Raw genomic sequence first — 137,068 nt, 5'->3', positions numbered from 1 at the left:
AAATTTCTTTTTTGAATAAGACTTTTTCTATGAAATCTACAACGTTATGGTGTAATTTAGTAATCGATGTTGGTCTAACGACCCTTAGTAAGATTTTAAATGTTAACTAAGATTAGCCAAACTCATTTTTGGGTTCACTATTTGAAAGTGGAATGTTGTCCCTTTAATTAACAAAGGGTATCTCAAATACCAATTTAAACCTAGTGATAAAATCACAGATTATTATTATTTATTTATTTAAAATAATTCAGTGCACACATGGGTCTACCCTGCCAAGATGCATGTCAATGAGTTTGAAAAACACGGGCTATCTTTAATATTGAGCAATACAACGGGGGCTAAAACACAAGTTTTTTTAGTAAAAGGTACGATTTAGAAAGTATTTTACAAGGAACCAAATTAAGCCTTAAGACCAATAATACAAGGACAAGGCATTGATTAGGCTAAGTGATAGTAGGACAACTGCTATTTTTAACAATTGATGAAAAGATTCCAAGAAAAATTGTGTTAGGATTAATGGGGAGTCGACTTGAATGGTGCGAGAATTAAATGCGCTATCTTGGCACCGATGGAATCATTAAAAATGTTGCCCAAAGCCATCGAAATCCATGGAAACATGAAATGTAGTTGGTGATATTCAGAAATGGCACCAAGTTTGTAGTGCATCCAAACAGCCTCGAAGCCAGCTAGGTGACTATGGTAGAAGTGCATCCCAATAACCTCTAAGCCAGTTAGGTAACTAGGGTAGAATAACTATCTCACCCCCGGAAAAGGTACCTATTTTCTGTTCATACATTCCAAGAAACAAAACTATTGATACATTTTTTGCAAGAATAGGTCCACTTTCATCCTATTAATTTCACCATTGGGGTATGCCTGGTTAAAAAAAATAAAAACTTTTGATGAGATTTATATCCTCTAACAATAAATAAACAAATAGATTCCTCTTAGGGTATGTTTGATTGCACATGGAAAATAGGGTGAAAAATCAATTTCCATGGAAAATGACATTTTTCAAGTGTTTGATTGTCCATGGAAATAGAAATTCATTTTTCACCCCATTCAAAAAGTCCACTAAATCATGAATTTCACTTTCCCACTCATATGGGTGGGAAAATGAAATCCACCCATATTTTCCATTCTCAATTCTTCCCTACTACCACCACCACCATTACACTAATCTCGCCGTCGTCATCATCATCGTCGTCACCGTCTCCGACCACCTTCTCTCTCTCTCTTCTTATTTTTCTTCTTCTCCTTCTTCTCCATCCCTCACCTCCTCCGCCACCACCACCACCATGTTCTCCCCCCATCTTCCTCACTTACCTTCGTCGCCGTCGTCGCCACCATCGCCTCGCCGCCGTCACCATCGCCGTCGCCACCACCATCTTCGTTGCCACCGTCACCACGGCCACCGCCACCACCTTCATTGCCACCTTCGTCACATCCTCCCCCCTCCCTCTTCCTCGTCATCTTCTTCTTCCTCTCCCCCTCCTCTCATCTTCTTCCTCCTTCTCCTCTTCTTCTTTTTTCTCATATTTTTTCCATGATTTTATCCAAGTGAAATCAAACAATCGAATTTGAGTTTCCAACCCTATCTATTTTCCACAACTAATTTTCCATGGATTTCAAATTCCATGGAAAGTGACTTTCCACCTTAGTAAATTGCCCAACTGTTTGAAATATGGAAATACACTTCAATTTTAATACACAAACAAAAAATCACACAAAAACACAGGCAGCTTGAAAACAAGTTCAATAGAAAATCTGAGAGTGAAGAGTACTTTATGATTAAAACATTCCTCATTGAATTACAACTAACCAAACCAATGCAGAAAAATGAGGATAAACAATAAAAGATGGAGATGCAAAATTACAAGAACTTGAAATAAAAACAAAAATGAGGCCACATTCATGAGCGGTGATAGAGAGCTTGCACTAAATACCATTGGAAATGAGCCAGAGTAAGCCTATCCATAGAGGAGATGGCAAATCCGTGATGTCTTCCATGAACAAGACCATCCCCGAATTCCTAAAGGACGACATCTTACTTTTTATCGCTTATTAGGATTTCGAAAACACAAGGAATGATCCTATACTCGCTGGAGATGAATTACAATTCAATTTTCACAACGTGTTATCTTTAATTACATTAATATTAATATTTGGGCTATTTAGATATAGATCTCCATCTATTTTTCTCAAGAGTCATGATAATCTGACTATCCCATGTGGCAAACTCAATCAACTACCTGACCTGACAAATTTGGAAATCGGAGATCTGCGCTCCTTGGGATACACGGTTCCCCCGATATACACTTTTTAATGGGGAAGTGCAGTCGTGTATAGATCTACAGTTCCTTTGTCACGTCAAAGGGGTCGATTGAATTTGCCACGTGGGATAGTCAGATTATCACGATTCATTTTTCAAAGAGTCACACTAAACTCACGTTGTTGACTAACGCAATTGATGTGGCAGTTCATACTCAATCGAATTCTTAACGTGGACAAGTTCAGGAATCCCAGTTTTTGTATGCCTCGGGATACACAACTCCCTCGTGATACACTTTTTATGGGGAAGTACAATCATGAATCCCGAGGCATACAAATTTACGATTCTTGAACTTGTCACGTCAAGGGGTCGATTGAGTATGCCACCTGGTGAGTCATATTATAATGACTCATAGCTGAATTTGACAAATTTACGATTCCTTCTCACAGTTCATTTTAATCACCAAAACATGAACGACAACGAATTCAGAGGTTTGAAAGTGACCTATGATTATTTCACAGGTTTAACATAACTATTATGTAGGTTTAAAGCGAAAGATGTGGGATAGTCACTTTAAAACCTCTAAATTCGTTACCGTTCACATTTTGGTAATTAAAATGAACAATGAGCACGAATCGTAAATTCATTAAAAGTTGATCAATTCTTATAACAAAAAGTCAAAAACTCCCTTGAAGTTTTAACAATTCCAAGGGAACTCTTCTTTATAAATTTTGTTACTTACCAAACCTTACTTTCTCAAGTTTGTTACCCACAAACCTTGGAGTGGGGATTCCACATCATAAGATTCAAATTTATGTTGTTAGTTTGTTACTTAACATATCTTAGAGTGGATTCTAACCGCATCAATTTGTAGCATGCAAAAACATGATTTAAAGTCAGAAGGTTGTGAAGGACAAAATTCTAAGAACTTAAAACCAAAAAAAAAAAAAGAAGTTAATTGTCACCGTTGAATTTTAATTTTAAAATTAGGAGTTCAGTAATCATCCATCTTTAACACTTACTATCCAGCTCAAAAAAGCCTTTTTTTAATTCTTATTTTTTATTTTATTATGAATCTTGAGCTTTTCAATGAAATAACAAAAAAAAACTATGTTGTTAAGACTGCTAATTTGATAAGTCATGTGAGCCCAATGAAAATCTTACTAAGTTAGTCATGGTAGCATGATTCATAAAGTAAGGTTTGTTTTAGTAATAAAATCGAGGTCTGCTGGGTAAATCTCTCAACTTTTTCTCTTCGAGGTTTGGAAAACGCTAAGTGAACCTGTATTCACGAGAGCTGAAGTAAGACTAGATTATCACCGCGTGGTATCTTCAATTACATTAATATTTGGGTGATTTACACATTGAGCCCCACATGTTGTTAATATTCGCTATTTTTCCGAACCGGTCATGAGTTCCCCTTGACCTTGATCTTCTAATAGCAAAGGACATAAATGCCCTCATCTTCCACCTTTAGTCCCAAATAACCTTGATTAATTTTTCTTCTCTAAACCAGACCAATCATCTTTAACCTCCTCGACAAATTATTTTTGTCTATTCAGTCTCGTCTTTCAATTCATCGTTTTAAATCTAACCTTAAATATCTCTTCCAAAAATGCCCACATCTTCAACTTTTGCCTATAAATCTATTAATTTCTCTTTTCTAGAGTCAGTCATCTTCAAGCTCTACAAAGTCTGTGATAAATTATTTTAAATCTATTCAATCTCATATCTGATCCGTAATTTTCAACTTTATCTATTTTGATGGGTAAGCTAGACTTGAACCCATGACCTTAAAGTGGCATTTTAGTGTGTTAAATCGATTGAACTACGGGTCAAAGCCTACTTTCCAACATACTTACATGAGCTTTAAGTGTATGTCCTTCAGATTTTCAAATTAAGTGATTGGTATTATGGGGATTTGACACAAAATGCTTTTGATGGTTGACCCACCACGGATTTTAGAAGATAATCTACCAATGTAAGGTTCCTTTTAAGGTTCAAACTTATGAAAACTTGCTATGTGATATAGCCATGGTTTTAAAACTCATCCGAGACGGAGACATATCGCCCAAGTTAACTCGGTATCGGAGCTGAATGAGACCAACTCAAAAAGTCACTTTTTTTACTGAGATTTAGGACTCACGTTTAATTTTTTGATTTTTTGAACGAAACACGTCAAATGAATAAGAAAACTCATCTGAGACGACACGATATCGGGCCTAGATTAGCCAAGATGTGAAACCGAATTTTAAAACCATGGATATAGCTTTTGTGATGATGAAGGAGACAATGTCATGTGTCCTTGGTCCTTTAGACCTTTTTTGAAAAAATAAGAATGGCACATGAGTTAAGTTGATTTGATTTGGGCTTGTGGGCTTTGAATTAAATTTAAAACCTGGAGGTTCTTTGGATCTTGCACTTTATTAATGGGCCGTATCCAAGTTCCCTAAAGTTTTTTCTTGTTTAGGCTCGACCTTATCCTTCAACTTCATTCTCATCAACATGTTCAAAACCAGCCGTTTCGGGACCCCTATTCACTGTTGATTTTCTAAATCTGAATCCCATTTGCCAACTTGTCAGCCATTTTGGCTTTAATCATAAGCGTCAGTTTTGTATGTATGTGTGAGCATCTAAAATGACTTTCTATTACATGTCATTGCTTTTCTTATCTCCAAATATATTTTTTGACATTTTCATAAACATTAACTTCTCTTTAATGCAAACTTCACCATCGTTGAGAGTCTGTTTGAATATCTTCGACATCTCATTAGCCACCACAAAATGAATATGTTTTTTTGAACTTTTTTTTTTTGCTAAACAAGAAAATGGACTAATAAGAATCAATAATACATGATTGAAGGGGGCATTCCCCCCCAAGTTACACGTATCAAACAATTAGAAGGGGTTCAAGATCACCCACAAACGCCTTTCTTCGTTTTTTGGAGTACTCCCGGAAAAAAAATGTGAAGTTGGATTAAGGGGGCTTGAAGCTATGATGTAGGAATAACACGCCACATGTCTTACAAACTTAACTAAGTTTACCCTTCACTTTTTTCTTTTTTTTTACTTCTAATGGTGAAATTGTCAAAAACTCTAAGCAAAGGATTTATAAGACATGAGAGTTCATTAAAACTTGATAGGGTATCATCAACCATATGGACGCATGCGCTATCAAAGACTACCTAGCTCTTGCATTGTAAAACTGCCCGTCAGATTTGGTCCCATTTTTTCTCCCTTCTCTCTTGATTTGGTTGCTTTCTTAGCTCCTTAGACATTTTGTTTGTCATGGATGGCATCGTCGTGGATTATCATTTCTAGCATAAAAAATGATCTATTCGAGTCTTACACCCTTCGTAGTATGCTGGGGCATTTGGAAGGACAGGAACTCTCGAATTTTCAAGGAACAAAAGCACTCTTTTGAGGAAGTTATCTCTGACTATCTTGGGTTTTATTTTCTATGGCTGTAAGATTTTTAAAGAATATAAAGGATTAATATATTTGGAAGATATCTTCTATTGGTGTTTGTTCAATTTTCAGGTCTGCTGGGGATGCCCATTTTCTGTCCTTACATATTTGGAGGAGTTCTTTTTTTAAAACCGAGTTTCATAGAAATTTACTGTATAGAAAGGAAAAAAAAAAAGCTGTTATAAAATTACTTCGTACGACACCGCATACATCTCAAGGAAAAAAAATCTATGGTTATGACAGTGCAGTGTTGAGCGCAGCGTCTTAGGAAGTAACTTTAGGATTTTTCAAAAAACAAAAATCAATTAAAAGCTATATATCCATGGACTTCTATTCGTGCTGGATTATTTTTGTGCTTAACACAGGATGCTTACCAGATTGCCATCTCTGCACATATATAAGTTTCCTCACCATAAATGTCCTATTAAACGTCCCGCAAAAATTAAAGATCAACAATTGCGAAGATTAACTATAAATTACTAAAAACATAATATTTTATATATCAAAATTCTGCACTTTTACTAGTGGGAGATTGGAGGGTGAAGAATCCAATCCAATGATAGAGTTCAAATTGGTTAATAATCACATTACAAGAATAACTAAACAATATTAGGTCCAAATTCAGATCAAAAAAATTAAAAAGAACATAAATATGATGAGTTAGAGCATAAAGAGTAAATTAAATCCCATTGAACAGAAAGCACTTATGGTCGTGCTCGTTGATAAATAAAAATGAGTTAATCAGCTCAACCCAATCGAATGGCAGCATGGTGATTGGGGACTCCACTGGGTAATGTGGTTCAAAACTCCTGTCTTCTAAGTTGAATACTCCCAAGTCATGAGGCCCATAAGGTGGACAAAAGAAATATGAATCTCTCTCGTCATCTGTGAAGTAGAAGCCATTCGTAATTAAGGCCTTATCTCATTACCTCTCATTTTTTTCCCTTTCCTTGGATAATAATCACGCCTCAATTTCTTTAGTTGAAGGAAAATAAAGATATCAGAAATGGATTTCCAATGTAAAACACATCTCTATGTGCACTAATACCACCCCAACACACCAGCTAATTTGCTACTACTTCTAAGTTCATCAAGAAAGGCTTATAATAGTTAAATGTCCGATTAGTTGCTACTCACCTTTTCTATATTTTCCTCATTTAGCTCAAGGCCTGATTCCCCATCGGCAATTGCTTCAACTGCAACTACTTCTGGAATTATTTCCATTAAACAATGCCCATCTTCATTGTCGTGACCCACATGTGCCTTGTAGCTTCACTCGAACGACATTGCCATCAATCTCATGTAATGTCAGGTTACCTCCATCAGCCATTAGACATGGAGACACTTCATCTAATATGATCTCAACATTTTCTACAGTGGGGAAATTCCACTGCTGAATCTTGCGTGGCCACAGCCTCGACAACTGCAAAAGAGCAGAAAGTGTTGAACTTAATTGAAGAACAACTGCAGAAATCCAAAAGAAATTCCTTCCATTACAAAACAAAAAAAAAAATCGAACAAATGAAACTCAAAATTACAGAATAACAAGAAGAAACCAAAAAATAATCAACACCGCCCCCTTTATCAATAAAGCTAAACTGCTATGATCCAGATATAAGGAACATTCTAAATCAATTTAAAATGGGAAATTTCTGCAGTATCACTCTATAGCTCTTATTGGGAACCATTATGAATTAAATTTTAAAAAAATTCTTACGTGGAAAGAAAACAAAGCAAAAGGACCTTTTTTTCCATGCAGTGGAGTGAAATTGGGTTGAAACTCCCCACATAGGGAGATTGTTAGGTGATGACACATGCAACCCTTCAAGTAGGCGCCACCACCTGTAAAAGAATATGTTGTTACATGCCAAAAAAACTGTCCCCATTCCAAAAAGAAATAGAAAAATGAATGAAGATAATTCAAAGGACCTGTGTCTATAATTTGATATTAGTAATTAAGTATAGTGATCGTGATACAGAAAAATCAAGCTAGCTCCAAAGGCAGGATCACAATGGGAGATGAAATTTTAAAATAAGTATTGTTGTCATCAGCTTGATCATACTCGAGATTCACAACACACAAGTCCTGAAGACCATCCAGTGCTCTGGAATAGGGACAGTAGTCAGCTGAGGCCAATCATATAGTTTTGTTGCTGGATTTAGCTGTGGAGATAAAAAGGTTTAGTGCCAGTTCTAAATGTCTTCAAAGTTGAGGTCAGATCCAAGAACTAAGATTGGGCTTTTAAATTAATTTCAGATTAAGCTGTTAAATGATCAGACCTACAAACTTCAAATATATTTTTAAATAAAATGTAAAATGTATGGGTTGTGTTTTTGCAGCAGGAGAGGAATAATGAAATGGTTGAAGCATGATATTTTTGTTTTTTTAAGTGGGAACCGGGGAGGGGGGGGGGGGGGGGGGTGATAAAGATGTGCCACAAAACAAGAAACTCAATAAAGGTCTATAGCCCAATAGCCAAGTAAAGGTGCCAGACATGATTTAGATAATCACGTTCGCTAATAGAGGGCCATTTTACAGGAGATAAAGGTGAGAATTTAAGATTTAGAAGTTAATATGGAATAACAGTGTAAGTACAACAAATTAGATCTACTATGATCTTTAATTTAATTTAATATTGCTGGTTACCTCCAATTGGATGAGCTAACTTGTTGCGCCCGAATCGTATCCAAAATGTAAGTGATAACTAAGTAGTGTTCCATCTAAACAGACTGCATTTCAGAAGATACAACTGGTTCTTAAGGCCACTGTTATCAAAATTTTAAACTAGCTTTCGTAAAAAAAAACCTCAATCTCAAAGATTCGAGAAAAAATAAAGGATCCATGCAAGTAAATGAGATCAATCTGAACTAACCATGTAACAACAATGAAAACTAAGACACCTTACCCCAATACAAATCAGAAAGGCAATGAAGTTAATACCTTCATAGGTGAATGTTTTCATCATCTGGGCATCAACCCCAGATTGCAGGTATATACATGAAACCATATGAGATAACGGTTTGATAACCTATCAATGCCCATGGTAATCTATGACTGGGTTGGTGTTTATGGGTTGAAAACTATTTCTGCAATGTAGCTTAAGCTTTCTCTCATTGCAACTTTATATGGGTTGCCATATAGGGCCAACCACATATAAATTGCAGGTTTATACTTGAATAGAACCACATATGAGATAACAGTTTTGCAAAAGAACTTCGACATTTGTAGATCCCAAATCTGTAAAAGAACCTCTATAAACATAGGTCTAGTATTTCTTTGGTCTAAAATGTTTAATGAGTTCAAAATTCAAATGGAATTTTTTGAGGATTTTGTTTTCAGACAGACCCTTATGTGTTTTGGGTCTGAATAATCTTGTAATCTCGTTCTCCCTATGTAACTCAATCCCCAAAGCTTTACTCAGTTCAAAGAATCTAAATCATCTAACTTTAAATACTAAGGATCCAAACATATGATATATAACTCAGAGAACTAAGAACAAACAGACGCAAGCAAATTCAAACCTTGAGGCCATTCAGTAGCTAGCCTTTCCTTGAGTGTTGCAACAGTAGTTGATGAAGCATAGCTATCAAGACTGATATATGTACCACCATAGATATATTAGGTGCAAAGTTATTAATCAAACCACGTGTTTTTCTTCCATTTGACATATCAGATATGGGATCCAAAAATATTAAAACATTAGTTGAATGTTACACATCTCCATACTGTCACTAATTGATCCAAATCTAAGATCTTCAAGATATGTAATGAGATATCCCACAACATTGATATAGTGCATCTCATTCACATTATTATAAAGCATACACCTTATCTCTATCAACACACAACACACACACTTTCATAAATGCAAGTCTAACCTCCACAAGCCAATCAACCAGAATCCCCTTCATGCTTTGAGTGATATCTCGCTATAGTGTTTCCATAAAATAAGAATAAGGTCTCCATATGAGCTGGAGAAAGAAAGGATATTATCAAAAGTGAATACCAAGTGCTAAAAAGAACAGAAACATCAAAATATACCCCTATTTTCTGAACCAAAATATTTTGACCTCGATAACTTCAACTGGGTAACAAATTCATTCAATAATGCTTATTTATTTGAATTGAAAAAGTGTTCAAGAATATCACTAGGAAAGCATTCTCAATGTTCATTTTGAGATCAACCATAACTCGAACATAAATGCTGAAAAAAGAAGAATTACAAAATCACATTCAACTGGTGAAGAAACGATCTCCCCGCCCCTCTTACAATTCCCCTTAAAGGATCCCACTTGTCTAAAAAAGTTAGTACTCAAAAGTCACACACTAAGCACAATTCCCCTTAAAGGATCCCACTTGTCTAAAAAATTTAGTACTCAAAAGTCACACACTAAGCACTGTTTCATTGAAACTCCAAAGTCAATTTCTTTGATGTTTTCGAAACGGTGCTCCTTCAGCCCAGCTCTAGTTATGTAAAGCCAACCCGCATACGGTGCATATAAATCCCCGCTCTCTATGTCTGCCAGCGACATGCTGGTTAAGCTCAGACAACTTCTTGTAACGTTTGCCGCACCTATTACATGGGAAAGGCCTCCCTGCAATTAGAAACACATTTAATGGTGTTAAAAACTTGGCGCGATTATAGATTAATTAACTACAATAGATTGATTGTAAACTGATGAAACAGAGAAAAAGATCATACAAGAAAACATCAATCCGTGTTTGAATCCAAAGATTCTTCAATAAAGAACAAATCAACCAATATTTGAGTTCAAAATAGAATCTACCATTCTTGTTTTCCAAATGAAACCATCAGATTCTACAATGTAATTAGAATTCATAGTTTAATAACAAATAACTCCAGTAGTCTCGGGCATTGGGAGAAAAGTAATCTTATTTTCCGACTGACAACAAATTGTTCACAGATTCACTGTCAAATGTGATGCCCTCTAACAAAGAAATTCAAGATAATTTTTTTGTTTTGGCATTACTGTTTTAATTTGGTTGCAGTTTTTTGAGATGCCGAGGCATGACGCAGTCAAAACCCTTGAAATCTATAAAATGGGTAAAATTATATATTTTCATTTCGGTTCCAGCTTGCTGAGTTGGTAAAGTTTATGAACAATTGGTACAATTGTTGACAAACAAAACTTTATAAAAGATTAAACTAAAAGATTTCTCTTGATTATGTCTATAAGCCTTATTTACAGCTGTAAGGAGATACATACTACATGCAAGGAACATGGTGGATAAAAAAAAATTACAAAAAATTTGAAAAAAGAACAGAAAAGAGAGAGAAATTCTCGTGAAAGAAAACGAACTAGTTAGTGTCCAAGGTCTATCTTACTAGGTCCAGAAGTCAGATTAGATGACAAACTCTTTCGAGATTCAACTTGTTTGAAAAAGCAGATAACGAAATGCTTCTGAGAGAATTGACGCAATTATCGACTTGTTTACAATGGATGATCTCCTTATTTTCTATAGTTGAAGGGCTCTACAATGCACAAGACTAGGCTGTGTCGACATCAATAGAATCAGAACCACTAAAATGAAGAAGCAGAAGGGTTTCATTGAAGCTGCAGGGGTCCTATTCCTCAATACCATTCTCTAAGTTCCTTTAAAATACTTGTAGGATTGCTGGTGAGGACGGTGATTATAGGCATAATCAATTGACAACTGGGTTTTCATGTCCTATTTTGCTAAAAGTGGTTAATTTTTTTTTTAATTGTAGGCTGATAACCTCTCCAATTTATATGAACTTTGCAGAGGATTGGAACTAGTTAATTTGAAATTGATATTAGACTGGAAATCAAGTTGATGTTATCTATTTTTCTTAACTAGGAAAGATTAACCAAGAAAAACAACAAAAAATACCAAAAAAGAACTCAAAGACAGGATGTATGTTCTTACTTCTTAGCTAGCAAAGAATATTTAAGAGACAACATCAATTACAAAACAAAAAATAAATAAATAAATAACACACACACAAATATAGGTAATCTGTTCTTATCTTGGAAAAACTAATCAAGAAAATTACCAAAAAAAAAACACAATTTCTAATTCGAGGTGAAAAAGAAACCCTAAATTATAATTATTTGCTCTTATCTAGCAAAGTTATTAAAAAAAAAAAAAAAACATCAATTTCACATTAGAGGTGAAAAAGAAATCTTAAATTAACAAATCTAAATAGCAAGAACATTAAAAAAATCAGCACAAAACAATATTATTGAAATAAAACATACCAGGTGTAAACATGAGATGTTTATCATATAAACCTCAATACTTCATAATTTGGAGTCGCCACCATTCATTTTTAGAAATGGTAATTTGGAGTCGTCACCATTCTTTTTTAGAAATGGGTGTGAATGAGTATATAATCTCTTAAAAAAATTAATTTTTTGCATTTGTAATGACTCTCAGTGATAGAAAATGTATGGTCTATTTAAGATTTAGGTAAAGAGGTTCGATTAGATAATAAGAAAGGTGTTAGGCATCCTATTATTTTCACCCAAAGGTGGTTACCTTGTGTTTTGTTATTATTTTATTCTTACATCTTTAATGGAGGTTCTTAGAAGAGGAGAAAGATTTAAAGTTTCTTGAAAGGTGAAAGGATAGAGAATGGTATAGAAATTCTTGGGAGGGCTTGAGGAGAGAAGGAGGTTGAGAGTTATGAGTAGAGAATTGGGAGGATGGGAGATTGAGAGTATAGCTTTCTTGTGGAAAATAGATCTATTTATAAAGTTTCTTGGGAACTTTTGGGGGTAGACTGGTCCAACTTAAAAAATTGACATGAGAAAAGTGTAAGAAATCATTTTGATTTTCAACTTTTTTGAGGGAAAAAAGTGGAATTGGACAACCTTTAGAATCAAGCGATTTGGTTAAGTCATTGGGGTATAGATCATGTGGCTCAAATTTGATGGCTAAGAAAAATTAGGTTTGAGAAAACACACAAGAGAAAGACATGTGGAAAGGTAGTAGGTTAGGTATTATGTAAATATCTCATAAAGTTAGGTTAGGTGGTAGGATGCAAAAGTGATTTTATGAGGATAAATAAGAGAAAGCCATGTGTAAATGAGAGCTTAGGGTCTTTTGTGAATATCTTACAAAGTAAGGGTAGGGATATATTTTTGAAATATGCAAATGAAAAAATTCCATGCATGTACTTAAAATTTTCTACTTTTTGAAAGTAGAATTGGGTGTTCTTACAATTTTAGAAGCATGGATCCAAAGACCTAAATACTTTTTGAGTAGTCATTCTTGATATTTCTCTAAAGTATTGACCATCCAATGGGCCTTGAGGATTTGCCTACCAAATGAGAAGCCTTCTCAGGAGTTGTTGGAGTTTATGATTGACTTATCCTCTTATTGGGTGGGGGGTAAGACCATGGACCTTTAGGGTTAGAATGGGCTTACAATAGGATTTAGAATATGAACATAAGTCATGATTTTTGGAATATAGACTTGGGTTGTGGGTTTAGACTTAAGGCTTGGAATAGACTGTGGGTTAAGTTTTAGAATTGAATTTAGGTTAGATATATGGGTAATGGATTTAGATTGATTTATATAAAATGAGTTTAAGCTAAGGAAATGGATTTAGATTAGGTTTGGGTAAAATTTAGTTTAGGGAAGTAGATTTAGGTCTAGCATATTTGAACAAATGAGCCAATGATGATGGACCATGAGCCCATTTAAAGCCTTTATTAGAAATTAGACTTAAGATTCTTGAAAGGAACATGCTGGAATGACATAGGGTATTTACTGCGATTCTCACAAGTCTGATGTGGGATGTGCACATAACCATAGATGTGTTTCCTCGTGATATGAGTAAAAACCATCTACGATTATGTATCCATCTCCACGTCAGAATTGTGAGAATTACAGTAAATCATGTGTCACCCCAGCACGACTCTTATTGAAAATTTGAACTTTTTTGAGTGGAGAGTCGTGCAAATTGGGGTGTCTACACTAAGAGGAGGATAAACCTCTAGTTCAATCTCCAAATCAAGCTCTTGACCTTTCATGATTTCTTCCTTCTTCAAATCGCAGGTTTGAAATGACAGACTTCAGTTACAAACACAGAAGGTTAGAGCCTTTTAAAGTGAAATCAGGTAAGAGAATTCGTTAATAAAATCGAACATCTTGTACTCGTATCCTATTACCTACACCATATCTGAATCGTTTTGCTTTTAGATCTGAATCCAATCCGACTGAAAGGTCTCATATATGGATCCTATTACTTACACCATATCTAAACTCAGTCGAAATGAGGTTAAGCAAGTGAGTTAAATCTGCCCATCCATCCATTCATAACAATTTATCTATTTTAATTTGTTCATTCATCTATTTGATTTCTTATGAACCTTGATCGGGTGTTGATGTAATTTGTAACGTAAATTGATATGTTTAGGTCATTTGTCTAGTTTGCGACTCCGAGCAACATATTCTTATTGATGGATTTGGATGGACATCTGTTTTGTTCTGTTTCTCTTTGATGTCATGAGTTCGTTTGTTGTAAATGTTTAATTTTTTTAGGTTGCTCACATCTGTTCAAACTGCGATATTAATATGGGAGATATTTCTTTGAAGTGTGCAAATTCTACGACGATGATGTAATTTTACCAGTAATGTTTCCATTTTTTTCTTTTTTTTTTTAATTTTTACATCCATTTTGTTTGGACGTAGTTATCTTATTTTTCTCTTTTTCTATTGTAATAGTCTTTTGATATATATTTTTTTTATATATTTTACATATCCTGAGCCCAACGTATCTCTAAACAAAATACAAAAGGCAGGTCAGTTATGTTTTGTTTTGCCCGCAACTGAGATGCATGGTGCTTAATTTTGAGTGTTAAGATCATCATATCATATCTAGGAGTTGATGGAAATTCTCTCTTCAAAAAATTATATTGTATTTGATGCATTTTTACGTTTTAATTAAATTTTAATGTTTGATATTAAATAAAACATAATTAAAAATATGATTTTTGTTTTAGATTTTCACATGTTGCTGAGCTTTGAACTTGAATTTTTATAGTTATTAGTAAAATTCTGCAATGTTCTTATTACTCTAATTTGTTTATTTTCTTGGCTTCTATTTTCTTATCTATGTTTTTGCATACATTGGATGAATTTATATCTGACATATGTTTTACCCTATCCCTACTATAAATATACTAATTAATATGATGAGAAATATTGTATGAGAATTCATTCTGAATGCATGATTAACCATGGAATCCTGATTTTTTAACGCCTCTCTGACACATGCCCCCATGCCCCATAACCTCTTGATGTGGCATGGGCTAGAATCATGGATTTTCCCCCTTGGGATACTCAATTAAACATTTTCATAAATATGCGAAGTTGTGTATCCTGAGAAAAAGAATTTTTGCCTCTAACATATGCCAGTTCAGGGGTGTGTGTTAATTTTATCATTATTCTTAACCACGTAAATGTTAGATTTCACATTAGAGTGCTGATTTTCTAATTAAAAAGTCTTCACTCAATCAATACCTAGCTAACGTGGCATGGACACGGAATCATAGATCTCTTTTCTTGGGATACACAACTTCACATCTTTATAAGATATTCAAGTTAGAAAATCATTATTCTTCATATTATGAATATGCATTATCATTACTTATGCTCATGCACTTTTTACATAAATTAGTAACTTTAAAGAACTGCTAGAATAATAATAAGAGTCGTGATAATATGACTCGTCCAATGACATACACAATCGACTCCCTAACATAGACAATTTTGGAAATTGTAAATCTATACACCTTGGGATACATGATTGCACTTCCTCATAAAAAGTGTACCCCAAGGGAACTGTGTATCCTGAGGCGTATAGATCTACGATTCCCAAACTTGTCCATATCAAGGAGTCGATTGAGTATGCCACTTGATAAGTCATATTAGCAGGACCCTAATAATAAATGTTGCCACGCGTTAATCGATTTTGTTTCAGTCTGAACTTTGAAGTTTGAGCCTATGAATAATGAGAACTGCTATTCGCACCACAATTTTTACTTATTACACCCCAATTTCTTAAATTATTTATCACATCCTAATTAAATATTAAAATACACTGTTTCAAAGGTTTGGATAATTTTTTTTTTTTTTAGTCTTGATAATATGATGCCCTGCTATGACCTACACCCCCACCACAGAATCGTAGATCATTTTGCCTCAAGATACATAAGAAAAGGATTTATGATTATGTGTATCTCGAGGCAAATGATCTATGATTTTGTGATGGAGGTGTGGGGAGGGGGGTTCAAAAAATCATTTGCCTTTTTTTCCTAAGCAAATGGGGTACGTAGACACCCCAATTTGAACGGGCCCAACCAAAAAAGACAGGTTTGTCAAAAAATCTTATTCAAAGCATGATATAAAAAAATAAGACCATCATCCTCCAACCATTTTTCTCTTTATGTTTGAAAGATGAAAACTCCCTAGGTCTTTTCTTCCCTAATCTCCTCATCTTCAACTCCCAAAACCTTAAATTTTTTTCTACAACACCCGTAGACACCCCAATTTGAACTGGCCTCCCACTCGAAAAGACCCAAAAAATCGACTTTTCTAATAAAATAAAATATGCCAACGGGCCTAAAAAGCCCAAATCATCAAAACTTGGCATTTTAAATTTATCGAAATTTCCTAAAAGACTCATGGACCCACAATGAGGTTTTGCATGTTCCCCACCTTCTCCATCTCTTACTGCTCCATTTCTTAAATTCATAATCACCCTAAACCCGCTCAAGGTCCACCAACCCTCAATTCCCTAAAAACTGTTGTCCACCTCACCCTAAAATGAACTCAACCCTAGCCAAAGCTCAAATCAAACCTAATCCTAATCCTATGCAACCCAAATCCTAAACCCAAAGACAATCTTAAAACCTAAACCCCCATCAATACAAAAACCCAACACCCTCAGGCCCCAAAACCAAAATTCATACTCATACCCCTAATTACAATCAATCAAGGTCCATGCCAACCTTGATCATCAAGGGGGACACTTGTCATCACCACCACTCACCTCCAACATTTTTTTAATCAACCCCATGATCATCCTAAAAAAGTAAAACAACCCACACCTCAACCCATACATCCACCCATATCCCATGTCATAACCTAACCCATTGTTCCCTCAACCCACACCTTTTCTTTTTAATCAATTCACCTAACCCACACATCTACACCCTTAGCCTTAGGACACTTGTTACCATTTCATTCACGCTCCCAAAACCTAACCACCTAATTCCTTACACAATTTATTCTTTTAACCAAACACCACACCCTTTCACCACCTACCACTCAACCTAAATTGTTTAAAAGATCCAACCTATTTGGATTAAAAGTTATCCACTTACCTCCCCTTCCACAAATACCCTCCTCTTAACCCTAAATTTCACACCCCTCACCCTCAAATCTCATGTCATTTCCCATATTTCTATCTTTTCAACCCCCCCCCCATCCTACCCTTAAAAGTAACCCTCAACACCTATAAATACCCTCCTCATCTTTCAAAATAAGGGCATACTATCAAGCATAAAAAAAATTAAAAAATTTCCTCAACTCTTTCTCCTTCTTATTATTTCATCTATTCCAAAGTATCTATTCTTATAATTCTACTAAGGATCTAAGAAAAAGAATAAGAAAAAGAGGAAGAAATGGAAAGCCCAACCATCAAAGTAGGGTTTCTTTTTATTTTAATCTCTTTTTGTGGTGACCTTTAAATTTCTCCACGTTTAGAAGAATTTACAATCGTATAAGACTATGTTTGGTATCCCTTTTAAAGACTGAGGGCTAGAGTCTAGAAACATCTGAAATCTGAAACTAGAAATCAAACTTTAGAAGTTTCATTCAGCATCCTTCCATTGCTAGTTCAAAACTTCTGAATTTTAATTCTGAGGTCTGGAATCTGAACCAAAACAAATGGAAATAAAGCTTCTAAAGTCTGAATTTTAGAAGTGGACCACCTCTATTCAGACTTCTGAAGTGTTATCAAGCATACACTAACTCTAATTTTCTAGTTTTTTAATACCAGTTTCTCTATTACTATTTTTCGAATCAAACTATATGTCGAATTCTAAATTCTAGGATTTCTTTTGATTCTCGTGTCTTTTTGTGACAATCTTTGAATTTCTCCATGTTTAAAAGAATTTACGATTGTATAACTCTAATTTGATGCTCTAATTTTTTAATGTCAGTTTCTCTATTACTATTTTTTGAATCAAACTATATGTTGAATTCTAGATTCTAGGATTTCTTTTGATTCTAGTCTCTTCTTATGGCAATCTTTGAATTTCTCCATGTTTAAAAGAATTTAACAATTGTATAACTCTAATTTGATGCTCTAGTTCTTCAATGTAGTTTCTCTATTACTGTTTTTTATCAAACTATATGTCTAATTCTAGATTCTAGGATTTCTTTTCATTCTAGTTTTTTTTTTTTTTTTTGTGACGATCTTTGAATTTCTCTATGTTTAGAAGAATTTACGATTGTATAACTCTTATTTGATGATCTATAGTCTATATCTTTGTTTCTGCAGTAGATAAGAAATATCGACATGAAAATCATTGTCTGTCATCGATTTTAATGTTGTAACAACGCTTAACTGCATTTTATTAATTATAGTGTTTTGCAAGATGAGATTAATCCAACATGAACATGAGTTTGTAATTAGGGTTTAATATTTATCAAACAAACCTAGATTTCGCGTTTGATTTGATATGTAGGTTTTTCAGTTTCATAATTAACTAAAATTATATTAGTATGTCAGTTTGTTTAGCAAATATTTTATAGGTTTTAGATTTCTCTTGATTTTATACTTGTTTTTTATTTGTCTTTAGTTTAATTATGTGATTTTGGAAACCTCAGAATTAGTAAACTGTATATTTTGGAGGATTGGTGGGTTTAAAATTGTTTTACTTTGGGATTAAATTAATTGCTTCTCTCGTTGGAATTGCTGACTTCTAGTGTAATTTGATATTATTGATGATGCTCTGATATTTTTTATGTTGCAAAGTTTTAGTGATATCAGAGTTACGTGTCGGAAACTCTTGTATGTTTAGTAATAGATACAAATTCATTTTTTGCAACTAGTTCAAATAAGATTAGATGTTTTGTCGTGTTCGTGGTAAAGTCTTAGTTTTTTATTTAATTTTAATTTTAATTTTTTTTAACTGAACACATTTTGTAGATGGACGACAATGGAAATCAAGATGCCCCGATACAAAATGCTCCCCTGATACAAGTTGCCCCTGGTAGAAAATGATACTCCAGTACAAGGTGGTGAAGAATACTCTAACTATAAATAATTTTTTATCTTTTAAAACGATGTTTTATTTTTTTGAATAATGTTTGTTTTTGCTTGTGATGTAGGTCACCATTGCAGTGATGGCTCGAAATTGTTTACTAGCATGTTACTTCTGAATAATCACCGTCGTGCAAGGCATATACATCTTGAGATCTGTAACATATGTGACCATAGCTTCTGAACATGGATGATATTCACAATCATATTTTGGAGAATCACGGAATCCCAATCTAATTATATTTTGCAGTTGCATAATAGAGGTGAATGTTTCTATTGACATCCTTTCTTTATTCTCTATTTTGCAAGTTGCCCCCACATCGCCTTCTTGCAAACTTTTGTGATAAAAAACTCTATTATTTATTTGTTACTTTCTCATACACTTGGATTGGCCACGTGGATAGTGCCATCGTCCATGCCATGTCTATACCTATAATTTATTTGTTACTTACCCATACACATTAGAATCATTGACTAATTTCTTCGAATTAACTTTGTTGGATTAGAAATTTTAATTGCTGTTGGATTAGAAATTTTAATTGCACTCTCTGACTTAGTCAACTTAGATTCCAAAAGTCAAAAGAACACAACAGCACCTTGAGAGGTTTTTATCAAGGCATAAAAATACCATAAGATAAGATCCCCCATGATAAAAAACCCCTCAAGTTGCTGTTATGTTCTTTTGTATTTTGGAATCTAAGTTGACTAAGTAGAGAGTGCTGTTAAAATTTCTAATCAAACAAAGTTAGTTCGAAGAAATTAATCAATGATTCTAATGCATATCGGAAAGTGTACCAAATAAAGTATAGGTATAAACATGGCATGTACGACTGCACTATCCATGTAGCCAATCCAAATGCACGAGAAACTAACAAATAAATAATAGAGTTTTTTATCACAAAGGTTTGCAAGAAGGTGATGTGGGGACAACTTGCAAAACAAAGAATAAAGAAAGGATATCAACAGAAACTCTCACCTCTATTAAACAATTGCAAAATATTACCAGATTGGGATTCCATGGTCCTCCAAATTATGATTGTGAATATCATCTCATTTTCGGAAGCCATGTGTCACAGATCTCAAGATATCTATGCCTTGCACGACAGTTATTATTCAAAAGTAACATGCTAGTAAACGATTTCGAGCAATCATTGCAATAGTAAGCTGCATCACAAGCAAATACAAACATTATTCAGAAAAATAGAACATTGTTTTAAAAGATAAAAAATTATTTATAATCAGAGTGTTCTTCACCACCTTGTACTGGGGGAGCATTTTCTACCAGGGGCATCTTGTATTGGGGGAGGATCTTGTATTGGGGGCATGTTGATTTCCATGGCCGTCCATCTACAAAATGTGTTCAGTTAAAAAACACGCCACATGGCTTGAAGCTCCGATGTAGGAATAACACGCCACATGTCTTACAAACTTAACTAAGTTTACCCTTCACTTTTTTTTTAACTTCTAATGGTGAAATTGACAAAAACTCTAGAGCAAAGGATTTATAAGACATGAGAGTTCATTAAAAATTGGTAGAGTATCAGCAACTATGTGGACACATGCTCTCGAAGACTACCTAGTTCTTGCATTGTAAAACTGCCCGTGAGATTTGGTCCCATTTTTTCTCCCTTCTCTCTAGATTGGATTGCTTTCTTAGGTCCTTAGACATTTTGTTTGTCATGGATGGCATCGTCGTGGATTATCATTTCTAGCATAAAAAACGATCTATTAGAGTCTTTCACCCTTTGTAGTATGCTGGGGCATTTGGAAGGACAGGAACTCTCGAATTCTCATGGAACAAAAGCACTCTTTTGAGGAAGCTATCTCTAACTATCTTGGGTTATATTTTCTTGGTGTAAGATTTTTAAAGAATAATAAAGGGTTAATATATTTGGAGGATTTCTTCTATTGGTGTTCATTCAATTTTCGGGTCTGCTGGGGATACCCATTTTCTGTCCTGTATGGGATTGGTCTCCTCAACACCCCTTTTTATACTTTTCAAAGAAATTTACTAGATAGAAAAAAAAAACCCGTTATAAAATTACTTCGTACGACACCGCATACATCTCAAGGAAAAAAATCTATGGTTATGTTATGTGCACACTGTCACGTCAGTGCAGTGTCGTAGGAAGTCAGTTTAGGATTTTTCAAAAAACAAAAATCAATTAAAAGCTATCCATGGACTTCTATTCGTGCTGGATTATTTTTGTGCTTAACACAGGATGCTTACCAGATTGCCATCTCTGCCTATATATATAAGTTTCCTCACCATAAATGTCCTATTAAACATCCCGCAAAAACTAAAGATCCACAATTGCGAAGGTTAACTATAAATTACTAAAAACATAATCTTTTATATGTCAAAATTCTGCACACTTTTACTAATGAGAGATTGGGGGGTGAAGAATCCAATCCAATGACAGAGTTCAAATTGGTTAATAACCACATTACAAGAATAACAAAACAACATTAGGTCCAAATTCAGATTAAATTTTTTTAAAAAGAACATAAATATGATGAGCAAGTAATTGGCCTTTGAAATATATAACATCTTCAAGCCCATACCATTCTCCTTTTATAGAAGTCCTAAGTTTTGTTACCGGACTTGTAAAAGCCTAATATTGTACATCCACCATAGATCACTATAACTACATAGTCAGAGGTTGATGATGGGTTGGCAGATATAGAAGCCTTAGATAGGAGCCAATGAGCAACGACTACATCAGCATATCCCATTATCTCAACATCATCCGCTGTGATTTCTAAAGTTGTAAGCGGAGGGAGTTGGATCTTATTATTATTATTAATTGACGATGAAAAGGGATTTAATAGATGAACTTTCAAACTCTCTTCCACCATTACCAACCATCCATAGCCCCCGAACCTTTGCAATATATGTTGTTGGGCATCGATAATTGAAAGTTGTAAAGTCTTTTTTCAGAGAGACCATAGAAATTAACTTATTTGTTTTCTTCTTTAGTAGTACTCATGAGTACAGGAGGTTGACGGGGTAAACTATTACCATTTTTGTTACAAATAGAATGCCATGTAACACAAACTGCTCCAAATTGTACGAAATCTTTGATTAGGATTAACTTGTCCCCAATCAGAATTAGAATATCGTTTAGTAGGTAACACCAATTGAGCGCCTTATCTCTCTCTTGATCTGTGAATCAGGAACATAAAATAATAAAAATATAAGTATATATAGAGAGATGATTGAACGTCCCGTGAAGTCTTTTTGTAATTTAAAATACTAGTTAAAAGTGAGATTGATTGTCGTTTTATTTCCAGTGATGTTGTATCTATCATGTCTTAGGATAAAAGTGGTAAGCTCTTGCCGAGGTTTGTAGTTGGTTTGGTTCTATCTTAATCCTGATGACTTTTTAAAGAAAAAAATAATAATAATAATAAAATGATTTTTTGAATAATGTAATAAAAATGATAGTTTTGTAATTTAAAAATAAATAAATAAGATGGTTTTAGGGGATTGTAGGAATGGAATTGTAATTTTACTTGTTTTGATCAAAATGACCTTGATAATAATAAAATTAAATATAAAAAAGAGGGCAGTTTTGGTCTTCTAAATTTTGGTGTAAACAAACATCTATCATGCCTTCTCTTAATATAATTGTAAATATATTAGCATGTGAATGCCAATTTTTTTTTTTTTTATGATGGGAGTAATCGAACTTATGTCTGACTAGTGGGACCAGAAGAGCAAGAGGCTCAGCCAAGGCGTGTGGGTCCCTTCCCTCAGGCACGTGCAACGCCTGCACATCACCCGCACCGAGTAAATGAGGGTGCACCCTCATGGGTGGCCCTGAGGAATTATTGCCCACAGACCAAGTAAGTGAATGCTAGACTTTTAGACCCTCACTATGCTTATTGACAGCCATGGATTCATGCAACCCAACATTTATAGGAACACGCCTTCCTTACTATTCCTGATGGCACCATCTTTGTGACATCCAAAAATATGATCCAATGCCACATGGTTGTAGAAAAATGTTTTTAAGAATTTAAAAAAAAAAAATTAAAATGTTATTTTCATTTTTGAATTTTAATTTTAAAACTGACCTGTGATGTTAGATTGCCAATGCTGTAATCGATGTGGACCCAGAAACACTTAGTCAGGTTTGAAATCTTATTAAGTTAGTCAGATTAGCCGGATTCATATTTATAGCTGTGTAGGTTGATAACTGAAGAGAGAGAGAGAGAGCCACTTTCCTTACAGTAAGTAAAGTTTTTAACAGCATCACGTTGTGATATCCCAAAAACATGATTTGATGTGACGGTAGTGTAGATGACGAAATTCTAAGAGCTTCGGAAAAAATATATTTTTGATTATTTTTATTTTTAAATTTTGGACTTCTGTAGTCGTTTATTTTTTCTTTTTCTTTTTTATTTATTTAAAACTTTTTTTTGAATTTTAATTTTTTCATGAAATATAGAGGACTAAGGTGTTGGAATGTCAATGTGAGTTCAACAACACTTAGTAAGATTTCAAATCTTGCTAAGTTATTAAGGCTAGCTTGACTCAAAGAAAAACACTTTCCTTAAAAAAGTTTCCTCATCGCATCACCTTGTGGCATTCAAAAACATGATCCAATACCACAAGGTGGATTATAAAAGAAAAAAAATCTAAGAACTTGAAAAATGGATATTTTTTTAAGTTTTTTTTCACCGTTGAATAGGATTCGGTAGTCATCCATTTTCAACACTTCGGCTCAAGCCTTAAAAAACATTTATTTTGAATATTTTTTTGGCCCAATGACCCTTGATTAAGATTTAAAATCTTATTAAGTTAGTCAAGTTAGGTGAACCCTTAAGGAGGGAAAGGGGGAGGAGAGGTGGCTTTTTTGTGTTAAAGGTTTTTCTTAAATTTTAAATTTGGGAATTGAGTGGTCGTCCATTAATTCTCAACACCTTGGATAACGCCCAAATTTTTATTTATTTATTTATTTTAGGGAATCTAAGTTTTATAGGGTTGTGGTGTCAGATTGCCAATTTGATGATCCATACGGGCATGACGATCTTTTGTAAGGTTTGAAATCCAACTAAGTTAGTTAGGTCAATTATAAGGTTGAAATCTTAACTGGAGCTCAACTCAATTGATGGGAGAGTTTGGACCGAGTTCTATAAAAGATGAGTTAAGCCTAGGATAATGCATCTCAACTTGACCTTAATTTGAGTTAAGGTTGAGGATTTGGATACCAAACTCTACCCAAACATGATGTTATATACTAGTATACAAATATTTTTATATTAGTTATATAGTAGTGCTTGTTTGTGCCTATTGCCTACGGTACGGGCATCTTCTTTAGGGGTTAAGGGGCAAAAAGCGAAAGAAAAAAAAAAGTTGGAGAGATATTATAAAATAATAATAATAAAATAAAATTAATAAATAAAAAAATAATAAAGTGGGTTAAAGATAAGAGATGATAAAGTTAGAGAAAGTGAAAATAAATGACAAAAAAGTGTGGTATAAGTGGATAGTATATTTTTCCAACCACAAAACGATAGCTAAAGGGATATTTATCTCTACCTCAAAAAATACAAAACTATATCAACTTAGTCTTATTTTATTATATATAAATATATATATTTTTCTATTTGAATCTATTGCTATATACGCTCAAATATAATATGTATAGATTTCTTTAAGATGAAATCATTTCATTAATGGAGTCAAGGGAAGCATATAGATATAATAATAAAAAAAATCAATTTAATTATTTGATTTTATCTTATTGTCATGGATTGTGGACAATTAGATATTATTAATGTGGACCATGGTTTACCAGATAACTGCATATCATGCTAGGATCCAATTGAGTTACAATAGATATGTATCGGGTCGGATATTGGATATTTCATGCTCCGCTTCGTTTCGATGTGATAGGAAATCAATTCTGGTTTTGCTTTACGACGGTCTAATAATGCATGTCCCAACGACCCAGTGACAAAATTTCCTTGTACAGACAAAATTGACTGCTTTTATATTAACCATCTACAGCTCTGACTGACACGATCACGAGAAATACCGACCAATCAGAGGGCCCACTCTAAACCGTTAAAGTCCACTCACTTATTAAAGCTTAACATCACAGTATTTCAGAAACACCTTATAGTGATGGACAAATATCTTGATAATGACATCTCAGATCGCCACGTAGCACAACTTTCTTTGGGCCCACGCCATTGAAATCACACAATTGTGAGGATTAGGGAGGATAAAGAGGCGTAAAGGTCAAATGGGACAATTGCATTGGGAAAGGAGAAATACCTTATCATAATAGTAACCTTATATATGAAACTATTTTTGGCTCACTAATTTGATCTTTTCTCATGATTGGTCCCTAGTCAATAATTTGATCATTTTTTTTTACTCAAATTTAACATCCATGCATGACTAGTCTTTTAATTTTAAGTGATCCAAGAGGTAAGTTGTGTAATTGTTGTGGAGATGGTGTATCTAAAACAATGCCATAGGACATGTTCCAGACGAACAATTGGTGTTACGGGTTACTGTATTTAGAAATGTACATTCACGTGATCGTGATGAGAGAGTTTGAGAATTTTAAGGTTGGGCAAAATTTTGAAGAAACCCTTCTCGTTTCAAGACATATGGTATTTTTAATTTATTTTACACCCTTCCCTTTTTGTCAAAGTTTCGAATACCTCCTTGCAAATGCCACATGTGATTCGATGGAGAAGGTTCCCTCAACATTTTGCAGCGGCTTGCCCGCTTATAAGTTTTTTCCTACTTTTTTTTTTTTAAATGTATTGCAACATCTTGGAGACAAGTGAAGAAACACATAGAAAAAAAAATCTATCTTAAAAATAAATATAGTTGAAAAGAAAATCAATTCCCTGAATCAAAGGAAAGTTATTAATTTAGGTGCATGTACCATGTTCATTCCTAAAAATAAATATTTGGATATGAGTATTGTGAGAGATTTATTTGTTCTTCCAACACTAAGGATGCATAACAATGCCAAACTCTATTAAATTTCTTGTACTAAAGATATACATTGATTTAATATCTGCCAAAGAGACTCCGATGTTTGAGTCATATTTATTACAATTTTGTAATTGAAATCACATAAAAAATCAAAGAAAAAGACATGCAAACACAAGCATACATGAAAGAAAAATCCTAAATGCATGAATTTGTTGTAGTGTGTACGCACAAAGTTTGAGATGGACTCATGTAAAGTAATAATGAAAAAAAGATTTTGACGCACTATTATAAGTGGATAACTTGATTGATTTGTTTATTAACATTAAACTTAAATCATGACTTATTATTAGATTTTATAATTTTTCATGATTGGTTTTTTTGACTGTACTATATAAATATGAAATTTATATAATAAAGCACAATGATTATCTTTCCCCAATGTTATCAATTTTTCACACATCTTGAGTAGTTATTTAAATTTTATTCTCTTTTCTTTCATCGTTTTTTCAATGATACTATTCAACTTTATTGCTTTTACTATTAGGGTATGTTTGATTGCATATGGAAAATAGGGTGGAAAATCAATTTCCATGAAAAATGACATTTTTCAAGTGTTTGATTGCACATGGAAATGGAAATTCATTTTCCACCCCATTCAAAAAGTCCACTAAATCATGGGTTTCACTTTCCCACCCATATGGGTGGGAAAATGAAATCCACCAATATTTTCCATCATCAATTCTTCTCTACCACCACCACCATTACACTAATCTCGCCGTCATCACTATCGCCATCGCCGGCGCTGTCGGTTCCGTCTCCGACCACCTTCTCTCTCTCTCTTCTTCTCCATCCCTCACCTCCTCCGCCACCACTACCACTACGTTCTCCCCCCATCTTCCTCACTTACCTCCTTCGTCGCCATCGTCGTCGCCGTCGCCTCATCCTCCCCCCTCCCTCTTCCTCGTCATCTTCTTCTTCCTCTCCCTCTCCTCTCATCTTCTTCCTCTTTCTCCTCTTCTTTTTTTTTCTCATATTTTTTCCATGATTTTATCCAAGTGAAATCAAACAATGGAATTTAATTTTCCAACCCTACCTATTTTTCACAACTAATTTTCCATGGATTTCAAATTCCATGGAAAGTCACTTTCCATGCAATCAAACATACCCTTAGAGTTGTGGTTTTCCAACTCCTCCCTTTGACATACTCTCCTGACATGGCATGTGTTAGAACCATAGATTTTTTTTTTTCATAGCATATACAAGTGCATATCCCCATAAATATGTGTAGTTGTGTATCCTGAGGAAAAAATCTATGATTTTAGCACATGCCACGTCAGGAGAGTATGTCAGAGAGGGGGAGTTGGAAAATCATTATTTTTGCTCTTACATCCCTTTTCAATAATACCCTTTAATTTTAGTTTCTTTCATCTTTTCTCATTTCCAATCAATTCCCCTATAATTTTATTGTCTTTAATCTTATACTTCTTTTCTAATAGGGTAGGGATTCAGTCGGATATCCTGTTCGTAGCCAAGGTCTGGTGGCACTCCATTTTATGCCATGTGACATTTTTGGGATCCACTGACCGTAAAGATATGTGGTATGTCCCTTGTTGAATCTACATACTGAAAATCACAGTGTTTGATAATTTGTATCCATTAGATCTATTCTCTTGAAAAAAAAATTAAATCCAACGATTAGAAATCATTCTTAATATAATGCTATAATCAACGGATACACATCACCAATCAAACTGATCTTTTTTGTGTAGATTCATGAAGAGATGGACCACATGTCCATATGGTCAGTAATTCACAAAAATGACACGTGACATAAGATGGGGGTGTCACCTAACCTTGGTTAGGAATGGGACATGGATGATTGATCCCGACTCTTTCTAATAGGACCCGTGCATCACAGCATTACTGTTTTTCCTCTTTTAACCCCTTAATCAGTTAACCCCCAGAGAGTTTGTCGGTGTGAACATCAGGTAATTTAAGTTTATAACACAGTGAATTTATGCCTCCTCTAATAACTTGTCAAGGACGGTCAAGTCACTAAATAAGAAAATAGATAATATACATCGCAGTTATAAGGTAAAAAAGTCAACATTTTACTCGTGCCCATGTACATAATAACATGTGTCACATTCCATCCTTTTTAACCAAATTCGAACCTCAAACTGTCATAATTCCATCTGAGCCCTTAATCTTTGTTCAAAATTCGAACATTTTCTCTCTAACCCACCCCCATCACCTCTATCTACGTACACGTATGTTTTTTATTACAAACAGAGTAACAAAACCCACCTCGCATCACTGATCCAATGCATTGGGGCCAGTACAATAACTTACCACAGGATTCCAAACCCATTGAACCAAGAATCTCCTTCTGATCCCATTCATATTATACGTGGCACCATTAGAGTCTTCCATCAGCTGACCCATGTAGGACCCACCACCTCCAGTTCCATAGATCCCCTCACAAAGATCAGCTATTTCAACTGGGTCAGTAGGATCCGGCCCAGCATACCACCCATTAATCAATGGATTTGTTGCCAGTTCAGCAATCTCGTGTGCTATAACGCTTATCATACCGTCCACCCCTACGTCACCATTGGGTGACTTAACAGGTTTCAATCCTGGTATATAAACAGGTACAGCAAACGGATAGGCGCACATACCGGGGCACATTTTAGCAGAGTTACCCGCCCAGGCGTACGGTAGCGTGTACCCCAATATAGATGGAAATGTGAAGTAGTGAAACCCACACGCGTGAACACAGAAATCCTCCACGTGTACGTTGTCTGATGTGAGGAGAAGGTAGAGTCCACTCTTTGGGTTGATGGGAAGAGGGCGTGTAGTGGCCGTCACGGCGCTTTTTATCACAGATTGGATGGATAGTCGAGTGAGTGACTTGCCATGTGAGTAGAACCGGTCGTTCTTCTCTTCACCGAGTCGAACGATTCGGGTAATGTTCGACCCGGTTTGGTCCGTATAGAGGCGTACGGTCCTCCACCATTTCGAGACAGAAGGTGGTTTTATATCAACGGCTGAGATTGAGTTTATGAAGTCTCGGATGATTCGTTTCTGTGATCTCTGCCACGTGCCATACCAGATTGGGTGGATGGTGATGGTAGTGGTTAGGACTGGACCCATGTGGTATCTGAGGTGTACGAACTCGGATGAGCCCTCGTACTTCTTTGAGTTTCCGAAGTTTTGATTGGTGCTGATGGTGTGGTTGATTTGGGTTTGAGGCCATATGCTTGATCCGATAACTGGTGCTATAAACAACACGAGGCAGGAAATGGTAAGACCGAGCAGCACCGTAACCGGTGGCGCCGGATACTGACCCACACTACCCTGGCGCATGTTAGAGATTTGGGGGAGTAAGTGAGTGGAAATGTAGTAGTGGTGCGTGGTTTATATACAAAAGGAAAGAGAGTGTGGACACGTTTCAGTGCTTTGTGATTTATTATGATATCTTGCGGAAGAAGCGCGCCGTGCCATAAATTGTGAAGATTATTTGTCAGGTGGGCCCAGCGGTCTTTAATATTGTAGTAGATGGTCAGTCTCCTGTTTCTCTAAAGCGGGTAAGGGGCGGATGGGCATTTTGGGACTATTTTATGGTTTTTAAATTATCAAGTTAAGCTTTATTGATTTTCGTAACCAGTCGAGATATGTGCTTTATATTGTCTTTAGCCTTTCTCTCTCTCTCTCTCTCTATCTCCCCGATATTCTGCTTTTTCATTTTTCTTTGGAAAGATTCTACTGGCGCACCAACTTTACTTATAACACATCAATTAAATATGTAGATAATTCCTTAATTTCAAAAGGATGGATATGTTAATCAAATGAGTCCTGTTTGAGTGACCTCAAACTGTAATCGCACATGGCACTTCTTGATGCTTTTTATCAAGATTTTCACTCGTGTATATCTCGATGAAAAGCATCTAACTTGAGGTCACTCTAACACGACTCCTCCTTTCATTATCAAGACATACTTTTTCTTATTTTTTATATAAAATAAATTACTCTATCCCAAATCCCAATGTTGGATGGTGATAGGATTTGAATTTAGATCTTTGGTGTCATCATGTAAAGATTTTACTAATTAAGTTAATTGGCATCTACTAATTTTTTTATAATTGATAAGTTGGACTTGAATGGAAGATTTCAAAATTACTTTGCAATGTGTCAAACCAATTGAGTTACGAGTCTAAATCCGTTCTTTCTTAATATCGTTTGTTTCAACTAAAAATCCTCAAATGTGGTGGTCCCCAAATAAATTCTTTCTCAAATGTGAATGAAAGCAACAAATCAGTTGCCACAAAATTGAAATACAAAAAGGTGATTAAAAAACCTGCAATCAATCTGATTGTAGGGCTTCAATTCAGATCGAATTGATATTCTGGTTGACTTGGTTTTATATCTAGGTTCACGAGAAGATATGAGTCATCACCTAATTCTATAATCAAAAAAATAAAGTTGACTCTCAATTTTGAGTATAAATTCATTTAAACTTCCAAGTATATGTTACCCAAATTAAATTATGGGATCCAAAAGCTATTAAGTGTTGTTCCATCCACCTAAAGTCGATCTCCACTAAGATACATTAATCAGATTTTAGCTCAATTTAGTAGATTAAAATTATACCGTGCATCTATTTAGCATAATAGAAAAATCTATACACTGAAATAATAACATGGACCGCATTCTTTTGTCTAAAGATTTATACCCAATAAACAACATATTTCGAGGACAAATTTTATTGTTGAATAATGATTTTCCGACCCACCCCCTCTAACCTTCGCCCCCATCATAGATTTGTAGATCATTTCCTTGGGATATGTAGAATCATACATCTTTTTCTTTTGTATCCCAAGACAAATGATCTATGATTTTGTGATGGGAGCGTATGTTAGAGGGAGGTGTCAAATTATCACAATTCTTTAATTTTTTACCTTTTCTCTTCTTCCTTTTTTAAAAAATAACTCTTACTTTATTCTTTTTCTTCTTATATCCTTTTGTAGTATTATCCCTTCAACTTTATTGTCTTTCTTCTTGTTTTCCCTTTTTCAATGATACTTTTACAATTTTATTATTTTTTCTCTTTAACCTCAAAGATTTTTCAATAATACCCATCCAACTTTATTATTTTTCTTCTTTTTTCCCCTTTTTCAATAATACCTCTATAACTTTATAAAAAAAATTTCTTTTACTCATTTAACCTCAAATTTTTTTTAATAATATCCTTCGAATTTTTTTTATTATTATCTTTTACTCCCCTTAACCTCAAAGAGGATGCCTATATGAGCAAACTCTAGTTGTATTATAAAATACATCAAATTACAGCAATAATACTTTGAAGAGGTAATTTTTCAAATGCATAACTTGAATTGCAACTTATTAGAGCCTTATTGTCTAAGGGCTCAAATCAAATGGCCTGGTTGAGTGGGCATGAAACTCGAATTACAGGCATCCTACCATGAACAAGAAGAAGTTCTATTTTCAATTTTGTCCAATCATGCTTGTCCAATAACCAACAACAAAACCTTTCATATTCGATCTATCAGGTTTGTGTTTTGTAGGACCACACTGCACACAATGTTTGGGTTCGAAATGGTCCTAGTAGATAGGTTGTGCTTTATAGGTTTCCAAATGTCATATCTTAGATTTTTCTCTAAGTTGGTGGTCCTCACGATATGTAAAAATAATTTTAGATTTGAGTGTGTTATATCTTATCATTTGCATTTGGACTTAATCTAGGGATACTTTGAAAATGGTGATTGATATTTTCCTGATTGAATTTTTTTTTATTTTTTTTATTTTTCTAATTGAAAAATAATCTTGAATGCTTGAGATTAGCTGAGACATTATTAACAATCTGTAAAGCATTGCTCGTTACTAGAAACAAATTGCAATGACGAAAATGGTAAGAGTAGTCAAGTAAGTGCAAAATAGGACGTATCCATCAATGCAAAAATAATGAGAGAGATGGCTAAGTAGAAGTGGTTCGACACCAAAATTTGGAATCTTAGAAGTGCCCCCACATTTACATTCAAACTTAAGTCTTAATATAATCTAGGTCATTTTAGTCGAGAAAATGAAAATTACCACCAAGATCTTATAATCATGTTATTTATTTATCAAAATTATAAAATACCTATTTTTTACTCTTCAAAAAACTTTTAATCAACATTTTAAATTACAAATAAGCTCTTTTGATATGTATGCGCTTGCTCATACCACCTTTAGTACGTATCTTTACTATTATATTGAGAGAAGGGTTTGATACCAAAATTTAGACTTCAGAAATATCCTCATTTAAACAATTAAACTTAATATAATCAAGGGGTAATTCGGTCAAACCTAAAAAATTGCAATCACGTCTAATTTCAAATTTATAAAAATATCCGTATAATCTTCAAAACCATCATTTAATTAATTTTTAACTTATAAGTAAGCCCTTCAGATAAATATGCATTTGCACATGCCACCGTCTAGTCTTTATAATGAAATAGGGTGCAACATAAATTATGAAAGTCTGAGATGAGAGAAAATGAAATTAGAGAAAATTATAAATAAAAAGCATTAATTTACGAGCCCTGCTGAAATGAAATGTCTTTCACAAAAGGTTATCCTTTTGTTCGATTTTCATTTTTTAATTAAAAAGATGAATCGCTCTAATTGAATAGGACCCACAACTATGACCTTTTGTAAGGTAAAAGTAGGACTTTTCTGCACTGTTGACCGGAATGAAAAATCAAGTTGAGTAGTGATCAAAGACCCTAGTTCATTAAGACCATGTGCCACGTGTCGATAGTATTATAAGTATGATAAAATGGGCCCACTACATACATTATTTGAAACACTATAGACAAAAGCAAGTGAGAGAGGACCAGATTGAAGGGTACGGGGGCGGTGACCGTAATCACCCCATGAAAGATGGTGGTGGTTTAGTACAGAACAGCTGCAATACTGAGCGACTCCGGGCCCACGTGATTGGGACATCTAGTGGACGACACAATTTAGTTGAAGTGTCCGGCTACCCTTACTAAGTAAGGATTTCACCCTAATTAAGGTTTCTTAGACTCATCTTTTGACATAAAAAAACATGATCCGATACTTTAAGGTTGTAATAAAAAAAAAATATTCTATCAATTTTAAAATAAAGAATTTTCTGAAAAACTTATTTATCACTATTGAATTACAATTTTAAATATGAAAATTCTGTGGAAGTTCGATAGCCATCATTTTCAAAATCTTGAATCAAACTCGAAAGAAATTAGTTTTTTTATATTATTTTTATATGTGGTGTTGGATTGTTGATGTGGTAGTCCATTTGAGCAAAATAAACCTTAGTAAGACTCAAGATCTAGTTAAATTCAAAAAAGTTGGACTTATAACTATGCATTATAGAAAATTTTATTCGCAACTCCAGACCTAAATAATCTTAGTAAGATCATCATTTTTATGTGTAAGTTTTCAAGAGTTAAACATGAAAAATGTCAACTTGCTAAGTTGGTTAAAACTTGAGTATTAATATCACGACCTAGTTAGGTTCAAAACTCATCTTCACTAACCAATTAGTTATCAAGGATTAATCTTATTTGTCCAGCATAATAAATAAATAAAAATGTGAATGCCTTTCAAGTCGAAAAATCCTAGGACACAAATAAGATTAGCTTAATTTATGTATTTGTACTTCTAATTTATGAAAGCAAATTTAATATAAATGGTAGAAAGTTAAATTACTTCTATGGGATACAAAATTGTGACCCTACTTAGCACTCTACAGATCATTTGTACTGCAAATGTTTTGCGATGAATGATTTACCATTGAAAAATCTCTTGCGAATCTTTTTTCATGATTTGTTGATCTTTGTGGGGGAAAAAAATCATTATGATTTTACAAATGATTTACAATTCTTTTTATGCCACAAATCATTTGCATTATGTAACCAAGCACCGAGAAAAAATGATTTCAATAAATTATTTGTAATTGCAAATGATTTGTATGGGAAGCTGAGACTAGGTGTCATTTGATTCTTCGACATATTTCCCATCAAACAATTATATTGGTCAGAAGCAATCCACTTTAAGTATATTAATCACATTCACATAAAGAAGAGTGGATAACAAGAGGGATGGAGAGACAAAAAGATTATTTGTTAAAATCCGGCAATTGCATCTTTGGACTCGAGAAAGTCATTCTACTAGATTTAAAAAATTACAAATCTATAGCTCTTAGAACTTTTGTGCTTTATTCCCGTGGGAGAATGTCTCTTAAATAGAAAAATAATTCCCTTTTTACTTAAGAAACTGTCTTCACTAATTAAATAATATCAAAGTTATTCCATCAATTAAGGTATTAAAAAGACCAATTTCTTTATTAGATGACTTCATATATATAATCTTCACCAATCATTCGAGTCTCGTGTCAGAGTTAGATTGAGTACAAAGCTGTGCCCACAGAGTTCCCTCACTCTAAGCATTTTTTTAGATTTGTCTGGTCCTTTTTCGAAGGCCGCATTGAATGGTTTTTTTTATTAAGATACCATTCGCTTTGGGCCAAGCTTCGGGCTTCCGGTTGGGCCTACTATGGACTTTTTTTTTTTAAAGAGTCGAGATAAACATACTAAAAAAAGACACTCACATTCTCTCAACTGACTTGGCATGTGCACATAATCATAGATTTTTCCTAGAGATACACAAGGAAAATATTGATGGTTTTGAATGTCTTTTTTTAAGTCAATTTATCATTATTTTTTGTGCAGTCCTTCCACAGAATCATACAAAACCATTAAAATCGGTCCTTATGCATCCCGAAGCAAAGGATCTACGATTCTGTAAAGGGATTATACAGAAAAGAGAGTCAGATTATTACAACTCTTTTTTAAATGGTCATTTTTGTCTCAACTAATGATAAATTGACTCGAAAAAAAGTCATTCCTAACTCACTTGCTGATGTAGATATGTGTACGGAACTATATATCTTTTTCTCTGTGATTCCCAAAGAAAAAGATCTATGGCTCTGTGCACATATCATGTTAGTAAGTGAATTTCGAGTGACTATTTTTTTGACTTAGTTTATCATCATGAATCCTTTCATCTCATATATGAAAGTAAAACTAAGCATCAAATCAGATTCAAGACTGATCTGATAAGTTTTTGATCATGTGTTTTTTTTTTTTCGAAACTCAATATTAAGATCTAGATCTTTGGAAACCTGATTTTATATACAAAATCTCAAGAAGCTTCATACATCTCAACAAATATATATATATATATATATATATATATATATGGGTAGCGTTATTTGGCCAACAGTTTGGCAAACATTTTAGCAAACACATTTTACAAAACATGGGTTAGAGGTCTTGGAATGGGCTGATTTTTGGTGAGGATGATCTCTACAGTGAGGAGATCATCATCATCAAAAATCAGCCCATTCCAAAACTTCTAACCCTGTCAAAAATGATTTACAAAAAATGGACGGTTCACGATTTTTCAACTTGTAAACTGGGCTAGAAGTTTTGGAATGAGCTGATTTTTGGTGAGGATGATCTCCTCACCGTAGAGATCATCCTCACAAAAAATCAGCCCATTCCAAGACCTCTAACCCATGTTTTGAAAAAGTGTTTGCCAAAATGTTTGCCAAACCGTTAGCCAAATAACGGGACCCTATATATATATAATTTATATACTTTCTAACATAATATCGGGTCAGGACATGATTGATCCATATCCGATCCAATAGGATATCAGATCAGATCCTTACTAGAATAAAAAACACCAAATCCAAACCTAAAGTTATCGAATCAAAATAGCTCGAATTTCGAGTCTGATCCGATCCATTGACAGCCCTTGAGGGTAGGGGTGCAACTTAATTCGATTCAAACCGAGAACTGAACCAATCCGTGAGTTTTGGGTTGGTTCGGTTTTAATTAAATACAGTTCAGTTAAAAAAAATAAAAATCGATGGATTCGATTTTCGGTTCAGAATTTATAAATAACCGAACCGAATCGAAAACCGAACCAAGATTTTTTATTTTAAAATAAAATGTATTTTATTTTTCAAAACCTCCTTCACTCTCTCTCTCTCTCTCTCTCTCATCTCTTCCGTTGAGCTGCGGCTGCGACTGCAACCTGCAGTCTCTCTCTCTCTCTCTTTCTGCAGCTGACCTCTGACTGCGCCTGCGACCTCCAACCTCCAACTGTGACTGAGCCTGGAACCTCCGGGCCTTTGACTGCTCCTACGACTTCCGACTGCCCCTGTAGCGTTCGATTGCGACTGCTATTGCGCCTGAGCCTGCAACCTCCGACTGCGCCTGCACCTGCAACCTCCGACTGCGCCTGTAACCTGCGACCGGTTCGTTCATCTCCCTCTCTCTTTCTCTCTCACTCTCTCTCTCTCTCTCTACCTATGTTATGTGCCCCTCAAATGGTTAATCCATAAATTGGACAATTGGATTTCGATTGAAATGGGGAAAATTTTGCTCTTCGATCAGAAATGAGAAAATCTCTCAGCAACCCATGAAACCTAACTGAACCGAATTAAGGTCGGTTTGGTTCTAAACTAATTCAGTTCGATTTTGATTTCAATATAATAGAACCGATCTTGATCAGTTCGGTTCTAATTTTACTCTAAACCGAACCAACCCGAACCGAGTTGCACCCCTACTTGAGGGTATGTTGTGGACCGGACCAGGTTGGGAAAACAAAGCAAAGCCGCCCATGCCTCAAATTTGTACCCCTACCTACAAGGCTACAAATCATAAGCATAAGTTGACTCGTTAGAGTCATCTCGGTATCGGACGAGTTTTTAACAATTAACCAAGGCCACAACTCGAGTTCCTTCTTGACTGCTTTAAGGCGCGAAACTAGAATCCCTAATGAAAGGAGAGAGAGAGAGTGAGAGATGGAAGTATGCGGGCTCCCTCTATCACCAACGCAGAGGGGAAAGCTGGTATCAGCTGGCTACGCTACTATCTCATCTCTCTCTTCCGTCTCTCCTCTTGATCTGGCACGAGGTACACTCTTAGTCCTACATCTCTCTTCCATCTATTTTAGCTCTCTTTCTATTAAATTATTTCATCATCACTATTCACAGATTTAAACGTTTCCCATCACGAAGCGCTTCAGATTATCAAGGTTGCATTACAGAGTAGTAGATTCGACAGATTAGATCAAACCAACGTCATTATTGCTGGTATTCCTCTCTCTCCCTATTATCTCCTTTTATTATAATTTTTAATTTTTATTTTATTTTATGATAATGTCTAATTTAAAAATGTCTTTTATACAACCAATTAATGTTTTTTTTTTATTTATCAGAAAATATCCTCCGAAATCTTGTATTATTATATCTAAAATTTGGTTATTTCAATTGGAATTCATTGTTTACCAAAATATTTCGTGGAACGAATAGTGATTTCCACCAAAATGTGAAATGAATCACTTGTTTTGGAACAATCAAGAAATAGTTGAAAGAAAAAGAACATTGTGTTGGATTGTTGGATGCAATCCAACATTATTGTGGTATTGTTACCACCCCAAGTGGTGGAGCAGTGGTTCAGCGACCTGGGCATGCATCTTAGGGTCGTGAGATCGAGTCTCCCCACCCGCAATTTTAGCCAATACGCGTGATTGTGGTGACAGGTTGTATCCTCATGGATGTAGTCTTGCTTCCAAAGTGGGTGGGGACACGTTGTGACACAAAAAAAAAAAGGGTAGTTAGACACTCTAGCGAGGGAAAAGCCTCTTGTACCACATTAGGAAAAAAAGCCTCCTGACTATGAGAGTTGCAAATATCTTAATATGTCTTGATCGTTTGATGATTAGTGAATAGATAGAGCCCATGCAATGTAGAGCTATAACTACTGCTACCGTGGAATCCCCAATCACGCATGAGTACCTCACCTTCCAAAAAAGCGGTTGCTAATTTCATTGGCGCTAATGCTAATGGCAATCATAGATCAAGAAATTACAAGGGTTAATCCCGTAATACAAAATATGAGTCCGCTTTCAATCTTCGCCCCAATTTTAGAGTCAGATGTCATCATCGGTCAAGTCAAGCTGAAAATCTCTGCTTTTTCGTGAAAGAGTAGTCAAATCGATCGATCAATCAATTGCCGAAGGAAAGTACAATGGTCCTTGCCGCTTACGCCTATCGTTTCCAAGACCTTAATTGATAAAGCTGACAATTTCCTAAAATGGGCATAAACCACTTGCCTAATGTAAGAGCTATGCCAAAGTCAAACTCATCTGGGTCGGGGTTTACGTACTGTTTAATTGTATAAACGCATCTTCTTGAAAAGGAGTGGAGCTGGAAGTCTATGAATCACTTCTCCAGTGCAAGTGATTACTAGACATCTTTAACATAGATAAAGGATCCTTGTTTTAGGAATGATTTTTAATTTCTTCTCTCTTGCAGGTGCACAATCTGCTTGGGACATGCTATGTGAGGAGGAGTTCATTACACGCATTTCAACCTCTTGTGGCAATCTCGACAACATTTTGGGTGGAGGAATAAATTGCAAGGAAGTTACTGAAATTGGTTAGTTGTTGGCTTGTTTCTTGGTATTCGATGTGATGCCCTTTTGTGGACATTTTGGTTGGTTCATTCTCTACCTCGTTATTTGTTGGAATAAAATCCCAGGCATATTTTTTGTAGCAAACAAAGAATCTTTATCGACTAGTCTAGTGGACTTAACATGTAATTTTTCAGGTGGAGTACCAGGCATTGGTAAAACACAACTGGGGTATGGGTTGCTTGTTATATTTAGTTAAGTCCATAAGTTAAATTGGGGTTTTCTATTAGCGTGTTAAATAATACTACAATGTACAGGATTCAACTTGCTGTTAATGTTCAAATTCCAGTTGATTATGGTGGTCTAGGAGGGAAGGCGATTTATATAGGTAAGTGTCTGAACTTCTTTAGACACCTTGTAGAGCTTAAAATGGGTAGGATTCGGCTTGGATTTGAGTAAAGCCATATTTAGATCCGAACTTATTTATCTGGATGGTGGACCCGATTCCAACTCGGATCCTACTAGATAAACCATGTCCGTATCATTTTGATTTCACTTAATCTAGATCCTGATCTAACCCAACCGAATTGCTTGGTTCGGGTCGGATAATCCGGATAGTTCAACAATTTTTCTTCTATGCTTGGTTTTTAATTGCTACACTATTCTACTTTACTATTATAATCATTTTATTTATAAGAATTTATGTTATATTAAAGTAGCAGAAAAGGATAGTTTGAAAAACCTAAAAAATATAATTTTCAAAGCAATATATGATTCGAATCTAGGTGGATATATAGATGAGTTGTACTGGGGTGACACAAATGAAGACACAAAGGTAACAAAATGATGTGGTGTCGCGCACATTATCGTAGATGATTTTCCACGAGATATGAGTAAAAAGCATCTACGGTTATGTATGCGCCACCACATCATTTTTGTCACCTTTGTGTCTCCATTTGTGTCATTCCAGCATTTTTCTATATAGATAGATCCGGATCTGACTCGCATCATGGTACGTCACATTTTTTTTTATTCTGATCTACTCCAAGGACCCAAAACCGCTAAATTCAGATTTTGGATAAAATCTGACCCATTTTATGCCCTACACGTTATGCACACTGCACGTTTTGGCACTGTTCTTTCATCAAGCTTAAACATTATACCTACATGATGTACACAGATACGGAGGGCAGTTTTATGGTTGAGCGTGTGTTTCAAATCGCTGAAGCATGCATTGAGGACATAGTGGAAAATTATGACTTTCAGAAAAAGGGTTTTCAAGCTTGCAAAGAGAAACTGCAGCCTAACACTTTCCTGACAAACATATTTTATTTCCGTATATGCAGTTACACAGAGCAAATTGCAGTGATAAACAACTTAGAAAAGTTCATTACGGAGCATAAAGATGTAGGTAAAGCACATTGATAATATTTCATGCTTGTTTGAATTTTAAGCAAACAGGCATCTACCGGCTTTGCCAATGATTTTATTTTCTGCTGCTTTGGATTCTAAGTTTTTTTCCCCTGTTACAAGTAATATTTTTGAAACAGTATTTTTGGTCAAAATTAACTAGCATATGAAAGGAATGATTGAGAATGCATTGCTGACTTTTCCAGCATAATTTAAATTCTAATTCGTGTGCTTAAATCCCGATGAAATCCTTTCACTTATTTTATTGTGTTCTGAATTGATGGTTGTGTTAATGCTTCTACCTGCTGTCAAATATTTTGTGGCCCTTAGAGTGAATATTCAAGAGGTTTTTGTTCAGTATAAATTTGTTTACTATTTGATTATCTATATTCATTAAATGCTTATATGGATTAAATATTTTACTTTTAGGGCCATTTTGGATTAGCACATGATTTGATAAGAAAAAGGAGAGGACCGAAAAACAAAATTAAGACAATCTCCGTTTGCAATTTGGTGCTTGCACATTTTTTGAAGTTCTATTGAGGGGATGATGGAGAGTACCTGGCACATAGATACTCAAAGCACAATTGAGAAGATTAAAAGAGCACCACCAACTGCTATTTGTCATAGATTGAAACACCGCCTTATCTTATATTAACATAAATTTATGTATGCATACAGATACATTAAGATTTTCTTTCCTAAATTAAAACCAAACAAAAGATCCATATACTCATTTATTATTGCAGTTATTCTTTTTTGTATGCCAATTTATTTTTTCACAGGTATTACTGACTATGATTGGTGATATTATTTTGCAGGTTAGAATTGTTATTATTGATAGTGTCACTTTTCACTTCCGCCAAGATTTTGATGATTTGGCCCTCAGGACTCGAGTACTTAGCGGAATGGCTTTAAAGTTGATGAAACTAGCCAAAAGCTTTAGCTTGGCGGTAACTATCAACGTTTTATCTTTGTGGAACTGTAACCCTTGTGAAACGATGACAACCTTACTTCAAGCACGTCCACTTTGAAGATCTAGTAGTCCTTTTTTTGCCATTTTCTTAAGTCTTCTTATTCTGACATAATCTTTGTAATGTTCATCCGTGCATGTGGTGGTACAAAAAAAATAAATGTTCTACATAAACCAGTAATTTCGTATATAACATACTCTTTTGCAGAACACATTCTTTACTCCACTAAATGCATACCTTATGTAGGTCGACTTTGCTTTTAGGAAGAAAAAAACATCATTTAATCTATTTGATCTGTTCCTTTTCTTATACTGTTAATGTTTTTCAAGATCTAGACATGCATTCTGATAAACTCTTGATCTTTCATGAAACATATCTTCCACTATAATCTCACTGTGGTGCTAAAATGTTGACATGTGCTTTCTCTTGCTTCTATGTCTATACCTATCTATCCATGAATGGTTTTCCACATGTCTGTCTCTATAGATCGGTAGGAACCTCAGAAAAGTATAGCAGACAACCGATGTAAAATATTATAATACATTTAACATAGATCCAAACTTTTTTTCCGCTCAAGATAGGGCTAAATGGGAAAAGTGGTTTCATATTGCTGACCCTGACATTTGGGGTAAGGCGTAGATGGTAATGATTATTTATCAGTGGCTGGCGTTACATTAAGCATGAACTCTTTTCTGCCAATATTTTTTCCTCGCTTCTGTGCCTTTTACTGGTTCCTGCATAGCTGGTAAGTCATCAGTATTTTCTGTATGAATAATGTACATAAATTCAACTTGACACACAAGATTACCATCATTTATTGTAAGAACTATTGTTGTTGGGAATTTTTTAGTTCCTTTCGGAATAATGGAGTTATGCTGGTCCCAATAGTGTTTTGTTTTACATTGATTGCCCCCATCCTTGTACTTTTATTAATGGTTTCTTCGACTCAACTATGAGCTATCTATTGAGAAGTTGATAATTTCTCGACTAAATTGTTTGATCTGGTATCTCTCTCCTTTTTGCAGGTTGTACTATTGAACCAGGTGACTACTAAGTTCACAGAAGGTTCATTCCAATTAACTCTTGCTCTAGGTAACTTTCCATCTCATCTTTTTTTCCATTTTCACATTTGCATTTGCTGAACCTCTAGTTTGCATTTTCTTTTCCTCAGCACCACATCATGACAATGGTCTTGACAAAAACAAAGTGCAAGTTTTTAGTTATTTTTTTGTTTTTGTGCGTTTATTCTATTAGTGATCCATACAATCATGAGATATGTAGTGTTACAGTGCTTCATGCTCAAATTTTCATGGTTTGTTTGGTTTTCAGGGTATGCGGTAGGTTTCCAAATCTTTGGTTAGGAATTTTATAGGTCTTTGATTAGAAGTTTCAAAAGCTTTCATGCAGTGATTTGAATTTCATCAATTCCATTGCCTTGATAGAAAAAAAAAATCTCTAGATAGTAGTAAAACCTTAATGCCTTCATTTCCATGTAGAAAAAAGTTGGTGATATTTATTTATACACTCCATATGATTGTTTGTTATATTTTAATGACTTGTGATGTGTTTTAATATTTGTTTTTTTGTTTATATTTCCTAAAATTTCAATAAAAATTCCCTATATATTTCCATCATTTTGATGAAAATTATATGAATTTCCACAGTAATAGAAAATTTCCACTTTAGGCTTAACCGAAATAGACACAAACCAAACTTGATTTAAACATTAACTTCATTTTTATATTCCCATTTTGGTCTCGAAATGGACAACAAAATCAAAATTTAATACCTTAAATGTAATCACGTAAGCTGCATTCATGTTAGAATCTTTTGCTTTTCATTTGTGCATAGCAGTAAGATTTGGTGGTGGCAATCAACCTCAAGTCCTTAAAACTTCTTGACCATTGGATTCCCATTGAGCTTTGTTCCTCCATTCTTCTTTGTTATTAGATGGGTTGTCCTTAAATTTGTTCTTTTTCAGTATATTATGTTATAAATGGTAGATAGTTTTTTCTTTTAATTGTGTGTTGCAGGCGATAGTTGGTCACATGCATGCACAAACCGGGTTATTTTGTACTGGAATGGCAATGAACGATGTGCGTACATTGACAAGTCACCCTCTCTGCAGTCAGCTTCAGCGCCATATTCCGTGACAATTAAAGGGATACGAGATGCTGCTTCAAACTGCAAAAGAATCAGAATGATGTAAGTATACTGTAGGGGGAACTAAAATGATGAGGATTTCGTTGGAACTTTGTTCCTGGATAAGAGCAAATGTTCCACTTGCATTGTGTAAACTGCTACTAATGGCATCATGTTTTGGAAATGTACAAACTTACCTCAAATTTTGTCCAAATCTCAGTTCTTTTTTTTCTTAGAAATAAAATTACCCAAATCTGGATCACGTTTTTTGTTTTTAATCTAGATCGTTGCCCTTTTAAAATTAAACACTCTCTTTCATAATTTGCTGGGGGATGTGGAAAGAAAAGGACCAGTGCATTTTTTTATTTTTATTTTATAGCAAGGAGCAATGTGTTTCAAGATATCATAATTTTTAGGGAAAATTATGCAAAGGACCCTGGCGGAGGGTTTTATTTCTAAATAGTCCCTAAGTTTTGGGCGGTAGCTTGACAAGACAGTTAGTAAACTTTTTATTTCTTAATAGTCCCTCATTATTTATTATTTATTATCGAGTTCACCACTTTTTATTTAAAAGACAGTTAGTAAACTTTTTATTTCTTAATGGTCCCTCATTATTTATTATCGAGTTCACCACTTTTTATTTATTGACGAATTCAACACTTTTTTATTTATTGTGAACTCACCACTATTTATTATCGAACTTGACGTTTTTTTGTTTGTCGTTGAGTTCACAACTTTTATTGTTGAACTCACCATTATTTATTGTCGAGTTCACCGCTTTTTATTTATTGTCGAACTCGACACTGGTAAAATCCACCCATTTTTTATTTTCAAATTTTTTTCGACTAAAATACATGGAAAGATCAACTAAAAATTTTAGATAATGACTTGTTTAGATGATTTCAACCCAAAAGAATCATTTTTGACTGATTTTCATCTACAAACTAAGATTAAAGGTAGAGCAAACCCTTGAAATTGATTTCTTCTTTCTTCTCAAATCCTTTCTATTGGAATGGAGTCTTTGAAACTCAATTGAGAAGTCAAAAATCTAATTTTTTTTTTATGAAAACGATGATTTTGAACAGTTAAGATATTCAATCAAAAAAATGTGGGAGATGAGGTCCAGAGGCCGTTAAGAAAAGAAAAGTTTAATAAATGGACCAAGAGATTGCCACTAGAGTCCTTTATTAACAAAAAAGTCCCTCCACTAGGATCCTTTAAGTATATGGATTATTAAAAGATCGCCACTAGGGATTATTTAGAAAAAAAATCCCTTGAGGAAGGTTTTTTAAGTAATTTTTCTTAATTTCTATTTAGGACCTTTGTTTGTCTGTTTATTTATTTATTTTTTAATTTTGAAGGGGTTTAAGTGAGTGGATGGGAATGGATTTGTAGAATTTCTAAGTCGTGTTAAGATCTTGTAGGCTTTAACTTATTTCAAGTTAATTTTGATGGGATGGATTTTGATAAATTGAGAAGCTAAATAATGAAATATTGTTTCATCATCAACATTTCATTATCCCAAGGCAAGATTCTTGTCATCAAGCCAGTTCTCTTCCAGCATCTGACTTGGCATCTTTTAAGAATATTTCTTTTCTTGAGATTTTTAAATGTTCCGGGCTTTCTGTCCACATGTATCTTAGCACAAAGCAATATGATGTATTGGAGAACTCCTCCTGATTATAAAATGAATGTTTTGTTTTTATAATTTAAAATTTTTATTTTACAAAAAAAATAAATTTTCATCATCTAAGTAAATTCTAATATCTGAAATATGTTTTATTGCTGAATATCACATGCTTCTAAATTAAGTGCTTTTTAAAATATTAGTAAACCTCATTTCAAATAATTAAAGTTATTAAAATAAAAATAATTATTAACTTTGTAATTAGATAAAATAATTAATAATAGATAATCTTTTAAGATCCTTCTAATGAACCCATTTTTAATGATGCCATTGCCTGGGAAAATATTGAAGTTGTTCAATTATTAATTTTATAATAATGATTTTTTGACCTCTGACGTAGCTTCTATCACAGAACCATATATATTTTGTCTTAGGATACACATAATCATAAATCTTTTCTTATGTATCCCGAGGCAAATGATCTACAATTATGTGATGGAGGCGTATGTTAAAGGGGGTGTCAGATTATCACGACTCTTTGCTTTAATAGGAACAGGTAATACCTTTACTCAAACCATCAAGTATCACATGATAGATTTTTTTGCTTAGAATTTCATCTACTCATGACCTTCTCTTCTCACAAATTACTATTTAATAGATATGGACTCATTTGGAAAGCTTTTGAAAGAATAAAAGTTAGGTGGTTGGTTGTGTCACTTCTCGATCTAGATAGTTCAATGAAGTGAATCTATTTAGGAGACGTCATCGATACTTTGCATTGATTAGAATACCATCATTATCACTATTTATTGAAAAAATTTGAAAAAATTAATTAAATTTTCATTTAAATTTTATTTAAAAGGGTGATTATGTCATACTCACTGTCTCAATCAAAGGTTATTTAGATCTTACATTTATTATCAATAAGATTGGATCATAGGTATCTCAAAAACTTGGAAATCTTGTTTCATATTATATAATATGTTTGTTTCTTATGTTATTACATTTAGCAAAAATAAATAAATAAAATTCTATGGAAGTACATGTAATTTATTATTTTAGAGAAGTAACCCTAATAATTTAAGATGGTCACTGTAAAGAACTATTTTTTTATTGAAAGATAAAATATGATCAATTAGACTTATGGGGGTGGTGGTAGTTAGATCTTTGAAACCCTGATATGCCCCTTAGACTCTCTCACCCACCATTTGCCCTTTTAGCTACTTTTGAGCCTAACAAAGGTACAATAAATAATTTAATATCATGACCACGCAACTCACCAATCCATATCCTTGACTCCTTGTTCTAATTGAATCCAGCCCCTGAGAGTAAGCAGGTCATTTTACTTTTGGCTCGGCTCGGCTCAGTTTGATTCAATTGTCACTTATGACTTGCAGCAACTCCAACGGAATCGGGTTCTTGTGCTCTATTTTCTCCCAACCGTCGTTATAAAGAAATAGGGTCTTCTAAAAGAGTTCAAATGCACTTAGATCCTAATTCTCTACTTTCAATTTTTTTGAGAAAAGAAATGTAGAGTAAAAAAAAAGAGAGTAAATTCTCTCTTTACTTATTGAAGAAAAAAATGATGGCAATTATGATATGTCATATTATAATTGAATTTTAAAAAGTGAATTTTTGTTAGTACAGTTGGAGTAAAGAATTTTTTATTTTTTATTTACTAATCGAGTGTTCGGGCCAACTTACACGCATAACGATTAATTTCAGAGAGGACTACCACAACAACCCATCACCATGGTCCCCCAATTAAATCATGAGAAAATCCAAGAGAGGAATCGAACCCGTGATGTGCGTCTAACCCACACTTTGTTGGAATATTTCTGATCTTGATTTGTTGAAACAATGAATTATAAGCAATAATATAATGTAAATAATTTGAAAAATTGGAAGAATTTATCGATGACTGAAGCACGGAGAAGTCACTGTCCTTAAAACCAATTTCGTCCCCTTAAGATTGAATCCTTAATGTAGTTGATTTCAGATGTTTAGTTTTCAAGATTCAACAGTCACTGTCTGCTAACTATACACTCGAAAATAGTAGATTTACAACGAACTCGATTAGATCGAACTTTTCACAAGTAGTAAGATTTTGTATTAGAGAGAACAGAAAATTTGTATCGGAGAAGAAGAGAGATCAGAAAACATTCGATTTCTGTATTTGAATAAAATAAAACAGGTCGTTTGGGCCTTGAGAAGTCCAAATGATAAAAAATAGATTAACGGTTGAGATAAAAACATAACAAAAATGGACCTATCACGCGAGCATCGTATGCGCACACGTGCACTAAGGTTTTTAGACGAGTTGACTCCAAATTCAATGGGTTGTAATCTCACAATGCCTTGGGCCCCCCTTGTGCGCGTGAGGCCCAATCTTTATCTCTCTCACACTCAAGCATAAAAGGGAGAGGGATCATAATTAAGTTGAGAAATTTCCTTGTATTTACTCGGTGTGGAACCAAAGAAATAAGAGATATCTTTACAATTTTTTAAATCAATAAAGTAAAGTAAAACAAAAAAGAAAAATGAAAGAAATTCTTTTATGCTTCATCAAAAAGAGAAAATACTACTTTTTACAAGAAAACACTCGAGAAATCTTGAGTTCAAAACTTATCCTCAACAAAAAATAAAATATTATATTAAATTATGAATTTTACAAAACACTTCATATGCTCGCCCTTACCACTTAGACAACCCATGGGTGGGTGAGTGAAGATCTTTTTGAATAAGCAAAAGATCTCTCCACAATAAAATGCCTCACGTATATGATGCCTAATTCGTGTTAGAGTTGTCTTACCATTTTACCCTCTCTACAACGCTTGTTTGGGTATGGATGTAAGTCCATTCTAAAATAAGACTGGTTGAGTCGAGCCGGTCTCAGACAAGTCGAGCCGATGTTTTTTATCTGACAGTTTATAAAGATTAAAAAAACATGGCGGAGAGAACATAGAGAAAATAAAATTTTATATTTTAATGAAAATACGTGGCATGTATTGACTTATGGGAGGAGTGTTTCAATCCTCCACATTAGGTGTATACGATCTAGACTCTCAAAAGAAAATTGGAAGGTGAGCATTTCCTACCCACACCCAACGGTTCGGATCTCACTAATAAGATCTAACGGTCAAACCACTATTCCTCCTCGTTCAATCCGGAAAATATTTGTTTGTTACTTCTGCTTCACTCTCTGCTTCTCTTAAACAAAATCAAAACGAAGCAGAGAGAGAAGAAAGTCTCCTCTCTCCTCTCTCTCCTCTCTCTCCTCAAACCTCACCAAAACCAGAAGAAGCGTAGCTTCTTAACCTTCGCATCCAACCATGTCTACTTCATCATCTCTCACAGTCTCTCAAGCTCTCGTGGGTCGAACCATTGCCCACCATGGCTCGACCACCCACTCAGAACGTCTCGCACTCCCTGGCTTTAGCCTCAGCACCCTCTCTGGTCGAACCCTCAAATCCTTTTCTACCCATACTTCTCGTGTTTCACGCAAGAGAGTGATCTCTAGATCTTCAGTCCGCGCTGCTGCTGTGGAGATTCTAGAGAAGACTGAGACGGCTTTGGTTGAGAAATCGATCAACACGATTCGATTTCTCTCCATTGATGCAGTCGAGAAAGCTAATTCTGGGCATCCTGGATTGCCAATGGGGTGTGCTCCAATGGGTCATATCTTGTATGATGAGGTCATGAGGTATAACCCCAAGAATCCTTACTGGTTTAATCGTGATCGTTTTGTACTCTCTGCTGGACATGGATGTATGCTACAATACGCCTTGCTCCACCTTGCTGGATACGACAGTGTGAAGGTGCGTAGGTTTATTTTCCTTAATTGATTAACAAGGGGTCGATTCTGTTATTTGGGATTTTTTTTTCCGGAAATGTTGGTGTTTTGTTGGATTTGCTTTAGTAATTTTGTTGAAATGTTTGGGAAAAAAAAATGAATTTTGGGATGACCAAGATCAAGATAATACTTTTGATTATTTTGATGAATTCTGATTCCTGGGTGGTTTTTGTTATCAGAAATATAAGAAGTTCAAATGGAGTAGATTTAGGGATACCCATATGTTTGTTTGCTCTGAATTTGGATCCTTGTTCATAAATTTTCACGCTTTGAGTTATTTGCATTTACTGTGGCTTATTTGTGATTTTATTTTTTTTTATTTTTGGTGTTGTATTGGATTTTCTTTTAGTAATTTTGTCAAAAATGGAGGTATGGCTTTGTGAAAAAATTGAATTTTGGGATGACCCAGATCAAGAGAGTACTTTTGATTATTTTGATGAATCCTGATTCTTGTGTGGTTTTTGTTCCTGTCTGGAAACCATAAAGAGAAAAAGTTTAAATGAAGTAGATTTAAGGATGCCAATATGTTTGTTTGCTCTGAATTTTGTTCTTGTTTGTAAATTTTTATGCTTTGAGTTATTTATATTCACCGTGGTTGAAACCTTTCTTCTAGGAAGAAGACTTGAAATCTTTCCGTCAGTGGGGAAGCAGAAGTCCTGGTCATCCTGAAAACTTTGAGACACCCGGAATCGAAGTCACTACTGGTTTGCTTCTATTGCTTCAACATCTTTCTCTATTACATGGAAAAATAGTATACTGATTTTATCGATTTTTTTTAAAGGTCCTCTTGGTCAAGGTATTGCAAATGCCGTTGGATTGGCCCTTGCGGAAAAGCACTTGGCTGCCCGTTATAACAAACCCGACAGTGAGATTGTCGACCACTACACGTACAATCTCCTCCAACTAATTACTTGTTGCTTTTATACTCTACTATATTCTTTGATATACAGATTTGGAAGCTTATTTGATAATTTTCTTATTGGGATCTCGTTAGATATTGTATACTTGGAGATGGTTGTCAAATGGAGGGGATTTCAAATGAAGCTTGTTCCCTTGCTGGGCATTGGGGGCTTGGTAAGCTGATTGCTTTCTATGATGACAACCACATCTCCATCGACGGTGACACAGAAATTGCATTCACTGAGAATGTTGACACCCGTTTTGAGGGTCTAGGATGGCATATTATCTGGGTGAAGAATGGCAACACTGGCTATGATGAGATTCGTGCTGCCATCAAGGAAGCAAAGTCTGTCAAAGACAAACCCACTTTGATCAAGGTTAAATTATTTCACGTAGTCTTAGAGATCTAATATATTTGAGTTCTGTTTACTTCAGACTTGGACTAGAGTTTTATTGAAGTTTGTTGTCTTTACAGGTAACTACCACCATTGGTTTTGGATCCCCAAACAAGGCAAACTCATATAGTGTACACGGGAGTGCATTGGGTGCCAAGGAAGTGGAAGCCACTAGGAAGAACCTTGGTTGGCCATATGAGCCTTTCCATGTGCCCGAGGATGTTAAGACGTAAGGAAACTTGAAAGGGCTTCTCTCTCATTCATGCCTTCGAATCAAGTTGAAATGTTTGTGGTTATTGATTGAGTTTGGTTTGCTCGTGTTTTACAGCCATTGGAGCCGCCATGTTCCTGAAGGCGCTTCTCTTGAAGCTGAATGGAATGCCAAGTTCGCTGAGTATGAGAAGAAGTACAAGGAAGAAGCCGCTGAGTTGAAATCCATCATTACCGGTATATTCCCTGCTGGTTGGGAAAAAGCTCTCCCGGTGAGTGGTGCTTTGATCAGTTTGATAGTCAGATTTGTGTTATAGAATGTTTTCATGATCATTTTCGTGCTTTTCCCCAGACTTACACGCCAGAGAGCCCCGCCGATGCCACAAGAAACCTTTCTCAACAGTGCCTTAATGCACTCGCTAAAGTGCTCCCCGGGCTGATTGGTGGGAGTGCAGATCTTGCTTCCTCCAACATGACCTTGTTGAAAATGTTTGGGGATTTCCAAAAGAGCACCCCAGAGGAGCGAAATATCCGTTTCGGTGTTAGAGAGCACGGCATGGGTGCCATCTGCAATGGGATTGCTCTCCACACCCCTGGTTTGATTCCCTACTGTGCAACCTTCTTTGTGTTCACTGACTACATGAGGGGTGCCATGAGGATCTCAGCCTTATGTGAGGCTGGAGTGATCTATGTGATGACCCATGACTCTATTGGGCTTGGAGAGGATGGTCCGACCCATCAACCCATTGAACACTTGGCAAGCTTTAGGGCCATGCCCAACATCCTAATGCTCCGCCCTGCTGATGGGAACGAGACTGCTGGTGCATACAAAGTTGCGGTTGTCAACAGGAAGAGACCCTCAGTCCTCGCCCTCTCCCGTCAAAAGCTTCCCAACCTTCCAGGAACATCTATTGAAGGAGTAGAGAAGGGAGGGTACACCATATCGGACAATTCTTCGGGTAACAAGCCAGATGTCATCTTGATTGGTACTGGGTCTGAATTAGAGATTGCTTTCAAGGCCGCTGAGGTACTCAGGAAAGAAGGGAAGGCAGTCAGGGTTGTCTCTTTTGTTTCTTGGGAATTGTTCGATGAACAATCGGATGCATACAAGGAGAGTGTCCTCCCAGCCGCTGTCTCTGCTAGGGTTAGTATTGAAGCGGGATCAACATTTGGATGGGAGAAGATTGTGGGAAGCAAAGGGAAAGCTATTGGGATCAACCATTTTGGAGCAAGCGCACCAGCGGGAACTATATACAAGGAGTTCGGTCTAACAGCTGAAGCTGTCATTGAAGCAGCCAAGTCACTTTGTTAGGACTGTTTAGAAATGTTTTAAGGTTTTCAGCATATTTGGCATCTGAGTTTTTGATTTCTACTCTTGCAAATTTGAAATACAGTGGAGAAGAGGCCAATCTTAAGAGTATGAGTTAGAAAAATGGTCTCTTGGGTTATAATAATTAAAAAAGAAAAGAACTTTCTTTCCATTTTACATGAGCAGCTGAGTTTCCAAATTGAGTCAAGACCCTGGAGATTCTGTGTCAATGAATTTTCACACACAAAAAAATTTGTATTTGCTCATGCTTTTTAAAGAGAATTGGTACTGAAGTTTTATTATCCTCAAATCAATTGTTATATGTTCTATTTTGATTATTTAAATCGAAGGGAAAATCCTTCCTCTGAACTCATCTTAATAGTATTGCAAAAAAATTGGACCATTTTTTGATCTATGCGTGTTATCCTTGCAGGGGTCGTGTTAATCTTCTCTCTGTCATTCCAATATTTAGAAAGATTAGCAAATTGACAAAATGAAGTATGAAAGCCGTTGCGTGGTATAGATTTTGTTCCAAAGTATTCCTCATTTCCTTTTGTTATGGGTTCCTTGGGATTTTTAGAAATTGGTTTCTTCGAGATATTTAGATATGGGTTGTGAATGGGTTTGGATAATAAGAAAGAGAAGGGCTTTCATTTTCAAGGTAGGCTGAATTGGATTGGATTGGGTGATGAATTCAAGCCACTCAGTAAGGCTAAGCCAATCTTCTTGTGTTCATGGAGTGGGTCCTGCCAGGTCATTTATAAGCCATTCAATTTAGGGTAAGGTGTGAAGTGAGGCCCTCCTGGCCTTAGCTTACCTATCCATCCATCCTCATTGTCTTCTACTCTCCAAAATTTCCATTTTTGAGGAAGATGACGTTTAGTATGGCAGGAGTCACAGGTTTTGTCTTTATCCCTCCATGCTTTTGCTATCTTTATCTTGTACGTGTGTATTTCAATTATCATAGAGAGTGGGACCCAATGTGGAAATCAGCACCTGTGAGGATTTCAGCATACTCTCTTTTTTATTTGTCAAGTATAATAAATTCCTTGAAACTGTAGTGACACTCCGACTTTTACTTATGACACCCCATTTTAAAACACCGAAATAAGTGAATAATTGAGAATATGGGTGCCAATAGAATCTCTTTCTCTCTTCAAGATTTCTATTTTTGGGTTTAGGATTTTACATAAGCCTAATCATAACTGTAAACAAATATTGAATTTGTTTTAACGATTGTGATAATGTTTGTAACCTCAAGATTATACTTTGAGACAAATCTTTCTAATGTTTGAAGGGTTTGTTTTATTCTTTAATTGGGACGTGAGAAATAATTTAAGAAGTTGGGGTGTACTAATAAAAGTTTAGGTGCCAATACTAGCTCTCTAAAATAAAGGTAAAACAAAATGGTTGGGATAATCTATTATTACTATCGACACAATTTCAACCTCTCATAGGAAACTCTTGATTTTCTATCCAAAAATCCATCTTCTTCTATTTCCCGTCTTATCTTGTTCTCGAATGTTTTGACAGAGATGCAATCCTAAAGTTGAAAATGAGAAAAGAAAAAAATTATCCCCAGAGTTGAAGGTGAACAACTTTAGGGAGGCATTAATATAACAATTTCAAATGGTATGTCATCAATTTGAAAGCACGGGAATTTCTCAAATATTCACCCCAACTTAAGGGGGTACACCTCTAAATTATCCAAAAAATGTTGGGTGTCATCTTTGGCTTGGGAGCAGATCCTCTGTAGCTCTTGTCAACATTTGAGGGTATGCCATGTCATCATGATCGTTGTATCTAATCGTTTAAATTTAGGATCAGTGATCGTCCATTTTTAAACACTCGATTAAATCCAATTTATTTATTTTTGATAATTTTTATTTAAATTTGATCTAGACCATGAATTCAAGATGATTGTGTTGTTAGTTTCCATCAATGTGATATTCTCTAGACTGTAGAACAAGAGCTATAGGATAATCCCACTGCATAGGGGGTGTGCTCCCCCTATGGTCTCAAGTTCAATTTTCACCGGTTACTAATATCAGTGGTCATGGATTACAGGATCAAAACCTTGTTTCGCAAGCCTTGTTCGGGGAGAAGGGAATAGTTAGTCCGCGCAAGCTGGCTCAGATACCCTTTAATAAAAAAAAAAAGAAAAAAGGATCCACTTCCTTTTGGCTCTTTGTCGCACATGATGAAATTAGGAATCAGGAATCAGGATTCAGCCTTTTGTTTGTCAGTCCAATCTTTGGTTCACCAATGGCAAATCATAGAAAAAGGGCATGCAGTCAACAAGATCAAGTAGAGATATTGTGTTTTCAAGGCTTTGGATAGAAGAAAAAGTAGTAGTAATGTTATTATATAACAAAAATTTGGATCAATCAATCAATCATGAAAGAACACTCATCTTTCAAATGAAATTCTCTAAAAAAAAACTGTCAAAAGACTCATTAGTGATCTTTTTTTTCCTTTTTCTTTTGCTTTGGCAGGCGTATGTACCATCCACCTGCATGTGATAACAGTTAAATATATCACTTTATATGGAGGGGCATATAGAGACTCGAATGTGTGACTTTAGAAGTACTCATGAATGATCTGTGAAATAGTATTTTAATCAGATGGTTAGAATTGCTTGATCAAAAAACTATTTATCCAAGTGATTTCCTAAGTGGAGACAAAGCAAATAGTGAGTTCTACAAGTTGGAGACCAGAATCACCCCTACGTCAAAGATTCTACGGATCTATTGCATATGGTTCTTAGCCTTAACAAGTTGGCCATCTATGCACTAGCTTCACCTTGCTCGTGCCTTCCCCTCCCCAATTATTTATATATCATAAGTACATCCTACCAGACTTAAAATTATCTATATGTATTATATTTTTAAGAGTGGTATATGACAAACGTGTACTAATCAAATTAAAAGAAATTTTTTATAAGACGATTGTAAGATCATTTATGCCTTATGTAACTGAATGTTTGGTAGTTAAAAAGCTTTATATTAACAAATTTGAAAACTAAATGAACGAATTCAACATAAAAGTGTATTATTTTCTATTATCTTGAAAATCTTACCGGGTTATTAAGGTTTGATGGTTATTAAAACCAAAGTGCACAAATATTCACAAAGGGAATGTCTAGTTCACCAAAAAATAAAATAAAATAAAGTATTTGCTTTCTTATATTGTTGTACCACTCCAACCAAGACACCGAAGTACCCATTTAATTGGAATCAAATCAATTGGATGGTTTTGGGTTCTTTTTTTTTATTGGAGTCGATTAGATTTGGGTCTCTTGAAATTGAATCGATTGAGAATTAAAATCAAAAGAAACAAATAAAATTACGAATCAAAATCATATTAAAGAGAATTTTTTGTTGACGGTTTCGATATTGATTTGAGAATCCAAATTGAAATGGAACTCGATAGGAGCCAAAACTTATAGAAAAATCAGAGGTTGTGATTCCTATAGAAACCAAATTGAAACAGACCCATTGGCCTTCGAGACTCACCAACCTTTTAATAAAATAAAAAAAGAAAAACAAAAAAAAATGTTAGGTCGCAAGGGGTCGTTGTTGAACCAAACTCGGAAAAGTTGGTAGAAGCTCTTACGACACATCTCCACCACACCAACCCCCTCTGTCCCCATGTTTTCATTGTTTAGTGGGTCCCACCATTCTACCTAACCAGGGAAGTGAAGTCAAACGTCAACACCTCACCCTCATATTTATGAATATGTTCATTGTGTATCTCGAGGCAAAAGATCTATGATTCTAGTACATGCCACATCAGAAAAGTATTTTGGCTATGCCACGTGGGGGAGTCCGGTTATCACGATTCCTCTCTAAAATGTGGGATGGTGGCGGAACTCCAAGCTTAACGTGCGCATATATGGTTGTTGAAACTCTTGAAGTCGAAGAGAAAACAAACACAATTACACAAAGAAACACTTGTCATTTCTTCTCATCTTCTCTGACAAACATTGGCAGAAACATACAGAGATGGCGCATGTTAGCAACATTTCCAGTGGTCTCCAAAACGGCCGTTTCTGTACCAATCTCCCTAAAACCCATAAACCTAAGGGTTTATATTCTGTTTGGTTAGGAGGATCAGAAGTGAGAAGTTTGGGTTTTGGTGGTGGTCTTACTCTCAAGTATGAAAGGGGCGTTGGAGATTCAGTTAGGGTTCCTCTTAGGGTTTCGGCTTCTATTGCCACCCCTGAGAAACCTTCGACTGCACCAGAGATCGTGCTACAACCCATTAAAGAAATCTCTGGTACTGTTAAGCTCCCTGGTTCGAAGTCGTTGTCGAATCGGATTCTCCTTCTCGCTGCTCTCTCTGAGGTGACTTACTCTTTGTCATTTTACTTCTTTGTTTGTTTTTTTTTTAATAAATATTTTTCTTCAATTTGATGGTTATTGGATTTTTATCTAGATTTGGGATTTGTGTGACTAATTGATCAACTCTTGCAAATTAGAAATTTATTTGATTTAGGTTCTGTTTGAATCAGCATTTTTGTGCCAAAGAAAAAAAAAAAAAGATGACATTACATTTTCCCCTCAAAAAGAATTTTTGGAGCAAAAATAGAACCAAATCAGACCGTTAATGGTGATTAGTTGAACTCTGTCCGGTGAATCTAACTTCTTATTGTGTTATCTTTGTTGAATTTTTTATTTCCCTATTCGATGTATCAATTCAATTTAGTTAAATTGCTTGTTACCTCCCTGACGTGCTTGGTATTGTATAATTGGAAGATTGGAGATCCATCTGTATTCCTTTTTGTGTGTGCGAGGGCATGGTAATAAAGTCAATGTGATTATGTAATTGAACCCAATGTATTGAAAATATCAATTTAACAACGTAATTGAACCCAGTGCGATGAAAAATGGATGGAAACATAGAAAGGTAAAACAATTGGGTCTGCAACTATGTTGATGAGTCTTGTTTGCAATATTGGGAGCTGTGGTTCTTTTCATAATTAACTTGTTTGGAGTTAGTTGATCTATGCTGACCACAACATGCCACATTTTGAATTGAATTAGGAATTTAAGGGACAAGTACCTATGGAAACTTAATTAATGAGAGTGTCGCGGATAAGTACTTACACACATTATTTGCACTTGTGCGTCATCCGCACTTGAGCTTGTGTATAAGTGTCATTCGCACATGAGCATGAGTGCGGGCTTACATATTAGTTGAAAAGTTGGGTGGAGTGACTCTGATTCCCACCTAAACCAAATTGATAGTCGTTCAAATCTGTTGCATCATATGTATACAAATATCAAAATTGATATAAGGGATGTGGAGATTTAAGGAAAGGACTAAGGTTAGCATGAGAGATACTCTCACCAGAGATCCAACTTACCAAGTAGTGTCTCCATCTCCTAAATGACTCTCAAAGGTCTATTTATAAAAGTTTGGGATAATGTGAAAGGGTAATGATGCATTTGGTTCATCAATGATAATCTCGTTGGTACTTATGTTAGTCGAGACTTCATGACACATGGCGAATGTGTCAATCTATTCATCCAAGTTTGACACATCATCAACTTATTTCCTTTGAATGCCCTTGCATGAATATTTTTGTTGGTAGTAAAAAAAATTCTGTGACATGGAAATCTACATTTAACGTGTATCTTCTCCAATCATTAGACCATACCATTTATCTCATTCTTATGCATTGATCAAGCCACTCAATGAGTTACTTAGTTCGCGAGGTTCATAGAATACTAAATTATTGTAGAAAAAAACCCGGTGATAAAAAAACCACCCGTACCTCTTTTGATCTCTCAGAAATTTCAAAAAATGGTCTTTCAAGAGATCCCCAATGACCAATCCTCGCATGAATCGCTAAAGATCCAATAAGTCCAACATTGATGGCACAAACGAAACAGTGACGGGTTCTCTGCCCCTGCGGGGATGGAGCGACAGAAGTTTTGAGAATCCAAGAGAAGGTCACGGCGAGACGAGCCGTTTATCATTACGATAGGTGTCAAGTGGAAGTGCAGTGATGTATGCAGCTGAGGCATCCTAACAGACCGCTAGACTTGAACCTTGATATCTACTATAATGTGTCATAGCGGTTTATATTATTAGTTTACATGGGATCCATGTGGGATTTTGATGACCCTATTAAAAAATATATAGCAAAATATATTACGTGTCATGGAATTTTGATGACTTGATGAGACTAATATTTAGTTATTTATACAAGGTGTTGTGGAATCCAATGTGTCATTTACCATTTAGTCTCTTTTGTGGAGGGGAAACAAGTCGGGTCTCTTTATTCCACATATTATGGCATTACCCAATAAAATACAATGATAACAATTACATTTCAAGTGACCAATGGTCAAGTACTTATGACCCAATGCCTAATCACATATTACAGTCAATTGGAATAAGTCGGGTGTGAACTATGACTGATATAGTCTAGTGTACATAGTCATTGAAGATGATTATGCTGCACAACCAATGAGGTTGATCGAATGTAATTGTCAAGGTTACATGTGTGCGGCTAACAATAATTATTACATCTGGTAGACAATGATTGATTTGATCATCAAAATTAAATCAATATTATTAACAAGATGGAGCACCATGTTGCAATCAATTCAAAATATTAGCTGCAACCAAGGTGGTTGCGTGTGCTTGGTCATTGGGCTAAATGTGGGAGCAAGCTCATTGGGTCTGGTGAGTGAATGATCAAGGTCAAGTGCACATGCCAACTAGTCGAATCTGCATGGGTGGCTAATGGGGACCAACATAGAATCAAGTGTGTGTTGGCTAACGTGGCTAAGAGTTTGCATATGTGATGTCGATGAGTTAAAGTATATATGTTTATGGTATGATTGGCCAAACATGCACTTGACATCCATTGGTCATAGATCATGTTCGACTTATTCTTATTGACCGCAACATGTGATTAATCTAGCTCACATGCCTTCGACTTGTTGTTCGCTTCAATTAACCTTGTCATTAATGGTTTTGTTTTGTTGTACCATTGTATGCATGTTGAGGAACCTAACCTCATTTCCCTATGCATAGGGGATTAAATGTAGATGGGGTATTTTTTATCCTGCACATGTCGAATGAATTGCTACACGTCCATCTAGTTAGGCCATTGAAACACCACGCGTATCGTCATCTAGACTAATAAATTTTGGCAGTAGGATACATTATTATGGGTTACAAATACTATAATGTAGTATACTATGATCATCATTGATTTAATATTTCATTGGGTGGACCTATCAATGCACGGCACGGGGATGAGACAAAGGGTATGGTCTAATGGTTGAGAGGATACTTTCCATGGACGCCTCATGATGTCGTGTGAGTCACTATACTATCAATAAAAGTATTCATGTAAGGTCACTCATAAGAAATGAGTTGATGATGTGTTAGGCTATGGTGAGTAAGTTTGATACACTATCTACTTTTCACTAAGACCCGATAAGTATTAATACAAATGAGATTATCAGTAATGAGACAAGGCATCATTGTCCTTTACATCATCCCACACTTCTATAAATAGGCTTTCAATGAGTCATTTGGGGGGAGGGGGATATTACTTAAATAGTTGGAGATCTACTTAAAGTATCTTGCATGCCATCTTAATCATTTTCTTGAATCCTTTCCATTTTCCTTAAATCACTCTTGATCTTCATCCATGCTCGATGCAATAATGATTGAACAATCTTCAACTCAGTTTTGGCAGAAATCGGAGTTGTTTCACCCAACTTTGCAATTGGCATGTATGCTCATGTTCACAATGCAAATGACACTCACATGCGAATGATACCTGATGTGTACACTCATGTTCCCAATGTATTATCTGTACCCTTCACAGTTAGTTAAGTTAGTTTGCAATTCAATGGCATTTCTCCAACTTCATAAATATGGTTCACTCACTTCCCTGCCTATCAAATGATAGCAAAGAAAATGGTCAAAGAAAGAGGCTATCATACTTGTTTTGAAGTGAACTGCCGGCTCACCAATGAGTGGCTACAACATTTTACTTTTGAAATTAAAGTATCTAACACTGCAATGGCACCAATTTTGAAGCATTTAGGATACATAGGTTGTAACGTTTTGTGTATAGGAGGTGCTTCAATATGCCGTTGTGGAGTCCACAATGCGACTAACAGTTAATAGCAACCATTTTCCTAGCTTCAAGCCTTCGTTGTTTGATACTGAGAATTGTTTTCTGCATTCTTGTGACGCGTCATTCATGAAAAGGTGATGAACTTCTAACACTCTGTCATCTTAAGTTGAACTTCTTCTGATACTCTATAAAACCTCTTGGAAGGTGCAGGCAGATCGTTTTGTTGTTGATTGAACTTCTTAACATCGGACATTCCTTTTTCTGAAATATTGGCTCTGTTGATAGTCACATGTCAGGCATACGCTGACATGAAATGATTTTGTCGGTAATGTATCTCATACTAAATGAAAAAAACTGTATGGAAGTGTGGAACTGAATGTTGGGCAGTCAAGAAGCATCATGTTAATAAATTGAGCATAGTATAGATAAGGATGTTGAGATGGATGAGTGGAAAGAGTAGAAAAGATAAATGTGTCCAGGAAAATATAGGAGTAGCTCCAGTAGGCAATAAAAAGAGAAAGTCGATTGTGATGGTTTGGGCTTGTCCAACAAAGCTTGGTTGCATCCCTAATTTGAAGAAACATTCAAGTTGAAAGTCCTGAAAGAGTGAGGACGAAGATCCAAAAGATCATGGGTGGAGATGGTGAATGCAGATACTCACACTCAATAAAATAAGACTTGGTTTTACATTAAAAAAAGAAGTAAGACTTGGTTTTGGACAGAGAGGAATGGAGGAACAATTTTTTTTTGTTGCTTATCGTGGGTGTCCCCACCCTTCGGGTAAGACTAATCCCACGATCACACGCACCGCCCCCCTCAAAAAGTCCTACGTTCAACTGGTTGAGTCGAGGGTCAACCAGACCCTGGAGGGTGGCCCCAAGGAATTCATTGCTTCACGGGGTTTCAAACACTTGACCTATCCTTGTCTAACACTAAGTAAAGTGTTTGATTCTAAGTTGCGTTATTGACTGGAATTATGTACTTCCTTGTATGATTATTGCATTGCTTCTGTTAATCACTTTTTTCTTATTTTCTTTCTAATGCATATGATATCCACTAAAATTATTGATGCTTTTAGTCACTTCTTACTCTCCTTTTAATATATGATATCCATAAGATTTTTTTTATAATAAACACATATTCATGTATGTGCATAACTTGGTAAGCTTGGGCTTCCAATTGACTTGGTTATAATTGGTTGAGCCCGACATTGTTCCATGGAGTCTATTGAGATCTTACTGAAAGAACATTATTTGTGTTTACTCCAAACTCAGTGATAAGACTCTGTACAAACCAATTTTTTTGTGATAAGACTTTGATGATGATGATGACAAACTAATATTTTTCAATTTTGTTGAGTTATATGTGCTTGCTCAAGTCGTAAAACCTTTGGGGTATGTGTTTGCGAATTCATGTTATTTCCACTTACAGAAAACCCTGTTGACATTGCATGCTTCAACTTTTATAACGATACTTAACAGACAGAAAAATGGTTGCAAAATACTCTATATGAACAGAAAAGTAGTCGACTTTCCAAGTTGTATGGACGTGCTGAAGTGTTGAAACCTTGGTGGTATTTGTATGTGATATGCGTGGTAGTTCATGTTAGGAAGTTTCAGATTTTTGTACTGGCTGCGAGATGCCACATGAAACAAACTTTGATCATTATTAGTTTCTTTGATTTAGTATTTCTTTTCAGGTACTTATTGAGAATCCTATTTTCCTAGCGCACTCATTCAGTTAACAAATTATTATACTTTTTTTTTTTTTGATAATTATAAATTTTATAAATGAGGAATAAAAAAGAGGGAGGCTGAGATAGCCCCCAAACAACACTACAAGCGCACCAAAAAGAAAAAAATTACACGAATGGAAGCTAATCACAAATGGCTTCCCAATTAAATAAGAAGTCTTGGAAGCGCACTTTCTCAAAAGCTTTATTCATCTTAGACCACAAGAACAGAAGTCCAGTAATCTCTAAAATCACTGCGTGGGGAGAGCTCTCCTTGCTATGGAATACCCTGTTGTTGCGCTCTTTCCAAAGACCCCAAGCAATGGCCGAGGGAAGGATAGTCCAAAGATGCCTCTTTCTAGAAAAAAATATATTGAAACTCCACCCCTCTAGAAGGTCAAAGAAAGATAAAGGGAGAACCCAATCCACCTGGAATCGGGACAAAAAGAACATCCAAATAGTACGGGTAAAAGGACAATGTATAAGAATATGATTAACAGACTCCCCATCCCTCGAACAAAGAGAGCAAAAATTTGGAGTGACCTACCCCCGTTTGATCAAATTATCTAATGTGAGGATCTTACCCAGGGAGGCAAGCCATACAAAGAAAGACACCTTAGAAGGAATGAGAGCGGACCAAAATACTGATGGAGAAAAAGACACTTCGCATGATGGAATCAAACAGTTATAGAAAGACTTGACAGAAAACTTCTTATCCTTAGCCTTGATCCATTCTCTCCTGTCCAGCTCATTCTCTCCGCATCGAATCAAATTTAGGAGACCTAGGAGAGATGTAACCTCCGTCAATTCCCAATCATTGAAGTTTCTCCTAAAACCTAAGTCCCAAGAATCTGTGTTTCCGTTCTGAGTCAGACATTGCCTCACAGTTTTATGCTTATTCAAAGAGCAAGTGTACAAGGATGGAAATTGAGTAGACAGAGATGAAGTTCCACACCACCAGTCCTCCCAGAATCTAACCTTATCCCCTGACCCAACTTTGAATCTAATCTCCCTATCAAACTCATGAACCCCTTTCATAATACCTTTCCACACACTACACCCATAAGTGCCTTTAACCTCATCACTATACCAACCAAATCTCTTCTCTCCATATTTAGCTCGAACCACTGTCCTCCACAAGTTTTCTCTTTCTTCTCCAAATCTCCAAAGCCACTTGCCAAGGAGAGCTTTATTCGTTACTCTAAGCCCTCTAATCCCCAATCCTCCATTCTTCTTAGGAGAGCAAGCCACCTTCCATTTCACCAAATGATACTTTTTATTGCCATTATTATCATTCCACAGAAAATTCTTCATGAGTCTCTCAATCTTCACTTCCACCGCCTTAGGCAACGTGAACAGAGATAAGAAATAAATCAGAATACTCGATAAAGTACTTTTGATCAATGTAACCTTACCCCCTTTGGAGAGATATCTAGCCTTCCAAGAACTCAATTTTTTTTCCATTTTCTCGATGACTCCCTCCCAAATGTTTTTACTCCGATACTGAGCTCCTAATGGCAAGCCTAAGTAGGACGACGGAAGCGAGTCACATCACATTCTATAATAATCGTCTAGGAATTGGAACATACAGTAATAGTATTTTTACTTTTTTTGTCAGGGAACTACTGTTGTGGACAACTTATTAAACAGTGATGATGTCCATTATATGCTCGGTGCTTTGCGAACCCTTGGGCTACGTGTGGAAGAAGACAGTGCAAATAGAAGGGCAATCGTTGAAGGTTGTGGTGGTCAGTTTCCTGTCGGGAAAGATTCGAAGGAGGATGTTCAACTTTTCTTGGGAAATGCAGGGACAGCAATGCGTCCCTTGACAGCTGCAGTTACTGCTGCTGGTGGAAATTCCAGGTCTTTCTGTCTATGCTTTTTTACTTATTTGCTAATGATTTTCTCTTTCAGTGAAGGAAAAACTGGATGTTTAAGCTGACACCTCTTTTGTTTTTCTATTTATTTTCAGATACGTACTTGATGGAGTGCCAAGGATGAGAGAGAGGCCAATTGGGGACTTGGTTGTGGGTCTGAAACAGCTTGGTGCAGACGTTGATTGTGTTTTGGGCACTGATTGTCCTCCTGTTCATGTAAATGGAAATGGAGGCCTTCCTGGGGGGAAGGTGAGCTTTCATTTGTGTGTTTTTTGTGGTTCATTTGGTTATTTATGTCCATTGATGGATGCATCCAGTGACTGTATACCTGACTTGGAAAAGTGAAAAAAATATAAAGTGATAATTTGCAGGTGAAATATGTGACACCGATGTTGATCAAGCGATTGATACTTAGTCCACCTGTTCTGTGACTTGTAGGTGAAACTATCTGGATCTATAAGTAGTCAGTACTTGACTGCATTGCTCATGGCAGCTCCCTTGGCTCTAGGAGATGTGGAGATTGAGATTATTGATAAATTAATTTCAATTCCGTATGTTGAGATGACTCTGAAATTGATGGAACGGTTTGGGGTCAGTGTAGAGTACAGTGATAGCTGGGATCGTTTCGTTGTCCGAGGTGGTCAAAAGTACAAGTAAGTGTGTCTTCTCTAACATGGTAGCACTTTGTGCAAGCCTAGTTGAGCCCATTTAGATAGAAAGTAGAAAGTAGCTAAGAAGAAAGTAGCTTTGAGAGAAAGTAACTCTTAGAAAGTAGAAATTAGTTTCATTTTCCCTTCTAAAAAATTGAGATTTTTACTTCTTAAAAGTAGTTTTCTAAAATTAATCCAAACAGACTATATACCTTTTTAACTTTCTAAAAAAGTTACTTTTTTGTGTGTATCCAAATGGACTCGGTACATTGGAGCTGATGGAATGCAAAATAATCTAACAGGTCCCCTGGAAATGCTTATGTTGAAGGTGATGCATCAAGTGCTAGTTACTTCCTAGCAGGTGCAGCGGTTACTGGTGGGACCGTCACTGTGGAAGGTTGTGGAACCAGCAGTTTACAGGTATCAATAGTTACCATCATTTTTTCTAATGCCCATTTTTCCTTATTCATCCATTTATTACTTTTTCATGGACCAAGTAATCTGATAGCTTCCCCTCCTTTTCTCTGCTAATATAGGGTGATGTGAAATTTGCTGAGGTTCTTGAAAAGATGGGGGCAAAAGTTATTTGGACTGACAACAGTGTCACCGTTAAGGGTCCACCCCGAGACCCTTTCGGAAGGAAACACTTGCGTGCCATTGATGTCAACATGAATAAAATGCCTGATGTTGCCATGACTCTTGCTGTAGTTGCACTTTTTGCTGATGGTCCAACTACTATAAGAGATGGTATGTTTAGGTTTTTTTTGTAAGTATACTTTTATTTCAAAAACAGAAGAATGTACTGGCAATTGAGATGACCGACCTAAAATCAAAGAGAAAAAGAAAAAGTAAATTGAGCACATGGACTCCCACCTAAAAACAAACTCCTCAAAGATAACAGCTCTGAACTTGACAAAAAGTTTACACCAAAAAAAATAATAGCCCAAGAATACTTAAACAAAACTCCTGAACCGAGCCCTCCACTCCTTGAAAGACTCCTATTTCTTCTCTCCAACCAGATTCCCCAGCACAGTGCACAAGGAAGGAGGCTCTACAGAATTCTTTTCCTGCCAAGAAAACAAATTTAGGTTGTGGCAAGTAGTTGTCATAAACCTGCAATATTCATGGAAACCCCTTTGTGGCACACATGGCCATTTCATTTGTTACAACTTAAGAGTCCTAGATCATCATTATCATCAAATTTTTATCCTAATAATTTGGGGTCGTGTGTATGAATCATATTCCTCCATTCAATTCTTTCTAAAGCCATATCTTCTGTTAGTTCCAAGTTTGTCCTCTGCAACTAGACTCCGCTTCATCATGACATGCCCTTTTATGAACAAAATGAAATGGAGGATCAGATTCATATTGGGAGATGGATATGTTTTTTGACTATCGAGAAAATGGGATAGATTTGGTGGTTTTAGTTATTATATGCTAACGTATCTGTTTCAAGGGACCCATGGGATGAGGGGTGCCAAGCCACCTGCCATTGCACCACCCTTACGTTTTCTGAATAGTAGCCTTAAAAATGTTTCTGGCATGGGCAGAGACTGTGGTCCATATTTCATTGATCACCACTGTTTATCTCCTGTTTTCTTTATTGTCAGTGGCCAGTTGGAGGGTGAAGGAGACAGAACGGATGATTGCCATTTGTACTGAATTGAGGAAGGTTAGTATCCTGTGGTTATTGTAAATTTGGAAGCATCTTTGTGATTACTTGATCACATTTATGAAAATTCTCATCTCCCTAGTTTTTTTTCAATAGCTGGGTGCAACAGTGGAAGAAGGATCGGATTACTGTGTGATTACTCCGCCAGAGAGATTGAACGTAACGGCAATTGACACATACGATGATCACAGAATGGCCATGGCCTTCTCTCTTGCCTCCTGTGCAGAAGTTCCCATCACCATCAAGGATCCAGGATGCACCCGGAAGACCTTCCCCGACTATTTTGAAGTCCTCCAGAGGTTTACAAAGAACTGATCAAGGAAGAAAAGAATAGCTAAAGGCAAGTCAGGTTAGCTCAAATGGGAGCCTGCCTTATTGCTATCACTTACATATGGACTGTAAACCACGCCCATTTCTTGTATTGTTGTGTTGTAATCTTTTATTACTTTTCCATTTTGCCATTAAAGCTATTTATTGTTGAGAATAGTTCTAAACTTTTTTTTTTCTGAATCACTTTGTTGCAATTGTTTGCTACATTACCATGTCTAATAATGGAAATATGTTTGTTGTATAATTCACATAGGCCGACAATATGTGCCATATGGCCAAGAGTTGTTTTCACTGCTGGAATCCAATTTGAGCAACTTCTATGGGACAGATCTCAAAAGAAAACTCAATTAATTGCACCAGTTTGAAGTTCATTGGTTCTTTGTACCGCAAGCTAATTGTTGCATTGATTCATTTTTGGGATGTCTGAATAATAAGAGAGAACTGGGTCACTTACAGTAACAACAGCAAAGCCTTATCCCAACGATTGGAGTCAGTTATACGAATCTCGCTCCACTATTCCACTCTGTTTAGAGTCATGTTTTCTTTTATTGAAAGTGAGTTCATATTCTTAGTTTAGAACAGAATTACATAATATAAAGGGCAAGATTGTTCAAAAGGATTGAGACCAAAAAAGAAAACAGAAAACAGAAAATTTTTCCCTGATTGAAAATCAATTAAAAATATCGTAACATTCCTTTTGTTTTCGTTTTTTTTTTCTTACCCTCTTAAGGATACATGTTGATACTGGGAATTGTGTCCCAATTGCCAACGCATATTCTTGGATTTTTAAACTGCAATTTGCCTTATTATCACAAATGCATGGGACATGGTGCCATATTGTTTACTACCCCATCGTATCTGATTTCCCTTCTTTTATTGAAGTACATTGTCACATGGTGGTGGTGGCAATGTCCGTGGGTATCTCATTTTTATTTACATATTTATATAGGGATTAGTTCCCATCAAACCTGGCCAACCATCATCCTAAGGTCTAGATCAGTGGACAATCCTTGAGATTCACCACACGTGAATTTTGAGGCTCATCTAGTGGTCCGAAGCACCTAGAGATGAGTCCACGAGGGAGGATTGACTGTCATGGTTCCTTGGTGCAATATCACTAAATCATGAAAAGTTTGAGAGTTTTGGGAGGGTCTTCTAGATGATGGTGAAGAAATATAAAATATTCTTGAGAAATCTAAAGGATTCGTGCTGTCTTGGATACTTTTGGAGTGTTCTAAAATGGTAATATTTTAGATTTAGTTCATGACAATTGACGATATTAGATGTGAATCAGATTTTGAGAAAAAAAAAATAAAAAATTAAGAGTGGTGTTAGAGTAACATTAAAATGACCGATTCTCACATTGCTGAGATGTAGAGGACAGATAACTAAATGTTTTTCACTCATATCTCGATAAAAATCATCTATTGTTCTGTACATACATCCACATCAGTAATGCGAGAATCGATGTCAATTTTAATATTACATCGTTTTTCAAAAAAGTAATTAATTTTTTTTATAAATTCATTCCCAAGTTTACATAAGAGAAGTATTTATTGATAATCATTGCCATGTGGATCGTCTTAAATACTTCAAGAGTGCAAGAAATAAAGATTTCTTTCCTAATCACTTAGTTTCTTGAGTTAAAGCGAAGTAAAGGAATTCCTAAGCCTCATTAGATAAAACTGACTTGAGCTACATGATCAGATCCACTAAATCATGATCCTTTTTATCAACTATTCATGATTTACATTAAAAATTGTCTCTATTGATGAGTAGAGTTCATCGTGCCTACGTCATGGGCATCCTCTTTAGGTAAAAGGGGTAAAAATAGAAAAATGATAAAGTTCAAGTTGTATTATTAATTAAAAAATTGAAGTTAGGAGGGTAAATGAAGAAAAATAATAAAGTTGAAGAGGTATTGGTAAGAAAGGAAGTGACGAGAAAAGACAATAAAATGGATTTAAAAAAAAAAAAGATAATGAAAATTAGGGGGGTGTTATTTAAAAATAGGGTAAAAGAGAAAATATAATAAAATTGAAGAGATATTAGTAAAATAAAAGAGGGGGAGGAGAGGAAAGATTATAAATTTGAAGGGGAAAAAAAAAGATAATAAAATGAGTATGGTAAATCTTACAAAATTGTAACTAGATGAAAAGTTTATCCCCACAAAACTGTAGCAAACTAAGTCATACAACACGAGCATAAACTAGAGTTCACATGTGCTTACGACACAAGCATCCTCTTTGAGATTAAGTGGAAACAAATTTGGAGGGATACCACTAAAAAATTTGAGGTTAACAGGATAAAAGATGAAAAATAATAAAGTGGGTTAAATAAGTAAAAGAGAAAATATAATAAAATTAGAGGAGATGAAGAAAAAAAGATAATAAAGTCAGTCCCACAAAAATTATTCACACGTGCTTACGGCACAAGCATCCTCTTTAAGGTTAAATGGAAACAAATTTGGAAGGGTACCACTAAAAAATTTGAGATTAACAGGGTAGAAGATGAAAAATAATATAGTGGGTTAAAAGGATAAAAGAGAAAATATAATAAAATTTGAGAGAATGAAGAAAAAAAGATAATAAAGTCAATCCCATAAAAATTATAGTTCGATGAGTTGTTTATACCTACAAAATTACAGTTAGAAGAAAAGTTTACTTTCCACAAAACTATATTAATTGTAGACCTTACATTTATGTTTTATTATAAAGATTTTTAACATTAATTTGAGTATTTTTCATCAAGATTTTGAAACAAAAATACATAAATCCAAAGCATATTCGAGGATCAATGGGAAAGAGTTCATGGTTTAAGTAGACATAATAGTTGTTAGCAATTCGGAATACAACAAAAATTCGAAACATGAACAATTCAAGTTCTATTTAATTTTGGAATGCAAAAATCCGGTCTAAAATTTGATAGATGGAAAATATGCAGCATATGCTTCATACGTGCATTATTCATCTCATCTCAAAAATTCGAAAACAAAAAATATGGTAAGATAATAATGATGGTGATGGTGATAATGAAGGCATTAGAGGTTATTGTTCCATTGGTTTATAAAAAGAAGACCAAAGTCAAGGGATGCATCATCAAATTGAAATTTTTTGATAAAATTTCAAATAAATATAGAGGGCCATGTCATTATTTATTTTTTAAATACAAAAGAGACATTTGTCACTTAAAAAAATTCCTCCAAAATTTTGATACACGTCCGCTTCTAAGTCGACTTGTGTTACACAATCACAACTTACAAGTTTACACTTTATAACATATAATTTATTTTTTATTTTTTATTGACTTTTATACAAATTTGTAAAAATCATTAAGAAAGATGTATTTTATTCTTTTATAATTTAGTACATGAATTATTCAAAAAAATTCAATAATTCAGAAAATAATACTTCTATGGAAAAAAAAAAAAAAATTGAAAATTTTCAAGAATTAAATGAGAGATGGTTAACAATGGAACAATACATCACTTTTTGGCCAATGTGTCATTAAATGTTCTGTGAGGGACGAGTCATCACCGCTTCATTCTAATAAAATAATCTTCTTGATGTCTGCATCATCAACATTCATCATGTGAATTAGGTACTTAGGGAACCGTTGGAATCACCGTTTGATGTCACGAGAGGCCTCTTAACAACGACCCATTACATTACATTTGATTATCAACTAATTAACTTAAAAATATTTTAAAAGCATTCTTAATTGGTACATTTCAAGGTCACATGCACTGGTGGTGTGCTGCCAACCCTTGGTAGTCATCCACTCTGAAATTGAAGAGTACCTAATGGGTAGATCACAATGATGGGTGCACTAACAAGAGGCAGGCGACAAGTGGGTCAATGCATTATGATCATAACATGATGATGATGATGATGATGATGAAGGAGAAGGTTCTCATAAATCATAATTTACTCATATATTTGTTAGGTGTTTGTGCATAAGGGGTCGACACGTCATGGGTTTATATATTTATTTATTATTATTATTTTTTGATACATGAGTATTCAAACTTAATTTGACTAATATCATGGACAAGTCATGAGTGCATCTTATGATGCTTTCAAATCTTATATCCCTAATTTCCCAAGTCTTCTCATAATTCACACTAAATTTTCTTTTAAGTAATTTGTTGGTTTTGTAGTGTATGAATGATATACACTTGTGCCATATCACCTAAATTAGAATACATGATATCAAATTGAGGGAGAGAAAGAGAGAGAAAATAAGAGTCATCAGATAAGTTGAAATTTTAATAAAATCAAAATGAATATTAACAAATCTTAAGACAACTAGTATAGAGAGTGCACTCTCTAATATAAAAAAGATGAAAAATGATTCATGTAAAAAAAAAAAAAACACTTGATCTTGATTAGATAAACGCAAGCTAACAATTGAGATTCATTTTCAAGATAAGTATCTCAAAGATGATCTTTGTGGTGAGAAGATCATCCTCATAAAAAATCAGTTTATTCCAAGATTTTTAGTAGATAAAACTTTAACTATCGAACACTATTCCTCCAAGACATGTATTATTGTGATATGCATAAATCCCAACCATTGGATAGTAATTTACATGATTGCATATGTCTAACAATAGAAGATAATCTTGAGAAATTGGCTCAATGACAATTGTGGACCAATAAGTAGCTAATGCTCATAGTTCCTGAATTTGATATCTTATAGGAACATTAATTTCTCAAGGGCCACTCGTGAGGGCCCTCCGTCACTTACATGGTGTGTTTGATATGCGGGTGTTGTTCGTGCCGCGGGAGTAGTCCTTGGATAAGACTATTTGAGGGCAAAAATCCAAATAAAGACTTCGATTATTAAAAAAAAAATAATAATAATAAAATAAAAATAAAAATAAAAATAAATAGAAATAGAAGATTGAAAAAATGATTATAAATCATAAATAAAAGAATTGATCTTAAGTGAACTTTTGTGTTTTTTCCCCCTCTTTGCTTAGGTTTAGGCTGGATTCTATGCATCAAACGTGGTTGGAGGATATAAAAGTTATAAAATTAAATGAGGGAATGGGGATTGATGTCGGTGAATTAATCGGGATAAAGTTTAGATAACGTGTCTTTAGTACTACTGAGTGGTGACCCTTGGTAAATCCCACTTAAAACGTGTCTCTCTTAATCTGATGTGTTTTTTTATCCTCTTTTACATTAAAAAATTCCAGCTATCAAATACAGCCAAAAAATCACTCCCATCCCATACTTGTCACTAACCACCAAATTTTGAGAAATTCAAACTTCCAAATCATCCAACCCTTGATAAACCCTAACCATAATTCCACTTAAAGATGGATCAGAAACAAATTGTCAAATATAGGATTCTTGAGATTCACACTACAATTGAAAGTCCATCCAAGGGATCATGTCAAGGGTGCTGGTCTTCTCACAAAGCCCAATAAAATAATTTGAAACCCACAATTAATGGCACAATCTCATCCACAAAATCTTAACAAACCCCCATCAAAAATTTTAAACCTTTATCTTATTCAAGAGATCCCACACAAATCATAAGAGAAAAGTAAGGCCAGATATTCAAGGCTGTCCACTCAATCTATAAATACTCCATTTTGATCAAATTAGGTATAATTAGATAAGTCTCGTTTACTACCTTAGATTAGAGAAAATTTAGTTTGAAACAAAATAAGATAAACTCAAATCATTAATTTCCACTTCTTTGACTCTTCTTTTACTCCTTTTTGCAATCACCCCCACCCAACCCAAAGCCCTTTCTTTCCTTCCCCGCTCTTTCCTCACCATTTCCTCTCATCAAAATCAGATCTCTCTTTCTCTCTCTCTCTCTCTCTCTCTCACACGCACACACACACACACACATATGCCCATCAAGAGTTCTCCTTTGTTCTCTCTTTAGGAACCTTAAAAAGAGAACAATAAACCCTTCAGGAAGCTAGAAGATTCCTCAAAAGAAAGGGTAGGGAAGAAGAGTGCAAACGAAGCAAACCCTTTGATCGGATTCAGAACATTAAGAAAGAAGAAGAAGAGGAAGAAGAAGATAATCCAAATGCAAACCCTTTCATTGTGTTTGATTTTGAGAAGAAATTAGAAAAAAAAAAAAAAAAAAAAGATAAAAAGGATCAAAGAAAGGGTAGGGTTGTAAATTGGCTAATGTCACAGCTGAAATCTGTTTCATCTCATCTTGACAACATTCCATCAACTCCTGGAAAATTCAAGATGGACAAATCCCCATACATTCATCGTCTTCGCTGGCACTTCTCCCTCGCCAAGCTCTCCTTCTGGTGTTTCCTCTTCCTTGGTCTCATCCTCATTTTCTTTCTCCACTCCACCCCTTCATCCTCACCATCCGATCTATCTCGTCGATCTCTTCGTACTTCGACATGGGGTGGTCCTGATTGGGAGAAACGTGTTCGCTCCTCCGCCCGTGTTTCCTCTCGTAACGGCCTAACTGTGCTTGTCACGGGTGCCGCTGGATTTGTCGGCACCCATGTCTCCACAGCATTGAAGCGTCGCGGCGATGGAGTCCTTGGTCTCGACAATTTCAATGACTATTACGATCCGTCCCTCAAGCGGGCACGCAAGGCCCTCCTCGAGCGCACTGGGGTGTTCGTCGTTGAGGGCGACATTAACGATTCGGCGCTCCTTAAGAAGTTATTTGATGTAGTTGCATTCACCCATGTAATGCACCTCGCCGCCCAGGCGGGCGTTCGGTACGCCATGGAGAACCCAAGCTCTTATGTACACAGCAACATCGCTGGGCTTGTTAATATTCTTGAGGTCTGCAAATCGGCCAATCCACAGCCCTCGATTGTCTGGGCTTCTTCTAGTTCTGTTTATGGTTTGAATTCTAAAGTACCCTTTTCGGAGAGAGACAGGACTGATCAACCTGCAAGCCTTTACGCGGCCACTAAGAAAGCTGGGGAAGAGATTGCTCATACTTATAATCATATTTATGGCCTTTCGATTACTGGGTTGCGATTCTTCACGGTTTATGGACCTTGGGGACGACCTGATATGGCTTACTTTTTCTTTACTAGAGATATACTAAAGGGGAAGCCAATTCAGATCTTTGAAGGCCCAAATCATGGAACGGTGGCGAGGGATTTCACTTACATTGATGACATTGTGAAGGGTTGCTTAGGCTCATTAGATACTGCGGAGAAGAGTACGGGTAGCGGTGGGAAGAAGAAGGGCCCGGCACAATTAAGGGTCTTCAATCTGGGGAACACTTCTCCAGTGCCTGTCACCAAGCTTGTTAGCATATTGGAGAGGCTATTGAAGGTGAAGGCTAATCGAATTATGTTGAAGATGCCGAGGAATGGAGATGTGCAGTTTACCCACGCGAATATAACGTCAGCTCAGACAGAGCTCGGATATAAGCCCACAACGGATCTGCAAACGGGGTTGAAGAAGTTCGTCCGATGGTACCTTAGTTACTACTCGGATTCCAGGAAGAAAAGCTCCGGGTGAATCGTTTAATTTGGTTGCTGTGTGGTAAACCTTTGAATTCTTCGGTGTTTTGATTCTTACAATTTTTTTCTTCCTTTAGCTTTCTTTGTCATTATCGCTTTTTTTCATATATCTTTGTCATATAAGGAGGAAATTCATGTTCTGCGATCGAGAGCTTTTCGTAGTTGGTGGGTATTGTCGGCAGGATATTCCTTGATTTGTATCAAAAGAAAACTTGTTTCTCTCTCTCTCTCTCTTCTTCTGTTAATGGTAGTTTCAGCATTGTACAATCTATGACTGAAAATTATGAGTGTGTGCTGATTGTTGGACATTTATCGTCTTGATGCGATTTTAATAAAACAGGATATGCTACATTTTGGATCTCAGATAATTTCTTATATGAGATGGGTTACATTTGCTTATGTGCATCTCATAGTTTAGGTAGAAAATTATTATGTTCATGATTCATGCAAGTGGAATTTTGCTTCAAACAACTTTCATGGTTTAGTGGTGTAGACATTGCGTAAAATATGCTGGTAGGCCGCAACAGCTTCTATAGTTTCAGTGCATCGTTATTGTGAAGGAGTTGGTTGGGTCATGGTGATTTAGAGGTTAAATGTCACCTCTTGTTCTTAAGTTCGGAGTGTTTTGGGTTATTTTCATTATTTTTTTAAATTCCGTATAATATGATTCCATCCTTGTATAACTTTTGCAATCGTCTCGTATCAAATGAACAGCTCCAACAAAATGGCCTTCCTATCCCTAAAATCTGCAAAATGCTGAGAGGGGCGTACGTTCTGATGGTTTCTGACCTCTTTCCATTTGAGAGTTTTTTACTTTCACCAAAGCCCTCATTCTCATTAATGCCGGTACTTGTCTTTGATGCACATGCTCAAATCATCTCAAGCACTTCTTTTATTTTATCTCATATCGTGGTTATTCCTAAATCTTTCTAGTTTGTTCATTTCTGATTTTTTCTTCCAAATCTTACCACTTGTTCACATCAATAATCTTAGTTCTACTATGGTCATATATTGTTTCTTAATTGCCTAACGTTGAGCTTTGTACAACATGGTTGCTCTTATTATTTTATGCAAAGTATCTTAGTTTGATTTGTACATGTTGGTCACATGATACTCAAGAAGTGGTCTCTATGCTATGCACCTACAACTAATTCTATATATCACTTGCTCATTAACCACTCCATCTTTTTGGATAATTGGAAGTTAATAACCGAACTTTATCTTTTTGGGAAATTTCTTCTTCTATCTTTTTGGGAATTTTGGGATAATTGAAAATCTTTTTGTACTACCTTTATCCACATCATTTTATTCTTGCCTCTTAGAGCTTTTGACTTTCACTATTTGACCAATGCCCTCGTTCTCACGAATGTTGTTATTAGTCTTTGGATGTATATGCCCAGATTATCTCAATCAACCGTTGTTTATCTCATATTGAAGCTATATAAATTTCTCCCATTTATTCTTTTCTAGTTTAACTTTCAGTCTTACCAATCATCCATATCATCATTCTCATTCTCATTCCATGTTATTTCTTGACCGCCCAAAATTGAGTTTCATAAATCATGATTAATTTTTTTGTTATTTTGTAAAGTTCCTTTAAGATTGATTGTTACACATCGGTCACATAATACACCTACCACTAATTCTATGTATCACTTCCTCATTAATCACTCCATCCTTTTGAATACTTGAAAACAAATAACTGCAGTTTATCATTATAAGATTTTTCTTACCCATCAATCTTAATGTTGTTTCATTCCTACAAGTGTCTTTGCATCAACCAGGTTTTGTAGAGCTGATTCTTCTTGATATACTTCCCTTCTCCAAAGCCTATACTATGTGGTTGAACTGATGTTGGGCTTCCATGTGGATATTCTTTCCTTTGATCATTACTAAGGCTCAATACAACATCCTTGGAATGAATTCAAGCACCCAGTAGAAAGATTTTATTCTTTTGCGCCTTTAACCAAAGTTGGAGAGGATATGTTCATCAATATAAATGGTTTTACAATTTTCTGCTTTTATATGAATTATGAAGCCCTCACTTTTTAGAAACCTTGGGTATCATCTTGTCTACTTGTACCGAGTCCTGCTTCGTGCACCCTTTCTAAACATCAGGTATCATCTTGTCTACTTGTACTGATCATATCTGCTTCTCTGGTTCGGTCCATCATAACCACCTCCTATCAGGTGCTGCAACCTCGGGTGTAGAGGAATGGTTCTCTCTCACCTATTCTAACGGGTTTCACTCAGAAGCAGCTGACTGACTTTCTGTACAGGTTACTACTGCAATTGCAATAATCAATCTTTCGCTCTAAGCTCAATTGTCAGTCAAATCCAGGAGGAAAGGTAAACGTGGGAATAAGTAGTCAAGTATAGCAATTGATCCATCCACTCTCTCTTGCTTGACTTGAACAGCCTAAAAATACTAGTTTCAGCCTGTCTTGCATCTCCTTTGTTCCCTTTGGGACTATGTGACTATATTCAATTCTACTCATTCCTGTTACGTCAAGTTCGATCTGTCAGGGGCCATACATCTTTTAAAAACTATACGTTTGGTATCAATGATTGTCTTTTAGCATGTTCATCGATTTTGAAGAAATCCTGTGGTAGGTATTATTGAGTCTTAACTTTGTGCACTTGTTATTAGAGGGAAGAAATAATGGAAATTTGAAGATCCAGAAAATTACAAAGGTGTAAAAGGCTTTTTAATTCTATGGTTCATCAAAATACTTGTGTTGTGGGAGATGGAATGGTTAGGAAGATATCAAAATACTTCTGTTGTCAAGGATGAGATGGTTAGGAAGATCTCAAATAATACTTCAAGAAAGTGAAATTGAAAGTGAGGAGTGGTGATTCATGGTTGAGTTGGTCCTTTGTCTTATAATTTTTTTTTAAAAGGTATAATATATTGAAAAAAAGGGGGGGAAAACAGAGTACAATGAGGCCGAGGAAGCCTCTCTAATAACAACAAAGTAAAAGAAAAGTAAAAGAAATCAAAGATTACACAAATAGTTCCATCTAAAAATAAAGTTATCAACAGTAAATCCCACGAACTCTATGTATTGTTTTGACCAAAGATACATTAAGCCCAAGATCTCCAAGAAACCCGCATGAGTACTTCTAATCTTACTATTGAACATCCTGTTATTTCTCTCATTCTAAATCCCTCAAGTAACAATCGAAGGTAGCATAGCCCATGGGAGTTATTTTCTGGAATGGAAAGCATTACTAGCCCACTCAACTAACAACGATGAAAAGTTAAGAGAGAAGATTCAATTAATACGGAATAGACCGAGGAAGGTTGATCAAATAGTGTGAGTAAAGGAGCAATGAATCAAAATGTGATCCACCGATTCCTCATCTCTCAAGTAAAGGGGACAACAATTAGGAGTGATCTAACCCTGAACAATCAAATTATTTAACGTGAGTAACCTACCGAGATAGGCCAACCAGAGAAAGAAGGACATTTTAGAGGGAACATACTTGGACCCCGAGAGGAGTCACTCAGCAGAGGGAATAAGGCTCTCGTAGAAGGACTTGACAGAGAATCTCAAATCCTTTCCCCTTTTCCACTCCCACCTATCATGTTCGCTATCGTTGAGATGTACCGAATGCAAAAGATCAAGGAAAAATGTCATCTCGTTTAGCTCCCAATCGTTAAAGTTTCTCTTGAATCCCAAATCGCACGTAGGACTGGATTCGGTGCCGATTAAACATTGCTTGATAGAGTAATTCTTCTTAGTAGAACAAGTGTACAAGGATGGAAATTGAGTTTCTAGAGACGATGCATCGCACCACCAATCCTCCCAAAATCTGATACTGTCCCCCATACCCACTTTGAACTTAATACCTCTTTTGAAATCCTCTCTCACTTTAAGAACCCATTTTTCAAATACAACACTCATACGGATCATTCGCCTCACCACTATACCAACCTAATCTCCTCTCACCGTACTTAACCCTAATAACCTTCCTCCAAAGACTACTTCTTTCCTCATCGAATCGTCACAGTCATTTTCCTAGAAGTATTCTATTTGCTAATCTAAGCCCCCTAATCCCAAGTCCCCTATACTTCCTCTTATAATTTGTCCATATTATTATCTAGTACCAGCTAGGCTTGATTGTTTTATATGGTCTATTTCTTTTTTGGTTTGAATGGCCTTTAGATGCTCTTAATTGAGAGTGGCCAACATATTCTTCAAATAAAATTGTTTTCTAATGAACAAAAGTAGTAGTTTGGTGGGTGGGGTTGGCTTCGCATTTTCCCAACTTTTTACCACTCTTCCAGTGGGGATGCACATGTTATGCATTATTAATTAAATAAGAACAATTTTCGACTAATTCTTTGCCTTGCTTGGTGCGTGCTACAAATCATTTGCAAATGCAAATAATTTTTTAAAATCAATTTTATTTGTGCTTGGTTACACAATGCAAATAATATGCATTGCAAAAAATTTCCATGGATCACCTAAATTCTTAAGAAATTTCAGCAAATGATTTGTAACAAAAATAAAAATAAAATAAGGGATAATGTCAATCATTATTTGACTCCAACCAATGCATATCAAGGAAATAAATCAATTTATAAAAATGATTGGATTCGCTGACTCAAGAAATGATACGTATCATCATGTATTGTTGAGATATACATAAAATCTCAACTATTGAGTTTTGTGTTTACACAATCAAGATCTTGTGTCATTTTCTAAGCCATATTTCTCGAGTCAGTAGAAGTTGACCTTTATAAAAAAGAATAATGTTGAAGTGCTCTCAGGATGGAACTTCATATAACTTTTCTTGACATGAAAGTGTATGTGAACCAAAAATGCTTTCATCGAGATACGAGTGAAAAAGCATCTATGATTCCTATCCATTTTCATGTCAAGAAGTGCAATATGAGATTCGAGTTTGAGGTCACTCCAGTGTGACTATAAAAAAAAATTCCCCAATGCTTGGTATATCAATATGCACATAAATTTACGAAACACTCGTCATCTAAGATACACTAAATTACAAAAACACCATTCATCAATGAAACTTTTAAATTATAAAAATAATCCTAAATACTTATTGCAGTAACATGCGTATGAATTCACACATCTCACCATGACATTAACTTACATGTATATGAAAATTAAATACCATCATCAATTTGAATAGTTTTTTTAATGACATGTATTTTTATAATTCCAATATGTAGGTAACTATACCTTTTGATTGGAATATTTTTATAAATTCATGTATGTTAATGTAGTAAGTATTAAGGGTATATTTATAATTTGAATAATTTATTTGATGATATTGAATACATTAAAAATAAATAAATATTTTATTTTAACAAGAAATCAGAACAAAACTTTTTATTTGCAAATATCAATCAACCACCAAAAAAGATTTACAAGAGATTTTTCAATGATTACCAAGCAATAGTAAATTTTTCATTGCTAACCATTTGTGGTGCAAATCATTTGTTGTGTAAGCCTAAACAAGAACATCATGGGCAGGTGTCCTTGATGGGGGTAGAAATCACTTAATCCCTTAGATTGTGGCCTGTATTGACGTGTGGGTGGATGGTTTAAATCCTCCACACTGGATTAGGGGTGTCACTGAGTCGGTTCCAGTTTGGTGTTTTAAGGAACTTATAACCATAACCACTATATTTATTTCAGTTTCGGGTCTAGTTCCGAAATAAATGGAACTGGATCCGGAACCATCAAAAAACATGGGTACCCATCCAATTCTCAAGAATCAAAAGAGAAAAAAAATATTTCAAATCATTAAAAAAAAAATTTCCTTTAAAAAAATTAACATGTTAACCTCAAAATTATTAATTTAATTATAATTTTTTATATTAAAAATATAAATTAATGATATTTTTCAAAAATAAAAATTTATCTTAATTAAAAGTAATAAATTTTTAAAAGATATAACGTGTTTTAAGCTCCATTCAATAATTTATATGAAAAATTGAAGAATTTTACATAACATGCATTGATTTTGATATAAGAAAATACCTTGAATCATCTATAATATGAAAAGAACTCACAAAATAAATTGGCTCTGGGTATCCATGGATAGAACCTACTGGTTCTAGTTCTTATCAGTTTGGTTCCATTTTAGACTCAGATCTAATCGGTTCTACTAAAAAATCGAAACCGAGGTTTTCGATTATGATTCCTTTTAAATGGGTACCATTGCCACCTCTACACTAGATCCATAAGATCTGGATTTTTTTTATAATAATCTTAATTTTTTTTTTAGTATCAATTCTATAACAACTAAAATGGAGCAATAAGTAAAGAGTCGTGCTAGAGTGACCCTAACGGGGGACACACGAGGGACATCTTGACATAGTGACGCGTGTATGTCTATAGATGCGTTTTACTTGTATGTCAGACAAAACGCATCTACAGGCATGTGCGCACCACCACATCAAGATGTTCCCCCGTGTGTCCCCTACTGAGGTCACTCTAGCATTACTCGTAAGTTAGTGTGTTACCTATTTTAATTTGAGAGCTATTATTACCACATCAACTTTTACTAATGTCACACCAATTCCTATATGAATTACTAACGAATTGCACATAGTTGGTGTGACATAAGTAAAAGTTAATGTGGTAATAGCAATTCTCTTTAACTTTCTTAATCATTAAAAATATATTTTTCTCAAAAATATATTATTGGGTATTTGATTTAAAAAATTGAAGGTATTACATATATTTAATCTTTTAAAATGATGTGGGTCTCATTACATAATTTATTAAATTTTTTGATAAAGTAAGAACCATGCTAGTTCTATTAACTTAGAAAGATTTCAAATTTTACTAATGGTCGTTTGGCTTACCTTGTAGCATCCAAAAACATGATCTTATGCCTTAATTTTAATTTTATCAAATTCTTTTCAAATACTTAAACTACAGGAAAAAAAAAAAAAAACAGATTTTTATTGTTAAATTATCGAGAAAAAAAAAACAATGTTGACTTACAATCAAAGGATTAAACCTAACTTTACATTTTCAATAGGGCAAATCTAATATAAGCACTTTAATAGGGAGGTGTTTATAAAAATACCCAAACTTGTATTGAATGATAAACTCATATTTAGACTTTAGAGAGATTTTACGAGGAGGTTTACGAATAAGAGGTCTAACCAAGGTAAATTTATGTGACTTTTTAATATTCAAATTTTTTTTATGACCTGATGACTCTATACAGGGATCGGGCTGAACGTGCAACACTCGCACATCACACGCACTAGGTAAGTGAGGGTGCGCCCTTGAGGAATTATTGCTCACACTGGATATCGAACTTACAACCTGTGAACATCAATCACTTATCAGTTCAAAATTGCTATTGAGCCAACTACTCTTAAAACTCACACTTTTACTCCATCAAATTCTTGACTGACTTGAACATTGGAACATTTTCATAGTACCTCTCTAAGGACACATCAGTCGGAGATTAAAAAATAGGAAGGATTGAAGATTCAATCAAGAAATTCACTTCAACACTATCTATGAACTGCCACGTCAATTGCGTCAGTCGACAACGTGAGTTTAGTGCGACTCTTTGAAAAATGAATCGTGATAAGTTGACTATCTCACTTCTACTACTCTAACGTGACAAATTAGGGAACCGTAGACCTGTGCTTCTCGAGATACACGACTGCACTTCCCCATAAAAAAGTGCATCTCAAGGGAATCTTGTATCGTAAGGAACGTAGATCTCCAATTTTCAAATTTGTCAGGTTAATAATCGATTGAGTTTGCCACGTCACGACTTTTGAAAAAAATAGATGGAGTCAATGTCAAACAACACTTTGGGATCAATATGTAAATCGGCCAAATATTAATATTAATGTAATTAAAGATACCACGTGGGCACGTGGTGAAAATTGAATTGTAATTCGTCTCCATCGAGTTTTCAAAACCCTCATAAGCTTATAAAAAGTTAAGACGCGTCAACCATAGATTACCTCCTTGAGGAATTCAGGGACGGTCTTGTTCATGGAAGTCATCACGGATTTGTCATCTCCTATACGGATACGGATGATAGGTATGCATCTCTCTTTTTAATTTATAATTATATAATTATAATTAATTGAAACTTATTGTTATAAATAAAATAAAAAAATAGAAATTTTGGATTTTAAAAACTCTTATTTCGAAAACAACTTCAATTCTAAACCAATTAGTATTACTATTACTATTAATATTGAGGCATCCATCATATCTCTATTTATATTTCTGTTGTGTGATTCGGAAATCTAGAGATCTAGAGAGAGAGAGAGAGAGAGAGAGAGAGATGGGGCAGAAAAACGTTAATTGTTTACCCCCTCGTCAACCTCCTGTACTGATGATTACTAGTAAAGAAGATAACAAAGATAAGGAGAAGCGAAGAAGTTTCTATAGTCTTTCTGAAAAAAGAGTTTACGACTTCCAATTACCAATGCCCATTGACATATACTGCCAAGGTTCGGGTTATGGATGGCTTATAATGGTGGAAGAGAGTTTGGATGTTCATCTATTAAATCCTTTTTTGTCGTCAATTAATAATAATAGGATCCAACTCCCTCCGCTTACAACTTTAGAAATCACAAAGAATGATGTTGAGTCAATGGGATATGATGATGTAATTGGCGCTGAATGGCTCCTATCTAAGGCCGTTCTATCTGCCAACCCATCTTCAACCTCTGACTATCTAGTTATGGTGATCTATGGTGGATGTACAACATTAGGCTTTTACAAGTCCGGTAACAAAACTTGGACTTCTATTAAAGGAGAAAGGAAGGGGTTTGATGATGTTATATATTACAAAGGCCAATTACTTGCTCTCCATTGTTCTGGATTCCTTGTGGATTGTGATATTGATTCTCCTCATCCTAAGATGATACAAGTGACACCACCCTTGCCAAGGGAATATTCGCCTCAAAAAAAGTATATTGTGGAATCATCAGGGGACCTCTTGCAAGTTACAAGGCTAAAAATGCCCAAGTATATTGGTGAAGTTGAGAAATGTTACTCAACTGTTGGATTTCAAATCTTCAAACTGGACCCAATCAACAAGAATAATTGGATCAAGGTCAAGACTCTGAATGGGTGTGTGTTGTTCTTAGGTGACAATTCTTCCATGTCTCTTTTCGCTGCGGATTTCCCTGAATTAAAGTCGAATTGTATCTATTTCACAGATGATGATAGGGATTGGTATTTAAGTCATTCTCCACCTTATGGACCCCATGACTTGGGAGTATTCAACTTAGAAGATGGGAGTATTGAATCATATTATTCAGTGGAGTCCCCAGCAACAATGTTTCCATTCATTTGGGTTGAGCCTTCCCTTTCCCTATCCCTATAGGGTTACTATGATTTTTTTTTGATAAGTGTATAGGGTTACTATGATTAACTCATTTTTATTTATCAACAACAAGTTTGCTAATGTTCAAGCAAGCACCATCCATCTTTATGCTGCAACTTGTCATATTTTTTTATTTAAATTATTGATTTGAATTTGGACCTAATATGTTCTAGTTATTCTTGTAATGTGTTTATTAGCCAATTTAAACTCTGTTATTGGATTGGATTCTTTGCCTCCCAATCTCTCATTGGTGAAATTTTTGATATATAAAACGTTATGTTTTTATAATAAATTTGGATTACAAATTAAGTTTTCTCTTTGTTGGTATGCTTAATGTTGTGGATTCTTAATTTTTGTGGCAAAATAGAAAATGACATTAACAATGAGGACACATATGCAGCAATGGCAATCTGGTAAGCATCCTGTATTATCTGCAAAAAAAATCCAGCATAAATGGTCTGCAAATCATACAAGTCCATGGATAGCTTTTAATTGACTGTTTTTAGTTACAAGTAAATTTCATTGTTGAGAAGTAAAATGGGGTTCAAGGAGACCAGACATACCCAAACATAACATACCCAAAAATTAAATGTACATCACGTATTGAATGTTGTAAGCTCGATTACAACTACCCAAGATAGGCATAACTTCCTCAAAAGAATGCTTTTGCTCCTTCCAAATGCCCCAACTTACTACCAAGGATGTAAGTCTCCAAAAGATCATTTTTGATGTTAGAAATGATAATCCATGACGATGCCATCCATCAAACTATATATCTAAGGACCTAGTCAAGAACCCAATAAATATAGAAAAGACAGAAAAAAGGGGACCAAATCTCTCACGCGGGGCACCTTTACAATGCAGGAGCAAGGTAGTTTTGGAGAGCTGTTCATTTATAAGTTTCATATAGAAAATAACTACTGGGTGGTCTTATTTGTACAAAATATTTGACCTCGAGGAACATATAGGTTTTTCCCTTTTCAATTAAGTTCATAGATCCATGGATCAAGTTTTTATGAATGAAAAAGATTAGATAATTGTCTCTCTTAAAACATTAATCACTTTCTTTAGGGACAGTTCAAAGTTATTCAAAGGCACATCCAATGGTGTTTTAAATTAAACTTATTCTTGAAAATAGATTTATCTCTAGAGATCTAGATAATTCATGTATATTTATGAGAAAACTACGTATATTTATGATATTCTCACATTGCTTGTTGAGTAGTAGATCTAGAATATGGTTCTAAACGGTTTTTATGGTATGTAGAAGATTGCTATTCTTCACATTATGTTACATTACATTAGTATTACGAGTGTGAATCATATGCACTCAGGATGGAGGATTGAAGCCCCCTCCCACACTCCAATACACACCATGTACGCCGTAATCCAAGGAAATTTTTAAAAAGAGATATTTTAGGCATTAATTCCATGGATTATGGCTTACATGACCTGTAATGGGGTGTGGGAGGAGGGAAGTGGATTCTCTGTAGCAATCATGTAGCACACTTTTAACGGTTAAAAGAGTGCCATATCAATAATAAAATTAGATCTCACACTTAAAATCTGGTAGAGTTCAGTAACTTCACACTTTTAAAGACATGGATCTGCTTAAAAAAACCTTTGTATTTTTTTTTTAATTCGATCTAATTCATGTTCACAACATACTGAGATATGATTTTTTTTTAAAAACCACCTCTCTCTCTCTCTCTCTCAACCTTTTAAAGTGTGTTACAAGGTTGCTACTGAACCGTGTGCTATAGAGGATCCCCTTCCGTGGGAGGAGAGTTTCAATCCTCCACCCTGGGTACATACGATCCGGACTCTTAGTATTACACCTTGAAGCATTTGTGTTTCAAATGTAACTCATTCCTCATACTTTATAGGGTGAAGGGATTTTCTTTGGAGAGGTAGCCTAAAGATTTGGTGACAAAGGATGTTCCTTGAGAACTAATTTTTTGGATTGGTGTTGACCTGTAATACTTGTTTGGAATGTGAGCCTAGAGATTTTACTTCAATGATGATTATATATGAGATGACTACTGATGTGGTACGATACATTATTATTTGGGAAATTTACATCAACATACAGGTATATAACATGTTATACGCATTACGTGAAAATTGGGAAATTCGACAGAAAAAATTGATTGCCAAGACCCACAGATTTTAGAAATTGAATTTTAACGGTCTAGGACTGTTGAAATTTTAGATATTCATAAATTTAATGGTTTATAACTGTTGAATTTCTCCCATCCTTCATTAATTTAATAGTTTTTGCCTGTCGAAAAAAAAAATAACAATGAAAAATTTGATGACAATTCAACACTTTTGTCGATCAAAATTTGGACTTTTTTTCACATTGTGACAGTGTGCTTATATTGTAATTATAATTAATAATAAAAAAAAAATTGACTTATATTGTTTCTTGATTGTTATCATAAGAAATGTATTAATCTTTTGGGTTGAACTCACCAACTAAAACTAAAATGTATGTTTCCCATATGTTGTCAATAGCCATTGTGTGAGATTCAATATTGCTACTATATAAATTGATTTCAAATGAGTTTTGTCACATTAAATATTTATGTTGGCAGGTGTTGATCATCAATTATTATTATTATTTTTATAATTATCAAATTCAATAGTGAAATATTTAGTCTTGATGGATTGATATGTAATACCAACGGGAGGGGGATTTTGGTGAAGTAATAGATACAAATATTATTCCGTCATTGGAAGTAATCTATCAAAATATATATAGTCCCCTTCGGCATCCCACATTGGCAGTCATGTTTACAAATTAACGTTAAAAATTGATGGTTCATGATTCTTCAACTTGCAAATCACTTTTGTTGGAGTTAGAAGTTTCAGAATGAGATGATTTTTTGTGAGGATGATATTCCCATCATAGAAATCAACCTCATAAAAATTCAACTTAATCAAAAACTTCTAACACATAAAGGAGAAAATGTTGGTTGTCAAACCGTTGGGGGGCAGTAAAAAGACTAATAAATCCTTTTTTTTTTAATTAAAAGACGAAATGAGTAGAGGTACTATTAAAGAAAAAAAATGTGACAAAGAATACTAATATCTTCAACTCTCCATGATGTCTTGGACATTAGCATTCCCCACATATATATAGGGCTCGTTCGGCACCCAACATTTTACCCTATGCTTTACCCTACGTGTTTTGTCCTACATGGGTTAAAAGTTTTGGAATAGAATATACTTTATCTTTGGATGATAGATTCTTAGAGAATCCAATCATTTTTAAGTAGTCAGCACCAGCATCTATTTGTATAAGACAATGACTCGTGATTTTCTCTTCCCCCACCCCCACCCCCCTTAATGACTCGTGATTTTCTCTTCCCTGAGCCCCACGCCCACCCCCACCCACCTAATGACATACTCCCCTGTCCTCTCCTCACGGGGTGTTGTTAGAATCATAGATTTATGCAATTACATATCACGAGAAAAATCTTTGGTTTTAACACATACCACGCCAGGAAAGTAGGTATGGGGGAGTTAGAAAATCATTATCATAAGAAAACGAAATCTCACACAATGATTCTTAATTTCTTGACGTGCCAACTTAGCTAAGTTGGTCAGTTGGTCCCATGTGGTAGGTTAAAATCCCTTGGAAGTCAACTTTAGTTACTAACACATAACTTTTACGTATTAAAATAAAAATTCTTAATTCAACCCTTGATCTCAATTGCTATAAATAAATTAAAAAAATTTCAAAGAATATGAAACATACAAGTCGTTTTTTAGAAGTGAAATTTCTTTCTTACTAAATCAAGTTCAATTTGAAGAGAAATGACTCAAACCATGGAGAAGATCAAATTTTGAAGTCCTCCAGAACCACCATCTCATTCTTGGTCCGTTAAACTCAAGTCCCAAGAAAAGATTTCAAACCCACCAATTTTATTTTTTAATAAGTATCAGAGTGATTTACCTAACAGACCTATCTGTTGCAATTTTATTACAAAATCCCTTACTTCATCAAGTTTATTATGTGAATGAATTGCAAATTTGCAATCCAATAATACAGTTTTCTAGATTTCATGGAATTTGAGATTCAAAAGAAAAAAATTTAAAAAAAAATATATTTTTAAACTTGATCGTAATTGTTGAAAATAGATGACTACCAAACTCCTAAATTTAAAAACAAAATTTAATGGTGAAAGTTGATATATATATATTTTTTTTCAATTTTTTTAAAGTTCTTAGAATCCACTTGTAGGTATGTTAAGAAAAAATTAATAGCATAAATTTGAATTTTATGGCGTGGATCCTCACCCAGGGTTTTTCTCAGTAACAAACTTCATAAAGTGAGGTGCCAATAGCAGCTCTCTAATTTTAGCAGACAAACAAACTGTTTCATAATAAAATAATAATTAATGACTGACGACCCTCAAACATCATGAGATCCGAAATGGAGGAGACCCAAACCTGAGATTCGATTGATCCAAGTACTTTTATCCAATTCGGATCCAATTTGGGTTCTGATTTTGCATTAAGTTTGGCAATCAAATTTAAATATCGGAAAATACAATACTTAAACACATTTGATAATCCACCTCAAATGTACGATTGAGATGAAATGATGCATTAGGATTTCTTAGAAATACAAATCCCTAAAGATTTGCACTGATCCCTATGCAGCCTGTTATTTTCGTCTTTCCACATCTTTGCCGAATGTTTGATTCCCTACAAAAGGGAGGGTTCGGTTGGATTAAAAAAATTTCAACCCATTAAATCTGGGTTAGATAAGAACATAAAAATGAGTCTTGTTAACGTGTGTCGTAAGGGCATATGTTAAAGTGCAATAACGGCACTTTGAAAATTGGATGATCCGTTTGGTTTGGTATTTTGGATCGATTTTTTTTTCCTTTTAATAATAATTTTTGAACCAGTTTGATTGCATTTTGGTTTGAATTTTATAACTAAAAGTCGGTTTCACTACTTTTTTGTCTAAAGATATTTTGTCAAACAAACCATCCTCCACGATGGTGCATAATTTGTGACAACGAAGGATGTAAAAGTAAGTCTTTTGTGCAGACCCCAAAATCTTTAGCACTATTTATGTATACTCCCCAAAGTGGTGACAACTTTCTCCAAAACTTGTAATTTTCAAAGTTCTCAATAAATTGTCTCTTTAAGAAAATTATTTATTTGTTTTAACAAAGCTTCCCTCATTTTCAAGGATTGAAAATTGATTAAAAATAGTTTAATGTCCAACAATGTTAGGACACAAAATTTCCAGCATCAATAAAATATTATTCTTATTTTAAAGGACTGAAAAAATAATAATAGCCTCTTTCCCATTCTCTAATCGATATGGATCATAAAACAAAGAAAATGGATTATGAACATTATGCTTTACCTGATTTTACTTTCTTCATCGTTAGAGTTATATTAGTTAAAAAATTTATATTAATCAAAATGTCAAAATCTTTGTTTTTTAATAGTCTTTTTATATTTTTGTTTGTGTTACTTTATAATCCAATTGTGAAAAAAGAAAATTTCCTTGATTGTCCAAGGATTATTGGAATGTATAATTATTCTTTTATAACTTATACTCAATTCTCACAAATGAGGAGTACTGATCTAGGTTTTTTTTATTATTATTATTATAATAAATATAATGGTCTATTTGATTGCAGGGAATTTGTTATAAGGAGGATACAAATTCTTTCGAAAAATGAAGATCATGCGAAAATGAATTCCAGTATTATTTATTGGCATAGGAGCTATTACCAAACCATAAGATATCATCCGAGTTTGAAGTTGTTGTTCACTGTCAAAACGCTTTATTGTGGGTCAATTTCCACCGGGGGAAAGTATTGAATCGCTTAATTATTAGATTGATATGATGAGTCGAATTGATCATGTTGTGCAGCGTCCATCAATAGTGGTTCATTCTTTCCTGAGCATTAGTCCTTTTTTTTAAATCTAATTCCTATTTGATCGTTTTGTGTCTTATAAGTCCTTCTCACCTGAGCATCAGTCTTTTCTGGAATCCGTTTCATCTGTTCATGAACCTTATTTCAGGAAGCCATGTCTCACCCAGCAAGCTATGCAAGATTAGATTGATGCTCTTAGAAGCACTCACACATGGGATATGGTGCGGTGCCTCTTCCTCCAGGAAATAACCCGGCTGCAAATGGATATACAAACAAGGTCCAATTTCACTCAGATATTATAACCAAATTCATATAGCCCACTGACCTCATTGTTTTAGTAACTTTACTTGCACGAGGATATTATATATTAAGGATGTCAATATTAAAGATGACTCCCAATATCTTTAGAATTAATAATATACTCTTTAAATTTCAGTAGGAAAATCTTGTTAGACAAAAATCTTATTAAGAGAAGATCTCTAAGTCCTCTATCTCCATCTATATAAGTGGATCGACACCCCGTAATAATAATAACAATAGTGAAAGACTCACAAGTTTCAAACATAGTGATATTCATCAATCGGTAGAATCCTAATTGATCCAAGTAAAAAGAAGAGAAGGTGAATTTAGAAATTGAAGAATTTAGAATTGGAATTTACACACTTCGATTCGTTAGCACGTGGATTGTAAAAAGACACACCTCCAACACATATTATTAAATCAATATTTCTGACTTATGACACAAAGTAAATACCTCAACTTTGATTCTTAACAGCATGAATAGATTCTTACTCCATTGAAAATTATACAATAATAATTATGTTGAATAAAATTTATATATTTAAAATCTAACATCAAATCAAATGATACCATCATGAGGTATAAGACAAAATTGATTGTCAAAGGCTTCACACTAGAGCATGATTCTTATAATGAGGTTTTGACAAAACTTGTGAGAGAGATTTGTTGAGCTGCTCAATTCAAACCTCATAGTGATCCAAGTATGCCCAAGATCCATGTGTCAATTGATGTGACAGTAGGAATCTTGCGATACCCACTATAAGAAAAAAAAAAAAAAAATTAAAAGAAAGATGTTGTGTAGTACAGTTGTACTGAATGGTAAAATATTAAATTTTCAACTAAAATCATATTATTGTTAAGGCTGCTACTTTTGTCATGAAGTAGTGAAATAATATCTTTATTTTAACTTATACACTTTTCACTTTCTAACAAAAATTTGTGATAGATTTCACTTTTCACTTTATTTTAACAAAAATTTGTTGTTCATAAAAATACATTGTAAAAAATTCTTATTTTGTTTGAATGACTTTATTATTAAAAAAAACTGCTGAAGTAACCTCAAGATTGGATCTCATACTGCACATCTTAAAGTAAAAGTGGATAAGGACCATAGGTGCTTTTTCACTCGTGTAGACTTTCACGTCAGAATGTACGATGTGAGGTTCAATCTTGAGGTCACTCAGCACGACTCTTATAAAAATAGATTAGACATGATGAGACTACCAATTAAGGCCAATTTTTGAATTTTAGAGCAGAATTTAATATGCCATAAGATCATTATTCTTGTAAAAGCAAATCTATCAACATTATAATTGATTTTTAAAACATAGGTTTCTCATGGGAACATTGAAAATTCTTTATTATGCCATATCATGGGTTCCATGTGATAACATTTAAAGTGCATTAAAATATTATCATAATTCCTTTATAAAACTCACCCCCCAACCCCCAATTTACCTTTCCCCAAAAAAGTAAAATAAAAAATAACCAGCAGCAGGTTCATGACTTAAATAAATAAATAAGTGAAAGTAGTCTTTTTTTTCTAGTCAATTTCTTATTTTAATGTGTTTTAAATATAATTATTGGTTCACTGTCTAGTGAGGCCCAATGTTGCTTCTCCAAGTGGGATAGATCAGAAGTTTCCTGATTTAAAGGTCCAAGAACTAATATAATAACCAAAAAAGGGAGATAAAAAGAGAGTTTCTATTTGCACCCCAACTCTTATTTATTACACCCAAATTATAAGATAAAAAAATTAAGTTTGGGTGCTAATAGAAACTCTCTATTTTTCCCATGTGTTGTAAGACTTTGTAACGTTGAAATAGTTACCTAACCAACCTTTCATAACTTTTGAATAATGTGACTTAATCATTAATTAGGGGGTGATAAATCATTTAAGAAATTGGAGTGTACTAAGTAAAGTTGAGATGCCAATAGCAGCAATAAAAGATGTTATAGATTCAATGGAGATTCGTTGAATTAAAACCAAATTTAGTGTGGGTCCCACCTAAACATGGAATCTCCTCCCAAAATGAACCACGTGGTCTCAGAATTTTCAAGATTCCCATGTTAGGTAGTAGTTGTGTCCATGTATCTACCCATTTGACATCATTGTTGATTTCTCTTTTTGATTCAATTATTTTATATTTATGGGCTTAGATGTCACCACTGGGCCCAAAAGACCAATGTTAAGTTACCAGCAATTATTAAAAAATAAAAAAATAATTTCTCTCCCATAAAAAAAAAAATTATTCTCAAAGCAACGGTCCCCACCAAAAGTCGTAAGATTCCGGAATCTAACTATCTATATATATAAAAGGCTCTCGATTTATGCACGCAAGCGAAGAATTGAAATCCTCCCCACATGAAATTTAAATTAAATTAAAGTCGAGGAATTAATGCCTAAAATATACTTGTTTTAAAATTTGAGAAAATTATTTAAAGAACCTCGCAGAAGGGACTTCTTTTAAAATAGTTCCAAAATTTTCGATAGTAATTTGGTAAAATATTTAATAAACTTTCTTTTTTTAAATGATTATTCATTATTGGTCAATTCAATACTTCTTTATTTATTGTCGAGTTCACCATTTTTATTTATTGTTAAACTCAATGTTTTTTATTTATTGATGAGTTCACTACTTTTATTTATTGTCGAACTCACCATTATTTACTGTCAAGTTCAATTGAACTTGACGCTTTTTATTTATTATCGAGTTCACCACTTTTTTAAATAAAAAGGGGTGAACTCAACACTGGTAAAACTCATTATTTTTCAATTTTCGAGTTTTTTTTTTTGTTTTTTGACTAAAATACATGGAAAAATTGAAATAACGACTTGCTTAGATGATTTCAACATAAAAGAACCATTCTTGATCGATTTTGATTCAAAATTTTTTAAAAAAAAAATTTTTTTTTTTTTTAAAATCTTAATTTTTCACATAAAATTTTAAAATATTTGAAAATAATTTCTTCTTCCTTCTTAATTCCTTTTCGATAGAATGGAGTCTTAAAAATTCAATTCAAACGTTAAAAATCTAATTTTTATTTTATTTTATGAAAATGATGAGTTCGAACAATTCAAAAATTTAATTATGAAAAATGTGAGAGATGAGGTCCAAAGAATGTTAAGAAAAAGAAAAGTTTACTAAAATGAACTATAGAGATCTCCAACTTGAGCGCATAAGATCTAGAGTCCTATAATAAAACATGGGTTTTGTTACAGTTTGCCCTAGGGGCACACGTTAAAGAGCAAATCAACCTGAGAAATTTGAATCTGGGGGCATTTGGGTAAAAATTAATTTTTATGGGCATTTTGTTATATAAAATTTAATTTCCTGGGTGTAGTTATTGCACTTCAGCGGTTTCCTTGAAAAAGATTAATAAAGAGTTTTGCTAATCTGACTACCCTACATCAGAATCGTAGATCCACACTTCCCGGCAAATACTTTTTTATGGCGTAGTGCAGAAATGTATCCCGAGGAGTGCAGATCTACTGTTTCCAAATTTATCAAGTCACAGTAGTCGACTGAGTTTGCCACGTGGGGTACTAATTGTGAGTTTGCCACCACCAACTGTAAGTGGGTGAGATTCATTGTTAAGTTTTATTAATTAATCGTGGCTGCACATGCATTTACTATCCTTACCTTTCTAAACAAAGTCAGCTTAACTGCATGGAATCTACGGCTGAGATATCAAAAATAATTTCGTCTGTCATTGTACATCCAACGTCGTTCGTACTTAGAAAACTCTCGAGATTTTCGTATATTCTTACGAGTCGTGCTGGGGTGACACAAAGGGCGACAAGAACTTGGGGGTGTCGTGTACATTACCGTTAGATGCTTTTCATCCAGATACGATTAAAAAGAATCCACGGTTATATGCGCGCCACCACATCATTTTTGTCACCTGTGTGTCTCCGTTTGTGTCATTCCAGCATTTTCCTTTTCTTACGCATCGTTGGTAACGCCTTGCCACTATTTATTCAAAGACACTTTGGTGGAGTGGGAATCTAAGCGTCATATCTCCAAAATCAGAAGCAGCCATGGAAGCGACTTCTCCTCTTCGCTGTTGTTTCTTCCTCTTCTTTGGAATCCTTCTCATACTCTCTCTTCGTTCTTGGTATCCATTAAGCAAAACAGAGCTTCTTCTCGACTGCTCCAAGTACTCTTCTTGGTGTACCTCTAAGAACCGAATCCAATCCAAATCAGATCCCAATCTCAACAACCAAACCCCGAAATCTATCGACCATTCAACTGAAACCCCTCATCACCCACTAGATCCACTTACCATACAAGAAATCAACAAAGTCCGAACCGTTATCACAACCCACCCACCTTTCATACCCATCTCCCCTGTAATCCACTCCTTAACCCTCCATGAACCAGAAAAATCCCAAGTCTTGAATTGGAAAAAAGGAGATCCAATTCTCCCTAGAAGAGCCTTTGTAATTGCTCTTCTAAACGGCCAATCTCACTTGCTCAAGATCGATTTGGGTTCGGGTCAGGTCATCAGTCATGAAGTGAACCAGAAATCCGGGTACCCAATCCTAACCCCAGAAGATTTTGCTACAGCTGTTAAGGTACCACTCAAGAATCCAGAATTTAACAAATCGATCATTTCTAGAGGTGTTAGTTTATCTGATTTAGCTTGTGTAGCTCTTGCTACTGGTTGGTATGGGCCAAAGGAAGAAGGAAGAAGGCTAGTTAAGGTCCAATGTTTCTCGGCCCAAGGTACAGCCAATTTCTATATGAGGCCCATTGAAGGTCTTACCGTAACAGTTGATGTCGACAAGCAAGAAGTCGTATATATTTCCGATACAGGTAACGGTATCCCAATTCCGAAATCTACTAATACGGATTACCGCTATGTGGCTCAAAATAGACCGTTGGATATGAGAACGGTTAACCCGATTTCAATGGAGCAACCGAAAGGTCCAAGCTTTAGTGTTGAAGATGGGCATTTGGTTAAGTGGTCGAATTGGGAGTTTCATTTGAAACCCGATCCAAGAGCAGGAGTTATAATTTCACGGGTCATGGTTCGAGATACGGATTCGGGTCGGTTTAGGAGCGTTATGTATAAAGGGTTTAGTTCGGAGCTTTTTGTACCGTATATGGATCCGAGTGATGGATGGTATTTTAAGACGTATATGGATGCTGGGGAGTACGGTATGGGGTTGACAGCAATGTCGCTTGTACCGCTTAACGACTGCCCACGTAACGCTTACTACATGGATGGGGTATTTGCTGCGGCTGATGGTACGCCTTATGTGAGATCGAATATGGTTTGTGTGTTCGAGAGATATGCGGGTGAGATTGGTTGGAGACACTCAGAGAACCTAGATATTGGGATGGAGGTAAGATCTTTATTATAGGTTAGATGGACGAGATCAGTTTGTGTGGGACAATCATGATTGGTGATGATCATGAGCCCAAACAAACCAAAAAAAAGCGGAGTTTTTATTGCCACAGCAACTCTTAATAAGAGCACCCCAATTCATATGATATTACCGAGAAATGGTTTAAACATCTCTTAGTAAAAGTTGGTGTGGCAATCGAAGTTTTATTTCTCCAGCATTTTACTTTTTTAAATGAACGAGTGAGATGGGATGACGTTCTTAGGGAATTATTTTGTGGAAAGAATCGCTAGAAAATTTGTCCTTATGCGACCTACCACCATGTTCTTTTCATCTCAGCCACCCCTATGGGCTACGGCTAATTGGCTCTACCTACGCACATTTTAATAATATTAGAGTTACCCTCATGTGTTCAACCTTATAACAAGACCCCTTGACTTTTGTCTTTTTGAGAGACTAACGTAAAATGACCTAAATATACTTATCTACAACTTCTAGCAAAAAAACACCTTTTGATTTTTTTCTCAATTAGTCATATCTTCAAGCAGCTTAACTTTTAGGGTAAAATAATTTTTAACTAATTCAAATCTTTTTTTATATATTTTAGAAATTCCTTCATTGTTTTAATATTGTTCTTGAAGTATAGAGGTTGAAGAACTTTCAAGTTCAAGTTGTTCATCTTTAGGGAAACTATTCTTATTATATTCAATTTGATTTCAACAGTTTAATTTTCTTATAGAAATCCTTGATTTAAAACAAAAATCGATTTTTTTTACTTTTATAACTATTCTATCTTGATCTTGAAGTATGATGAAGACATAATTTAAAGATTGAAGTTGGCAATAAAAAGACTTTACCAAGAGGTTGAAGATGAGGGCATTTAGGTCATTTACATTAATATCTTACCAAAGACCTGAGTCAAGAGGTCTTGTCATTATTTTGAAAACAAAAGATATTTTTCTCTAAGATAGTGAAATGGGGTGTCCAAAATTGTAAATTTAAGGAATCTTCAATACTTGATGACGTGATATTATTAAGATATGACATCTAGATCCGTGTCTATGTATCATATATTTTAAAGAAGATGTCACATCTAGATCTGTGTCCAAGTATTATATATTTTAAAGTATACTGTAAGAATCCTAGGGAATCTGTAATCTCTCCTCTCATTTGAAGACACGTGGCGTTTTAAATTTATTTTACGCCCCTACATTTCTATCAAAATTTTGAAATACCTCTTTAAAAATGTCACGTGTCCTTCATACATGCTTACCCATAAAAAAAATTGCAATTGGCCTCTTTCTCATCTCATTTCGATGTGTGAATTTGGATCAGATCCGTGAGGCGAGGCCGAAGGTGACACTAGTGGTTCGAATGGCAGCATCAGTTGGAAATTATGATTACATCGTAGACTGGGAATTTCAAATGGACGGTCTGATTCGCATCAAGGTGGCTTGAAACTAAATTACTATATCACACAGTATATCATATTATAATTAGATGTCATGTGATTCCATGTATCTCATGCAACTTAATCTAATTCACAACAGGTTGGACTCACTGGAATGTTGATGGTAAAAGGAACTCCATTTGATAATCTTGATCAAATATCCGAGAACGAGTACGAGAACATGACAGGAACATTAGTATCGGAGAATTTGATTGGGGTTGTACATGATCACTTCATCACATTTTACCTAGACATGGACATTGATGGTTCTGATAATTCATTTGTTAAGGTGAATCTTGTTAAGGAAAATACTTCACCCGGCGAGTCGCCTAGGAAGAGTTACTTGAAGGCAAAAAAACATGTGGTGAAAACCGAGAAGGATGCACAAATAAAGTTGAAACTCTATGATCCATCTGAATTTCATGTCATCAACCCGAATAGGAAATCCAAGGTCGGGAATCCGTCGGGGTACAAGATTGTACCCGCTGGCACGGCAGCTAGCTTGCTTGATCACAATGATCCTCCACAATTAAGAAGCGCTTTTACTAATAATCAGGTAACATTTGGGATTTGATTGAAATACATGCTACTTCTCTTGATGTGACAAATGCAAATGTATATTTGTTTTGAAAAATGCTCAAGTGACATCAAAATTTACATCGCTGATGTAGATGTGTGTACAGAACCATAGATGCTTTTCCGCGACATATAAGTGAAAAGCATCTGTGGTTCTATGTGCACTTCCATGTCAGCAATGTGTGAAATGATGTAAATTTTAATGTCTCATTTTTTTTTTTTTTGTCTCTAGCTTTACTATATTGTTCGTCTTGTAATTTATTTGTTTTGGCTGGGTTAGATATGGGTAACACCTTATAATCGGAGCGAGGAGTGGGCTGGTGGACTTCTAGTGTACCAGGGCAAAGGGGAGGACACACTCGCAGTCTGGTCCGAGAGGTAAAATTCATCCTCATTGAAATAATATCTAAAAATTTGTGGTCGTAACTCATTAGGACCTAACAAATTTTTATGGCAGACGCCCAATTTGATTTAATTTAGAAATCAGCCCGAGCCTGACCCAAATTTTCAATTTGACTAGTAAAACCTGACCCAAGCTTGGTTTGAATCTAGCCGTGTTGGGTTGGACCCATAGAGATAAAAATGTTTCAATGTGATGATGTTGTGTGCTATATAATTTGATAAAGAACGTCCATTAATCCGCTTGGTGCTTTTGCTCATCAAAAATGAATCTAAAATTTCTTTTTTATCATTATCATCATCATCTTTATAGCCAAACTTCCTAGACTCTTTTTTAATTCAATTATTTCATAATCTCTTCACTTTTTTAATATAATCCACATTATTTTTTCTCCTCTTGTCATTTTCCATCCTTTATTGATCGTTTTTATATCATTTCAAACTACCACTTCAATTAAATTTGTAATTATAAATTTGTTTATTAATTTATAACATTTTTCATGAAATTTGTTATTGAATGGTTTGATCCACAGAGATCGTTCGATCGAGAAGAAAGACATAGTACTTTGGTACACACTCGGATTTCACCACATACCTTGCCAAGAGGATTTCCCTATCATGCCTACCGTATCGTCGAGCTTTGATCTGAAGCCAGTCAATTTCTTTGATTACAATCCGATCCTTCGGGCTGCACCCAATACCGAGAAGGACCTACCTGTTTGTAAGGCCTCTGCTACTGCTTAAACCATGATTGCTGAATGATGGTTGGTTTCGAACTTTTAAGTAGTTCAGCAAACTACCTTCTCCATGTAGATAGTTAGAAGGGTAGTTACCGAGCAGCCCCCAAGGCATTCTTGAGTAGAAATAAAATTTTTATAATTTAATCAATTATGGGTTGATTTATTAGATATTTTAGCAATCTGTCCTGTTTTTACTTGCTTTCTAGACGACTTCAAGTGGTATTATTGTAACTGTAGGGGGCATGGTAACCCAGTTGAGATTCAACAATTGATTGGCCAGACCAGTTTGGTTATTTTGGTTAAATCTAGGAAATTTTGAAAAATAAAAAATAAAAAATCTAGGATTATTCAAATAATAATTATGGGTTTCTACCCAAAAATCCAGCATATTCAACCAGTTTAAAAATCTTATATTATTCTTGAGATTTGAAGGTTAGAGAAGATAAAATGACTAGGTTGAAGTGTAAATATTAAATCTCCCAATAAAGATGATGGTAGCACCAATTATTTTGTTGTTTTAATCTAGTAGTCTTCCTTTATTTAACGATTATATTTTTCAAATTATTGAAAAAAATTCCAAACTTCAATAGTCGAGTTAAAAAAAAAAAAAAAAATCAATAGAGATTCTAGAAAAAAATAGGGAAGATTCCATCCATTTGCCTTCGGTGGTAGTCTATTTTATAATTTACTGATTGATCATCATGATTTGACATGTCGTCCTTGTCGTGTTTTGTATTGCCCAATATCATGCTTTGCTTCTTGTTGTGATGCATTGTGTATGAAGTATATAAGTTAAAAGATCAAACCATGAAACTACATGCATTTGTTAGACCATCACATCCACCACATCTCCATATTTCCATTCCCAAATTTAGAAATCACATTCATGGCCATCACCATCACGATAGGGTTGCAATAACCACCACAAACAACATACCATTGCTACTACCGATCAGACCATCTTCTAATCAAGCAATAAACACTGCTCTGTCATCCTGTTGGATTTTGAATCATCGGCCATAAATAAACCATCCTTTCTGCTTGAATCGCTTTCGAACGATCAAAACATATTAGAGAATATCTTTTTCTTTATTATTAGAATATATATATATATATATATATATATATATATATAATATATATATATATATATATATATAACTCTCAATCGTTGATCTTTAGAGTATCTTCAAAATAGTTCAACACTTCAACATGCCCATATCTTTAGTTAGGTAGTGGACAAAGTGTTAAAAGCCCAAAACTTTTGTCCACTATTATCACCAAAAGTTTGTCCTACTGACATGTATAGGTCATGAAAGTATAATTATAAGGTTAAGAGGACTGAATCAAGGAGGCCCCTTCTTTATAAGTTCATTTTATTTCACCTAAGATAATTGTTGATCCCCGTAGTTCTTACCCTCTAATAAAAGAGATACACCATTGATTATGTATATGCTTTCGATCAAATTAAGTAAATCCACTCTATGTTATCCTAATAATAGCGTCCTGGTGATCTATGGGTATGCAGGCTTATGTCATCATAATATTTTATATGTTTGATTTAAACACATCGAGTTGGATTATCACTACTAATAGAAGTTATTTTGAGCTTTACTCAAGTGCTTGGCTGACCCTCTTTTCACTTTGTAGATGTGTACACCATGAATGCACTGTGCACAAGGATGCACAAGACTCCAAAAAGATGTGTGTAGAAACCATACTTTTAAAATGGTTTAAAAGTATACTGATTCGAAAATTTTTACTCCATCTGCAAGTGCACAAAACTATAGATATTTTTCTTCGGGATAGACATGCAAGGAAAAAAAGATCTACGGTATCGTGCACTTGCTACGTCGACCGAGTGAAAATTTTTGAGTCAGATTATCATTAATCTTTTAAAATCTATTCAATTGGATTTTGAAGTAACTCGAACATGTAACTTAATGAAACCAACTTGTCGAGTAAATCATCAAAATATACTGACTCGGTAAAAGAAAAAACTTGATGTAGTTAATTCGCTTTGTGGACAATGAAAAATAAATACTTTTTTTTTTTTTTTAATTATTAAATGGGATCACGCCTTCTCAATAGAATTCCAAATAGTGAAGAATGTGATGGCCAGGGGGTCCCCAAAAAAGATATGATGGAAAGTATGATTCTCAAAAATGAATGTATAAATCTCAAGAAATGTATATGATTCATAAAAATGTGATCATAAAAGTCATGCTAACAAAAATATGCTTGTTTGATTCGATCAAATCTATCTAATAATATATTCTGCATCTAAGTTAAATATCATAGAATCTTTGTTAAGTATTACGGTAGTGTACAACGTCGGAGAAGAAGTTCAAAGACAGACAAGATTTGGATCTTGAGGTGTGTGAGTTGAAAATTCCCTAAAAAATTTTGTGAGCAGAAAATAAGAATCCATTACCAACATTAGATCGACGACCTAGGAATCTTCGATAGGATATTTAGTAGTGGGAGCTTCGTCTACCCCAACCTACTAAATGAGAAGTTCTTCATGCCCCTTCCAAAGGGGAGAGGTCTTGAGTTCGAGCCCCTCATTGGCCACCCATAGGAATTTTTCCTAACTTACCTAGTATGTATGGCTTATGGGGCATTGCATGTACCTTGGTGAGCTAGATATGGTGCTCTAACAGGCCAGTTGCCACTCCCTTGCTACTTGAACGTACAAGACCTGGCACCCCATCATTCAAAATTGAAAACAAAATATGAAAAATAGATAAGTTCTTTAGTTCTAGTTTAAATTTTTGGCTATTTTGAAAAGAATGAATTCCTCTCTCTAGGGACCTAAGGGATGCAATGATATGTTCCATCTTTGAAGGGAAGCTAGGGGATATTCGAAAATGATAAATTGAGAATATTGCATATACACATGAAAATCAATAATTACAATCACTGATAGTCACCCATTGGGGGCTAGCTGAGATGGTAACGAGGGATTGGGTGTGCTCCCTAGATCCTGACTTCGAATCTTTATATGTCCTTCCACAAGGCTATATTTAAATGTCTGCACACTACTGGGTGAGCAATGGAAGAGTTTCCAAAAAGAGAGCTTAAAACTCCAAAAGTTGAGGTAGCATTACTTTTATATATAAAAATAATTATGAAATTTTTATTAAAAATATATTTAAGAATTTAATTAAGACATTGGAGTTTCTTTAATTGGTATGATACTATTACTAATAATGCCGTATAGAAGAAAATTTGAGAAAAGTGAAAATGTTGTGTATCTCAAGGTGCCAAATTGACGAAAAAAACTACTAAATTTTTTATTGTCTGCTATCGAAATTATCACACCTTAGTGTAATTTCATATTATAATTGTCCTTTTGGATAGAAGGAAACTTGAACTGGAGCAATCTGCCAAGTTAATCCTTGCGTTACCAATGGACAGATAGTCACAAAATACTCCGAATTTTTCCAAATATTCAAAAATTCTTCAAATTAGGGATTACTGGATTAAATCGATGAATCAACAAACTAATCATTAATTTAGTAATCAATTGCTAAATAAGATATCAATTTTTTTCTCCTCTAAATTTTATTTTCTTCACCCGAAAATAACAAGAATAAAGAAGGATTTTTGATTGGGCATAAAATGAGACGAATTTTATCTAAAATCTAAGTATACCGAATTTGAATTTAATTGGTTTGGTTCCATCAAGTATAGACAAAGTAAAATATGGTTCGGATACGGGTTGATATCCCTTGATCTGAGTCAGATCCAGGTCGAATATGAATTCATTCTTATATCCGTCAAGATCCAAATGATATAATACTTTGCAAGTTGTATTTTTATATTTTTTAGATTATATTCTATTAATCAATAATAGTTGGATGTGGTGGTCACAATCTCTCTTTGAAAAAATGGAGAGGTCTTAAGTTCAAGTAACATTTTGATCATATTTTAGTAATTTTATTTTAAATAACCTTAAATGATTTGACATTACCTTATTTGAATCAATTAATTCGTATATGATTTTAACTATTAGGATCTGAGTTAGATCCGAATAAAAAATTTGGATATAAATATAGACATACTCATATTCAAATTGTATCCGATCCGTTTTAAATCCTAATTTTTAGAAATGGTTGAAGTTAATGAATTTTGATAAAAAGGGTTTTATTAACATCCACCCTAAGGGCGGGCACGAGTTAAAGTGCATTAAATACACTTTGAGAATTTATTTTAATTTTAATTTTTTATATCCAAATTTAATGCACTTCAACGTATGCCCTTGGGGCACATGTAGCAAAAAAAAATCTAAAAACATTGTATTTATATTTTCACAAGTTTTCCCAAAATTTTTTATCTGAATTTTGCTGTTCGATGGTTCCAAATGATTTGGTTCATTTAGTTCGGATGATATCCAAACTAAACATTCCAGATCCGACCCATCAAGACATTTGACCGTCAACTTATAAATATGCAACCTATGAGTCCTCGAGGGTTACAATACAGTTATTAATTACTTTTACTTTCTCGATCAAATCCAACCAATTAGATTCCTTCCCTTAACCAAAAAAAAAAAAAAAAAAATCAACTAAATAGGACCATTTTAACTGTCTTGTTAAGAGTCCCAAAAAAAAAAAAAAAGCTAGTTGTGCTGCTTAGAGTCGATCCAAGTGTTACCTCATTGGTCACAGATGATAGAAATATACGCCACCTTTTTAATGCTGATGTTTCATATTTGAAAATGGTGTAGATCCTCTACTTCGGGAGTTGGTTAACATTACCTAACTCCACCTCTACAGTTTTGCCACATTCAACCTAAACAAACCCCCATGGATATTTAGAATTTTCAATCACCCTTTTGCAGTGGTGATTGAAAATCAGGATGCCGTGGATTTCCTTAATTCCTCTGACAATGAGAGAGAGAGAGAGATTTCGAAGATTCGTTCTACTAATTTTTTTGAATTGTAATAATCTAACTACCCCATATGGCACACTCAATAAACTCTCTTAACATGATAAATTTGAAAATCATAGATCAATATATTTCAAGATACAAAATCGTACTTTCTCATAAAAATGTGTATCCTGATACATACAAATCTATGGTTTCCAAACTTATCACGTTAAGAGAGACGATTAAGTGTGCTACGTAAGGTAATCTGAGTATCAATATTCAAATTTTTTTTTGTCTCTCCCATGTATGATGCTCATTCTAATTCTAAATAGATAAAACTAAACTATAAAAATGAAAACTACATCGGTTGAAGTGTTATAGAAATTTTTTTTCCTATAAAGTATTATTTTGTAAGATTGGCAGCATGTGTGAAGGTCTATTGTATAGAAAAACACTTCTCTTATTAGCTTACTAAGAATTCAAATCTTACTAAAGGTCATTGGGCCCCTCAAGGATTATCACATTGGCAATCTAACATCACAGCCATGGTAACAAAGTTCAGATTCAGCAGTTATTCGGTGATGGTTCAGTTCGGTTAATTTATAAAAATTTGGAAAACTATTCTAGAAAGGTTTATAGAATATTTTGTTGGATTTCTTACCGAAACCTATCATCTCCAACCTCTCTCTAAAAACTATGTTATTCTTGATGTTTGAATGTTGAAAAAATTAAAATTTTATTGTTGAAGGGTAAAGATGTTACAATATTCCATAATTAATTAAGGAATCGTCATAATTCATCAATTCATTGAACTAATAATCCCTAATTCGGAGAAGTTTACAAAAATTTTGAAACATTCAAAGAATTTTGTGACTATGACCACAGCCTTCTAAATTTCATGGTAAAACTCAAAAAAAAAAAAAAATCTTCTTTAATTTTCATCCAAGTTGTTGAAAATGGATAGCTATTGAACGCTCAAATTTAAAATTAAAATTTAACATTGAGAAATAGTATTTTTTTTCCAAAGTTATTAAAATTTTGTCCTCTAAATCATGTTTTTTTTATATGCCACTATACATCTTACTAAATTAGGTTAGTGTGACTCTTTTATATCCCCCTAACTACACTCCAAATCAAGGTATTAAATTTCTATTTCAGTTTCTATTTGGCTTGTGTGGAAATGAAAAATAGTTTGATTAGTGTGAAAATTAATACAATTTTTGGAAATGATAAAAATATTAAAAAAATATTCATTTTACTAAAAAATGATAAAGAACCATATGGAGTGTGAAATTAAAGAACAACAATATTTTATTACATGAAAATAAAAATAACAAGTTGCTTAAATACATAAAACTTAATATGTAAAACATTGAAATAAAGAAACTAACAAATTACTTTCATGTGTTATTATATATATATATATATATATATATATATATATTTTTTTTTTTTTTTTTTGAATAAGTTGCTAATGTATCCAACTGATTAACACATGGCGAATTGTGTACTTGCTTATTTAGAATTACTAATATGCTTAGCATACATTAAATTAAGATGAAATTGATAAGATAACTAACTAATCACAATTCATTTATACCAATTGATTAATATTATGTGTAATATTTTATTTGTAAATATGATGTGTAATTTACAAGTTCTTTCTTAAAATAATTATATATATATATAAATAAATTTAGATTGAACTTTACTATTTCTTGAAATATTTCTATCTAAACATTGTATTTTTATATTTATAATTTGATATTTCGATCGAAATTCATTATTTATTGAAATATTTCGTGAAATGAAAAGTGATTTTCATCGAAATATATATAAAAGAATCTATCGGTTGAATTTTGTGTCGAGACTTGTGGAAATGAAAATATTTTGATATATTTCATGAAAATATTTCAAAATTTAATATTATGCTCCAAATATTTATCATATGAGTCATAATTTTCTGATGCCATTATAGATTTTTTTTTCCCTCTAACTACACAATTGCACATTCCCATAAATATATGCAATTGTGTATCTCGAGAAAAAATTATGATTCTAGGGTGTGTTTCAGAGGGTGTGTCAGGAAATCATTGTTCTTATTATATAAGTCGTGTTGGAGTGACCTCAATTCACACTTGTATCTTGATGAAAAGCGTTTTGGATTTCGTACATACCTCCACAACAGTAAAGTGTGAATTGAGGTCATTATAGTACGACGTTAAAAGATACTTTTCATTCGTATCACGATGAAAATCATTTTTACGTTTCCGTATACATCAGGAAAGTGTGACATTATTCTTATTCTTATCATATATGGCCTTTTAAAGCCCAAATCCAAAGTCCAAACCACCAACTTTCTTCAAAAGACCAATAGCTGTGACTATTTTCTTATGCCTTAGCCCCGCATACACATATATAGTGATGGGATAAACATCCCATAGGTTCAGTGGGTCAAAAAGTGAGGGCTATGTTATAAAATGGTGGCGTGGAGTTGCGTATCACTAACTCCTCCATTAAAGGATCCAATCTCACAGTGTGATTGATATCCTCTGTTTTTTCTTCCTTTGGGGCTGCGGTTACTAAGAGAGAGAGATGGAGGCAAGAACTCTCCTTCGCTACCTATTCCTTCTTCTAACCACTCTTCTTCTTCTCCTCCTCTTCACAAGCTCATGGGTACACCTTCCGTACACACCTGCAGAGAAAGCAGAGCTCCTTGACTGCACCAACTACTCTCCATGGTGCACCTCCAAGAACCGATTCCAACCCAAATTTAATAATCCTCTCCATAACCCCAAAAACCCCAAATCAACAATCAACCACAAAACCCAAATCCCACACCATCCTCTCGACCCACTCACCATCCAAGAAGTCAACAAAGCACGATCCATCCTCTCTTCACACCTACCCTTCTCTTCCTCCTCTTCCTACACAATCCACTCTCTAGTCCTAGAAGAACCAGACAAATCTCTCGTTCTCAAGTGGAACAAAGGCGACCCTCTCTTACCTCGACAAGCTTCAATAATCGCTCTTCTTAATGGCCACTCGCACGTGCTAACCATCGATCTTGGATCAAACCAGGTCACCCAACACGATATCAGTTCCACTCACGGGTACCCCATGATGACCATAGAGGACATGACATCAGCTACGTGGGCTCCACTCTCTGATTCGAATTTCAACCGTACGATCATCGATCGTGGAGTCAATTTGGCTGATCTCGCTTGTTTACCTATCTCTACTGGCTGGTTCGGGAAGAAAGAAGAGAAACGAAGGTTGATTAAAATCCAGTGTTACTCGATGCAAGATACGGCTAACTTCTACATGAGACCAATCGAAGGGTTGACTGTTCTTCTCGATATGGATACGAAAAAAGTCGTGGAGATATCAAATCAAGGCCGGGAGATACCAATTCCCAAAGCTGCTAATACCGATTACCGGTTCTCTAAGCAGAACAAACGACTGAAACTTATAAACCCTATATCGATAGAGCAACCAAAAGGTCCGAGTTTTAAGGTTGAAGATGGACATTTGGTGAAATGGGCCAACTGGGAGTTTCACCTAAAACCGGATCCAAGATCCGGAGTTATAATATCTCGGGCCATGGTTCGTGACCCGGAAACTGATAAGATGAGGAGTGTGATGTATAAAGGGCTTACGTCAGAGCTGTTTGTTCCGTACATGGACCCCACTGATGCTTGGTACTTTAAGACATATATGGATGCGGGCGAATACGGGTTCGGACTTCAGGCCATGCCGCTCGAACCGCTAAATGATTGCCCGCGTAACGCTTATTACATGGATGGTGTGTTTGCGGCTGCTGATGGAACACCGTTCGTTAGATCTAATATGATTTGTGTTTTCGAGAGTTATGGAGGGGAGATTGGGTGGAGACATGCTGAGAGTCCAATCACGGGAATGGAGGTAAGTGAATCGAATGGCTGAGATTTAATGTTGGTGATGTTGGATGATTTATTGGATTTTGTGGTTTGTAGATTCGAGAGGTGAGACCGAAAGTGACGCTTGTGGTGAGGATGGCTGCATCTGTCGCGAACTACGATTATATCGTAGATTGGGAGTTTCAAACTGATGGACTAATCCGGATCAAGGTTCGTGACTAAATACTTTTAGAATCTTTTTTAAATTTTATTTTATGTTATTAATTGAAGAATCCAAATGAATATTTGGAAAAATTGAAAGGAAATTACAAGGGGGAATATTCTGAGAATCTTTTACAACCATAATTAATTAAAGATTCTATTGGCCCACCACCAACTTTTCTTACAACACACAATCCTTTGGAAATTGGAATTTAACCGTTGTCCACACATATATATATTTGTGTCTATTATAAGTAAAAGTGGGGGTCTTAATAGTAGTTCTCTTATTCAACAATTGTGGGTCCCACATTAAGAAAAGCGGAAAAATCGAGTCAAGTGCGAAGAAATAATGGTGATTATGTTATGATTGAATATTTAGTGGTCTCATCGGTCATATTCAATAAAAGAAAAGTAGCACATTAAGATGTGTGCACATAATGTGTTCGCAATCTCCCGTTTAATTCATAAAAAAATCATTAATTTTTTGTATTTTTCAATGAAAATATCGTTCTCTAGATTATTGAATTATTTTGAATAATTCACATATTTTAAGTTAAAAAAGAATAAAACGTGTTTTATTTAATCAAATTTTAAGTCTTTTGTGATTTTTTTTTTGTTAACTTGATAAAAAAAAAAATTGCTAGTAACTTGTCAAACAAGTTTGATTTTAAAGCGGCCATGTTTCAAAATTTTGAAGGAACCCACCTTTTTAAGGCGTCAGATGTCATTTTCATTTTTTAAAAGTTATAATGAAATAACCCTCTATATTTATTTGAGATACCACTTTAATTTTTTAAATTAATAATTTATTTATTGACTTTGATTTTCTTTTATAAACCAATGGAATAATAATCTCATTGCCCTTATTATCACCACCATCATTATTACCATCATCACTATATCATAACCTTTTCCTTCACCATCACCATTAACATCACCGTCACTGTTAACATTACTATCATATTACCAAAATTTTGAAATGAGACGAATAATATACAAATAAAGTATATGCCGTATATTTTTTGTTTATTGAATTTGTTACTGAATTTTAAATCAAATTTTTGATATCCAAAATTGAATAGAACTCGAATTTTTCACGTATCAAGTTTTTGCTATGTTCTGAATTGTTAATAAGGGTCGATACTGACAACAAAGTAGTCCAACCGCCAACGCCAACGTAGAGCTGGGCCTCTTGAGAGGGCCATTTTAGAGCGATGCACTTGTGGTATATAGGACATTGTAAGGGCCTTTGAGTGGGCCTTCAAGGTATATCAAATAGGACCTTTCACCTTGTATAGCTGATAGAGGCGTAAGTTAGGCCCTTTACTATAGTCCTTTGGCAAGGAATAGTGGGTTCCTAGGTGATTGAATATTTAGTCGTTTTAGAACCCAATAAATGCCAAGTGGGACATTAGAATGTGTGCCATTACCGAGTAGTCCACCTTTTACAAGTTGGATTTCTATGAATCTAACAAGAATCTAACCAATACATAAAAAAATACTTAGGTGTTATAGAATCTAACCAGTTGATACGTGGTGGTCCTCTTTTGGTTGTTTTCATTCTGTTATACTTTTTCTTTTTAAGCCCACAAGTAGTCTTTTTCTTAGGTTGCCCACTAGTAGGTGGCATGTTCGAACATAAAAGGATTTATGCATGATTGAAAACTTCAATGATTAGGTTGACATTTTATTTTATCATTTAATATTATTCTAAGGACCTCATATGGTAATATAAGTTCTCGAACTTAAATGTTCATAATCTGCCTAGATTTTGTACTAAATTTTTTTTTTTTTTTTTTTGTGATGATCATAGGTTGGGCTGAGTGGGATTCTAATGGTAAAAGGTACCCCTTACGAAAACATGAAGCAGGTGCCGGTACAAGAGGATCTACACGGCACCCTCTTGTCCGAGAATGTGATCGGAGTCATCCATGACCACTATGTCACATTTTATCTAGACATGGATGTTGACGGATCCGACAACTCCTTCGTGAAGGTGAATCTGGTGAGACAAGACACCGCCCCTGGAGAATCACCCAGGAAGAGTTACTTGAAAGCTAATCGACATGTTGCCAAGACTGAAAAGGATGCACAAATCAAACTCAAGCTCTATGATCCCTCAGAATTCCATGTAATTAATCCATCCAAAGAGACTAGAGTTGGGAACCCGGTCGGGTATAAAGTTGTTCCGGGTGGTACAGCCGCTAGCTTACTAGATCACCAAGACCCTCCTCAAATGCGAGGGGCATTCACAAACAATCAGGTAAACTATAATTCACTTGTTAAGGTTTAAAATCTCTCTTACGACAATTTGAAACGTTAGATATTTTAAGTTCGATGTATGGAACATTAAACCATGATTTTACTTATGTTTGTAACAGATATGGGTGACTCCATATAATCGGAGCGAACAATGGGCTGGTGGGCAGTTTGTGTACCAAAGCCATGGAGAAGACACCCTTGCGGTGTGGTCTGAGAAGTAAGACGATGTGCATTTGGTAAAGCTCCCTTCATTTTGAATAACCAAATGGTTTTCTTAATTTTGTACAAATGGGATTTTAATTTGCAGGAACAGACCTATTGAGAATAAAGACATAGTTATGTGGTACACATTGGGATTCCACCATGTACCTTGCCAGGAAGATTTTCCCATCATGCCGACTGTATCGTCCAGCTTCGATCTAAAGCCAGTCAATTTCTTCGAGAGCAATCCCATTCTCCGAACACCACCCAACGTTGAGAGTGACCTACCGATTTGCAGAGCCGATGCTTCGGTTTGATAGACTTTTAATTTTAACGTCATGTACACGTGTATATATTTGTTTACATACAAACTCTGCTGGAACACACGTCTTCATTAATGGCCGTATAAATAAAATGGGTTCATCATCATAGCCTTGCCCAATATCTTGAGGAAATTTCTTGTAAAAAGAAGACATTATTAGGTCATTTTGCTGTCATTATTTTCAAACCGATCAAACACCTAACCTAAGCTCCACTTACTTCAGCAAAAGCTATTTTAGTTGGGTTATTTTAGTTAGGTTCAAGTCTGACGAGAATTACATTCTACTACTAGCATCTCATTTATTTTCAAACCGATCCACTTACGGTCTATTATTTGATTGGGTTATCCTTAAGTTTATTATGGCTAAATCTGTTCAATTTAGTGCCATTTATGCCAAAACTCATCAAATTATAGCAGTTAAGCTTCTTTTTTGAGATAAACAAATAAACATGTGTTAAGACCCAAACCAATGCTCCAAAAATACCGAGGTCTAAGGATAGTGACATACCCCAATGCTTCAAGGCTGACGCCCTCATTGGCCCACTTTATGGTGAGCGCCCCCCCCCCCCCCCCCCCCCGGCCCTTTTTTCTAAGTACCAGGTACCCCTTTCTCTTTTTTCATAAGTCACCCCTTCCTAGACTAATCACGGGGGCCTACTATGGCTGACCCCTTCCATATCCCATACTAAAGAGGAGTCCTCTTTTTCCCTCAATTTTTTTTAGAACCCCTACCATATCCCATACTATAGAAGAGTTCCTTCTTTACTTTTTTTTTAGCTCTCCACAATCACCTCCCATGACTTGAACACTAGACATGGGTTGGCTCTGATACCAAATGTTAAGACCCAAACCAATGCTCCATAAATACCTAGATGTTAATGGAGTGGAAGTCTTCACCTAAGGATCATAACAACATATATGTAATGGCAAATCAGTAGTGGATAGCAGTGGATTTAAACTTCAGATGAGTGAATATATATAACGAAAATATGAACAAAATCCATATTTGTCCTATCATGGACACTAGGCTTTGGAATCTTACATTTCGAAGGTTTAAGTTAAATCATTGTGAATGTTTTTTTAGCTACTCTTTTTCTCGCTCTGCAGGTACTTCGACACTCCATATATAACTGTGCCAGCCACGAACAAGAAGACTGTCGGTGTGAAGGATGGATACAAATATTTCACGAAGAACTTATCCCACTCTTCGGGCAAGAAACCTGTACAAGTTCAAAAAATGAAAAAAAGTTCATGTTTTTTTACTTGAAAACAAAAAATCACACATTTCTGATTTAAAAAGAAGAGCACTTTGTGTCAGTTTGCTATCATCACAATCCAGTGTCTCCTTAACACAAAAAAGTGACGTCGCCCCAAATGATTTCTAAGTGGAGGTTGTGAGGTGCTCACTAATCAACTACAAGTCTTTTGCCACATCCCTTCCCACCAACTTCAGTAGCCAATGAAGATGATGCTAATTGCATTATGAAAGAGTGGCCACCAACAGCTCCCGTAGATATGAAAAAGGTACAGAAGTTCCTACAATGGTGAGTACTCCAAAGATAGGTTGCACACTTTTTCTTTTAGGAATTATAAGACCATCTTTGAAAGAATTAGATAATATGTCCTGTCAGCAGTAACGATAAACTGTCTGATTGACTGAACCACATCCAGAAAGTTATTGATTAAACTGTGTAAAATGCCAAGACTCTTAGAGCTGTACCACTTTTGTATATAACAAAGGAACTATGGAAGAAAGAAGAATGAGTTAACCTTATAGATTTACGGAAGCCTTTGGATATTTTTACTGTGTCCTTTATACTTCACTTCTTAATTTGGTGTTAGAAATACATGAAAGTAAATACAGAGGAACCAAGTTGATTCTTTTAACTCTTAATCGAAATAGGTAGTATCCCTAAAGAGAGAGAGTTGAACATGTGTTCAATATTTGGAAGGAAACAAAATCACAGTGTCCCAAAACCATGTTTAGAGGAAATGCAATTTTTTTGTTGCATTGTGATAGTGGTCTAAAGGTAATTTTCCTACAACAGAAAAATTGGAAATAGACTCGTCCGTGAAAATGTGGGAGAAATTCAATAGGTGATAAACTAAGATAAAGTTGATTGAGATGGTTTGGTCAAGAGAAAAAGGCTGATTACAGCTCTAGTTTGAAGGAATGTGCAAGTTAAAGAATCTAAAAAAGCGAGAGGAAGACCCAAAAGAACGTGATTGATGATCGAAATGGCTTGGTTACATGCCAAGAAGGCTGATAATAGCTCAAGTTAGAAGGAATGTGCAAGTTGAAGATTTTAAAAGAGTGAGAGGAAAAGATCCAAAAGAATGTGATTAGAGATTGGGATGGTTTGGTCACACAGAGAAGGCTGATTGTAGCCCCAGTTAGAAAGAATGTGCAAGTTGAAGATTCTAAGATAAAGTCAAGTGAAATGGTTTGGTTACTCGCAAAGAACAATCTTTACAATCCTTGTTAGAAGGAATGTGCAAGTTGAAGGTTCTAAAGAGTAAGAGGAAGACCAAAAGAACGTGGATTTATGTAGTTAAAACAGATACAAGCATATTTGGAATAAAAAAAGACACGGCTTTAGACAGAATGGAGGAATGTGATTCCCCAAATTCTGTGGATAAGGCTTCGATGATAAGATTGTAATTAAATAATAACTAAAATCGCACTAATACCCCTAACTCATGCATGGTCTCTAACCATAAATGGAGATACACATCCAACTTCCCAAGCTTTCAGAGTTGTAGATCCCATTGATGTTCCTAATGTCCTTCAGTACCCAAGGTGAGAAACAGATATGGCGTTAGTTTCAACAGTTTCGATGTTTTCCTTTATTGGTATGAAATTTTCTGGGGCACTCTTCTAATGAAACATTTCAAATAATATTTGCTTATATTCTGAAAGATGGAATTAGAATGTAATGGCCAAGAGATTGCTATTTTTCAGCTGCAACTGCCAACTTATTGAGATGGCTCCTTTTTTCCTAGAATCATCATCATTTGCAAGGGTGGCCATTTTAACCTTTGTTTCTTTGTCTAACTTCTTGCTCCTTTCCCACCATCTTGCTCTCTATGGTTTTGCTAATGCAATTAATTTTCTTTCTTACAACTGCATATAAATGAAAAACACCAAATAGTTTTGTCTCCTAGTTTTAATCATCTGATTCTAGATTTACATTTACAGTTGGCTATCTTTTCCACCCCATTTTCCACTTTTATTTTTGTCAATAATTTATTTCATTAGAAAGTCCTGCCTTATTCACAATGCCAATTTATTTTTTTGTTCCAAACCTTCAACTTCTCTTTATAAACCTCCAACTCCATGTAATAAAAAAAGAAGATCCTTCAAACTGCACAAACTGCAGATCCTTCAAGCAGATAATTTCATATAAAAAGGAGGTATCTTTCTCATTCACATAAGAAGGATAAGCTTGTGCCCAAACACAGAATAAGAAGAGCTTCTTGAATATAGTTTTGGTAGCTATCCTCCAACCCAGATGATATAGGAAACCTGTCCCAAATGAGTGAGAATTGGATCCTCTTTGTTGTTAGACAAATTGAGTTTAGCCACATGCGGTGGAAGATTAACAAGGAAATTTCTACAAACTCCAAAAGACCTCTACTCCTTTTCTTCTCAAACGAGAATAATATTACATCAAAGTCTTTTCTCACAAACTATGGATGCTTCGAGGGTTGAATGTCATACCCAGCTCATTCCAAAAGTCATTCATATACTTCCTCCCACGGCCCATAAACTGCTGACAAAATATGTATTGGAAGTTATCAACACAATTTTTGAGGAGAACTGAAGCAAAAATGACCCACCAAAAATCCATCTTCATTTCCGCCTATGAGCCCCACATCACAAGAAAAACATCTTGATGCACCCAAGAGATTCACCTAATCAACTAGTATGCGATTCCAAATTTTATAAATTATTCTACAATTAACATTCTAGAGCTCTGTCCTTGTGAAAAAGTAAATGTATGTATTTACATGCATCAAAAAATTAATCGAATTAATTAAAAAAGTCTTTATAGTCAAAGTTGTTATAAAAAATGGTAATACTTCACTACATAACATACATTTGTCCAAGCATAAACATGATCGGGTGTAATTCGCTTTCATATCTTTAAATACCAAACACTATTGTAAACTTTTCCAAAGTGTTGTACAACTCATACCATCCTGTTGGCTATGTCAAGTTCTGTCCCTTTATCGATACGTTGAATAATAATAGTCATTTAAATTACACCACATCAAATACATGATATGGTTATCACCAGGAACTATTATGTTTGCATACCTTGATTGAGCACCACTATCATATACCTTTGAAGGTGCCTACTACACGGGTCTACTTAATTCTCCAAGTTTAAAGTATGCCAAGCAATGGCTTGTACCCCATATACTCATTCACATTAACCTCAATTTCCATTTATAAAATATGGAAACAATTTCTTAGATTTTAGCGCAATCATGGGAAGGAAATTTTAAGATTTTACCCCCAGTAGCACACTAACTCTGTCTGTGTGGTGTTTCTTTACAATACATTGTCGGAAACAAGCCCCAATGAAGGAGGAGGCTAAGGTTGGCGGATGGCGTAAAAACTTTGCCACCTCCTACCATGAATCTTTATCCTCTATTCATTTATTATACAGAATTGAATGGAAGAGAAAGAAAATGATTAATTCAACAAAACCCAAAATTTTGGAATAACGCTTTGATGATGATGATAGCCTCAGGTAGCTCACATTCAAATGCTTCATCACTATCTTAAATGTCCATGATCCTTGTTTCCTTTCTTATCACCCTTAATGCCCAAAGTTTATGCTATGCAATAACTAATTGCCTTTTGTGGAAGGTGCCAACTTAGCAAAGTTGGTAAGGTTCATGAATGTTGATACCAGACCTGGGTTCAAAACCCGTGGAACCCACCTTCACCCTCTTCCAACACACACGCACGCACATGCACATAAACTAACTAATTACCTAACTAACTATCTAATTGCCTTTGTCACCTCTTCCAACAGGAAAAAACTTTGAAGTGGGCTGCCCGCTTCAAAACTTTGAAGGAAGCCTCTCCATTGGATTACATGTAGCATTTCTAAGGAGGTATTTCAAATTTTATGCCCGCTTCAAAATTTTGAAGGAACCCTTTCCGTTGGATTACACGTGGCATTTCTATTAGGTATTTCAAATTTTGGTGGAAATATAGAAGTGTGAAATAAATTTAAAATGCCACGTGTCTTGTAACAACGAGGGTTCCTTCAAAGTCTGACTCCTTCCAACAGGTACACCCTTTTAATGTAATTTCATTTATATTTGGGGAAAGATCCCATCTTTTAATGAGTGCAAATCAAGTTCATAGAAAAATTAACATTCAAACAAACAGTAGAACCAATGTACTCTGTAATCCCTAATTAATTTTCCAAGCCAATTCACATAAAATTCAAAACCCCAAAATCAGAATTAAAAAATGAGAGGGGGCCTTAAAGCGATACCTGATGCGGAAAGAACAAGACCCTCGACGAGGATAAGACAACCGAGACCCAACCAGGTGAGAAGAAAAGCACTCTCGTTCCTGCCCTGCTCCTTGGATTGGGTTTCTCCTTGTTGAGACACAAAATTTGGTTTCTGTATTGGGGATCGACGAATTATCGATGCCCGTTCTCTACTTCTCTTCGTATTCTTCTTGTCTTTGGTTTGAGCTGATGAAGAAGATGAGCCGAACCCAACACCGGTTCTGATGTTGGATTTCTTGGGTTGGGTGGTCAATGCGGATGAGTCCTCTTGGGTTCCTCCATTAACAGGTTTTGGTTCTTCTGATGGGGTTGAATCTACTGCCCTCACAATTAGTCTGGTTTTGTTGGAGAGGTTGAGAAGACAAGAAGAGTGATAGAGAAAGAGTTGTTTCTTCATGAAACATGGAGATTGGATGGCTAGCGCCATTTTTTCAGTTATAGTTTTAGTGGTTGGTAAATGTGGCTACTTTATATATTAAAGATTAAGGGCTGTGATATTACCACACCATAAAAATATAAATAAACCCCATTAATTTTTTTTTAGAAATTCACACTGAAATTGGACTAAAGAACATGTTTTAAAAATCTTGTCCAACATCGGGACAACTTGTCCCATACGTCTCGGTATTGTCCACCAACGAGACAGGTAGACAAGTCAAATGTATCAGATGAGATTTAAAATCACAATTTATTTTTTTAATTGTTGAACAAGATGACTCAAACATATTGAAAAACTCATCTGAGGCTTCTGATGCGATTTTATAACATCACTTACGAGATTTATTCATAAGTTTTTAATGATGGGAGTAATATCATCACATAAATTCTCACTCATTGAACACAATTACGATGACGATGAACAAGACTACACGATCTCCCATAGCTATGGGCACGGGTAAGGAAGCATTCCACCTAGGAGAGAAATATTTGTGCCATTAAATGTAATTATGGGATAGACTCTTTAGAAGAAGGCCGGAGAAGAGAATTCAAATTGGCATAATCATCCATCATGATGTGCCAAGTGGAAATTTTAGGATGGGTTTTTATATGGAAATTTTAGGATGGGTTTTTATAATAAAATAATTTAGGGAGTGAATTCTTATTATTATTATGGTGTGGTAGTATTCCCACCCTAAAATTCCCACTGACACATCAAGATGAATTATTAAATATTTGGCTTGTTTTTAGTACAAGTGCTCTTCAAATAGTAAGAATTAAAATTTTATCTCCCACAACCATTGTAGAGGGATATCCTATAAATTATTAAGCAATATTTGGCATGTTTTTGGTAGAAAAGTGCCCATTTTTGGCTAGGTCACCTAGGGCCCTTAAGCAAGCCGCGCATGCAGTCCAACGTGTTTAAATTCCAACAAAAATGTGCCACGTAGACACCTAATGTTGTTTTAGGAACAGGACACCGTTCTGGATTGCGACTTTAAAAGAATAATGGGATCCTATGCATGAATTCCACACCTACAATAGGAATAAATCACAGTTATAGGCTAAATTGTATATAAGGAGAATGAATCCTCTGTGACACCTTTTGCCTGCACCATGCATAAATGGTTGAAAGAGCGTCACGTCATGAAAGTAAAAAATCACTTCCTTTAGATTTGGCAGTTCATTTTCAAAGCCTTCAATTTATTTTTTGAATATTTGAATTTTTTTTTTAATCTGATCTAGGCCATGAATCCGAAAGAGTTGAGGTGTCGAAGCAAGAATTTAAAAAAGTGCTCTAGAGGATCTGCTCCCGTGTATAAGATCCGATTTCAATCCTTCATAATCTCCAAATCCAAATCAATAAGATAATTGGCGGAACACATGTATATGGTATGACATTGGTCTGGTAACCTAGAACCAAATCAACCTGAAACTAATCCAGGCAAACCTGATTCTCTTATAGAACAAAATGTTAAAATAACAATTAACCAAGTACAGTAACAATATCACATACAGATTTTCTCAAATAATCTACCCATAAAGTGCCGGGTCAGACAACCTTGCGGTAGGTACCGCAACAAGCGGTGTCGCTTTCTGTAACACAATCCCAAACTTCTCCGTGAGATCAAGCTTCTTCGCTCCCTCTGGCAATTCCCACTCGAAAGAATGCAACAACGTCGCAAGTTCATACATAAACATCCTCTCGGCCATTGGTATACCCGCACATATCCTCCGACCCGACCCAAAAGGAAAGTAGTTGAAGTCATTACCACTGTAATCCCATTTGCCATTCAAAAATCTTTCCGGGTTGAACTCCAACGGATCGACCCAAATTGAAGGGTCTCTATGTATGGTCCACACATTAACGAAGACCCTAGCACCTTTAGGGACCATGTAACCACCCACAGTGCATGAAGCGCTGGGACAATGGGGGACCATGAGTGGGAGGGCCGGGTGTAACCGTAGCACTTCCTTCATTACTGTATGTAAGTAGTTAAGTTTGGGAAGGTGGGATTCTTCTACCATTTTATCTCTACCCACCACTCTCTCCAATTCTTCTTGAGCTTCTCTCATTGTTTCTGGTTTGTTCATCAACTCAGCCATGGCCCATTCTACTGTGTTCGATGTTGTGTCGGTCCCACCCACCACCATATCCTGTTCACATGGAATTTGAAGTACATTGTGTTAGTGTGATATTTTCTATGTTTTGATGCATCTTTCGTGGACTCATACACCAAAAATCACCTTAAATCTATCATATAAAAAAAATAGGGAAAATAACTTAAAAGGACCCTAGTGAAAGGAGTTTTTTTTTCTTCTAATTAGTTCCTAAGTTCTAAGGTTTCTCTTAATAGTCCATTTAGTAAAAAAGTTAGGAATGAGTTGATTTTTTGTGAGGATAATATCTATGGTGAGGAAATCATCCTCAACAAAATTCAGCTCATTCTGAAACTTCTAACCCTATATTTATAAGTTGAAGAATTCTAGACCCTCCATTTTTGGTAATCCACTTTTGATGGGGTAAGAAATTTTGAAATGAGCTGATTTTTTGTAAGGATGATCCCCTAAAAAAAATCAGCTCATTCCTAACTTTTTTTCCCATATAAGACAAAACACGTTGTAACTTTATGAGCAGCTTTATGTGTTTAACTGACCTATATATATATGGGGGCGGTTCAGTAACCCTAAAGTTTGCCAAGTTTTGTGCCAAACATTTTTCAAAATATGGGTTAGAAGCTTTGGAATGAGCTGATTTTTTGTGAGGATGATCTCTATGATGAGGAGATCATCCTCACCAAATATCAGCCTATTCTAAAACTTCTAACGCCATCAAAGTGATTTACAAAAATTAGACGATCCACAATTCTTCAACTGGTAAACTAGGGTTAGAAATTTCAAAATGAGCTGATTTTTGGTGAAGATGACCCATTCACCGTAGAGATCATTCTCACCCAAAATCAGCCCATTCCAAAACCTCTAACCCATGTTTTAAAAAATGTTTTGCCAAAATGTTTGTTGCTGAACATTTCCCATATATATATGGGAAATGTTCAGCAACAAACATTTTGGCAAAACATTTTTTAAAACATGGGTTAGAGGTTTTGGAATGGGCTGATTTTTGGTGAAGATGATCTCTACGGTGAGGAGATCATCATCACCAAAAATCAGCCCATTCCAAAACTTCTAACCCCATCAAAAATGGTTTATAAAAAATGGACGATCCACGATTTTTCAACTTGTAAACTGGGGCTAAAAGTTTTGGAATTAGCTGATTTCCTCACCGTAGAGATCATCCTCACCAAAAATCAGCCCATTCCAAAACCTCTAACCCATGTGTTTGAAAAATGTTTTGCCAAAATGTTTGTTGCTGAACGGGACCATATATATATATATATATAGGGTCCCTATCCGTGGCCAACAGTTTGGCAAACATTTTGGCAAACACTTTTTCAAAACATGTGTTAGAGGTCTTGGAATGGGCTGATTTTTGGTGAGGATGATCTCTACGGTGAGGAGATCATCCTCACCAAAAATCAGCTCATTCCAAAACTTCTAGCCCCATTTTACAAGTTGAAAAATCGTGAACCGTCCATTTTTTGTAAACCATTTTTGATGAGGTTAGAAGTTTTGGAATGGGCTGATTTTTGGTGATGATGATCTCCTCACCATAGAGATCATCCTCACCAAAAATCAGCCCATTCCAAGACCTCTAACCCATGTTTTGAAAAATGTGTTTGCCAAAATGTTTGCCAAACTGTTGGCCATTGAACGCTACTCATATATATATATATATATATGGGAGGCGTTCGGCGGCCAAACGGATGACAAACATTTTTCGTGCGTAAGATAACAATCAAATGGGCGGTCGAGATTAAACAACAGCCGAACGGTTTAAGTGAAGGATTATACGCTTATTTATAGCTACATCCTCAAAAATCTATATATTAGTGTCTCCTCCTTGTCGATTTAAAATCGAAACAAAAAAATAGAGTGATTCTCACCTCTCTCAAGCAAGTTTAGGAAAAATATCAAGATTTGATTTTCTATAAATTTGTACACTCGAAACATCTATAAGAAGTAACATGAGCATCTGGTATGTCATGGGAGAACTCAACCGTTCTTTTCTTTAGATAGTTGTAGCAAGAGCGAGAGAGAGTGAGAGAGGGTCCAGAGGGTTTAACGAGAGAGACGAGAGATGTTGCAAGAGTTCGTGTTTCATTGATGAAGTTGCAGCAGCGAGGTTAGTAGTTCGTGTTTCGTGCGAGAGAGAATGCAAGAGCGAGATCAAGAGAGAGGGTTTTAGGCAAGAGCGAAAGAGAGAGAGAGAGAGGGTTGAGAAGGATTTAGTTGCAGCTAGAGAGCTCGAGCGAATGAGAGGATTTTGTGAGAGAGGAGGGTTTACTTCTGTCGAGAGTGAGAATCACTCTCTATTTCTATGTTTCGATTTTAAATCGACAGGGAGGACGCACTAATTTATAGATTTTTGAGGTATGACACTGTAAATAAGCGTATAATCCCTCACTTAAACCGTTCGGCTGTTAGGTTGGTCACCTCGATTGGCCTAGTATTATTATTTTTCATATGAATATATTGCTACTTATCAAAAAAAAAAAATGTGATTCTCACAATTGTGACATGGACATGCATACATAACTGTAGATGGTTTTTACTCATATCAGGAGGAAACACATCTATGGTTATGTGCACAACCGACATCAGACTTGTGAGAATCACAGTAAACGTCCTGTGTCATTCCAGCATTTTCTTTTTTCTTTTTTTTTAAATCTAAAAGAAGGTATTTTAGTATCATACCATTAGTAGAGCCTTAACGTGTATCATAGTAAAAGGCATCTTAGCATCTCCTTCGTCCTTAAGCTTCAACATTAACTGAAGAAAATCTTTCCCATTTTCACCATCCTCACCGTCCATTCTCAATCTTTTCTCGATAATCAAATCAAATATCTGATCAAATCTCAATTTCAACCCCTTCATCTGCTTCTGCAACCCTTGCAAATCAAACCGGGCCAAACCCGGATAAAAATCCGAAACATTCGGTTTACCCAATAATTTAGTAATCTCCCCAATTACTTCCCGAAAATCCGATCCAAGGCTAACCCGTTCGTCCCCCTTCAACGTTCCACCCCACAACATACTCGTAATCACGTTCAGTATCGTCAAAAACAACTGTTCTCCAACATTAACCGGGGATCCGATCTTACCGTACAAATATCCGACCATCCGCCGGACTTCTCGCTGGCGAAGAGAGTATACAGCATCGAGAGACGAATTGCTCAGCATCTCACGAACACAAACCTTTCTCAACATTCGCCACTCGGATCCGTACTGTGTCCAAACGATATCTGACCCACCGTAAGCCAGAAGAGCTGCGACGGCCGGGACGTCGCGATTGGCGAAGGTGGTGTCGTGTTCTTTGAGAACCTGTTTGGCTAAAGATGGTGAGCTAATAACGATTCCGATCTGCTTTCCAAGTTGGAGTTTTAGGATCGGTCCGTAAGTCCGAGCCAAGTCGGCGAAGTAGGTGTGGAGCTGTGGATCGAGAAATGGAAGGTTTCCTACTAAGGGGAGACCACGTGGACCTGGAGGCAATCGAAATTTGTTTTTCTTTGAGATCTTGATCGTCCATCCGTACCAGATGATCAAGAGTGTTAGAATTGAGAGAGTGAGTGTAGTTCGAGCGAATTTGTCGTTCTCATCGGTTCCTTCCCACCACCATGACCACAAATCAGAGAGAGAATTTTTGAGATTTTGAATGAAATCTGTGGTTGTCATTTGGAGGGAAGAGATAGATCTGCAAATTAATCTCTGAGTTTTAATGGAGGTTTTGGCGAGGAAACTGAGGTGGTTTTATATTATAACAATAATAATAATAATAATAAAATTCTATTGTCACACCAACATTTGATGGTGAATAATCTAAGAATTTGCGGATATCGGTGTGCTCTTAGCAAAAGGTGGTGTGGCAATAAAATCTTGTGTGATTAGCCATCATAACCAGACTCCACTTGTCATGTCCTACAATCATGGATTTTATGACTCTGGGATACATGTATGAACGTCCTCATAAATATGTGCAGTGTGTATCCCGAGGTGTAAAGACTTATCGATCTAACACACACCACGTTAGGAGATTATGGCTCATAGGAGAGTCAAAAAATCATTACTCGTAACGATAATAATATATTTTTTGAATTGTGATAATCTTCTCATCTCATGTGACAAATTCAATCAACTCTCTTTGTCGTGACAAGTTCGAAAATCATAGATCTGTACATCTTGAAATACAAAACTATATTTTCTCATAAAAAATGTATCCCAACGAATTATGATTCTTGAGCCATACATATCTATGGTTGTCAAACTTGTCACGTTTGGAGAATTGATTTAGTGTGTCATGTGGGGTAGTCAGATAATCACAACTCATTTTTTTCTTTTTAGAGTCATGATTTTCTTACTCTCTCTTTGACAAACTCTTCACACGTGGTTGTGCATAGAATCATAGATTTTTTCTCGGGATATACAATTGTATATTTTTATAAAGATGTGCAATTAAGTATTTTGAGGAAAAAATTTATGATTCTGTACAGTCACGTGAGGGAGTTTGTAAGTGGAATTAAATTTATTATTAATTTTTTTTATTCTTTTCCTTCACAGACGAATTGATGAACTCTGGGTACCAATGACTCGGCTCCTTTCTTTATCTTCTTCCATTAGTTAATTTTAGTGGTCGAGAAATCAACACTGAGGATTGGGTGGGAGAATAAAGAATGTCCACATAACTAGATGCAAATTTAATTCATACACACCAACAATTGGTGTAAGGTAGTTTTTATTTTTTATTTTTTTAAATGATTGTCACTTGAAGATTCGTGTGAAACTGGACTGACAGTGACAATTCTTAATACATGAACATGGATTCGAAAATGATTAGACGTTAGTGGATTTCAATTGAGTCTAATCATGTTTAGATGGATCCATTTTAATCGATGGATGATGTCAACCCATTTTGTCCCTTTTAATATAGCATCGTTAACGTGATATTGACTCGTGTACAAACTGAACTACATATATCCTATTCAAACCAAGAAACATAGGTTAAGCAAGGAATAATTATTTTGACACCCCTAAAATTCAACTTGATCTTGTTTAAAAGTTTATGAATAACTTAAGCATGTTATAACTCAACCTATTTTATCAAAGGGGGTTACATAAATTGTGTCATGTTAACTATTTGATAAATCATTTGGGTTCAGGTCTAAGGTTTTGACACGATTGTTAAATACGTTAAGTTCAAATTGGATAAATTTTCAACACAATCCTCCATCAACATTACACGACCCCAATCATCAACCCCTAAGTCCTTTATCTGAGATCAAGTCCACAAGACTTCGTCTAGTGAATCACGGAGTCAAAGTTAGGACCTATTGTAATGTAGAAAACTCGGATCACAATGTAGAATTTGCTCCTCCATGGAATACTCCGACTCCTTGAACCCATGTACGATGCATATTTGTCGAATCATGTATAATTAGTGTGTAATCAAGGTGCCAATCACAATATATATATATATAATATATATATATATATATATATAGATATATGATTCAGATGTAATATTTTATATGAAAAATAAAACACTATAAAGGTATATGATTTTCCATTCGTATGACTCTTAACACACTGAAAACCTAACTTGAACATTAGAGAATCTTAATACAAGTACTCCTAGAGCATTTGCACCTATCATCATCATGATAGTTCTAATTTCGACAAAAATTGTAGATGTTGAATCCATGTTGTATTATAAATAAAAGTTGGTGTAATAATACATAATATCATGGAGAGAAATGAGGATTAAAAATGCCATGAAGTGACTAAGATGACTCGCCAGTATTGTTCCTGAATTATGCAGATTTGCAATGTGAATCGTCTCATATTTTGTCTCATTTGACAATCGAAATTTCTCAAATAATATTCTGAAAATCTTGCCTGAATCAGTAAAATTTGGCCAAGTCAATTAGAGTTTTGTATTTTCTTGTTCAAGATAATCATGTTTCTATAATTTAAATACTTATTATCTAAATAAAAAGTATAATATTGCGGCTACATAATTTATCTTGGCTAAGATGCTCTTTTGGGACAACTCATTCTCATCCATGAATGAGTGATATCAAACCGAGATTTGAAGCCATGATATCCTTACATCTAACACAGATTTAACTCACTTAACATAGATTTAACTCACTTAATCGATAAAAGAAAATTCACTTAATTGATGTATTATAAATAAAAATTGGTGTGGCAAGAAAAGTTCTCTTATACTAACGTTAATCATGGTTTTTGCAAGGCCCTACAGAATAATAACTAGGCCTTCTTGTGCAAACGGTAATACCGATGCTGCTCAATAAGAAAAAATGTATATATATATATATAGAGGATTAGGATCCATAGACACATAAAGCTACAACGTATTTTGTCTTATATGGGCAAAAATGTTTGGAATGGGCAGATTTTTTGTGAGGATGATCTCTATGGTGAGGAGATCATCCTTGCCATCCTCACAAAAAACCAGCTCATTATGAAACTTCTAGTCTCATGTTACAAGTTGAAAAATTTTAGACCGTCCAATTATTGTAAATCATTTTTGATGGGGTTATAAGTTTTGGAATATGATGATTTTTTGCAAGGATGATCCCCTCACCATAGCGATCATCCTCACAAAAAATCAGTCCATTTCGAATCTCTTTAATCATATAAGACAATAACGTTGTAACTTTATGAGTAGCTTTATGTTTCTATGGAACCCGACCCATATATATATATATATATATGACGATAAACTAACTTTCTTAACATGGTAGTGTACAAAACCATAGATCTGTTTCTTTGTGTCGGCCTTCTTGTGCAAACGATGATACCGATGCTGTTCAGTAAGAAAAAATGTATATATATATATCATTAATCATTAATCAATTTTTGCAAGAGCATTAATTTATGCAAGTCAATTTATCATTAATCATTGAATAATGCTGAAGTCACCTCAAGATTCTATTTCACATTGCGCATCCTCACGTGAAAATGTATTGAAATCATAGATGTTTTTCATCGAGATACGAGTGAAAAAGTATATATGATTCCTATACACTTTTACATTAAGACGTGGGATGTGAGATACAAATCTCGAGGTCACTCCAACACGACTCTTAGTCATTTATTTAAAATTATGGACGGCATAAAATATGGTAGGTCGTGGGTTGCTTTTGTTGTCCAACAAAATAGAAGGAAATCGGATGGGAATCTTAAGCATTCGTTGACATAAAAAGAAGGAAATCTTCTTTTCGTCTGGATATGCCAATAGAGTATGCTTGGTTATAAGAATAACACTGTTCTCATATGGTTTTAGTCATCCAAAACATAAATGTGTTAACCTCGAGGGATTGGCTTAAAGGTAATTTTAGACCGATAAGAGGTTAATGCCTGTAGATTGTGAGTTCAATACTCAATATGAGCATTAATTCCTCATGGGCCCCACTCGCGAGTGTGCACCATCACTTGATGCATGTAATGTACATGTATTGCACGTGCCTCCGGACTAGTTTTTAAATAAGACCATGATCTATTGATTGGGCAAAGCATAGATATGGGTCAAATCCGCTATTTATAGGGATACCTAGTTATCACAAAAAAAAAAAAACATAAATGTGTTTAACTAAATTAGAGTTTTATTTTCCTTGATAATAAACATAATGAAATAAAATAATAAATAATAAATAATAATAAAAAAACCCTAATCCACCAATCTCAATATTTGGATAAGGGATACATTGTGTGATTGCAATAACATGGCTTTTCTTTTAGGAGAATGGATTGCATATCCACCAATCAAGGTGCGATTAAAATATTAGTGTGGGTATCAAATCATGTCAAGGTTTTACGTGCCTCTCTAAACTTGGTTTGATAAATGATTTTAGTGACCATCTTTATCTTTGTGAATCATTTGATTGTTCTCTAATGATCAAGTCAATAAAAATTTTAATGATACATGAGTCCATTTTAAAGTTTCCTGTAAATTATATTCTATAAGTGAGGTAGACCCGGTCCCACTTAGATCCAATAAGAGTGAAGGGAAAAGATCCAAACCATCCATTCTCTCATCACCAATCTCTTGATTATAAAAATATTTTTTATATTATATTTCTATTTCCTGGAGATTCATATCAGATAAATTTGAAGACCATCACAAGGTCTCTATAGTTGGGAGTCATCCTTGGAAAGTCCAATGTTTTATTTGATGTCTCACAACCATAGTTTACTCTTTATTCTAACGTTGGTCCCACACAATTTTTTTATTTTTATATAATAAAAAAATAAAATGATGTAAGCTTACTTATAAAAATTGAAACTGACTAGTCTTGTAGATTATAATAAAAAACATTAAATGCATTTTTTATTGTATAATAAAAGTAAACCAATATGCGGGTGTCTGCGTTCAAGAAGAGATGCCATAGACATTGCAGATATTCTATCCTTGTCGCCTTGTGTGTGCCTTACTCGCTCCAGCCGTGGATGAGGAAAGCCTATCTGAATTGAATAATGCTGGGGTGGCCTCAAGATTAACCTCAATTTATACTTTTGCTAACGTGGAAGTTTGTACGAATCTTGGATTCTTTTCATCAAGATACACGTGCAAAACATATATGATTGTGCGCCACCTCCACATTAACAAAGTGTGAATTGAAGTCAATTTAAAAGTCACTCCCACACGATTTGTCTGAAGTATCTTATATTCAAACTGACATGGTGATGATGTGGCATGTACACAGAACCGCAGATCTTTTTCCTTGTGTATCCCGAAGAAAAAATTTATAATATGTACTGTTGTGTATCCTAAGAAAAAATTATGATTCTAGTTCATGCCACGTTAGGGGGCTTGTGTTAGAGAGGTGTAGAAATCACAACTCAAAAAAACAAAAAACAAAAAATGTCATTTACTGTATTGTTCAACATTGTGTTCAACACTAAACTGACGTGACAGTGCACAAATAACCACATATTTCTTTTCTCGAGATACAAATAAAGAAATCTACGGTTCTCTATCCACCGCCACATCTCAATGTCCAACAAAAACACCATTCTAAGTTCACAAAGGTCTTGGAAAGAAATGGAGTATATTAGACCCTTATAACCAATGTTTTCTATCAATATTGACAGCATTTGTGATTTGGGTGCTTTTCCTTGCAAACTAGCACGGATTTAACAAGATTTAATTTATATTTTTAGTTGGACAAGTTTATTAATTTATTATTAGTATAGTACATTAGGTTTTGTATCGTATAGGCTAATCAACTTTGCGCCACAATATCTTCTAATTAGAAACAAAAAATTATGACTAATGATAAAATGACATGGTTGACGTGGCAAGTGCATAGAACCATATATCTTTTTTGTGTGTATCCCAAAGAAAAAGATCTATGATTCTATGCAGTTGCAACATCAATTACGTACAATTTAGAGCGTCATTTAATCACGACTCAAAAATTATACCACTCAAAATGAAATAAAGATAGTTCAACTTAACGGTTGGAAAATCGTTTACTGAAGATAATATATAAAAGAAATTGCATTCCCACAATGTGTTTCATTATATAATAATTCATTTAGTAAACAACATGGATAACAACTAGATATGTAAAATGAAAGACTTCTACACGATTAATTATACTACAGTGGCAAAACTTATCCTAGTAAGCATACATAGGGATTCTTCTCGCTATAGTGAAATTGCCAATCTTATTTATCCTGAGTGCAATAAGGGACTCGAAAATCAATTTCGGAAATCCCATGATATTGACATTTAAGTAATAATCAAGCTCAAGAGTACAATAATTGTACAAAAGCATGTAATTTTTCTTTGTGAGTGAATTTCAATATTAGCTAATTTAATCATAAGCTGAAGGACTACCTCTGCATTCAAATGGTAGATTGTCTAACCATGAATCATCCAAAAGAAGGGACGAGGATTCTGACTCCGTAGGCCATTCGGAACTAACATCGATTTCATCAAAAATAACCGGCTTACATTTCCCATCCCTATTTTGACTGAAAGCTTGTAATCGGAGATTGCAATGCACGAAAACCAAATCATTAAATTTTTCTTGCTCCATTCTATTGCGCTTCTTAGTATGTATGTTCTCAAAGGTGCTCCAATTCCATCTGCACCAGTGAGAACTACAAGGTTGGCTCAGTATCCTTATTGCAGCTCTCTGCAATGTAGGGACTTCATAACCATACCCTGCCCACCAGTCACCTAAGTATGCACGACAACAAGTTAGGTAAGATACAGAGAATATAAGAAATACGGCTTAAGTAAAAGAAGAGAGCTAATATTGGCACACCAACTTTTACTTATTACACCCTAATTTCTTAAATTATTTATCACCCCCTAATTAAAGATTACAACACACTCTTCAAACCATTACAAAACATTAGAACACTCGTTCAAACAATTTCAGTAGTTGTTTACACGTATGATTAGGCTCGTATAAAATCCTAAACCCAAAAAATAGAAATCTAGAAAAAGGAAAGAGAAGAAAGAGAGTTTCTATTGGCACCCCAACTTTTACGTATTGTCAATCATTCACTTATTTTCTTTATTTTTAATTGGGGTGTAATAAGTAAAAGTGGGGGTTCCAATAGTGGCTCTCTAAAAAAATTAAGTCAGCAATGGATAATGGGAAGAAGCCATCAATCCACCTATTGAATATAATGCTACTATAGTTGTAGATAGGACAAGACAATCAGAGATTACGTGACGTAGACATCATAGATGGAATCATTGATTTATGGGGACAAACCCGTTGTACGTGTCATGTGAATGGCAGAGAGAATGGTTACTTCCCATCCCTCCACATTGAAGTGAGTATTCCTCTCATAAGATATACAAGTTGTAACCCAATAAAGAAGGAAAAAACTTTGAAGCACCCATCCCGCTTCAAGATTTCGGCAGAACCCTCTCCTTAAGATTACATGTGTTGTTTTTAAGGAGGTATTCCAAATATTAACAAAAAAGTAAAGGCGTGAATTAAACACGTTATGAGGAGGGTTCCTCCAAAATTTTGAAAAGTCAGATGCTATAAAGACTAATAAAACTTGAGAAATCAATGGATCGTGTGAAATATACCTGGGGCGTTCAATGTCCTTCCCAAGATTGCAAACTCACTACCAAGAGCACCTTGTGCATTTATATACATGGGATGTTCCTTAGTGAGTTCAATCTTATCTTTATCTTCGGTGATCATCTTCATCATGGCTTCCTGAAACCCATTCCTCATCTTCAAATCAATCTTAAAATGGGGATTATAGAAAATAGAAGGATTAAGGAAAGCTGCAGCTGCGTGCAATGGCGAGTGTAGCTGCATATTCCATCTTCGGTCAATTATATCCCACATTGGCATATATTTCGCTTCAATTCCTTTGTAATATGACTTGATTTGAATTTTTGCCCTTTCGATGCCTTCATAGATATAGCCCATGGTAGGCATGTCCCCATCTACAGTCCTCAAGACTTTAACAAGAGGCTCCGACACACTCACAGCTTCATGTGCCAATTTCCAAAACTTGTCTAAGTGCAACAATGCCTTAATGGCTTGGGCATCAGATCGTCTACTATAAACAGATGACAGCCATTCTGAATGGGAGAACATATGCTTCAAATTGTCCTCCTGAATCACAATTGACCTCAATGACAAGAAATTCGTCACGAATCTAGTGATTTTTGGTCGAATTAATTCTCTTCCACCAGTAAATTTCCTCATCATATTAAGAACCCACGCATGGTTATATATGTAATGTGTGATGGCCCTTGCATTCTCCATGACTTCGCTCACCCATTCTTGCTTACTAATATCCTCCAACATCTTATCGATGCAGTATGAAGCACATGGAGACCAAAACAATGAAGTATATTTGGACATGAGGAGACTTCCGGCATAAACATAACTAGCCGCACTGTCTGTAATTACTTGAACAACATTTTCCAAACCAACCTCCAAAACAACCGACTCAAGCAACTCGAACAAGTAATGAGCATCATCAGCATGAGATGATACATCCACCGATCTAAGAAACAATGTCCCTTTCGGACTAGTAACAGAAAATACGACAAGTGATTTGGTCCTACCATCTGACCAACAATCCGACAAGATCGTACAACCCGTTTCATTCCAATCATCTTTAAATTTCTTGTAATTATCGTTGATTTCTCCTTTCACCTTTTCCAAGAGAGCAGATCTCATATTTTCATAACTTGGGGCTTTATAGCCTACACCACACTCTGCTACAGCATCCACCATTGCCTGATAATAGATGGACTTAGAAGAACTAAAAGGAATAGAGTTATGGAAGAAAAATAAAGCAATCTTTTTATCAGCATCGTCATACTTTTGCTTTTGAGCATCATCAACTGTCGGCTGTGCACTTGTTGAAGGACGTGGAAATAACAAAGAGGGGCACGTGCTGCCATGTTGCCCACTGGAACCTGGATTGGGTTGAAAACCATCACTGCCCGAAGAGCTGTTTTGTGGACCATTGGCTGCTCGATCTACCTTTGGTTTCTTAGGAGTCTTCTGTTTCTTGGGAGCACTTAATATGCTTTGTATCAAGTCCCTTACTTGATTCGGGACCTTAGTACAAGGAACTATGTCTTTATTCTTGATTTGTGCCAAATGAAATTTCATCCGGTAAACACCACCACTAAATTCTCGCTGACAATAATTACACCTAACTTTCTGTCTTGTTGCATCAACCAAAACACAATGCTCCCAACATGCATCTTTTCCTCTGACCATTGTCCTGCAATAAATAGCAAATTTCACACAATTCACAGTTTTGCTACCAACCCAATATCTACAATCCTCTATAACAGAAAGACACTGAACACTTCAATACATGTTACCCTTGACAATCAAGACCTTAAATAATATAAACTTTGAATTAAAACCCAAAACACAGATATCCACAAAAAAATAAAAACCCTAAAGAAGATAAGAAAAACTTCGAATAAAAAGAAATGTTACATACAAGACATTCCTATATCGGCCAGGATAAAAGGAATTAAATTGTCTTTTTATAAAACCTTTCTAAGAGAATTCAAAGATGCAAACTAATGTCAATCGGTAAAGTCAAGTACGTATCCAAGAAAATTTCCAAACACCTCTTCAATGAGCTCAATTTCTTCTTTCTAATTCCACTCATGCAAACAAAAGAGGCTAATTAAACTGTGATTCATATCTTCCATCCATTCTAAACATGACCAACGACTCACTCTATATATATCGAAGTAAAATTCAAATGTCACAAGCTTTAATTTTTTTTTCCTTTTTAAAATTGTCTCTACTACTTAAAGCACAACAAGCATTAAAGTGTACATAAGTCACATTTATATATCTTCAAATATGAAAAGTTGCAATTTTTTCCATGAATCTTCCCTCCAAATTCTTCAAACAATTCGAAACTCATAAATCCACATTCCTCAATCACAATTGAGTGAAAAAAAAAAACACTTTTGAGAAACTAATTCTCAGTAAATCGGAAAGATTGTACAAATCTGTAACAAATAGTAGCAGAGAAACAAGTTGAAAGCTTTCATTAGTGAACTTGAAAAGCTTCGATGTGAGCTCATTAGTGTTTTTGGCTAAACCCTAGAAAAAAATTTGAAAGTTGAGATTTGGATGAGAGACTGAGAAATCTACCTGGTTCAAGAGAGATCTGGTTTGATTGTGGTGATCTCTCGTTTCTTCTTTGTAGGATTGAGAGTAGGTGCGGACAGTGGAGAGAGAGAGACGAGCAAGAGAGTGGTCCGAATCGGGGATGGAGGCGATGAGAGGGGAACGAGGAAATCAAAAACCACGGCGATAAATTAGTGGTACTCGCGAGGTTATCTACCGAGTAGTTGGCGTGGAAATCGTCTTTCGTTTCACGTGCGATGCGTGTGAGTGTACAGTGCCAACTTGCGCTGGACACTGGTCACTGGACACGTCCACGCGAAATGAAAGAAAGGAGCGTTTGCCGCGTAAGGACAACAACTACTTCTAGACTTCAACAATACTTCGATCATCTCAATTCCAACGAAAATGCGTAACCCTAGGCACACTACAATGTGATTAAAAAGTGAAGAGAGAGGGGAGGAGAGAAAAGATAATATAAAATTAAAGGGAGGAGAATAAGAAAAATAATAAAATGAGATTATATATATCCAACTCTTTTATTTTAATTTTTATACTACATAAAATAATATTTTAATTTTAAATTATAGTTTTATGAGATATAAAGAGAGTGGATTCCACTATTGTGTTGTATTAAATAAATTTATCTTTTGAGTTTGAATCTTTCAATATAAAAAATACGTAAAATTATAATTCTAATTAAAAAAATATTTAAATTGAAAATTTTAAAATAAGAAAAAAAAAATCTAAATATACATAAATTGAGATAATGAAAATGAATATGAACACGCATTCATTAATAAAAGTTGAAGTCATGAGTCTGGAAATAAAAGGAGATTAGGAAAATATGATTCATCTGACCACACTAAATCTTTGGAACAAGGTTTGGAAGAAGAGGAAATTGGAATTTCAATTTTCAAATATGAGGATGATCAAATTAAAGTATTTTTTTTCTCTGTTGATGTGGTTGATTTAAGGCTCCTTATATGACAATCACCGAAATTACTATTGAGTATTGACGATTTGATTGGCTTTTGTTGCTTTGATGATCTGAGTCAATTTTACTTGGCAGGCACATCAGCCACTCACTGATGCGCTTGTGCGAGTTTGGACCCACCACTAGTCATCCCACCTAGTGGGAAATCTACCATTCAAAATAATTGGCCAGATTGAAAAAAAATCCAAGTTCATACATAAGGTTTCTAGTTGTTTCCCATTGAATGGAAGGTAATGGGGTCTCACTTTCGGAAAAAATAAAATTGAATGAATATAAAAAATAAAAAATAAAAAATAAATCTTTAAAGGCTAATGATTGTCACTTATAATAAGTGCTCATCTCGGTAGAAAGGTTTTAAATCTTGTTGGACTTAGTCATCTCGGTATCATTCAACAGCGATACAGATATACACAATGTCTCAACATTCATACCATCTCACTAAACAAACAAGATGTCTCGGATGATATTTTGAAAATTTCGATCGAGTTAATAAAACTCAACCGAGTCAATCTGAATTTTATAGATTTTCATTAAAATAAGGGTATTAAAAAGGGGTTAAATATTTACAAAACAATATTCTTTTTTTCAAAAACTACTAAAAACAAATTAAGTCGTTGGACTGTCCAGGGTTTTAATAACTCGATGGACTATCTAATGTTTTAATGTGTTAAAATCCATTGCTTTGTCAAAAATGCTCTTGGAATAATTAAAACACTCCAACGATTTATTAATTTATTTTAATGAATAACTATAAAAGCTTCCCACAAATTAATAAGGCCAATCCACATCATAGCCAAATTTTTTTGTCTTCTATGATTTAAACATTTTGGAATGGCATGATTTTTGATGAGGATGATCTCTATAATGAGAAAATCATCCTCACAAAAAATCAACCTATTACGAAACTTCTAACCTCATCAAAACAAGTTTAAGAATTGTAAATCATCTTTTTTTTTTTTTGGTAAATCAATTTTAAATGGATTAGAAGTGTTTTGAAATGGACTGATTTTTAATGAAGATGATCTTCTCATCATAGAGATCAACCTCACCAAAAATCAGCTCATTTCAAAAATTTTAACCCATATAAGACAAAACAGTTAAGCTATGGTGTGGGGTTGCTTTTATAATTACATTTAAAATGCCGAACAGTCCAGTTAATTACTAAAACGCTACACTGTTTAGCTGGCGACTTAATTCATTTTTGGTAGTGTTTAAAAAAATAAATTATTTTTTGTAAATATTAAAATATGTGAATCTCCTTTAATAATTTTCCCTTAAAATTGTTGAAAATTTTAAATTTTGATATTTATTATATAAATAAAAATAATTTCACAACTTAAACATATTTTAATCTATGTTATCTTATTAAAAGAATATAATTATTTTAATTTAAATATGTGTAAATCAACCATTATAAAACGTGTTAAATGGTTTGTCTCGTGTTTTGAAACCATATTCCTTCTTTCTACATATAGCCCACCAAATCAGGTCGTGAGTCGGTCAAAACTCCATAGAATCCGATTATCTACTTCAGAAGAAAGACAATATCAAATTGGAGAAACACTAATTGATTTTGAAGAGAGTAAAATGAAACGAAACGCCACTGAGTGGGATCAGGAGGAGGAAGATACTTCTTCTGCCACTAGTCTCATAGATTTCACAACTGCAAAATGTGAAAGTGCAGGGTGGTCCTTGAGGACGGTAACTGACGATTAAAAATATTCCATGAAAATCCACTCTAAGAAACCCCATGACTGTAAGTAGACTCATGTTCCTCTGGATTATCTTGTTATAGCTTCACTGCCTATAAATGAACAGAAAATATAATTATCAAAAACAAAAACATAAAAAGTGAACAACAAAGTTACAGGCTGTATATAATTAATCAGTAAAATACATATATAAAGTGATGAACTAACACCAAATTGTCTAATTGTGCACTTCACATTCTCATCAAATTTGTGATTGAACAAATTAGTTAATTCGTGAGGGTTATTCATTATGGTCCCCACCTTCACAGTTAAAAACTTATCAAAAATTAAATAAATACATCTTTAGAAAGTTAATTTTGGGCATCCGAAGTGAGAGTTTTGAAGCCATTTTCAAATGAAAATAATCTCGAGTATCATAGAAGCCATGAATGAGAAAAGAAGAGTCAAAACATCATTTGTCAGGAGGCGGAACATTTTTCTTATTTCACATAACAAAAATCTCAAGTATCACTGAAGCCAACAATTGGATTTGAGGTCAAAAAAAGAAAAAAAAAACGCCTGGTTATAACTCTGAAGGTCTACTTATTGAGTGAACTGACCTGTTGCCTAACCTTTCGAGCACAGTCCGCAAAAGTTTTTACTGCACGGGCACATTTCAGAGGATCCTTGACATGTTCTTTGTAACACTCCAAGCAAGCATCTTTCTCGGCTAAACAGGGTATAGGCTTCAGGTATGGAAGCTTGAACTCCTTTTCATAGAGCTCTTTGGCCTTTTGTGTCACTTCCTGTGCCATGATTTCCTCTTGTTTCTGCAATCTCTCCAGAACCCTCTCACTTTCTTGGAGAACAGATATGATTCCATCGAGTTCTGCATTAGCAACCTGAGGTGGAGGAGGAGTTACAGGCAGGAATAAGGGGGGCTGGAGTGGCCATCCAGCACCGGAAATGCCCTTGTTTCTCTCAAAACCATCAGAGGCCTGCTTCTGATGCACCTTGCTCTGGGAGTGTTGTGTGCCCTTAGGAGTCTTTGGCTTGGTTTTCTTTGTTTTCTTCTTCAATTTATCCCCATTTTCAACAAGGCGTTTAACTAAGTTGGAGCTAACCTGAACTGTAAATGACTCGTCCATACTACTGGTGTGTCTCAAGGATAAACTTCTTCCTACCTGACATAACATCCAGGCAGGCAATCTTGTAAGCCAAAATTATAATATGAAGACACAATTGGTGCTATCAATATCACTATTAAATATGATGACGTCAATAGATGATTATCGGCAAAGTAATGTACTGAATTGTTCCAAAGTCGCAGTTTTGCTTGTTAATTAAAATTGGAAATCTTATCACCCATGGAGGTTGACTAAAAGAAGGAAATAAAACGGACCATAGATCCCTTCCAGAGTATGTTGAAACACATAAGATGTAGTAAAATCAAAGAAATAAAAGGCAACAGAAAAGCTCCAAGGTTAGTTCCCATAAGATACTTAATTTCTAGACCCTCTTTCTTACTTAGCAAAAGAGGGGAAAAAAGTTTCCATACCTAAATTATTAAAGGCAAAACAATGAACTAAAAAAGATAAGATTTGAAAGCTAAGAGAGCATTATAAATAGTGCACTAAAATTGACAGAAGGAGATGCAAAAAGGAAGATGTTCATTCAATTTTTAAGGCAAAAGAATCCTCTGTCCCTTCTTGTTTAACATCATTGTTGAGACCTTTGTTAGAATGATGTTGAAGGCTGTAGGTAATGGAGATTTGTCAGGTCTTGCTGCTGGTTAGAATAGCCCCATGGTCTCTCACCTACAGCTTTGTGAATGATATTCTTGTGTTTCCTCAATGCATCTTTTGATAAGCTCAAGTCTCTTTACAATATTCTTTGTTGTTTCGAGACTGTTTGAGTTGACAATTAGTCTCCGTAAGAGCAAGGTGTTCAATGCTGGGTTTGTTCAGAGTAACAAGCTCCTTGCTACATCCTTGGGATGTTAAATGGGCACTTTTCCATCTTCCTACCTTGGTTTTCCACTTTTGGCGGCTTAGCATAGCAAGGGATCTGGGACCAATGATTAAAAGACTAAGATTAGGATCCTAACAATAAAGATATCTTTCTAAAAGGGGCAAGATGACCTTAATCAAAAACACCCTTACGAGCATCCCGGTTTATTTCTTACCTTATTCCACATGCTTAGAAGTGTCAAATTGTGGTTTGACACGTGCTTTCATGAATTCTTTTGGAATAATGAACATGATAAGTGGAAGCTCATTGCACATCCAAAAAGAAATGGGGCTTAGGTTTTTGTAGGTTGAAGTGCATGAACTTCTCCTTGTTGGTCAATTGGCTGCAAAGATTCAAGTTGAAGCAGGGCAGTCTGTGGAGGAGGGTTATTTACTCTAAATCTGGTGAGAAAGTGATCGCACTAAATCTTCTTTTGAGTGTCTATGTTTGGAAATGCATCATCAAAGTTCTGCGTGGATTTTGTACAAGAATTTTCTTTAGGGTTCAAAGAGGGAATAGATTCTTTCTTGGGGATATCGTTGGTGTGGTTTTTCGTCTCTAAGAGAGAAATCCTCTAATTTGTATGTTATTTTGTAAAGAGGAAGATGTTCAAGGATAAATTTATGGTTAGGGTCGGCAATAAGCTATATTGGGACTTTGGTTTTAGAAGAACCTTCAATGATTGAGAGATTGAGTCCATTTCTAGCCTCACTAACAACATTTTAGTTTAGAAGAACCTTCATGTTCCATTTTTTTCCCATTTCTTGCTAACATAGTTTGGGGTCTAAAATCTTTTTTTTTTTTGTATTTGGCTCCTCTGCTCAATAGAATTTCGACTATGGATGATTTCATTGTGGGGGGTTTATTTCTGCAAATTGTTGCCCCTTATATAAGGTTAGTGTTGAACTTGACAATCACTTATTCATTGTGGTCTGGCTCAAGAAGTTTGGTCCCACTTCTTGTCCCCACTTTCACATATGTTGTTGTTTCCCAAAGTCTATGTTTGTGTTGTTTGGGATTTGGCAGTCTCTAATATTTTTGGTGCCAAAAGGATTTTGTGGGTTTAAAAAAATTTCCGGTGTATTGGGTGGGACATCTAGAATAGAGGTCCGAGGGTTGAGAGCATTCTCTTGAAGAGATCATCATCAACATCCTTGAATTTTTATTTTATTGATGTAAAGTATGTTGGTTTAATGTGGGATTTATTCTAATGTTTGAATGAAAGTGAAAGCAAAAGTTAAAGTTAAAGTAAAAAAGTGAAAGTAAGAGTTAAGTGGTTTGTTTGTAAGTTGTGTAAATTTTAGTCCCACATCGAATAGAAACAACTACATAGTGTAACTCTTATATAGAAACTCTCACATAGTGTAGTAAGTGTGAGAAAGATACAGGTCAAGCCCACGCGCACATGAGGGCCCATGGGTTCTAAAAGGGATTTGGACCTATTGGTCCAAAAAACCTTAGTGTGTGTGTGCGCATGTGATGCACGAGCAAGGGGGTGCAAATCTTTGAATTTAAACCTCACGTGGATGCGCGTGAAAGGCCCACTTTTGCTAAAATTTTGT

General features: G+C 35.0%; 10 protein-coding genes, 1 long non-coding RNA gene, 1 other non-coding gene and 2 pseudogenes across 19 annotated transcripts in view; 8 read left to right on the top strand and 6 right to left on the bottom strand.

Annotated features, from left to right (window-relative positions):
• Window positions 1–28,088: 28,088 nt before the first annotated feature.
• LOC147389506 (protein EXORDIUM-like 3 pseudogene) lies at window positions 28,089–29,444 on the bottom strand (annotated as a pseudogene).
• Window positions 29,445–36,891: 7,447 nt separating this feature from the next.
• Window positions 36,892–43,353, top strand: RAD51C (RAS associated with diabetes protein 51C). Of its 4 annotated transcripts, none has more exons than XM_086419167.1 (9): window positions 36,892–37,065; window positions 37,146–37,244; window positions 38,469–38,591; window positions 38,709–38,796; window positions 38,883–38,953; window positions 39,746–39,972; window positions 40,797–40,928; window positions 41,975–42,041; window positions 42,957–43,353. In XM_086419167.1, exons 1-9 carry the CDS (start codon window positions 36,954–36,956, stop codon window positions 43,100–43,102), a joined length of 1,065 nt encoding a protein of 354 aa, XP_086275293.1. In that variant the 5' UTR covers window positions 36,892–36,953; the 3' UTR covers window positions 43,103–43,353. The 4 variants fall into 4 exon arrangements, with proteins under 4 accessions (XP_086275293.1, XP_086275296.1, XP_086275292.1 ...); XM_086419170.1 differs by having other exon boundaries at window positions 36,893–37,065; window positions 42,953–43,091; XM_086419166.1 differs by having other exon boundaries at window positions 36,894–37,065; window positions 42,983–43,353.
• A 4,569-nt stretch (window positions 43,354–47,922) lies between these two features.
• LOC147389504 (transketolase, chloroplastic) lies at window positions 47,923–51,695 on the top strand. Its single transcript, XM_086417820.1, has 7 exons — window positions 47,923–48,536; window positions 49,185–49,275; window positions 49,353–49,458; window positions 49,566–49,848; window positions 49,947–50,095; window positions 50,195–50,348; window positions 50,429–51,695. The coding sequence occupies exons 1-7, from the start codon at window positions 48,051–48,053 to the stop codon at window positions 51,386–51,388; spliced, it is 2,229 nt and encodes a 742-aa protein (XP_086273946.1). The 5' UTR covers window positions 47,923–48,050; the 3' UTR covers window positions 51,389–51,695.
• A 79-nt stretch (window positions 51,696–51,774) lies between these two features.
• LOC147389503 (U6 spliceosomal RNA) lies at window positions 51,775–51,879 on the bottom strand. The gene has a single exon (XR_015171083.1). It is a non-coding gene; the product is annotated as a U6 spliceosomal RNA (small nuclear RNA).
• A 3,381-nt stretch (window positions 51,880–55,260) lies between these two features.
• LOC147389502 (3-phosphoshikimate 1-carboxyvinyltransferase 2-like) lies at window positions 55,261–65,936 on the top strand. The gene is made up of 8 exons (XM_086418010.1): window positions 55,261–55,731; window positions 62,846–63,090; window positions 63,200–63,353; window positions 63,543–63,757; window positions 64,057–64,174; window positions 64,291–64,501; window positions 65,365–65,426; window positions 65,523–65,936. The coding sequence occupies exons 1-8, from the start codon at window positions 55,390–55,392 to the stop codon at window positions 65,739–65,741; spliced, it is 1,566 nt and encodes a 521-aa protein (XP_086274136.1). The 5' UTR covers window positions 55,261–55,389; the 3' UTR covers window positions 65,742–65,936.
• A 5,506-nt stretch (window positions 65,937–71,442) lies between these two features.
• LOC147389501 (UDP-glucuronate 4-epimerase 3 pseudogene) lies at window positions 71,443–73,458 on the top strand (annotated as a pseudogene).
• Window positions 73,459–81,174: 7,716 nt separating this feature from the next.
• On the top strand, window positions 81,175–84,638 carry LOC147389499 (uncharacterized). The gene is made up of 2 exons (XR_015171059.1): window positions 81,175–81,297; window positions 84,483–84,638. It is a non-coding gene; the product is annotated as an uncharacterized LOC147389499 (long non-coding RNA).
• Window positions 81,365–82,821, top strand: LOC147389500 (F-box protein At2g26160-like). The gene has a single exon (XM_086419936.1). It carries the CDS (start codon window positions 81,547–81,549, stop codon window positions 82,594–82,596), a length of 1,050 nt encoding a protein of 349 aa, XP_086276062.1. The 5' UTR covers window positions 81,365–81,546; the 3' UTR covers window positions 82,597–82,821.
• Window positions 84,639–92,762: 8,124 nt separating the features above from the next.
• Window positions 92,763–97,492, top strand: LOC147389498 (amine oxidase [copper-containing] gamma 2-like). The gene is made up of 5 exons (XM_086418643.1): window positions 92,763–94,161; window positions 95,497–95,610; window positions 95,712–96,167; window positions 96,468–96,565; window positions 97,120–97,492. The coding sequence occupies exons 1-5, from the start codon at window positions 92,851–92,853 to the stop codon at window positions 97,328–97,330; spliced, it is 2,190 nt and encodes a 729-aa protein (XP_086274769.1). The 5' UTR covers window positions 92,763–92,850; the 3' UTR covers window positions 97,331–97,492.
• A 7,158-nt stretch (window positions 97,493–104,650) lies between these two features.
• Window positions 104,651–109,194, top strand: LOC147389497 (amine oxidase [copper-containing] gamma 2-like). 2 transcript variants are annotated; one of them, XM_086417748.1, is made up of 5 exons: window positions 104,652–106,126; window positions 106,198–106,311; window positions 108,116–108,565; window positions 108,684–108,781; window positions 108,872–109,194. In XM_086417748.1, the coding sequence occupies exons 1-5, from the start codon at window positions 104,798–104,800 to the stop codon at window positions 109,080–109,082; spliced, it is 2,202 nt and encodes a 733-aa protein (XP_086273874.1). In that variant the 5' UTR covers window positions 104,652–104,797; the 3' UTR covers window positions 109,083–109,194. The 2 variants fall into 2 exon arrangements, with proteins under 2 accessions (XP_086273875.1, XP_086273874.1); XM_086417749.1 differs by lacking the exon at window positions 108,872–109,194 and having other exon boundaries at window positions 104,651–106,126; window positions 108,684–108,785.
• Window positions 109,195–110,035: 841 nt separating this feature from the next.
• LPA2 (low psii accumulation2) lies at window positions 110,036–115,086 on the bottom strand. The gene is made up of 2 exons (XM_086417747.1): window positions 114,607–115,086; window positions 110,036–110,307 (listed from the first exon to the last, which is right to left on the bottom strand). Exons 1-2 carry the CDS (start codon window positions 115,052–115,054, stop codon window positions 110,168–110,170), a joined length of 588 nt encoding a protein of 195 aa, XP_086273873.1. The 5' UTR covers window positions 115,055–115,086; the 3' UTR covers window positions 110,036–110,167.
• A 1,294-nt stretch (window positions 115,087–116,380) lies between these two features.
• Window positions 116,381–120,928, bottom strand: CYP706A4 (cytochrome P450, family 706, subfamily A, polypeptide 4). The gene is made up of 2 exons (XM_086418468.1): window positions 119,881–120,928; window positions 116,381–117,222 (listed from the first exon to the last, which is right to left on the bottom strand). The coding sequence occupies exons 1-2, from the start codon at window positions 120,856–120,858 to the stop codon at window positions 116,599–116,601; spliced, it is 1,602 nt and encodes a 533-aa protein (XP_086274594.1). The 5' UTR covers window positions 120,859–120,928; the 3' UTR covers window positions 116,381–116,598.
• A 5,929-nt stretch (window positions 120,929–126,857) lies between these two features.
• On the bottom strand, window positions 126,858–131,286 carry LOC147389494 (uncharacterized). Of its 2 annotated transcripts, none has more exons than XM_086417912.1 (3): window positions 130,836–131,286; window positions 128,267–129,936; window positions 126,858–127,393 (listed from the first exon to the last, which is right to left on the bottom strand). In XM_086417912.1, exons 2-3 carry the CDS (start codon window positions 129,930–129,932, stop codon window positions 127,026–127,028), a joined length of 2,034 nt encoding a protein of 677 aa, XP_086274038.1. In that variant the 5' UTR covers window positions 129,933–129,936; window positions 130,836–131,286; the 3' UTR covers window positions 126,858–127,025. The 2 variants fall into 2 exon arrangements, with proteins under 2 accessions (XP_086274038.1, XP_086274039.1); XM_086417913.1 differs by lacking the exon at window positions 130,836–131,286 and having other exon boundaries at window positions 128,267–129,440; window positions 129,526–129,664.
• A 1,930-nt stretch (window positions 131,287–133,216) lies between these two features.
• Window positions 133,217–137,068, bottom strand: part of LOC147389493 (copper ion binding protein) — a 5,219-nt gene continuing 1,367 nt past the window's right edge. Inside the window, exons 2-3 of one of the 3 annotated variants that reach the window (XM_086417916.1) lie at window positions 134,129–134,680; window positions 133,217–133,609 (exon numbers count right to left, since the gene is read on the bottom strand). In XM_086417916.1, coding sequence (XP_086274042.1) covers window positions 133,595–133,609; window positions 134,129–134,644 — 531 coding nt within the window. In that variant the 5' untranslated portion in view covers window positions 134,645–134,680 and the 3' untranslated portion in view covers window positions 133,217–133,594. Of the gene's footprint in view, window positions 133,610–133,971; window positions 134,681–137,068 lie in introns of those variants that run through there. The other 2 variants (XM_086417915.1, XM_086417914.1) reach the window with 2 other exon arrangements.

This window comes from Akebia trifoliata, chromosome 12, assembly GCF_017979445.1.
Source record: "Akebia trifoliata isolate Shusen 1 chromosome 12, ASM1797944v1, whole genome shotgun sequence".
NCBI classification, from domain to species: Eukaryota; Viridiplantae; Streptophyta; class Magnoliopsida; order Ranunculales; family Lardizabalaceae; genus Akebia; species Akebia trifoliata.
The sequence above is the reverse complement of the archived record's forward strand: the minus strand, read 5'-3'. Positions and strand labels throughout refer to the sequence as shown.

Coding starts and splice junctions, on each gene's coding strand:
- LOC147389494 (XM_086417912.1), bottom strand. CDS start 129,932: ATGGTCAGAGGAAAAGATGCATGTTGGGAGCATTGTGTTTTGGTTGAT. Junction 127,394..128,266: donor AAGGACATTGAACGCCCCAG/GTATATTTCACA, acceptor GTGCATACTTAG/GTGACTGGTGGGCAGGGTAT.
- LOC147389500 (XM_086419936.1), top strand. CDS start 81,547: ATGGGGCAGAAAAACGTTAATTGTTTACCCCCTCGTCAACCTCCTGTA.
- LOC147389498 (XM_086418643.1), top strand. CDS start 92,851: ATGGAAGCGACTTCTCCTCTTCGCTGTTGTTTCTTCCTCTTCTTTGGA. Junction 95,611..95,711: donor ACGGTCTGATTCGCATCAAG/GTGGCTTGAAAC, acceptor AATTCACAACAG/GTTGGACTCACTGGAATGTT. Junction 96,566..97,119: donor CTCGCAGTCTGGTCCGAGAG/GTAAAATTCATC, acceptor TTTGATCCACAG/AGATCGTTCGATCGAGAAGA.
- LPA2 (XM_086417747.1), bottom strand. CDS start 115,054: ATGGCGCTAGCCATCCAATCTCCATGTTTCATGAAGAAACAACTCTTT. Junction 110,308..114,606: donor TCTTGTTCTTTCCGCATCAG/GTATCGCTTTAA, acceptor GAACTTGTACAG/GTTTCTTGCCCGAAGAGTGG.
- RAD51C (XM_086419166.1), top strand. CDS start 36,954: ATGGAAGTATGCGGGCTCCCTCTATCACCAACGCAGAGGGGAAAGCTG. Junction 37,245..38,468: donor AACCAACGTCATTATTGCTG/GTATTCCTCTCT, acceptor TCTCTCTTGCAG/GTGCACAATCTGCTTGGGAC. Junction 38,592..38,708: donor CAAGGAAGTTACTGAAATTG/GTTAGTTGTTGG, acceptor TATTTTTTGTAG/CAAACAAAGAATCTTTATCG.
- LOC147389504 (XM_086417820.1), top strand. CDS start 48,051: ATGTCTACTTCATCATCTCTCACAGTCTCTCAAGCTCTCGTGGGTCGA. Junction 49,849..49,946: donor ACAAACCCACTTTGATCAAG/GTTAAATTATTT, acceptor TTGTCTTTACAG/GTAACTACCACCATTGGTTT. Junction 50,096..50,194: donor GTGCCCGAGGATGTTAAGAC/GTAAGGAAACTT, acceptor CGTGTTTTACAG/CCATTGGAGCCGCCATGTTC.
- CYP706A4 (XM_086418468.1), bottom strand. CDS start 120,858: ATGACAACCACAGATTTCATTCAAAATCTCAAAAATTCTCTCTCTGAT. Junction 117,223..119,880: donor ACGTTAAGGCTCTACTAATG/GTATGATACTAA, acceptor CCATGTGAACAG/GATATGGTGGTGGGTGGGAC.
- LOC147389497 (XM_086417748.1), top strand. CDS start 104,798: ATGGAGGCAAGAACTCTCCTTCGCTACCTATTCCTTCTTCTAACCACT. Junction 106,312..108,115: donor ATGGACTAATCCGGATCAAG/GTTCGTGACTAA, acceptor TGATGATCATAG/GTTGGGCTGAGTGGGATTCT. Junction 108,566..108,683: donor GGGCATTCACAAACAATCAG/GTAAACTATAAT, acceptor TGTTTGTAACAG/ATATGGGTGACTCCATATAA.
- LOC147389502 (XM_086418010.1), top strand. CDS start 55,390: ATGGCGCATGTTAGCAACATTTCCAGTGGTCTCCAAAACGGCCGTTTC. Junction 63,091..63,199: donor GCTGCTGGTGGAAATTCCAG/GTCTTTCTGTCT, acceptor ATTTATTTTCAG/ATACGTACTTGATGGAGTGC. Junction 64,175..64,290: donor GTGGAACCAGCAGTTTACAG/GTATCAATAGTT, acceptor CTGCTAATATAG/GGTGATGTGAAATTTGCTGA.